At 41.4% G+C, this 106,033-nt stretch overlaps 2 protein-coding genes across 3 annotated transcripts in view; both read left to right on the top strand.

The window, feature by feature from the left end:
• The window catches only part of cep70 (centrosomal protein 70), an 18,318-nt gene extending 550 nt beyond the window's left edge, over positions 1-17,768 (top strand). The window contains exons 2-16 of one of the 2 annotated variants that reach the window (XM_084049948.1): positions 768-864; positions 1,941-2,064; positions 4,726-4,906; positions 7,200-7,375; positions 9,912-9,971; positions 10,904-11,003; positions 11,431-11,519; positions 11,617-11,691; positions 12,074-12,161; positions 12,293-12,445; positions 13,070-13,225; positions 13,789-13,957; positions 14,347-14,461; positions 16,484-16,563; positions 17,623-17,768. In XM_084049948.1, coding sequence (XP_083906074.1) covers positions 768-864; positions 1,941-2,064; positions 4,726-4,906; positions 7,200-7,375; positions 9,912-9,971; positions 10,904-11,003; positions 11,431-11,519; positions 11,617-11,691; positions 12,074-12,161; positions 12,293-12,445; positions 13,070-13,225; positions 13,789-13,957; positions 14,347-14,461; positions 16,484-16,563; positions 17,623-17,690 — 1,731 coding nt within the window. In that variant the 3' untranslated portion in view covers positions 17,691-17,768. Of the gene's footprint in view, positions 1-764; positions 865-1,940; positions 2,065-4,725; positions 4,907-7,199; positions 7,376-9,911; positions 9,972-10,903; positions 11,004-11,430; positions 11,520-11,616; positions 11,692-12,073; positions 12,162-12,292; positions 12,446-13,069; positions 13,226-13,788; positions 13,958-14,346; positions 14,462-16,483; positions 16,564-17,622 lie in introns of both variants that reach the window. The other variant, XM_084049947.1, reaches the window with a different exon arrangement.
• Positions 17,769-27,132: 9,364 nt separating this feature from the next.
• Positions 27,133-99,678, top strand: slc2a13a (solute carrier family 2 member 13a; the record flags this gene model as incomplete). Its single annotated transcript, XM_084050354.1, has 10 exons — positions 27,133-27,715; positions 37,047-37,206; positions 39,678-39,886; positions 51,459-51,567; positions 77,634-77,797; positions 79,208-79,328; positions 86,676-86,801; positions 89,358-89,476; positions 89,901-90,053; positions 99,243-99,678. 10 exons carry the CDS (start codon positions 27,133-27,135, stop codon positions 99,467-99,469), a joined length of 1,971 nt encoding a protein of 656 aa, XP_083906480.1. The 3' UTR covers positions 99,470-99,678.
• Positions 99,679-106,033: the final 6,355 nt, after the last annotated feature.

Here is a 106,033-nt window from a genome sequence, read left to right as displayed (position 1 = left end):
TAAATGTGTTCTTAGTTACTTCCACCACTGAAAGCCGACTACAAGAGCTTAAAGGGATATTCCACTTTTTTAAAATAAACGAAAAAAACGAATTGAAAAAACACGGCCCCCTCACGTATTAGAAATAAATATAAAATATATAATACTGAATCAAGCAACTTAAAAACTGTCTGGGGTGTTCACAAAAGCCTGAATAGACGATGAAACAACCCATTTTTTTTTTTACAGTGAAATATCTCTGTCTGATGCAACTGTATGCACCTATTCCTAACCCCAACCTGAATCTTTTCTTACTTACTATACTTGGGGATATATTAGTTTTCTCACGGGTATAGTAATACACACACACACACACACACACACACACACACACACACACACACACACACACACACACACACACACACACACACAGTGAGACAGACAGAGGAGCTCCGAGCTGGGTGGGGGGTTGCTGTCAGTGATGTGATATCTATGAGCAGATGATCATTCAGGTTAGATCTCCAAGCAGGGTGAACTAACTACCAGCCTCCTCTTTAGTTTAGAATTAGAATGAATGTTTCTGTTACACAGAGTAGAGATGTGATGGACAACACAAATAGCCCTGGTGTTTTACACGCAAGAGACAACAAGACCTATGTGTATCTGTGGACGTATAGACATTTCCAGGTACAGTTTGTTATTGAAACACACCGCTGCACTGTGGACATACTGTTTCGTTTGACATATTCATTCTTTATTCTTTGTTTGAACTTGTCTTGTAGCAGGAGCAGACAGAGTGGGACTCTGTTAACAAGCTACTCCAGCATCATGGGTTTAAGCCGGTGTGTTTCACAGATCCTGTGGAGAATAAGAACCTTGCAGGTAAGAATATGCATTCTTTTGCTTGGCAAAATCAAAAAAATAAGATAACAAAAAAATAAATTAAGTTCAACCCATTAAGACCTGAGGCCGCTTATAAGCATTTTCTAAATCCTAACAGTTTTTTGAAAAAATATAAAAAAAAATATTTTTTCACTATTTTTCAAAAATTTGTGTCAAGGACCCCCCATCTGAAAATATTTTATGTCAAGGGGGACCCCATACAAGATATTAAATGTTATATTAATTGTTTCCAAATATATTTTTATATTATTTATATAAATATTTAGGATTAGCTGGTAGGTGTCTGTCCAGTCCTCCCTGTCAACAGTTTAATCACCATTCTAAATCAATTCTCATGCCTTAAGCGGCATGTAACCAGGACAACAGTAATAGACAAACTATAGCAGCTGTTTGTTGGACTAGAAAGTGGTTACTAAGACAACACAACTCGGTTTGTTTCAAATATGAAAGTAAAAAAGAACCTCTCTTTTGTTGTTCAGTAAATGTCCATGATATATATGTGATAAATTAATGCACACGTGTCATATGCGGAGGCAACTTGTCCTATCATCCTGTTAGTCACTATAGTAGTAGATAGTGACTAACAGGTCTAGTAGATACTCTCTATATAGTAGTCACTATATAGAGTAATGACTCTACTTTCTTTCTTAACCCATTCATCCGGAACGCATCTGCGGCACCGAGTGCATATATAAATGGACCCCCAAATACATATGCTTTTGGGGGTCCTTGACATGAAAAAAAGTATGAGAACCACTGATAATATAGCAACACAAGTTTTTTCAAAAAACTGTTAGGATTCAGAAGACATTTGTAGAATCCCCAGAAGCAAAGGTTTAAAAACATGTTTGCTTTAAAAAATATGCACACGCACACGCCCCATGAACACTTTCAACATATTCAAGTGAGCCCTCATCCAGAAAATTGTTGGTAACCGCTGCTTTATTGTTTGTAAACGTATGTTAAATGTCAGTAAACACTTATGCTAAGTTATTGTGTCTCTGTGACAGTTATAATGACTGACTGATACATCATTTACTACTGTTAAACCCCAGATCTGGTTCTCCTGGACAAGGACACAGCTGGTGAGATCAGGGCTACTCTGAAGACCATGCTGGCAGACTCTGAGAGACGACAAGACCTGATCCAGGAGCTGATCCAGTCCAACAACCAGCTCAAGTAAACACGGGTTAACCACTTCAACCCCAGCATCCGTATTGTGGGGAAAGCTTTTGCAGAAAATAGCAGATCGACTATTTAACACTTTAAGACATCTAAAAAAAAAAAAAGAAAAAAAATCATATTTATTCCATACTTAAGAATGTGTAAAATGTGAAATATATTCACACAAAAAATGTATATTCACAATAAAAGGTATTTACTTCTTTGGCCTACTGGCAGCGTGCACGCTGAATTTGTCAAAAGGTTCCAGTGGTTTGCGAGATTAGCTCCAGACACACACAGACACACAGACCTTCTTCTAGACGGTCTGTGTGTCTGTGTGTGTCTGGAGCTTGGCGTTGGAACCTAGAAGCCATGACGTAAAAAGTAAGGCTATAGGAATTTGAATGTGTTGGATTTCTATTTAATAATGCAGACACTGAGGCATGCTGACCACCTGGCCTTCTGTCATTCAATCATGTTGATTTGAGCGGAGTAGCATAGCGATACGTCTCCTTCATCCAGGCCAGGAATGAGATCGTCACCTAAAGCTCGGGTCCAGTGGTTTGCGAGATTAGCCATGGACACACACACACACACACACACACACACACACACACACACACACACACACACACACACACACACACACAATATGAATAGGCTCTATGCACAGCAGCCATATTGGGAATGAATTGGGCCCCTTCCTTACTTCCTTCACAGGTGTTACCAATGAAACTAATTAAGGCTCAGTTCCATTTAGTGTGGCATAGTGGTTGTCTTATTTTCAAGGACCCCCATAACTCTGAAATGGAACCAAATGGACCCTTACGGGTCCATTTGGTTCCATTTGTACACTCTCAGAGTTACACACCCACCATAAGGGGCCATTTGGGAACCAAAATGGAGTGTTTCTAGTGAGCCAACATGCACAATATCAGCACCCTGACCAGAATGGAACAGCGCCTTCATTAGTATCATTAATAACACCTGTGATGGAAGTAAGAAGAGGCCCAATAGAGGATATGCGTGTGACATCATCATCAAACCCGGAAGTTATGCAGGAATGCCTACTGAGTGTCAAAAAAATACTTTCTGGCCTTGACAGCCCATGCATCCAAACAGAAAAGTCATATCTGATTGCATTAAACAACATTAAACAATGTTAAACTCATTTTGCATGTTTCTTTGCCACTCGATTTGCCACTCGATGTGCCATTCACTTTAAGCATGCGCATATCCTCTATTTCTTTCCAACATGGCTGCTGTGCATAGAGCCTATTGGGGTCGCAGAGATAGAAATGCCATTAAATGGGGGTCCGTAGCCTAATGCATAGCATGTCAAACTAGGGGTCCTTGAAATTAAAATGGACTCTGAGGAATATTCCTGTCAAAACGTCAGTCAGTCAGTCAGCCAGCAGAGTGCGCCGGTGTCTTACTTCAGGTAGTTCTTTTTGAAGTGCCCGGGTTAAAAGTTCCTGCCACATATTCTATTTTTCTATGTGCTAAATGGGTGTGAGAAAGTGTTGCATCTGGTCATGCGGTTACACCGTGCACACCACCAGCCACATTTGTAATTGCCGTCACACTGTGCTGTGTTGACAGCACAGAGGAACGGTGCCTGGGGGGGGGGATGACAGGTGACAGGTGGTCTTCCTGCCGCGTTCGTTACACTCCAGTTGCTGCTGATCAGCTGGGTGAAACCCAGCCTTTTAGGTGCCCATCTCATTCCTGCACTCTGAGCGAGAGAGATGTATAGCTATGCTACTCCACTCATAACGACATGATTGGATGACACGAGGCCAGGTGGTCAGCACGCCACCAAGCCTGCATTATTAAATAGACCTGCTATGAGCGCTGCACAGGCACAAATACCTAATCCAACACACTCACATTTCTATACTAAAGTTACAGTACACCATCGTTGAGTTTTAATTTAGGCCATTTAGATCTGTGTGTCATTTTTAGATTTCTTTGGCTATTCATAAATGGCAGATCTACAAGCTCGTAGCACGGCACAGAGTGCTGCGCTATGAGCTTGTAGATCTGCTATTTTTGGAAAAGAATCGTCAAATCAAATCTTTGAATATATATATATATATTTTTTTTTAACTCAAATCTTTGAATCTGGGGGGTCCCTGGAACAAAATATTTTGAGATGGGGGTCTGCATCCAAATACAGATGGGGGTCCTTGACATGAAAAAAGTTTGAGAACCACTGATATTATAGCAACATAGTATTATTTAGAAGACATTTGAAAAAGTCTCCAGAAGCAAAGATTTGAGTTAAAAATGTACTTAAAAATATATATATTCAAAAGATTTGCACACATTTTCACGATTTTTCAAAAATAGCAGATATACAAGCTCATAGCGCGGCACTCGATGCATCAAGTGATGCATTTGAAACAACGCATCAATGCGATCTTGGCAATCAATGTGTTAAGGGGATTTACTGATTTACACTTTTTTGAGTGTGCATGCATGTTTGTCTGACACAAGACAATATTATTTCAAACAGATCCCACACTTTGGCTGTAAATGCAATAAATGCATAAATACAACATGAATGCATATTACTCAGATTAAAAGGTCAACACCTTGGTTTAAGTGGAGCTACGCGGTATTTGAAATGAAAGCCCTTGTGTTTTGTGTGTGTGTGTGTGTGTGTGTGTGTAGACTGGAGGCCCAGGAGCACATGGGCCGTGCCGCCCAGCACTCCCAGAGGGTTACGGAGCTGGAGGGCATGCTGGACGGGGTCAAGGGTAAGGTCCAGGACCTGGAGGACCGCTACCTTGGCAGCGCTGTCCAACAGCACGGCCACGTGCACCAGCTGCAGCAGGAAAAACAAGATGCACAGGTATTGTCACAGGTTGATCCTCCGTGGTTCAATGATATATTCACTCACAGTGTCATCCCTCTTTATTAAGCATGTTAACATTGCTTTAATATTTGCATTTATTATATTTATTTTAGCACATTTAATATTCTATAAATGTATTTTTCCCCCATTTTGAACCCAGAAACGTTTGTTGCACATTTATTAAAATCACACCCTGTGTGAAGGAAGCGGTGCCTTTGGGGCGGGGCTTAACTAATTTCAGTTCGTCCCTATTGGGGGTCTGAGTCCACTTACCAAATTTGTACTTGGTAGCATGCGGCAAACTGGAATAATGGCTGTTTAAAGCCCAGCCAATGGGCAGACAGAGGGGGCGGGGCTTAAGTAATTACAGTTCGTCCCTATTGGTGGTCTAAGTCCACATACCAAATTTGGACTTGGTGGCATGCTGCAAACTGGACTCACGGCTGTTTAAAGCCCAGCCAATAGGAAGACAGAGGGGGCGGGGCTTAATTAATTTCAGTTTGTCCCTATTGGTGGTTTTAGTCCATGTACAAAATTTGTACTCCGTAGCATGCTGCGAACTGGAGTTATAGCTGTTTAAATGCCTTGCTCATACGCCGTGCTCATACGGACGTCAAGTGTGTGTGTGTGTGTGTGTGTGTGTGCGTGTGTTCGTGTGTGCGCATGTGTGCAGTATTGGCTTGTGTGTGTGTGTGTGTGTGTGTGTGTGTGTGAACTGGAGTTATAGCTGTTGAAATGCCGTGCTCATACGCCGTGCTCATACGGACATAACATGCGGACGGACGGACGGACGGACGGACAAACGGACAGTCAAATGTAGAGCGGTTGGCACCGCTAAAAACTCAAATAAAACAAAAGACTAAATTCTTTGGACGCATATGTTTTTGCTTTCATGTAGACAGGACAGTGTCTGTCCTGCCATCTACCAGTCCAACAAACCCCTGTAATGCTTGGAACAACCATGCATTACACTCACACAGTTAACACTGGGCTACCCAGCAGCCTCACTAGCAGAGCTGGATGTTGTGATTGTCCGGCTCGTGGTGCAAGGATGAATAGATCAAAGTCATTTATAAGTCGAACGCTTCGATGATTAGTCAGTGCATTTACATGTGCAGCAATCATTCAATCATACCCTGATTAAAGCAACTTGGCAATTATGCAAATGCTCACACAGCGAAACCCTGTCTATCTTAATCATGGTCCTAAAGGGGTAGTGTACAGTAGTTCACCAAAAAAAACATATTTTCTATCAATTACACACCCATGAAGCCTTGAATTCATGGAGTTTTGACCGAGATTTGACCTACCGGCAGAGTCTCCAGAAGGAGAGAGTCTCCTACCGTAGACTCCGCCAGTCATCAAATTATTGGCTTACAGACATGCATACAGTCACCTTTTTGAACCCAAAAAGGGAAATTGTGTGACACCTGACCCGAAAGAAAACAACATGTTGTCACCTTTTTCACCTCGGGGCTGTTTGCATGCCTGGGCTTAGGAATGCGACAAAAACAAAAAAATCTCCCATGAATTGAAGGCTTCATGGGGTGTGTAATTGATAGAAAATAAGGAATTTTTTGGGTGAACTACTCCTTTAATCCCAGTATGTATCATTTTGGTTTGTTTAACGTAGATAGATTGCTACTTTATATTTATTTAGGCATGAAACTTTTGTTTTTGTTCTTTTTGGGATATTAACCCATTTAGACATGGAACGCATCTGTGTCACTTTTTTTTTTTTTTTTTTTAATAGCAGATATACAAGCTCATCGCGCGGCACCGAGTCCGCGCTATGAGCTTGTAGATCTGCTATTTTTGAGAAATCGTGGAAATGTGTGAAAATCTTTGAATATATATTATTTTAAAGCGAACACTTTTAACTCACATCTTTGCTTAGTTCTGGGGGTCCCTGGAACAAAATGTTTTGAGATAGGGGTCCGTAGCCAAATACAAATACTTTTGGGGGTCCTTGACATGAAAACGTTTGAGTGCCACTGATATAGAAACAGAATACTGATAGGATTTAGAAGACATTTGTAGAATCAGCCTCAGGTTAATCACATTAATGCCCCGTGTTAACCACATGAACCCTAGCGTCCCTATTCTGGGCATTTCATAATCGGTGAACATTTGATGAAAATAGGTGATCATTTGGCAAAAATTGCCTTTGTTCTGTTTGGGATATTAGTCACATTAACGCAATGAGTGTTAAGTGCTGTAAGTTGACTTACCGCCACAACCTGATTATTGAGATACTGATTGAAGTGTCATGCTCTCTTTCTATATCCAGAAGCGTTGCCAGGTCCTGGAACAGAAGCTAGCTAAGGAGACAGAAGCAGCGGCTCAGCTTCAGAGGAAGCTGTACTTCACCGTCAAGGAGGAGGAGAGGCGACTGGCCCGTCAGACGCAGGCCTTTCAACAGATCTACAAGAGATCCGCTCGGCAGCATTCCCCAGCGGACCAGCAGTAAGAACACGTTGTTGGAATTTATATTTTAAATGTCGGTTTCTGAACATTCCCATGAATCTGCGTCAAATTCTAGACTGTTTGTGTCACTTCTATTCAAGAACACAGAATGTGACGTTATGGATCATTTGGACTTATTCTGTCTCTATTAGCTATTTAAATATATGTACCAGATTGGGTCTATACATTTGACTATAATTGACTTTTTCCAAGAACGCGGGTCAGTCTCTAGCCTCTAAAGTCTCCTAAAGGGTTTAGTATTATCTAAATCTTAGATTATATATATAAACATTTAAAGTGAACTTCCGTGGAGGTATGGGGCTAACAATATTTACTTGATCTTGATATTCACTTTCAACCTGTGGTCAGTGGACCACTAGCCTCGATCTCCAGGCTTTCATTGTTTAGTTTTGCTAAAAAATAAAAGCCTGGAGGAGCGCGTCGGTGTACCCGGTATGGGAAGTGTTTCATTTCCCCAACCAACCAGAGTGCAGTGGGCGTTAATCTCAAAATGTACTCACCAGTGCCAAGGTTTTATTGTTGTTTTTTGTTTTTTTCACGTCGCCATAGACCCCGTTAAAATCCTTGTGAATGCGCGATGCACTGTTTGTAAACATCGTGCACATGTCCCTGTGTCTACTAGTGCAGACCACGTGTCAAACGGGGCATCCATGTTGTAGTTAGAAGGGTTTATGTTAAACAGTGATGACCGAGGAGAAAAAAATACAAGGGAGAAAATGGCGTTTTTGTGTGCCGGATCGCAAATAGTTCCGTTCCGGTGGTGTTGCACTGAAAATGGTCCGTGTAGAAAATTGAAAAAAAAAAATAATAATTGAAAAAAAGGAAAAAGCACCCGGACCGTAGCACTACGGTCTCGGCGCTTAACAGTTGGATTTAATGGACCGTAGGACTACGTTCTTGGCGTTTAATGTGTTAAGGTATTGCATATGGTCCCAGAAAATGAAGATTTGTTTTATATATATATATATATATTTTTTTTTTCTTCTTTTCTTTGGAAAGAACTGTTGGCATTTGTGTGAGATGAGGACATTGGAATTAAATACATGGAGTAGGCCAGTGTTTCAATCCCAAAAGCTTCAAAACTTCAAGCTTAAAGCTGAACTATGTAACTTTACTCTTCTACCTCGGATTTGAACCCGGTTTCCTGCGCAAGTGCTTAAATTATTACCATTGAGCTAATAGAGCATGACTCAGGTCAAAATTTGTGTCCTGATCCTGTGTCTAGGTGAGACATGACCTTTGACACGATCTAAATGTCTCAATAGAAGAGCAGGGAGACAAAATACAGCCACCCCAATTGTATAAGTTGTATTGTATTAAAGGTAGGGTAAGTGATTTGCTTTGGTTAAAATAAGTGTTAAATAGCTCTATATTCTGATAGTTCTCATTGCTATAGAGTGTTTGTTCAGTAAAAGGAGTCTCCTTGTCTCTCCAGCTCTTTATAAAACAGAAAATGCATTTTCGTTTCAGTTTCATTTCCAATTTTATCCAATCAGGATAGAGAACTCAATCAGAATACAGATTAAACAAGTTACATTGGAGGTGATGACACTAAGAAATGAGCAGACAAAATTGGAACTGGAACACTATAAAAATTAAGCTTAAAATGGGTACTTTCTCCTGATTGGCTGAGATTTTGACACCTACCGAAAACTGTATTTTCTGTTTATTAAAGAGCTGGAGAGACGGGGAGACTCCTGTTACTGAACAAACACTCTATAGCAATGATTACTATCAGAATATAGTGCTTTAACCTTTTAACAAAATACTTTTTGTTTTAACCAAACAATATCACTTACCCTACCTTTAACATACTCTACCATACAGATTGGACAAAATTTGATTTTATTCATTAAAAAAAATTACATAGTGCCGCTTTAATTACTACAGAAGAGGATCAGCTCATTGACCTTTTGACATTGTCCGCAGACTCTGTCAAGAGTTGTCAGGCAGAATGCTCAAAGCTTACAGTAAAAGCTAAGTGTTTTTTATCTTTTGCAACTACATATCTATGTGAGAGTGTTTTTTCCACACTGGCATACCTGAAGAATAAGTACGGGGCAAGGTTGGAGCCAGAAATACGAGACTCTGTCCCTGTCCACCACTATAGCCAAGAATAGACAGACTGTGCAACTCAAGAAATAAAACCTAATGCCCATGCAACACAACAATGGTCCCCCCAAGTTGATTCTTTGTCAGGGTACTGGTCCTGGTTCATAATCATTTCAAAACCACTGGTCTACAGTATAATTGTCACATTGCCATTATATTGCCACATACAAGCAATAACTCGCTCCAGGCCGTGTTATATTGTGATTATATCAGTTAACACCTGTTAGTTGTTATTATAATCACAATATATCATGGTCTGTCCATTGCTGAAGTAATCTATGCTTCGGTGTGTCTCACAAATTTTTCACCCTGCATCTATTTTTGTATTATCTTAAAACATGATGTTCTTTCCTGTGTGTGTGTGTGGGTGTCAACATTTTCTTGTTCTTTCTCTTGTCTTCAGGGTATTAGATGTCGTTGATTTTTATGAGACACAGATGATTCAGCTGCGTCATGAACTGAAGTAAGATACCTCTCCAACATGTATCTTTATCTTGTGCCCTAAAAAAATATACTTCATTTGATTTACTTTCTTAGATTATAAACTTGCTATAACAAGCTTTTGGTTAAAACGAGACTACCGGTAAATGAAATGAATGCACTTGTGAAATCATTTCTGTGTTGGAATCACATCCAAGATGGAGTGATTAGCTGTACCAGTGGTTCTCAAACTTTTTCATGTCAAGGACCCCCAAAATGCCATGTATTTGGCTGCGGAGCCCCATCTCAAAATATTTTGTTCCAGGGACCCCCAGAAACAAAGATTTGAGTTACAAATGTTGGTTTTAAAAAAGATGTATTCAAAGGTTTGCACAAATCTTCACGATTTTTCAAAAAATAGCAGATCTACAAGCTCGAGCTTGTAGATCTGCTATTTTTGAATAGCCAAACTATAAAAGCTTAAAGTGGTTAACATTATTGTGATGCTATATTAACACATTTTGCTGGGGACCCCTTGGAACCCCCCAAATCTTGTCTTATAGGTGCCCTGGGCACAAATGGGGGTCCGTGGCCAAAGACATATCAATTTGGGGCTCCTTGACATGAACATGTATGAGAACTATATTGCTTTAGAAACAATTACGCCAGCAGTTTTTGTGTTCTGCAGGACTTTGTTATGCATATCGATATCGTCTCTGTCGGGTGGAAAAATCATAATTATGTCCAAAACTGTTCAAATTCAAAAATAGCAAAAGTAGCAGATCTACAAGCTCAAAATGTGTCTCATCGCATTTCGAGCTTGTATATCTGCTACTTTTGTGTGACTGTAGTATGATCACGTAGGGCGTTCATTTACGAAAAAACACAAAAGAAATGTACTGTAATGATTCCCTTGTCATTATGCCCAATTAGACCACAACATGAATGTGTTTTCTCCACATCCTTGTTCTCCAGGTCTCTCAAAGGAGACTCTGAAGCATCTGATGAGTCTGACCAAACGAGCGGTCAGACGGAGTCGGGCGATGTCACCCTGAGCTTCAAAACCATTATAAAGGTGATCCCATGAACCTGTGGTGTACATTGTTCAGCCACCGTCCTCATAATAATAACCATTGTGTCTAGAGCCTGACCGATGCCAGGCTTTTGGGTCCGATGCCAAATCTTGATTTTGGAGAGTCCTAGACCACTGATTAAAAATCTTGAAATCAATTTAAAAAGCTTGGATTTGAAGGTATAAATAAAGAAATAAACATAAATCATTTTTGATAGATAAAACATTTATATTAAGTATTTATTAAACTTCAGTATATGAAAGGAAAATGTAACGCTAATTATAAAATGAACAAGCAAACAAGTGAATATAAAATATATGCACATAAACTGAATATTGTCTTATTTAACCAAGCCGTAGACATAAATAAAAAATTGCCGATCTACAATCTCTATAATAAATCGGGCTCTAATTGTGTTTCATTCCAAAGTCTTATCAGGAACAGCTGAAAGAGGGCATGGCCCAGAAGGAAGAGCTCAGGGCTGAGGTCCAGCACTTGAAGCGAGAGCTGGAGGCCAGGTCTGTACTGTTAGCATGATGCATCTCCCTGCAGACCTCCTTTGTAAATGAAGTTACACGTACATTCGTGACTGACGGTGTAACTACCTCTGTGCAGGCCCACTGTTAAAGAAGTGAAGTCCTACAAACAGCATCTCCGCCGTATGGACAGGCTGATCAAACAGAATATCGGGTAGGAAAAGCTGTGATGGGTGTCATGTTTTCTGAATGTAAAGAATTATGCATCCTTTGTACCTGTAGCCAACACTATGATATGCACCACAAAAACTTTCATTAAAATAAATCATTCATTAAAAGAAAGGGGTGTGTGCAAAATAGTATTTCCAGTGAAACCTGTCATAGTGTGACAGATGTATGTCTACTTAAGGTCAATATGTGTCTTTTTTTAGCCAATGATAATAATGGATTACGTTGGTACTTGGTAGCAGAACAGAATACACTGGTGGGCTCCTTTTCTAAAAGCGGCAAATATCTCAGGGTATTGGTCAGTATTTACAGATTACCTAAAGGAAGTATTCATGTTACGTATGTCAGTGTACTGTCAATGTTTACAGATTACGAAGTGACACTGACATAGGCCCCTTGGTAGAAGGAAGCAGCGATCAAGTGAAGGAATCTAGTTCATGCGCTCAGTATCGCCATGTAAGCAGACTTCTTCACTTCCACAAGATTATTCTGTGTTACCTACATGTGATTATAGTGCTGTGGTATGATGAGTCATGATAACTAAATACACCCGGCTAGAACCTTTACTTCAAGTTGTTCCCATTCAGTTGCTGAAGGAGTTGGGTGCGGTCTTAAGCGGTCCCAGGGCTCCGTTACGCCTGCACAGGCAGATACCCACCAATGAGGAATCAGAGCTGGTTGAATTCCAGGGCCTCCTCCCTACGCTGGAGGTGTGGTCCCAACAACTCCACTCGCTGCAGGTGAAGAGCAGAACACACACACACACACACACACACACACACACACACACACACACACACACACACACACACACACACACTCTCTGCCTCTCTGTCTTTCTTTCTCTCGATGTGTGCTGTCCAAAATACTTTTGTTGTTCGCACATATCTTTTTTTAGGGGTAAATGCGAGTGACATCCCCCGCCAGCGTTGATTTCGTCTACTAAAAGTGTGACGAAAAATGTTTTCACTGACGAAAATAAAATAAAGACTAAATAAAAACTAAGCTATGACTAAAACTATGGCTAAATAATTGACAATTTCGTCAACAAATAAAAACTAGACTAAAATGTTAGTGAGGGACGAGTGGAGAAGAGATCTAGTAGAACTAAAAGACGAGTCATTTTATATTTGGTTGCACTCGGGTGTTGCGCTCTGAAAATAGCAGATCTACAAGCTCACAACGTGTCGCGCTGCGACGCGTTGTGAGCTTGTAGATCGGCTTTAAAAGATTTTGCTTTAAAAAAAATCTCTAGTCCTGGCTTTCGGTATGTGTATTATGGCAGAGGATGACTTTGACTCATGGGTATTGGCGATGTGACAGAGTCAGCAGAGTTTATTTACTTGCTGTGCGTCTGCTGTCAGGACCTGCACGGCTCCCTGAACAAACTGACCCTGAGGCTGATGCCATGGCAACCGCCAAACAACAACGGACATACTGGGAGTGAGTCTGTGCGGGTGGAGGACCTCATGCTGCTGGTGGACACGATGCTGGAGAACATCTCCACTGACGATGACAAGGTAGAGCCACAGTCCTAGGCTACACTACATGACAGTTAGAACATCTCCACTGACGATGACAAGGTACACCAACGGTCCGACATGAGTCACACGACAGTTAGTTGCTTGTTGTTAGTGCTGCTGCTGCTGCCGTCTTATTAAAACAGGACATTTTTAATTGAATCCATATACTGTACTGTATATAGCTCTGAAAGAAATTAACAGACCATCTAAAAATGATCACAAAAAATTGTGTTTCATTGTATAAACTACTGACATTTCTCCCACATTTCAAATATAATATTGTCATTTATAGTACTTATACAGAAATAAATTAGTCAAAATAACAAAAAAGTGTTTCCCGACCTCAAATAATGAGAAAATCTTTGTAAACAGCACAATACTTATGGGTTAACTTACAGGTAGCTGGGCACTTTAATGCATTGCATCGAACTTCCAGCTCCAGTTTGCCTCCCGGTATGACAAATCTGGCAGCTGGAATTGCCAGACCAAGGAAGTGACATCTTACTTAACTTTGTGTACAGGTGGTGTTGTGTTTAAACCCTCCTCCTTGTGCCGGACAGGTGCTGCGCAGTCCCACCAAACACACACTGCAGTCCATGGTCTCACACTTCCAGAAGCTGTTTGACGTGCCCTCTCTGAGCGGCGTCTACCCACGCATGAACGAGGTCTACCGCAGGCTGGGGGAGACGACCAACGCCATGAGAAACCTCCGAGACATTCTGGATCTAGGTAGCTTCTGGGGGGGGGGTCATCTAGGTAGCTTCTGGGGGGGTCATCTTAGTGGCTGACAGATTCCAGAATCTACCTGCAACGGTTTATATACAAGCCAGATACAATACAACTCTTCCGATAATACCGGGTTAATTCCCAACCCTGATCAAAAACCCTAATACCATTTTTATATGCATCTTCTTACTTATTTAAATCATTTGTACAACAGTCAAGAGAGTAGTAGTAGTAGTAGCAGCAGCAGTAGTGAGTATTATTTTAATAAATGTACGAAACATGCACAACAAGTTTAGTTTATCCTTAATTGTACCACTTTATGTGTAGATTTAAATGGCGTCCCTCCAAGCTCACAGGTCATTACATCGTTGACGCCTGTTTGTTGGTTTCAGATGACAGAGCGCCCTCTAGTGAGGTAGTGAACCAGGTGTCCAGAGTGGTTTCTTCCCCTGAACACAGTGTTGGGTTGCAGATCAGCAGTCTGTTGGGAGACGGAGACATTGACAGGTATGATTTCATGGATTAAAGTTCTCTTTGGCCACGACTGATTTCAGTCATTTGGAGTCCATCAAAGTCAGAATCACATCGTGCACCGATAATAGGCCATCTACAAGCTCACAACGTGTCGCCCTGCGACACGTTGTGAGCTTGTAGATGGCCTATTATTGGTTATTCGTTATTTTAAGATTAAAGAGTATTTGAAGTGGTCAAACTAGCAATATAATACATGTTCAGTATTCCAGCAACCCCTAATGATGGTTAAATCCTTAAAACCTTGGGTATGTTTATGAAACAAGTGTGTGTGTGTGTGTGTGTGTGTGTGTGTGTGTGTGTGTGTGTGTGTGTGTGTAGGGGGGTACTTCTTTCACACTGTTTCACAAATCGCAGATTAGGACTTCGCCTGACAAAATGTTTCACAGGATGTTACTGTGTTGGTTAGCTGGAACAACAGAAATCACTTAAAGGAGCTAAACAATGAATTTAAAAAATAATAATAATATTTGATATCATATTGTTTATGTCCCTCAAACGTTTTTCAAAAGGTTTGAGCCTAAATCAAGCCTCAGATATACTCATTCCAACTAACTTCTCTCTGGCTTATAAAGCACTTTCACCTGCAATACCACATTGTCCTGTTTGGCACGGGGCGCTATTGAGCCAGTTTGTATGCATGTTATGTCCTGGTTCTGTGTGGAAAAAGTAAAAAAAAAAAATAAGAAAAAATGAAGAAAAAAAAAATGAAAAAAAACTTTTTTTTTTTTTTTTGATTTTTTTTTTTTGGGTTAGAACTGAAAAACGGGAGGAATTGTTCCCAGACGTGACGTAGGGTGGGGGAACAAATCTGACGGACTGTTTTCAGACCAATTTACATGAAAACCACAGATAGCCTATGAAAGCCTGCATGCTCGAAGTCGGGTATTTGTTGGAACAGAAGAGAGGTGGGGGAGACCAAAAACACACAAAAATGAAGAAAAAGTTAAAATTCATGGTGTAGACCCTTTAATTGGCTGAAAATCATAATAAGGAGGTAGGCTGCTCTCTATATTCAAAGTAAAGAAAACATTTTAGAAATGAGACATGGGAATACAAATGTAAAATAGAGAACGCGTTGATGAATAAATACAAATTTGTTGAAGCTGCAATTTGTAACTTTTATGTCTTACCAAGACTTTTCTACCGCATGCAAGAGCAATCCCCGCTTGGTCGTGGGAGATATTGCTCATGAGCTTCAGTCAGTGCTACTTGTCCTACCCAACACCAGGGTCTAAATGTCTCAATGGAAGAGTAGGGAGACCACCTCAAACCACTGTAGATGTACGAGTGGTGGGGAAAAACATTAATTTCAGTGAATGAACGATTTTGTTCATGTTCACGGCAATGATTCGTTCACGTTCACCGTTCAGTAGCGCTTCTGGTTCCCGGGGGGCATGAACAAAAGCCTTAACGTAACAGTTTCAGAAAGTTCACGCCAAAGAACAAGTCATTTTGAACGAATTGGTCATGAATGTCCCATCACTAATATCTATGTACTAGTTATATTGTATTGTATTAACATACTGTACTGTACAGATTGGTTAAAGATTGTTTTTATTCATTCAAATAGTTTCTGGGTTGCAGCTTTAATGCTATTAAAGAATAAGAATTAGTATTTACTATACATAATCAAGACAATATGGGCAAAATATTGGGCTGACCTGGTGGACCTTACAGAATGAGTTAACAATGAATATTGCACTAAAATACACAGAACATTCTGGAAAGTGCTTGAGGGGACAGAGCATTTTTGTGAATGTAAATGTTCCAATGTGCTAAGCTGAACGTACTCAATCGGAATATATAATGTACTATGGCTAAAGCAGGCCATATTTAATTCACGTATTCCTAGAATTTTGCTTTAACTAGCAGAAATAGACGATCTACAAGCTCACAACGTGTTGCGACGCGTTGTGAGCTTGTAGATCGGCTATAAGAGGGCCCACCTGCAGCAGTTGCTGACACTGTGTGTGTGTGTGTGTGTCTGTGTTTCAGTATCATCCTCAAGGTAAAGGAGCATGAAGAGTTCTTTGCAGCTTTCCATTCTCTGGTTGTGGAGGTGTTGCACACCCTGGGTAATAACTCCCGACACCAAATACCATAATATATAATAATCCTGTTTTTCTGTGTTGGCCACATGGGAAATGTCTGCAGATCTGCACCAATCCGATATGCATAGCGTCACAGCCGCCTGCAGTAGATCTTGCATGTGGCATCTCTTGTCTTGTGTTTCAAGCAGTGGTGGGCGAAGTACTTTCACTCAAAGCACCACTTCACCCATGTTCAACCTATATTCATATAATTGGTCCTCATTAATGCTCATGCAAAAAAATCTACTCGATCTGTGTCTCATAGGAGGGCCGTGGACACTTCAGAAACCCGCCTACCAGTGTCATCATTGTTAGGCAGATTTTGTTTTTTTCAACAAAAAATATTTAGATTTAGTTATTAACGTGAGAACAATGACTTCTATTATAGTATACTAACTTTCCAGGAATAGAAGCCCTGCGGTTTTCTTTTCTTTACTTTTTTAAGCCTGCCGTTTCTATTAGCTTGGAGTCTCCATCGATGATGTCACTGGTACTGTAGGAGGGGTTCTGAACTGTCCACATCCCTCCTCTGAGACACAGAGAGTTAGTAGACAAAATGGTACCATATTATAATGAGCATTTGTGAGAACCTATTATATGAATTGGTCGAAAACGTGTGAAGTTGTCCTTTAAGTAAAAGTAACAATAGCCTACTAAAATATTCTCTTACAAGTAAAAGACCTGTATTAAAAATTGCTTGAGTAAACATTTTGGTATCAAAATATACTGTCAAACTTTTTTGCCGCGCGATGTGACACGTTGTGAGCTTGTAGATCGGCTATTTTGGAATAGACAAAGCATACCATAGGGCTTAATTGTTTAATGTATGTTTTTTAATCATCTAAATTTGCCATTTGTAACTAGTAACTAGTTTTCAAATAACTGTACAGGAGTAAAAAGTACAATATTTCCATCTGAGATGTAGTGGAGAAGAAGTATAATGTATCAAGAATTGGAAATTGTCAAGTAAAGTAAAAGCAGAAGTACCTCTAAATAGTTTTTAGCTGGAGTACATGAGTAAATGTACTCTTTTTCTCCTTTCAGGAGTCAGTCGTCTGGATGACATCATGCCTGCTCTGAGGTTGTTGAAACTTAATGTTCAGCAACGCTGAAGCTTTCCTGTTTGAATGTTTTCTCTGTTGGCTTTGATAGTTGTTTTGTTGTTGTTGTTTTTTCAATAAAATATTTTTACAAAACCTTTGGATTTGTTTCATTAATCACTTAATACATAATTATACTTTGTTGTATGTCAATAGCAGAAATAACCCATCTTGCTGAATGTTCATTCATTTTTGCTGAATGTTATTGTTTGCCTATTATAAAAGTAAAGATAAGGCCTCACACTCATAGACACGATGCAGGATTTATTTAAAGAATACGTATTCTTTAAATAAATCCTGCGTCGTGGCTCAAAGTGCTTTACATAAAAAAAACACACACTATTAAACAAGATCTAAACAATAAGATCAAAAACATGATCAAGAACAAATTAAAAGGAGGCAAGATCAAAATTAAAACAATACAAGAAAATAGCAAGAACAAAACATCACTTTAGAAGGATTCCAGAACCACTCAGACTACCTGTCACCTATTTAGGAACACACTTCAATAAGGAACCACACAGACTCTACCTATTGAAAGATATACTAAATCTACATTACAGGGAACCACAAAAAGCAAGAGTAAAAAAGTGGGGTTTGAGATTGCCTTTAAAGCTATCTAACGGTCGTTGCCTGTCTTACATGTAATGGGACCTTGATCCTGGCCGTTGGCCCATAAAAGCAGAAAGCTGCTTTGCCATGTTTTTATCATTCGTTAAAGGCACCTCGAGGAGGCCAGCACTAGATGACCTAAGCCTAACGAGACATGTTGGAACATATTTGGGCAGGCAATCCGAAAGGTAGGAAGGTGCTTAACAATTAAGTGCCTTAAAAACTATTAAAAGGATACATTTAGATAACTTTGTCTGCTGAGTGTAAGCACACTGCACATGTATGTTATATAGGGGGGGCACATTAAACAGATGCACCACCACCAGTTGAGACACACACGACTTGTCCTGGAAAAAACAGAGATGTAAGATGTTGTCTGGGTGTAAAAGAGGTGAAAAAACTGAAGCAGACAAATTACTCTTAACTTGTCTCCAGTTATAGAAATGAAATGATTAAAGGACCACTTCATCCATTTTCAACCCGTCTTCATATAATTGGTCCTCTAGAGCTCATAAGAGGGTACCATTACTGTCTGCTCGCTCGGTGTATCAGACGAGGGCTGTGGACAGTTCAGAAACCTCTAGGGACTACCATAGACCTCTTCAGTAGGCAGGTTTGGCCATTTCAAACAAGATTACAAACCTTTTAGGTCAGGGGGCCTATGGATAATTCCTTTTCTACGCCAAGTTCAAAAAACAAAAAAGCCATATCCGTTTTTCATTCTAAAGCAAACAAACAAAAAAGGCCTCTTTTTCCATGTTTACTCTACAAACCCAGAAACACTAAAACGACACCAAAGCGGTCCCTTTTTTAGTTTTTGCCCATTCTTTTTGTCATTCTTTGAGGTGCAACTGAAGAAGGAATAAGGTGTTGCTTTTCGCTTTTTTCGTGTTGAGAACTCGGATCCAAAACGGAAGTGGCGTCATTTCACCGTTCTGCCTTAAAGAATTAATAAACGCTAAATCAAGTCAAAACTGCCCGCTTTTTCATTTTTGTCTTTTGCATTCTATCATTATGTAGGCTATTTTGGGACTAAAGAAGTAAATTGGCGTCATAGTGTTTTCCTTTTCAGTTTCACAATTCGAAAAACCCAAATGGATTATTTTATTTTGATTTATTATGTATTTCCTTCTCAGTAAAAAGAGAGTAAATTGGCGTCATTGTGTTTTCCTTTTCAGTTTCACAATACGAAAAACCCAAATGGATTATTTTATTTTTATTTATTATTTATTTCCTTCTCGGTAAAAAAAAAAAAAAAAGACAGACGTCACCGGAGAGGCGGGGCGGAGGCGGGCATGAGGGTATGGAGTGGGGTGAGGTTTGGGGTTTATGGAGGTGGAGGATTTGGGAGGTCGGGGGGGCTTCACGTCGGAGGGGGGGGGGGGGGGGGGGGGCACAGCTTACATGCATTTTCTTTCTTTATTCATTTTTTTCTCACTTTCCCCAATAATTGTGTTAAATTGAGCATAACGTTTCATGTCTTTAAACAGTAGGTGATTAGCGTATAGGTTAGGCAGTCAGAGCTGACAAGTGGGAAAACAGCTCGTTTACAGTTTATTATACCACCCAATAGCTTACATTTTGATTCATTCTCTGTGGCTGCGGTTACATGGACATCATGTATTCATTCAGAATGAACTCATTCTGAATAGAGGAATCTGTTTCACAGTTCCACTCACCTGTTTACATGGGACCTGAATAAAAGTATTCCTCGGTTACATGACCCAAAGCATTCATTCGCAATATAACTTTTGACATGCGCAAAGTGGTTGTCGCCTACGCCCGGGCATGGACCAGGGGCCGCCCGGCTCCACTACCTGGGGCAGAGCTTCCCCTGGTGGGCATGGGAGGAGGCAATCCTCGCAACCGGATCGCCCCCCAAACACGGTGAAATAGCACGGATTGACAAACGGCAATTCCGTGCATAGATGACTAGCAACTCTGAAACTCCGTGCATAGGAGAATACCCCCCCCCCCCCCCCCCATTAACTTCAATACGAGGTGGAGGCAGTCACGTGACTTTCTCTCTACGCTCTCCCCATCATCAGTTTATTTTTTTGTATTGGTACCAGACACGGTAAAACTAGCCTACAATACTTGTCACATTTCTCATGTAGGTACGATGACGTCATCGCGCATTCGCACATGGTCATTATGATAATAAATAATAATACATAAACACCGGACCGCTCATGGTCATTATAATAATAAATGGAGAGACGAGAGAGCAACACGTACAGTCTATGAAACAAGGCACGCTCATTTATGGCAAAACTATTGGCATCAAAATATACTTAAAGTAGAAAGTAGGCCTATTAGGCTACTCATTATGCCGAATGTCACGTTTTTCTTGTATTAGGCCTATTATGAAAATGCTTTGAAACATGCTGTAACTCATTCACTGTGACGAGAACCCTCTTTCTGCGCAGAGTAGGCCTAGCCTAGCGCACGGTGCACACACGGGTTGAATGCAGGGTCTGTCGTCCTTGCAGGGATTCTTTTTAAAAACGGAGGGTGAGACCTCCGTTGGGGCCGTCAGCATCGCAGTTGGGTCCATCCACCCTGCGCCATAGTTCCTCGGCACTACACTAGTGATGCGCGGGCTGACCCGTAGCCCGCGGGTTGGACCGCGGGGCGAGCGGGAGAGTCAAGATTTCAGAGGCACTTATCGCGGGGCGGGATGGTGCGGGCTGCGCAAACACGCAAAAAGAAAGAAAGAAAAGAAAAGCATTTGGTACCTTCTCTCTCTCCCAGTCCCATTGATATCTCACTCTCCTCTCTCCTACTCTCCAGTTCTTTCCTCCTGGCTGGAATCATCTGGGCTTATGTTAAATGTGTTACTTATTTTAACAATGATGCGCAGCTGCCTCTAATGTAGCCTAATGATATCCCCGCTGCAACTTTATTTTATATTGGAATGAATGTCCCTTGTAGTGCTGTTGTAGTAGGATTGGACACACTCACTGTATCTATCTAGTTGTCATGTAATGTTCTCTCATGTAGCCTATAGCCTATCAAAGGGCAGGAAAAAAATATGAATTGTCTATCCTGAGCTAAACCGAACCTGTATGGTGTTGAATGGTTCCGTTCGCTCCGTTTCTCTCTCTCTCGTTCTCGCTCTCTCATTGATATAATTGCCCGGTATACGAAATTTAGCCTAGGATATTTATTTGGTTATTTTATTGTTTTGAGGTCTACTCTCCTGAGTCTCCTCCATCAGCTGTCATTGAGTACAGAAAGATAATTGACACCAGCCAGCTGACTGTGCTTAATGGTTGATATTATAAGAGTGGATGACGGTGAGAAAAAAATAAAAATCATCACGGAACGACAAGCAGGAGAGGGGACAATCCGTTGTCATTTTATTGTAGATTTAAAAGCAGCCTATTAGACTATATTGTCTTGGATTTTACATGCAATGCTCCTGAGAGGATTATGGCGTGAGTAACAACGGACTTTAACATTAGTCCATTGTTATAACCGTTGTTATTACCGTTGTTATGTCATAACACGCCCTCCCTCGCTCCATTACGCATGGTGCACTGTGCGCGCCCTTTCCCTCTCCATTGCATTTTATGAATCCATTACAATCAATATTGCAGCGGTTGCAATAATATAACATTCCAAATAATTAGTAACATGTAGGCTACATAGCCATGTATGTCAAATAATCTTTTATTTCAAGGCAATACAAAGCTATAGGCCTATGCCTACAGTAGGCCTATACCAATGTTGGGTCCGGTGTATGTTATGATGTCTCCTCTTGCCTCAGTTCCCCGACCCCATGTCATTTCTCAAGCGATTGCTCTAATTCAAATTTGTATTTATTCTGTGAACTCTCTAGTTCATTTTCCTGTATTATACCCTACAGTCCGAACGGGACGCCTCCCCAAGTAACGCTCCCTTATGCATTGTAGGCTACAATATTCAGCCCTTGGTAAGGAGTTTGAACGCACAATAAAAGAACATTGGTATATCCTCAGTAGCCACCCAAAATTGGCCACTACTTTCAAGGACATGCCCAGAGTTGTATACAAACAAAATATAAGACAAACAGTTGTCAAATCAGATCTCATCCCTAAAATGCCAGAATCATCTTTTTTGACTCAAATCCCCGAAGGCAGATGCGCCCGATGCGCACAATGTCATTTCACCGAAAAGAGCCACACTTTTACGCACCACTAACGGGGAAACGTTTTGATATCAAGGGCACTATAACATGCACAACCAAAAATGCTAAAATGCCCATGCCTTCTATTATATGCTATCAATCAAAAAATCATGGCTGGGGCGCACTGACGTGCCATGGACACATGTCTTTCTAGACTTTTGCGAGAAATAGAGAGCATTGTGGTTCTCTCTGGCAGCATTAGATAATTGCAGGCCATATTAATTATATAATTTACGTTTATCACTCACACACTTCTGTGAGCATATTTGTTATATGGACCCCTGCGGTGGGTATATGAGCGCTTTTCGGTGAGCTTCTGAAGAGGCTTACGATAGATAGCGCTCACTAACTAGACAGACAGACAGACAGACAGACACGTTGCATGCAAGTAAATCCAACGTGCGTAAAGACGGTGCGTAAAGTCCAGCCCCTGTGTGCAAAAACTGTTCTTATATCTAAAATATACAGCTCAAGCAATTCGTTATTAGTTATAAATTAAGAATGTATTATTAATGAGTTAAAAGGGGGGGGGGTGATCCTCGATGATTTCTCGATGAGTCTTTTAACAATTTTGCTTTCGAGGAAAAAAACAACAACAATTAAATAGGTGTGGATGGCTTCAGTCAATGAATCAACAGCGGTCGTTAGCTCCCCACTGGGAGATCAGACAAACTTGATGGCCCATTCGCGCACACATCAAAGGTGGTTAGGATCAAAGGCACTTAGTTTGTAGACAGACGCACAAGGGCAAGGCATGCGTTTGTCAATCCGTTTTTTTTTTTTCACCGTGTTTGGGGGGCGATCGGGTTGCGAGGATTGCCTCCTCCCATGCCCACCAGGGGAAGCTCTGCCCCTAGTGGAGCCGGGCGGCCCCTGATCCATGCCCGGGCGTAGGCGAGAACCACTTTGCGCAAAAGTTATATTGCGAATGAATGCTTTGGGTCATGTAACCGAGGAATACTTTTATTCAGGTCCCATGTAAACAGGTGAGTGGAACTGTGGAACAGATTCCTCTATTCAGAATGAGTTCATTCTGAATGAATACATGATGTCCATGTAACCGCAGCCACAGAGAATGAATCAAAATGTAAGCTATTGGGTGGTATAATAAGCTGTAAACGAGCTGTTTTCCCCCTTTCCATTTGTGAATAGTAATTATGGACTGACCATGTAGCAGAGCCAGACAGAGCTTACCTCATTATAATTATAATCATTCAATAATTTGAAGGATTTTACTTTTATTCTCATTATTATTACCCCCCCCCCCCCCTTCTGCCAGACGAAGGCTACAATGTCACATTATTAAAGCATAATTCATCAGGATCGCTTTGCAGATCCACAAGCTCACACTGCAGCGCAGATTGAATATGTTCGGGGCGCAACACCGACACTTGTCAGCTCTGACTGCCTAACCCAGGGGTCTTCAACAGGGGGTCCGGGACCCCTAGGGGGTCCTCAGAGTTACTACAGGGGGTCCGCCAAATATTTGTGTGATATGATTTTTTTTTTTTTACTTAACCACTTGAACCCTAGCATCCCTTTTCTGAGGAGAACTTTAGCCAAAAGTAGCAGATCTACAAGCTCACAACGCCTCGCGCTGCGAGGCGTTGTGAGCTTGTAGATCGGCTATTTTTGGCAAAGAGGTTTAGGTGTAGAGGGAAAGAATAGCAGACCACGCAAACACAAGTTGAATCTGAAACACAATTTTAATTCAATATAGAGGGGGTCCCTGCTTCATCTCTCTCTCAGCTAGGGGGTCCTTGGGCTGAAAACGTTGAAGACCCCTGGTCTAGCACAACATTGTCATGGGCTAAATAAAATTATAAATTATTTAAAAAAAAAATGCGTGTGAGAGCGACTGACCCGCGGGTTACGGACGGACGGAATTCGGGGCTGTCATCATTAAACTGATATTGTTTATGGGGGGGGGGGAGCTAGGCCTTATTGCTGATAGATAGTTAGATAGATAGATAGATATATAGATAGATATTAGATGTATAGACAGACAGACAGACAGACAGACAGACAGACAGACAGACAGACAGACAGACAGGCACTCAAGCAGCTCTCTGCGCAGAAAATATTCCAAATCCGAAGACGTTTTTTTCGCTTGATTAGAGACAAAATGAATTCATGACAGATAGTGCCTGATACCAAATGAAACACTGCGCTCTTATCCGTAACAACCACTTTAGCCCTATTTTATAGGCTATGTGAAAATGGCAGATATACAAGCTTACAACGCGTCGCATCGCGCGCGCGCGCACACACACGTGCGGGTCGGGTTTTTTCATGACCCGCCCCGCCCTGCCCCACCACGGAACCCAACCCGCCTCAACCCGTCCCGCGAACCCATATAAATATATGACTCAACCCGCCCCGCGACCCGCGGTTGGAATATATTATATAGCGCTCTTTTAAGTACCCAAAGTTGCTTAAAATGTCTGGGATCTTCTACAGGGGGTCCGCCAAATCTTTGTGCGATATGTTTTTTTTTTACCTTAACCACTTGAACCCTAGCATCCCTTTTCTGATGAGAACTTTAGCCAAAAGTAGCAGATCTACAAGCTCACAACCTTGTGAGCTTGTAGATCGGCTATTTTTGGCAAAGAGGTTTAGGTGCAGAGGGAAAGAATAGCAGACCACGTAAACACAAGTTGAATCTGAAACACAATTTTATTCAATATAGAGGGGGTCCCTGCTTCATCTCTCTCTCAGCTAGGGGGTCCTTGGGCTGAAAACGTTGAAGACCCCTGGCCTAACCACTACGCTAATCACCTACTGTTTAAAGTCATGACACTTTATGCTCAATTTAACACAATTATTGGGGAAAGTGAGAAAAAAAATAATAAAGAAAGAAAATGCATGTAAGCTGTGCCCCCCCACCTCCGACGTGAAGCCCCCCTGCCCCCACCTCCCAAATCCTCCACTCCATAAACCCCAAACCTCACCCCACTCCATACCCTCATGCCCGCCTCCACCCCACCTCTCCCGTGACGTCGTGAACTGTCTCTTTTTTACTGAGAAGGAAATAAATAATAAATAAAAATAAAATAATCCATTTGGGCTTTTCGTATTGTGAAACTGAAAAGGAAAACACTATGACGCCAATTTACTCTGTTTTTACTGAGAAGGAAATAAATAATAAATACAAATAAAATAATCCATTTGTGTTTTTCGTATTGTGAAACTGAAAAGGAAAACACTATGACGCCAATTTACTTCTTTAGTCCCAAAATATATAATGATAGAATGCAAAAGACAAAAATGAAAAAGCGGGCAGTTTTGACTTGATTTAGCGTTTATTAATTCTGTAAGGCATAACGGTGAAATGACGCCACTTCCGTTTTGGATCCGAGTTCTCAATATGAAAAAAGCGAAAAGCAACACCTTATTCCTTCTTCGGTTGCACCTCAAAGAATGACAAAAAGAATGGGCAAAAACGAAAAAAGCGACCGCTTTGGTGTCGTTTTAGTGTTTCTGGGTTTGTAGAGTAAACATGGAAAAAGAGGCTTTTTTTGTTTGTTTGCTTTAGAATGAAAAACGGATATAGCTTTTTTGTTTTTTGAACTTGGCGTAGAAAAGGAATTATCCATAGGCCCCCTGACCCTTTTATTTGTATTTTATATATTTGTATTAATGCAAGAACAATGGATGGAAATAACTTTTCAGGAAGAGAAAAGCTTTAGTTTCTATTAGTTTGGAATCCACATCGATGATTGGTGGTGTATTATTATTATTATTGTGTATTATTATATTTTAATCATAGTCATACTGAACCAAATATTAGAGAAGATTGAGAAGAGAAATATAAAGATATGAGGAGGGAGGGTCATTGGTTATGGACCGTGTGCCTGAATGTGGTCTTCCTTCATCCCCTCTTGCTCAGGGGTCTTCAACAGGGGGTCCGGGACCCCTAGGGGGTCCTCAGAGTTACTACAGGGGGTCCGCCAAATCTTTGTAATATGATTTCTTTTTTACCTTAACCACTTGACCCCTATAGCATCCCTTTTCTGAGGAGAACTTTAGCCAAAAATAGCAGATCTACAAGCTCACAACGCCTCGCGCTGCGAGGCGTTGTGAGCTTGTAGATCTGCTATTTTTGGCAAAGAGGTGTAGAGGGAAAAAAGAGCAGACCAAGTAAACAAAAAAGTTTAATTTGAAACACAATTTTATACAATATAGAGGTGGTCCCTGCTTCATCTCTCTCTTAGGGGGTCCTTGGCCTGAAAACGTTGAAGACCCCTGCTCTAGCTCATCAAACAGCCTACAGGCGGCACTCTTTACACTGCACGGACTTAGCATGCACGGATACAGCCTACAGATGGCGCTGTTTTACATTGCATGGACGTCGCAGCCAGGTGCGGATGCAGTCAATCTGAATCCACTGCCCTCGTCAGAACCAGCTGGGTTGTGATCAGATCGCCTCTTTCCACCACAGATCTGACCCTCTGAGGGAACAGAACCCAACTTTTATCACCGCTGTTCTGGACAAACAGCTGACCAGAAGAACACGGGATTTAAACCAACAACAGAAGCCTCTTGTGTGTCGATAACTTGAGTCTGCGGCGGGGAAGATATAGAGAAGTTTTTATTTTTTCTTTCCATCAAAAAGTCAATTATATTCATTCTAATTATTATTATTACAAATACAAGTGAGAACAGGGATCTATGTCACGACAGTCGGGCGAGCATCATGACTACAACCTGCGGAGTCTGAGCAACCTGATGGGCGACCGGATCAGGAGGAAAGTGACCGACGGAGGGGAGCGGGGTTTGATCCGAGCTCCGTCCGAAGCCAGCAGCATCAGCAGCCGGGCGGATGCGGTCAGCAGCACCGGTGGAGGTGCCACCGCCTCCTCCACCACGTCCACCACGGGGGACCTGGAGGAGCGCGCGGCCCGCAGGCAGTTCCAGCAGGACGTCACGCCGGCGTTCGTGTACGTCCTGGCCGGGTTCTCCGCGCTCGGAGGCTTCCTGTTCGGCTACGACACCGGAGTGATCTCCGGCGCCATGCTGCTGCTGAGGCGGGAGATGGAGCTGTCCGCGCTGTGGCAGGAGCTGCTCGTCTCCAGCGCCGCGGCCGCGGCGGCGCTCTGCGCCCCGCTGGGCGGCCTGCTCAACGGGCTGCTGGGCCGGAGGGCGTGCGTCCTGCTGGCCAGCGGATCCTTCGCCCTGGGGGGGGTCGTGCTGAGCGCCGCTCCCAGCAAGGAGGTTCTGCTGGTGGGACGACTCGTGGTGGGAGTGGGACTAGGTAAGTGTGAAGTCCTCAAACATATTCCTACCTAGCCATGGATCACACGACTGTCGTCTGTCACGACCGTCACGGATGAACTTCAACCTGGTGTTTGCTTCTTTCTGGCCGTGGTGGTACATCTACATAAATGTTCAGATTTTAAATATAAAGTGCTTTCCCCATGGCCATGGATGTTACAATTATGTACGAGCCCTCATACGTACCCGTATCTTCCGTATTGTTCAATAAAAAGCATTTTAATCCGATCGGTGGCCATTTTTTCATGGAGTTATTATAATGTATTTGAGTGCAATACACTTCCCAACCGATAGGGTCACTTAGATGAAAGCATATGAAAATGGCCACCGATTGGATTAAATGTTTTTTATTCAACAATACGGAAGATGCAGGTACTTCTGAGGACCCGGACATGATTGTAATATCCGTGGCCATGGGGTAAGCACTTTATATTTGAAATTTGAACGTTTATCTAGATGTACGGGTTGTAAATGAAAAAAGTGCAAACACCAGGTTGGAGTTAATCCATGACTGTCATGATATGAGAGTCGTGTTCCAGGGCTACAAACATCCGTGCGTAACGTGCGTCATTTGGACCAACTTCTTCTTGAATAGCACTGCAGCGGTGAAAACACGTTTTAATCAACAGATAATAAAGCATGTTTTAATCAACAGATACTGAAGCTTGTTTTAATCAACAGATAACATATTTTAATCAACAGATAATACAGGTTTTACAGCTGTTCACTGTGTAGGCTAACCTTTAGGTGGTTATTTAACCAGGAAAAAGCCCATTGAGATACACTTGCGTTTTCATAGGAGCATTTCAGCATTTAAAAGTTACATTGGCGCATATTATGACAATACAGTGCGTTAAAACGTCCAAGCCAATTATTATTCATACAAATAAATAAATATAAAAACAGCCTATGGCAAACATCTACACTCCCTAACTGGTAGGCCTACCAGCACATCTAACCCATAAATCACAGAGACAAGTGTTCAACTTGTTCAACTGTTTACAATCCCACATGATAAACATAAACAATAAGGAGGATCAATGTGCATATAATCTGTAAAGACACATAGCCCACTTGTATGGAATACTGTGGATCCGGGGAATTTTCATGGATATGAACCTTTATATTGGTGTTCTAATGAATAAGCTTTTGATTCAAATTGTCATTTGATTTCTTAAAAAATAGGTTTTATTGACAGGATCCCAGGTAGTAACTCAATGACCAATTCATTTGCTAATTTCTTATCCAAGTTCCTGGCCACTTTGTGGCCACAATTTAGTCGATCAGATAAACATTGTTAAATTAATGAGGTTCATATCAATGACACAGAAAATGGACATAACGAAGATATTGATTGGATATTCTGACACAGAATCAAACCATAGTATGACACCGGAAGATTCCTGGCACAAAGAGAGGATGTAGCCACGATAACGGTATTGCTGTCAATCACTTCAATCAGTGGTTCTCAAACATTTTAATGTCAAGGACCTGTATGGATATATTTGGGGCCCCTTCTGAAAATGTTTTGTCCCAGAAGAGAAGATTTGTGTTAAACAATGCAAAATTATTCAAAATTATTCAAACACACAACGAAGTGACGCGCTGTCAGCTTGTATATCTGCTATTTTTGAATAGCCAATGTATAAAATATGGATAAAGGGGTTGTATTAGACACATTTTGCTGGAACCCCCCCACTTTGAGAACCAATGACTTAAATCACTTCAATCTCTCACTCCTTTTGCAATACTCTCCTCTCTCTCTCTCTCTCTCTCTCTCTCTCTCTCTCTCTCTCTCTCTCTCTCTCTCTCTCTCTCTCTCTCTCTCTCTCTCTCTCTCTCTCTCTCTCTCTCTCTCTCTCTCTCTCTCTCTCTCAGCATCCCATCTTCAGCTTCCTCTTTTGCTCTTCCAGTGTTCCATTGCATGTGGAGTTAACATGCATTCATGGGGTTTCAGACAGCTCTCTATTAGATCAGACTTTAAATGTATTCATAGTAGTTGCTTATGCATGAGTCACTGCCTACCTGCTGCATTTGATAAGGCTCTGACTGAGGATTCATATTGCAGGTTGAATGGTTGAATTGGTGGCATTCAAGTGATTTTTAAGCAATGTCTCTTGGATGAAACGTGGATTTTTGTGGCAGTGGGCCAGAGGACGGTTCAAGAGCCAAAAGGGTTTGAACCACAGAGTTAAAAAATGATAGAGAGGGCACCGGAAATCCCCGCCCATCCACTTTTATGGAGTTGCTCACCCAGTGCAGTGCATACTCCCTTTTCACCCCTTCTTCCAGGTTGGGAAATGTGACAAGCGGGGCCTATTTGGGGCCTATGTTGCCTATTTGGGGCCTATACCTGCATGAGTCCTTCAAGTAGTCCTATTAACCACTAGCCTGGTTTATAGTGTGTCATATGACAGTGTCGCCAATGTGCAACACATTGTGAGCTTGTATCCTTGTGTGCAGGGACTCTAGAAAGTGGTTGAAATTTGGCTTATTTAAATACACGTTGTATTATTGCATTGTAATTTTCTAACTAACACATTTCTTGGAGAGAGAGCTAATTATTTCCCTATATAGTTTTCCTGTTGTTGTTCCTCTCAGTATGGCATAATATCCTGTTGGAAGAATCATTCAATGAATCCTTGCCAATTAGCGAAGCATCAGAATGTCACAGTAAACATACTTTTACGTAGGCCCATGTCTCTGATACTGAACCAATTTATTTAATTTTCAGCATCTGCCTGTATAAAGTCCTGCATTAAGCAGTTGTGAGCTACACATATCGCTGTAATTAATCTAAGATCAGTAAAACCAAACTAGGAGAGACAAGTAACATAGTCAAAACTGTAAACATCCAAACTTCAAATGTCAGTTGTGAAACTAATTGCAGTTACATTACATATAATAGACCCTCCAGAAAAACGCGGGCAAAAATCCTTGATTATGCGGGCTAAAACTCTTGATTATGCGGGCTAAAATCCTTGATTTTGCGATGAAATATGCAGTGTTTTTTGCAATTTTATGCGGTGAAATTGCGGGAAGTTGCGAAATATGCGGAAATATGCGGCAATATGCGAAATATGCGATATGCGAAAAGTTGCGAAAAATGCGGAATATGTGAAAAGTTACGAAATATGCGGAAATATGCGATGCAAAGCGCATATTTTGCGATGCGATGCACATATTATGCGATGCGATGCGGCCTTTTTGAAAAAACGTTACCCCCGCATAATTATGCGCCATTTTGATGATTATGCTGTAAATTCTGCGATCGCATAATCGCATTTTTCTGGAGGGTCTAATATAAGCTAGATAACCACTTGAACCCCAGCATCCATATATTCTGAGGGGAACATTAGCCAAAGGTAACCAATCTACAAGCCTACCATTGTAGGTTTGTATGTCGGCTATTTTTGGCGAAGAGATTTGGTGTAGACGGAAAAAAGTGGTCCAAGTATTAGTTGTAACTTGAATCCGTTACACTAGAGCAGGGGTCTTCAACGTTTTCAGGCCAAGGACCCCCTAGCTGAGAGAGAGATGAAGCAGGGACCCCCTCTATATTGTATAAAATTGTGATTTAGATTTTTTTTAAATATATATTTTTACACTTATTTTTACGCTCACAACGCCTCGCGCTGCGAGGCATTGTGAGCTTCTAGATCTGCTATTTTTGTCTAATGTTCCCCTCAGAATAGGGATGCTAGGGTTCAAGTTGTTAATGTAAAAAAAAAAATCCTATCACACAAAGATTTGGCGGACCCCCTATAGTAGCTCTGAGGATCCCCAAGGGGTCCCGAACCCCCTGTTGAAGACCCCTGGACTAGAGGGTTTATAACGTCTCTGTCGGGTGGAAACCTCATATGTCCAAAATGATATAGATAAGTGGTTTCAACAACGATAAGCAATGCTCATGCTTACTGTATGAATCAGGCTTCAGTGTCCAAGTGTCTAGACTGTGACACATCTTTAGAAACAAAATCTGAATCGCATTTCAAATCACATGCATGGGCCCGAGAGTTCAAAACTTTGAATCTGTAGTGGGTGTTAATTATGTTACTTGATTAATCAAACTTATATTTGGTTGCTGTCGGGCAGAAACCTCTTATCTCCATAATATTCAAACCTTTTGTGTTTTTTCATAAAATTAATGCCCTACTTGATCATTCTACATTGTCACACAAAAGCATCGAGCTTGTAGATCTGCTACTTCTGATATTTTTTAATTTGAATCCTGAAAAGTAACAGTTTTGGACATGATACTGTATGAGGTTTCCACCAGGGAGACGATTCATTATCGACATAATGTTTACTCTCCTCTCTCTCTCTCTGTGTGTGTGTGTGTGTGTGTGTGTGTGTGTGTGTGTGTGTGTGTGTGTGTGTGTGTGTGTGTGTGTGTGTGTGTGTGTGTGTGTGTGTGTGTGTGTGTGTGTGTGTGTGTGTGTGTGTGTGTGTGTGTGTGTGTGTGTGTGTGTGTGTGCGTCTGTGTGTGTGCGTGCGTCTGTGTGTGTGCGTCTGTGCCAGCTCTTTGCAGTGGGCCACAGTAATGACATATCCGGTAGCGCCAAGTGTCTTCCTCAGCAGTGTGTCCTCTAACTGCAGAGAGACACTCTCAGACTGTGGACTCTGATGCTCAGAGCCTCAGAGAGGAGACAAATCCAGTCAGTGTGCTTGGAGCTCAACTCTGTGTGTGTGTGTGTGTGTGTGTGTGTGTGTGTGTGTGTGTGTGTGTGTGTGTGTGTGTGTGTGTGTGTGTGTGTGTGTGTGTGTGTGTGTGTGTGTGTGTGTGTGTGTGTGTGTGTGTGAGCGTGTGTGTGGGGAGCTGAGCTGAGCTTTCCGTGGAGCTGAAAGAGGGAACGAGAGATCATTACAGTGAATGGATGCACAGAGGGACTGGCTTTGCCAGAGCCAGAGTACCTTTGACCAAGATAATAGACTCGCAGACAAGTTGTTTATTTCACTTATGCAGTCGATAAATTGTAATTAAATGTCTTTTTTTTTGCCTATTTGACTCTGCCACCCTTCAGGCCGTAATTATTGATTGTTAAAAGGCACAGTTAGGGAATGATGGCAATGCCAATTAGCTGTAGCTTGATACGACATACAGTCATGTGTATCCGTGCAGGAGCAGAGTTGGATAGGAAGGAAGCTATGTGGTGACGGCAAGGGCGGAGAAAGAATGAAACAGGAATATCAGTTGAAAGAAGGATGAACAAATAAATAATGAATAAATGTAATTACCGTACCATAGATAGAGTATTGCAATAGATGTGTGTGCGTGTCTTCTGTGGTGAATTCTGTAAAGATATGCATTCTTTTACTGATCGTTACACACAGATACAAAGTAATCATTTGTATCATGAATGAGAAATCATGCTTTACTGCTCAGTGAATTACTCGGGTAGTGAGGTAACTACCTAGTGTATATACCATTTCCATGTTATTTTATATTATAGTTACGTTACAAGTTTAATTAAATATCTTATTTGACCAGTCTGAAGGACATATTTGAAGTTTTGTCGCGCTCTGCCAGAAATATGCTGATGCACCCTTCTCAAACTTCCATCCTCTCTCCTTGAAATACACACACACACACACACACACACACACACACACACACACACACACACACACACACACACACACACACACACACACACACACACACACACACACACACACACACACACACACACACACACACACACACACACACAGAGGAATGCCTGCTGGTTGCTCGGTGGACATTGAATCATCTTCCTGGAGCCGCTACAGCGCCGCGCTGTCTCCAAGGGCCATGGTACCGTGGCTGGTTTCCTGGGCAAGACCGTCACCATAGCAACAGGTATAGCCACGTCGTCGTGGCGGCCGTCATGGCGATGGGGACAGGGGGAGGAGACAAAGGAAGCAGCAGAGGCCTATTAATAGAGCTTATCAGGAGCCAGCTGGAGATGACATACACACAGGCTCACACACACACACACACACACACACACACACACACACACACACACACACACACACACACACACACACACACACACACACACACACACACACACACACACACACACACACACACACACACACACATACATTTGTATTACTGCAATTGTGAGGAGAGACATAAAAATAATTACATCGATTTAATGAGCACCATTTACTTGGGACCATTTTGAACCCATTGTTAACCCTTTAACAGTTAAAGGGTTATTTTCAGCTTCAGTTAAAGTTTAACTAAAGGCGAAAATAGCAGATGTACAAACTCACAACACGTTGCAGCACGATGCGTTGTGAGCTTGTAAAACTGCTATTTTTGGTGCACGACACTGGTGCGCAAACAAGTATAAATCAGACATAACTCCAACCCTAATCCCTCCCTAAACCAACCTCTAAGGGCCCTATTCTGGGCGCCGCCTTACCCATTATCCCTAAACTTCTTTGCCATTTTTTACTATTTTGAAAAACATTTTCAAATAGTTCAAAAAGCCAATCTACAAGCTCACAACGTGTCGATGTAGATCTGCTAGTTGAACTATTTGAAAATGTTTTTCAAAATAGTAACAAATGGCAAAGAAGTTTAGGGATAATGGGTAAGGCGGCGCCCAGAATAGGGCCTAAATGCCTAATCCTAACCCCTCTTTAAACCTAACCTCTAAATGCCTAATCCTAACCCCTCTTTAAACCTAACCTCTGAATGTCTAATCCTTACCCTAATCCCTCTTTAAACCTACAGTAACCTCTACATGCCTAATCCTAACCCTAATCCCTCTTTAAACCTAACCTCTAAATGCCTAATTCTAACCCTAATCCCTCCCTAAACCTAGCCTCTAAATGCCTAATCCTAACCCTAATCCCAACCTGAAGCTTTTCCTAATTTAAGCCTAACTCTAAAAAAAAGCTTTGCCATAAAACAACCATTTTTCGTGTAAGGACCTGTAAAATGTCCTCACAATGTCTATTTCTCATATTCTACTATACTTACGGGGACCTTTTGGCCCTCACAAGTATAGTAAAGCAAAGCACTCACACACACACGCACTGTGTTTGCTTTGCTGTAGATTAGATGTTGCGGAGGTGCAGCGTGGTTTGCTCTGTGTGTCTGTGACTTAGTTTGAGGGCTCATATACAAGTGAGTGTATGCATTTGTGTGTGTCTACAGTATGCAAGTTACGGTCAAGGAAAATTGTCTTATAGACACACAGCACTACTGTACCAAACATGTCAACATTCCACTACATAACATTTAATACAGGATCAACTAGAAAATGTGTTCCTCGGAGCACAGGTGTCCGCCAGTCTAGGAAGGTTATTGTGGGCCAGCAATGAAACGATGGATAACATTGGCTGTTCACAAACACACACAGATGCACAGACAGACATACAAACCCGCACAAAAATGAAATCATGCAGAGCCTGTATGAGGAGCTGCCTCATGATCCAAGGAATAGAGGGAAGAAAAGATTATGATTGTACAACCTAAGGTTCAAGAGTTATAGGTCAATACGTTAAGTGGGTTGTGTGAGGCGACTTAAAATAAAAAAATAATAATAATTGGGGTGGAGGTTCTTCCCTGGCCTAGTAGTGGGAATGTGCGTGCAAATTTTCATTGTATATGTGGAAATTAATACATTGTGGCATATTGTGCAAAAGAGGCCACCCCTGCAAACTTTTGAAGCCAATCAGGATGAAATATGAAAAATTAGACAGATCCACGTCGATTGACTATAGAGATTGAGATAGAGACTAGACTAGAGATAATGTGTACCGATTTGCGTGATGTATGGACAAAATATGTCAGAGTAATATAAAAAAAAATATAACGGACCAAATAGTTTTTTGGGGCAGGGGTTTTTACTTGGCCTCCAGGGAGTGTGTGTGCACAGTTTCATGCCGATCAGTCCATCGGTGCCGGAGATTTGCTGCTTTAAGACAGACCCACACAAACACACACACAGACGGACAGGGGTGAAAACATTCCACATCTCCGGCCTGGCGGAGACAATAATGAAGATCCTAAAGAAACCTTTGTACAATTGCACATAACATCGAATATAGGTCTCACCCATCAAGTACTACTTGTTTTTATTACATTTTGCTACTGAAAGAATAAGGACAAAAGTAGGTTTATATTAGAATGTAGGCATTTAGCAGACGCTCACATCTGCAGAGTGACTTACAAAGTGTAAGTTCAAAGTAATGAACCCCAGTCAATAGTAGTCAACAAAAGAACAGTGATGTAAAGTAACTAAGTACATTTACTTAAGTACTGTACTTAAGAACTGTACTTAAGTACAATTTTGAGTATTTCCAATTTTCCGTACTTTTACTTCTACTCCACTACATCTCAGAGGCAAATATTGTACTTTTACTCCACTACAATTATTTGAAAACCTTAGTCACTTTGTAGATTTGAATTATTATTACAAAACATTCATTAACCACTTCAGCCCTGTATACATTTCGGCCATTTGAAAATAGCCGATCTATAAGCTCACAATGCATTCCGGACTTTTACTTGTAACAGAGTATTTCTATATTGCAGAATTGATACTTTTACTGAAGTAAAACATTTTTGTACTTTTTCCACCACTGCAAAAGAACAATGAATGGAGTGCAAAGAAAATAAGCAAATAGTAAACATGTCACCCCCCCCACCAACTGCAATTACAGGCCAAATTGGGGCTTCAAACTCTGGGTCTCGTCATTAATCACAGACAGCATCTGGTTCCATCGAGTGGTGACAGTCTGACAGATAGAGGTCGGGTATAGATTTAGGTGGGAGAGTGGAGAGAGAGAGATTGAGGTTATAAAGTAGTGGTTTGGAGGGAGAGCAGGCTTTAGAGAACAACAGGTCCCGTTGAGGTCAGAAGCAATCTTCTGGGCCTGCCTAATGATCGTTCAAAGATTGCCTTCAAGTAAAGTGAAGCCGTGGCCCGATGCCGATGCGTTCCGTGACTGTCTGTGTGAGGTGGGTCGGGGTTATCCGAGACTTACTTTCATCTGCACTCAGGGAGGTTGTGAAACCAGACTTAATGAGACCGGTCCTGTAGAAGAGAAGCATCAAACATTCTGCCTGCACAGGAAGGTCAGGCACACAACCCAATTTTAGCTGGTTGTGTGCTTGTGCATGCGTGTGTACGTGAAAAATATATCAGAAATATATCTCCCAACTGCCACTGATAATTTAAAGTTTTCATTTTCTTTCCCATTCATCTTTCGTTCATAAATGTGTAGGCCCAGTAGTGAGATCACTGGGTTTTATGGATGGCAACATAACAACTCTCTCTCTGTCCCTCTGCCACCCTGTTTAGGCATAGCGTCCATGACAGTTCCTGTGTACATCGCCGAGGCGTCCCCGCCACACCTGAGGGGACAGCTGGTGACGGTCAACACTCTGTTCATCACCGGAGGACAACTCACGGCCAGCCTCATCGATGGAGCCTTCAGCTACCTGCAGCGCGACGGGTGGAGGTCAGACACTAATGTTCAGTCAATCAATCAATCAATCAATCAGTGTAGCGCGTACTCACCTAGCATGCCCTTATGAACAAGCGCTAGGTGATGGTGACATCATGGAAAAACTCCACTGTAGGATGAAACCCTAGGCTGATGCTGTAGTTTGTTTTCCGGTTCAGGTTGCTGGGTAAAAACATGGTTTGTCATCAGATGTCGTGAACATCCTATGATCACTGTTGTTAGGTCTCGGGAGAGTGTGTTGCTCACATACACACACAGGTCTTGAACGTCATTTCCTCCTGCTTTGTCTGTCTTGAAAAACACCATTAAGCACAGTTCAGACTGGCAGCCCAAATCTAGCCCACATCTGATTTGTGGGCTATCTGGATGGGATCGTTGTTTTTATGCTGTCTGAAGAACAAAAAGAACACATGTAAAACTGATTTTTACAAATCAGATTTTAATCACATTGCTTAGCCTTGTTCAGACTGCATAAAACCAGTCCGACTCCAATCTGGAAAGGAATTCAGATTTCGGCTGGGACAGTCTGGCCAGGATCAAAAGGTTCTGAACAAAATGTGGCTTGTGAAGATTGGGTCCTATATTTACTTGAGCGATCACGGGGCAAAATAATCGGTCATAGTCTGTGTTCATGTTAACTTCTCCCTTTGGAATGAATAGACTCACAACCCACTTCTCATCTTCTGACAATAACGATGATTCTGATCTCCTAAGGCAGTGGTTCTCAACCTCTGCAGGCAGTGACCCCCCAAAATAATCATATTTGAACTGGGGACCCCCCCCCCCCCCCCCCACCCTGACAAGCATTTGGAATGTAGGAGTTGATGCAAATCCAGCCCGTTTGCTGATTACTTTTGATGCAGTTATCGTCTTTTTTTTCTTTTTAAATTAAATTGTCATCTAGGGACCCCCCCAAAATCATGTGGGATCCCGACCCACAGGTTGAGAACCACTGTTCTAACTTCTAAGGGACTAATATTGGGCGTGTTAGATTTATGTGTGTGAATGTGCAGCTGCGTTGCTTACTAGCTTCAACCTGAAATGGAAAAACAAATGGAAATGGAAAAACAAACGACAAATTGGCTTTCGGGCCCCTTTTAACAGGAAGAAACCTTGAGCAGAACCAGGCTGTAGGCGGGCGACCATCTGCCTCCACTAGTTTTTTGGGGGGACAGACAGACAGACAGAAAGAAGAGAGATGTTGATTTCACTGATAAAACTTAATTTACATCACATCTTTCATGCATAGAATGTCGTTCATATTTTAGAGAATATAAAATAAGACAAACAAACAAACAAATGACAACGCAGTTGATAAAACCGGTGAGTGAAAATGTGATCGTATGAGTTATCCCATTAAACACAGATAGCATCAGTCTCATTTTAGATTTTAGCGTTGTCTATTCAACTACTGATTCAGAAGGCATTTGTAGAATCGGCCTCAGGTCCTAATGGGTTATTTTACAAGTGCTCCCACCGAAAACTATACAAGCTCTCAGATGTTTGGGAGGTTTTATTGTGTGACTCATGGACACAGGTGTGTGATATGTCATGGGCGGGCTGTCCCCGCCTGTCTCTGTTTGATTCCTATCACGTCTCAGCCTCAGACACATCCAGGCTGGCTGGGGCCATCGTTCCAAATGTCACCATATGTGCTCAATCTGCCCCTAACATTTACTGAGAGCAAGAACATTGTATGTTTAAAAGATAAGCCTCCTTCTTTATTTCTTTTGCTCTTTACATTGGCGTTGGCGTTTTGCAAATGGTGACATTCTACCGTATTCTATTCTATGCTTTCTTTTTTAGTTTCTTTCTTTTTTAGTTTCTTTCTTTCTTTCTTTCTTTCTTTCTTTCTTTCTTTCTTTCTTTCTTTCTTTCTTTCTTTCTTTCTTTTAGGGGTGCAACATTTAATTGAACTAACCGATGTAATCAATAAAAGAAAATCTATTTTAATAAAATAACCGATTTTGGGGAACAAACAAACATTTATTTATATATATTTTTTTTTGCATGACACGTATGGTGAAATAAATAAATGCTAATGCTTTAGTGGTTCATTAGGATAATCAATTTAGTCGATTATTTGTATTATATTAAAAAACAGGCATCTTGATTATTCAATTAATCAAAACAGTAATCGATAGGATAGAATAATCTCTAATCAAAATAATGGATACTTGCAGGCCTTCTTTCTTTCTTTGTTTGTTTGTTTCTAGTTTTATGTGATTCTGGGTGGTTGTAGTACCGTAGCTCATTGGTTCTCAAAGTGGGGTTCGGGGACCGCCATACAAGCTCACAGCACGTCCCTTCGTGCCGCGCTGCGAGCTTGTACATCTGCTATTTTTTGAAAATTGTATCGCAAATGTTAAATAATTCAGATTTGTTTTGAACACAAATCCTCTCTTCTGGGGGTCCCTGGCACAACACACCTACTAATCCCTCTCCTCCCTCCCCCCTCTCTCCAGGTACATGCTGGGTCTGTCGGTGGTCCCGTCCGTGATCCAGTTCCTGGGTTTCCTCTTCCTGCCGGAGAGCCCTCGCTGGCTCATCCAGCGAGGGCTGACCCAGAAGGCCCGCCGGGTCCTCAGCCAGATCAGAGGCAACCAGAACATCGACGAGGAGTTTGACAGCATCAAGAACGGCATCGAGGAGGAGGAGAAAGACTGTGGTGGAGGTGAGATGTTCGGGGGAGTAGAATGGTTGAGTTGTCGAACCGCTGACTTCATCGTTTAGATGTTGACAGGATGTACATGAAAGCACAAGCTGAAACTATCTCACTTTGTCCAGTGCATTTTTGTCTGTCTGTCTGTCTGTCTGTCTGTCTGTCATTTTCCATGCTTTCCTTTCATATGTAAATCATTATTATAAATACATAATTCTTTACAGCTGTTTGATATGTTCCTATACCAACCTGTAGTGCTATACATTGATACCAATGGCACCATGAACCCTTTTCACAAATAAGCACATTTTGAGTGTGAAGTTCCGAATTTGAAGCTCCTCTTGACACACGCTAACTTTGAATCGACTGTGAGAGTGAGAATCTGGTAGTCTGATTGTGTGCCTGGTTGTCATAGTAGTTGCTAAGGCTGCTTCAAACCACAACTCCCCCTGAATCCCAGTTTTGTGAGAAAATAAGAAGGGGAAACAGGATGTAAAATTCACTGGAGATTTTAGTTGTAAAATCGAGTCTTTGGATTAGCTGAAAACAGGTTTGACGCAGGGCATGGAACTGACGTGCCTTTATTGAACAACGATGATTTTTCTGAGGATTTAACCGTGCAACCTCAGAATCTGAATTTATTGTCATCATACCAAGGTACAACACAATTTGTAAAGCTCAGCTTTAAAGTGCAACATGTGGACGGAGACTTTAAGGCTCCTTACTCTTATTTGGACACATGCAGTCAAGGGTACTGGTTCCCAAAGTGCCCTCAGGGCTCAGTGAGGGGGTTCCAGGGGGTCCCCAGCTAAATGTGATGCAACAGTTTAATTTCACTGTTATTTCACCAGATAGAAGTTCATCCAGTGAGAGCATGTATAAGAATGTCTATCCACTCGCTCCACTGTTATTGCCTCACCTTCAGTATAGAAAGTTGGTTGAATTCTGTGCTAAATCTAATCTAACAAAAAAAAGAGACTGGTATCAAAGGCCTAAGAATACATCCCGCTTTGTGTTTTCTCTTTGTGTTATCAATGAGCTGACCTTTGGTTGTTAGACATGCAGCCTATTTTGTGTTATGAGACTGAGCTAGTTTGAACTGACCATATTAAGGAAGCTGACACGATGGCTATTTGCAAAGGTTTTTACTTGGTAACCCCAGTCCACTCGGTTGCTTAGCTCTCTTTGACAGGAGGAGGTTCAATTAATACTTGGCTTGTGTATGGAAATGGCTGATCTGCAAGTATGTGATTTCTCATGTGAAGAAACAGGAGCTATCATCATTCAGTGTAGTCAATTTGTAGTCATATTTTCTTGTACTGCAAGTTATACCTAGACCAGTGTGGTTTTCAAACTGTAGGCACACCTGTATTCATATCTGTGCAAAATAGTCTCTATAACGTACATAAAGTAACATAAAGTGTTATCATCACTCTGACTCTGTAAACAATTATTCTTATTTACTATACCAAATAAGTTTAAAGGCATAGTGCATGTGTAACTTTTCCCTGTGTTTACAATAACAAAATCATTTATACCAGGGGTCTTCAACAGGGGGTACGGGACCCCTACCTAGCGGGTCCTCAGAGTTACTACAGGGGGTCCGCCAAATCTTTTTTACCTTAACCACTTGAACCCTAGCATCCCTTTTCTGAGGAGAACATTAGCCAAAAATAGCAGATCTACAGGCTCACAACGCCTCCGCTGCGAGGCGTTCTGCGCTTGTAGATCGGCTATTTTTGGCAAAGAGGCATAGGTGTAGAGGGAAAAAAGAACAATAAACGTAAACAAAAAAAGTTGAATCTAAAACACAATTTTAAACAATATAGAGGGGGTCCCTGCTTCATCTCTCTCTCAGCTAGGGGGTCCTTGGGCTGAAAACATTGAAGACCCCCCTGATTTATACCCATAATGTTTTCACATCCGATCCAGCTTTGCCCTCCCAGTTACAGCTATCTTAGATCCCCGGGCTCACTGGTTGGGGAGGAGGGGGGCATCAAAATGTGCCATGCACATTGATCTTGTTGTATACTGTTACTTTTGTGGTGGAAACCTTGTATCTCTATATATACATATTTTTGTTGTTGCTAATTCATGCCCTACTTTATACAAGAGTAGTGCAAAAAGCTGATCTAAAAGCTCACATCGCTGTGTCGTTGTGAGCTTGTAGATCTGTTATTTTCACTATTATAAATTATAAAATACTTTTGAAATAATAATAAGAAAGGAACGGTTTTGGACACACAAGGTTTCTACCTGACAGTGACGATATGCTTCATGTCAGCTAATGTGAAAGTGGTTGCAAGAAACGTGGATACTTTATCTGACTCTGAACTTTGTTTCGAGCGCGTTGTACCTTTTGGCGATGCTAGTGTGACCACAGCATTACATCATGTTGGTGTTACCAACACCAACAACAATAAAATAACAATAGCAAAAGCAGTTAAAATAATACAATTGCACAATGTGTGTGTGTGTGTGTGTGTGTGTGTGTGTGTGTGTGTGAGAGAGACACACCTGGGAAGCCGGGCTCATTGTGCCCTTTCCCTTACATCCCAGTTGCCATGGAAACAATACCTCACACTCCCCCTTCCCTCACACCTTGATAGTGATGATAGTATTTAAAACACTTCTCTGTGTCGCACGCACACACACACGCAATTAATTCAAGTGAGATGTCAATCTTTGAAATGCCTAGTGCTGAAATTAGCTCTAAACTGACCGTAAAGGATGCCAATTAGTCTAATAAGATAAGTGTCATCCGATTTTCTGTTCTTAACATTTGTAGCAGAAGAAGATTCTACAAAATGTCTCATATTTCCTCACATCACCATTGTTCCAAACGATTGAATAGCGGAAAATTATTCACTCGTATTTTCCGTCTGAAATTCAGATTTTATCTTTTATGTTTTTTCATAAATTAATGCCTTACTCCATCATTCAAGAGCGTCGCACAAAAGTTGTGAAAATAGCAGATCTACAAGCTTACAGCGCCCCCACCACGAGGCGTTGTGAGCTTGTAGATTGGCTATTTTCAAATCGTTTAAAAAAAATATATAATTATAACAAAGGAACGGTGCTGGACTGACAAGGTTGCCACTCCACAGCAACTATATAAGGGGATCAGCATGGTAGAAAAGTTATATTATTGCTATATTTCATTGTGTGCCTTAGTTGCTCCAATGACTTCTTTGCCTGACCTCTTCCTTATTGTTTTCAAGCAACATAATCTCTATTCTATGATACCTGACCTTTACAAACAAGACCAGGCTAGCCAGCGGTGGTGGAAGAAGATTTTTAAGTAAAAGTAAAAGTAGCAATACCGCAATGTAGAAATAGCTCTGGTATACAATTAAAAGTCCTGTATTCAAAACGTTACTTGAGTAAAAGTACAAAAGTACAAAAAAAACGTAAGTAAAAAGTAAAAGTACTCAAATCTTTTTTTTAAATAGTACCTCATACTTGTACTTAAGTACAGTACTTGAGTAAATGTAATGTACTTAGTTACTTTCCACCCTGGATACAGCCAGTAGGTCATAACTGAAAACCATAACCTTTATTTGTGTCCTAATCTGTTGTATGGTGACAGGGAAGGCTGCCTTTATTGACTGCCACATGTGTTGCTGACATTAGCGTTGTATTAGTGTATTCTGGTCTCAGAAAAAAAAAAATATTTTCATTGGTCTAGGTATCATCTTGGTCTCACCTTCAATTTTACTCGGTCTTGACTCTGTCTCAGACCAGAGGACCAACTTTACTGACATTATAAGGATGCTATTTTGGTTTTGGTTCGTTCTCAGAATTATTTTTGAATTACGTACAGGACCTCCTGTTTTCAACATATCTTCATATATTCTCTTCTCACTAATGCTTATTGAAAGATGGTAACATTTTTGTCTATGAGGGCTGTGGACAGTTCAGAAACCCGCCTACCAGTGACATCATCAGTAAGCAGGTTTGGTCAATTTGAAAATGAAAATTTAAAACTTGTATTTTTTTAAATTTATTAATGCATGAACTTTGGCTTCTATTGTGGCATGCTAACTTTCTATGAAGAAAAATGGTGTAATTTTTATTATCTTGGAATCCCCATTGATGATGTCACTGTAAGGCAGGTTTCTGAACTGTCCACAGTCACACGGAGTGAGTAGACAGAACTGGTGCCATTTTATAATGAGCATTAGTGAGGACCAATCATATGAAGATAAGATGAAAATGGGAGTCACTGCAGCAATAGTCATAACCACACTGCAAGAACGCCTAATAAACGTAACAAATTTAATGCCCTTTACAAATGTCATGTTCCTTTCAATGCACAACCGACACACTCAGACATGTCTGGGATTTGATTACAGCCATCTTTAACATTTTCACTGGGAACACGATGTGATCGCAATGGAACACAAAAGACCTGATTGTTCTGTTTTTTAATGTTCCATACCAGGAACCAACTGATGAACCAACTGACTCATCAACGGTCTGCCTCATTCAATTACCGCATAATGGGGCTTGTTGAGCTGTTATGTTTTTGGGAAGCTGCAGTTCAATGAGGCCCGAATAAAAATAACCACATAAATCGTTGTGCACTTCAATGTCCAGAGAGCCCTCACACAAATGATGAGGCCACTAAACAATATCTGGCAAAATTACACAATCCACAATAACCTTTAATGGAGAGTTAAGAGGAACGTAGATAGAAAGGATAAACCATTTGCTCTCTCGCTCTCTTTTGCCACTCTCTCAATCTCCCTCTCTCTGTGTGTGTGTGTGTGTGTGTGTGTGTGTGTGTGTGTGTGTGTGTGTGTGTGTGTGTGTGTGTGTGTGTGTGTGTGTGTGTGTGTGTGTGTGTGTGTGTGTGTGTGTGTGTGTGTGTGTGTGTGTGTGTGTGTGTGTGTGTGTGTGTGTGTGTGTGTGTGTGTGTGCACACCCAACTACAGTATGTAAGCAGTCATTACACACACACACACACACACACACACACGCACACACGCACACACGCACACACAATACTCACACTTACATCTTATATTGCCAATTTTCACTGGAATCACAAAAGAATCCAACCTTAATAGTGTTTCAGCTATCATCCATATTGTTGTGGTCTAGATCGGAATGTTATAGCAATAATTCACGAAAGGCCACTGTATATCGTGATTATAGGGTTATTGTTCGGCCCGATATGATATGAGTACCAGTATTAATATGATATATGGTTATCTATCAACCAACATGAGCTGCCTGTTCAATAAAACCCTCCAGTTACAAGGAGAAGCCGTCCATTGGACCAGCACTTTAAATATTTACTGTGGCTTTAGACACAGTTCTTCCCATGTGCATTCTCCCTCTCTTCCATCTCTCTCTGTTTCTCTCCCTTTCCAAGGACCACAATGTAAATACGCCACTGACTCTTATCGTGTTATTTATCCTTGACGTTTCTGTGACATCATAACGTCTTATAAATCAAATAAAAATAAAAAAACAACCTCTCTGTAACTGAATGTGTAGAGGTTTGCAGAGTTTCTTTTCATTTAACTCAAGGGCTGACTGGAGACATTGATTTTCTTTTCTTCTTATCTGTAGTTTGTTTGGAGAAAGGTCATCTGTCATGGCGCCCTGTTGACAAGCCCATCCATTCAATAGTGCTGGGCGTTGTGGTCAACATTTTATATGACAACAGCCTAATTCGACATGGCTCGATATTTATCGTATTAAAGTTCAGAAATCATATGCCCAGATCAAATTGAACCAGACCAAACTGATTCATATGATGTATATTATCTTAGATTAAATACAAAATCGAGAAAAGATAATGGCACCATATGGTATGACTTGTAACACATTAGAGCAAGTTTCAAACAACTTTCACAAATCAGTGCAACACAGCAAGCTTGACAATGACGTGTGTGTGTGTGTGTGTGTGTGTGTGTGTGTGTGTGTGTGTGTGTGTGTGTGTGTGTGTGTGTGTGTGTGTGTGTGTGTGTGTGTGTGTGTGTGTGTGTGTGTGTGTGTGTGTGTGTGTGTGTGTGTGTGTGTGTGTGTGTGTGTGCACTAGAAAGAGGGATGGCATTTTTCTTACAGATGGCAAGCTGTGCCCTAAATGTTGCAGTCTTTTAGGAGAATTGCCTTGATAACATTGCTGCCATTATCGATGGTGACACAGACCATCCGCTCTTTGTGTAACCTCCACTTAATTTAACAAATATAAGGCATCTTTAAGGCCTTGCACATAATGCACGATCATCTCACCTGTATGATCTACGGGTGCATAGCTTGTCTGCAAGCATGTACTTCTCTTTTCTGTTTATTAAAGAGTGGGAGAGACCCCTGTTACTGAACAAACACTAAAGCAATGATTACTGTTGGGGAAAAAAAACAAATATAACCCATTAAGACCTGGAACGCATCTGTGTCATTTTAGATGTATTTGGCTATTCAAAAATAGCAGATCTAGCTTGTATTGTTGAAAAATCGTGAACATTTTTGAAAATCTTTGAATATGTATATTTTTAAAGCAAAAACATTTTTAACTCAAATCTTTGCTTCTGGGGGTCCCTGGAACAAAATATTTTGAGATGGGGGTCCGCGGCCGAATACATATCATTTTGGGGGTCCATGACATGAAAAAGTTTGAGCACCACTGATATAGAAAGATGTTTTTTTTTTCAGAATACTGTTGGGATTTAGAAGACATTTGTAGAATCGGCTTCAGGTCTTAACACATTCCTTGCCAGAGTTTTTTTTTTTAATTCCCACCCAGTGCCAGCATTTTTAAAGATTTTTTAACCTTTTTTAATCATTTTTTTAAGTAGTCACAAAATATTTTCTGTGATCACCATCCTCACGGTGATCCCCTCATTACACACACTCGTAGAATCGTGAAAAAAAAGTAATCCGATCGCGGTAATCTGTTCCATAATTGTAGCCAGTTGAAAAAAGTACACAGGAGCCGAGATACAGGATTTTTAAGTAATAAGTTAACCAGGGAGTGAATGGAGCAGTAAAGCCACCGATCTACAAGCTCACAATGCGTCGCATCGCGACGCATTGTGAGCTTGTAGATCTGCTATTTTCAAATGGCCAAAATGTATATAGTGCTGAAGTGGTTAATGTATGTTTTGTGATGATAATCAAAATATACAAAGTAACTTGTAACTAAAGTTTTCACTAAAGTGTAGTGGAGTAAAAATACAATATTTGGATCCGAGATGTAGTGGAGTAGAAGTAATGTGTAAATACAAATACCTCAAATGTTTTATTAAGTACAGTACTTAAGTAAATATACTTACACCACTGGTGGCCAGGTACTTACCCCTGCGGCCACCCGAGCACCAATAACTATTTTATTTGTAAACTGTTTTTATTTTATCAGGCAAAAGCTGTGGACAGTTTATTGAGGGAATTTATTGTCATAGTGAGCACACACACACACACACACACACACACACACACACACACACACACACACACACACACACACACACACACACACACACACACACACACACACACACACACACACACACACATATAATAAAGTATTACAGTAATACACAAGAGAGACAGTAACAGAGACCAAAAAAAAGAAGACAGAAATGTTAATTGCACAGACCACAGGCTGAGTTGATAAACCATCTGAGCTTATTGAGTGCCAGTATGGCAGAGGGGTTTAAATGAAACACAGTTTGAGAGCATTGTGTCCGATAATGAGCTGGCAGAGAGCAGCAGACTGACTGAGAACTACCATCTCCTCCACACGTTCTCCTGCAGTTTATATTAACAGTGTATTAATAATTGAATGAGATTGTCTGTCCCGATTCCTTCTCTATAAGAGCTCAACCTACCACACAAGGTTTGGTTTTTCTAGTTAAAGAACGTTATACTGAATTCCTGCTGAATGAATGTCTGTTTCTTTATTTAGTATTTAGCTCATGCACTATTTGTGCAGACGTAATACAGTATATGTCCCAACATTTTGGAGATTTCATGCCTGACAGCTAGTTGCTTATGGCAATGTAATGATTAGGATATTGATGTGCTGTGTCGTGTCCATATGTTAGCCTGGGACCAGACAAATCTGCCAGTGCAAAATAAAAATTGCTCTGAGCGATTTGGGTCTGGCACCGCTCCGTTGTGAATCCATTTCCTGCTCCCGAAGTCTGGGGTGACCAATCAGGGCCCAGTATTCAAATATGGGAAACTGTAGTTGGTTGTAGGTCTAACCAATTGCGTCCAGACCCTTGGGAAAAAAACGTCCTCATAGAAGGACCAGACTCATATCCACGCAGTGATATAGTCTGGCTACGCAAGGCTATCCATATGTAGCCTTAGATATATTGTTTTAATAATGCCTCCCCTGGAGGACTGAGTGAGGACTGAGTCTGGACAGACATAGATACAAAATGTCAACTGGTTGGCGCATGCATACAACCTTGATGTGATATTTCTTTAATGATCTCCAATTATGATCAAATGACTTCCTTTCTTGTCTGAACACGTGCAAATTTGAACACAAATGGTAAAACAATTCAAGTTTGCAGATGAAGTCATTCAGTATTCCAAAATATGTCCATTGTCTCAGGTACAGTAATTGCAACACTGTCTGAACTACAGCCGAGATGGTGGATCTATGGCTGTCTGATTCAAATAACTTTATTGACATCGTCAACCGTTAGGTTCGTGCACGCACTAACGTACGTTAGGTGCACGCACGCACGCACGCACGCACGCACGCACGCACGCACGTACACACGTCTGGTTGTGTGCGTACGTGTGCTGGTCTGTATGTGTACTGTGTGTGTGTGTGTGTGTGTGTGTGTGTGTGTTTGTATGTGTGTGTGTGTGTGTGTGTGTGTGTGTGTGTGTGCCAGTGCTGTGTGGAAGTAAATTTAGCTCTTCATTAGGAAGACCATTAGTTCTATGCTATCTGGAGGGTCCAGAGCAGACTATGAATCTGGATTTACCCGGCAGCTAATCAGATCAGAGTCTACTTCGGTCTCGGGGGGGGACCGGCCAATCACACGCTACCAGGTTAGCACCATGGCAATAGGCTCAAGATGAAAATGAATCAGTTCCTCTTCGCTGTCTGAGGATGTTCTGTAACTCAGCCTCATGTTCCTCTTCATGGTCTAGCAGCGGTCAGTGGTGGAGAGTAACTAAGTATATTTACTTAAGTACTGTACTTAAGTACAATTTTGAGGTATTTATACTTTACTTGAGTATTTCCAATTTCCAATACTTTTACTTCTACTCCACTATATCTCAGAGGCAAATATTGTACTTTTACTCCACTACAATTATTTGTAAACTTTAGCTACTAGTTACTTTTCAGATATAAATGATGACATTATGAAACATACATTAACCACTTTAGCCCTATTTTTTACCTAGGCTATTTGAAAATAGCAGATCTACAAGCTCACAACGCGTTGTGAGCTTGTAGATCGGCTATTTTCAAACATTTTAGTACTTTTGATACCAATACCTTCGTACTTTTACTCAAGTAAATTTTGAATTCCGGACTTTTACTTTTAACAGAGGACTTCTACAATGCAGTATTGATACTTTTACATAAACATGTGCGTACATTTTCCACCACTGAGCAGCGGTTCCCAAACATTTGCAGCTGAGATCCGAAAGATAGATTTGGTGTCTCCCTGGGACCCAAACATAGCAACTATGTATTAACCACTTATGCACTATTTAAAGCTGCACTATAACTTTCCTCTTCTACCCCGGATTTGAAACCGGTTTCCACGCAAGTGCTGACATTTTTATTGAGCTAATGAATCGAGACATGACTTTTGACACGATCTACATGTCGCAATAGAAGATAAGTTATATTGTATTAACATACACATTTACATTTTATTCATTAAAAAAAAAGTAGTGAAAATAGCAGATCTACATATTTTCACGATTTCTTAAGTGTACTTTTTTTTCCCAGAAATTCTTTTCAGATAAACTTTGATTTGATTAGATTAGATGCAACACAAAAGGTATATTTACTCACTTCACGACCCATAAAAATGTGTCGGTGACCCAAAAGTGGGTTCCGACCCATTGTTTTAGTCAGAGGATATTAAAAAAATCTGGGAATAAATTCCTTACCAAGAAATGTCTTCACCAATGTGTTTAAAGGTGTCTAGTAACACATCTCATAAAGATTGAAATTCAATTTCCCTAGGAGAATTTTTTTAATTTTTTTGAATGTTGTGCACAGTGGACAGCAAATCTCTGACGGGAAGTAGGGATGGGACAATATGGAAATTACATGTCACGATTATTGTGGCAAAAAACAATATTGTGATTGACGATATTATCGCCATAATCCAAATATGCTGAAAACTTAAAATGCCACTTTGGTTAACCACTTGAACCCCAAGCATCCGCATTCTGGGGGGAACGTTTGCCAAAAGTAGCCGATCTACAAGCTCACAACGCGTTGCATTACAACACGTTGTGAGCTTGAAGTTCTGCTATTTTTTGGCGAATCGATTTGTGTAGAGTGAATCGAGAGCGTACCAAATGCGCTCTTTACAGGTCCGTTTTATCAAGTATAGAGGCTTTAAGTGGTACTGAATTTGCAGCTCAACAAAATCTAATTCATCCTGGTGTATGACGGAGGACAATATCACAATAAATTACGCTACGAGCTTGTAGATCTGCTATTTTTGAATAGCGTGAACATTTTTGCAAATCTTTGAATACATATATTTTTGAAGCGAACATTTGTAATTAAAATCTTTGCTTCTTGGGGTCCCTGGAACAACATATTTTGAGATGGGGACCGCGGCCAAATACATACTTTTTCCTGGTGTATGACGGAGGACAATATCACAATAAATTACGCTACGAGCTTGTAGATCTGCTATTTTTGAATAGCGTGAACATTTTTGCAAATCTTTGAATACATATGTTTTTGAAGCGAACATTTGTAATTAAAATCTTTGCTTCTTGGGGTCCCTGGAACAACATATTTTGAGATGGGGAAATACATATTTTTTGGGGTCCTTGACACGAAAAGGTTTGAGAACCACTGATGTAGCAGCAACATAGGTTTTTTCAAAAAACTGTTAGGATTTAGAAGACATTTGGTAGAATCGGCCTCAGGTCTTAATGGGTTCACAATACTTACACTGTCTGATAAGTGTAATGTCAAACTGTGTCTCTCTGGGTGCATTTGGAAATTGCACACCGGAGCGCACTCGCCTATTAGTTTGTATTGGCCAGTGTGCTTCCGTGCTGTATTTCCGAACGCACCCAATGCACCGCGTCTGCTATAAGCAGGCCTTTAACTGATGGCACGTTTCTACAGTGTGTGCCAGTATTTGTCTTGTATTGATTTATATGCTGAGGTTGAAATTCGTGTGTGTGTGTGTGTGTGTGTGTGTGTGTGTGTGTGTGTGTGTGTGTGTGTGTGTGTGTGTGTGTGTGTGTGTGTGTGTGTGTGTGTGTGTGTGTGTGTGTGTGTGTGTGTGTGTGTGTGTGTGTGTGTGTGTGTGTGTGTGTGTGTGTGTGTTTGTCTCTGTGTGCGTGCGTGCGCTTGCATGCATGCACCTGTGTGTGTGTGTGTGTGTGTCTGCAGACAGCCCAGTCATATGGAGGATGCTGACCTACCCGCCAACTCGGCGAGCTCTACTGGTGGGCTGTGGTCTCCAGATGTTTCAGCAGCTGTCGGGCATCAACACTGTCATGTGAGTACACAACGGTCCATAGTCCATACCTCAGTCAACCCCTAAAACCAGTGGTGGAATTGTATTTGAGTAACATTTTGAGGTTCTTGTACTTTATTCGAGTATGTCCCTTTTTCAATGCTTGCTACTTCTACTCCACTACATCTCACCGGCAAATATTGTTCTTTTTACTCCGCTACAATTATTCGAAAAGTTTAGTTATTTTCTAGATTTAGATTATTATTGAAAAGCATAAATTAACCAATAAATTAACCGTGCGTGCGTGCGTGCGTGTGTGTTTGTCATCAATATTTGACCGACAATGTGTACGGTTGATTAAAGCTACAGTCCGTACATCTCGAGTGATTATAATCACAAATGTAACACCCAAGATTTGAACCCGGTTCTCCTGCGTGGGAGGCCAAATATCTACCGTTCAATCAGGAGAGAGCTTCAGGCAGTACTACTAGTCAACCAGTAAGGTGTCCTACCCGACACCAGGGTCTCAATGTCTCAATGGGAGAGTAGAGAGACCACCTCCAACCACTGCAGATGTGCTAGTCATATTGTAACACACTGGTTAAAGTCCTACTTCATTCATTAAGATAAGCCCTGTGTAGCTTTAATGATATCTTACCGGCAACCAAGTATCCCTCTTCCCTTTTAAGGAGAACAACATATACTGGACAACATATACTGGCACAGACTGATAATAAGATGGCTAAATAAAATAGATTAAAACCCTAAAATAGATTAAAACCCTGTCTGCCTCTATCACCGCCAGCGCTACAAATACGTCTATTTTCCAGACACTAGACGCCGAAAAACAAATCAAGATAATGAGAAGGATCCCATGTGATGGGATGTCAGTAAGTCCCATGAATACACAGCTGTAGAAATGATTCATTGCTCTCACTAGATACCATCCATGCCGGGTAGAAACCTTGTATGTCCAAAACTGATACTTTTCAGGAAATCAATCAATGGATCCAATGTAGTGACCATTTTGTTTACCAGTGTTGTTTTTGACAGCACATTTTTAATTTAGTTTTAGTCATAGCTTATGAATAAAATTCCATTTAGTTTTAGTCATATTTTAGTCATCTGAAATGTTTTAGTTTTTGTCTAGTTTTAGTTGACTAAATATCATAAGATTATAGTCGACTAAATCTACAGTTGATTTAGTCGACTGATTTTAGTTAATGCCTGCTATTTTCAGAGCGCAACACCCGAGCGCAACCAAACATAAAATGACATTTTAGTCTGTTTTTTTTATGTTGACGAAGTTGTCAGTATATTTAGTCTTAGTTTTTTGTCAAAATAGCTTAGTTTTTATTTAGTTGAGAGACAGCGAGATCCAATACCGACCTCGACGTTGCCATGCCATCGTCGAAACGCTACTGACGGCGTCGGTAACGTCGCGACGCAACCGACCGAACAACCGACGGTCAGTAGCGTCGCGACGCAACCGACCGAACAACCGACGGTCAGTAGCGTCGCGACGCAACCGACCGAACAACCGACGGACCGACCGACCGACCGAACAACCGACCGAGCCGCGGAGTCCTTCACGCACTAGGCAACGTCAATTTCCATCCGATCCATCGACCTTATCTGCGCTCTTCTGGCGCAGCCCCCCCCCCCCACCTGTCCCCCCCACCTGCGTGACCCCCCCCCCCCGGGACCCCCCCCCCCGGGACCCCCCCCCGGGACGCCCCCCCGCCCAAGGGGTGGATAGTAATAATTGTATATTTTGCGCATTTGATCCAGAGTAGTTGAGATTTGATTCGGCCATATCTTTCTGAATGTAACTTGTATTTTTATAATTGTATTTTTTATATGATCTGTAAAGTTTATATTTTCATTTGCTACCAGGCATGAATTCATTATAATTTATTATATATATTTTTCCTTATTTTCTTTCTTTATTTACACGTGCGTAATAAACGAAGCATTTTGAGATTTCATCCGCCCAGATCTTTATGAATTTTACTTGAATTATTATAATTTTAATGTTTATATGATCCGTACATTTTATATTTTCATGTGGTATCAGGCATGAATTTATTTTATTATTTTATTTCATGTATTTACATGCGCGCAATTACACGCATCTAACTATTGGACTCAGCTCTGGGGACACGGTGCGGCTGCAGAGTTTACCTTGCAACATATATGATAGAGCAACTTAAGTGCCTGCAGAACTTAATAATATAAGCACACTTATTCTCCAGGCAGACAGACAGAAACAGTCTGTCTGTCTGTCTGTCTGTCTGTCTGTCTGTCTGTCTGTCTGTCTGTCTGTCGGTATATTATGTTACGAGCGACCAGAGTCGCTGTCCTGGCGGAGACCGCGGAGTCCTTCATGCCACCAGGCAACGTCAATTTCCATCCGATCCATCGACCATATCTGCGCTCTTCTGGCCCCCCCCCCCCCCCCCCCCACCCACCGGGACCCCCCCCCGGACCCCCCCTCGGCCCAGGGTTTCACTCCTAATAATGTTGTATTTTGCGCATTATTGACACAGAGGTTGAGATCTGTCATTCATTTCCACGCGCGTATACGCACGTATCTATCTATCTATCTGTCTATCTATCTATATATCTATCTATCTGTCAATTAAACTATCATCTGTCACAAGGGTTTTCAGCCCAAGGACCCCCTGAGAGAGAGATGAAGCCGGGACCCCCTCTATATAAGCTCACAACGTCTTGCGCTTTGAGACGAGCTTCTAGATCTGCTTGTGGATCTGTATAGTATAGAGTATATTATGGTGGAGAAATTGAGGCTATTCAAGGATTATTATTATTATTATTATTATTATTATTATTATATATTATATATTATTATTATTTGGTCCATGAGTCGAATCGACAGCAGCTATATTTATTTTATTTTAATGTCAATAAAATGTATTCTCTAAATATTATAGGCTACTAATATTTCCTGAATGAATTAACTTGGTAAATAGGGTCGGGATGACATGTTGCTATAGTCATTAATTACCCCAACCAACATCAAAGTTACCGTGCATTATCATTAAATCAAATAAAAGTTTATTATTACATCTGTCTTGCCTGTATGTCCTTTCACGAAAGCAATTGGCACTACTTTATTTAGTGTCCAAGCATTTGGAGAGATTCAGTTTTAACCTATAACTCATCTCTGAAGTGTCTATGTTACTTCTGTGTATTAATTATGAGTTGATTAATACTCAATAAAATGATACATGTTGAAATGTAACTTTCGGATCAGTGCGCATCATGCGCTGTAATTTCTCCTTCACTTTGCTGCCCAAAAATAGCTGATCTACAAGCTCACAACGCATCAGCGGGACGTTTTGAGGAAATCCGATATTTTTGGAGAAGCTCTTCTGTCTATTTAAATGTTCTGTATGAGTCATAATAGTAGCCTGGTTATTAATCTACAATCACCATTAACGCCGTTGATGAAATGACTGAGCGCGTGTCTGAGCGCATGTCAGGGTGTGTGTAGATAGATAGTTAGATAGATAGATAGATAGATAGTTAGATAGATAGATAGATAGATAGATAGATAGATAGATAGATAGATAGATATTTAGATAGATTTAAAGATAGACAGACAGACACACAGACACGCCTTTTTTTAGGGTAAGTTTATTTCATTTTTCATTTCTGAAACAGCTCCATTGGCAGCGCAAAGGTGGAGCTTGGGGGTCCCTAATAAAACCACCAAAAAGGTTAGACTACAATGGGCTATATATATGTAAAGTCGACGTTGTGTATTATTATGTTACGTGCGTAATTACGCGCGTCGCAAAAATCTGATTGATATCGTTAGATAAAGTTCATAATTAAATATAATATATTCATGACTGATACCAAATGAAAATATAAACTTGAAAGATCATAGAAACATTAAAATTATAAGAATTAAAGTACAATTGGCAGAGATATGGCCTAATCAAATCTCAACCGCTCTCTGTCTCCTGCACAAATTATGCTGACTCTCGACGGCGTCGGTTAAGTTGGTTGTGCGTCGCAACGGTACCGACGCCGTCAGTAGCGTCGCGCCGTTACTGACGGCGTCGGTCAGTAGCGACGCCGTCAGTAACGGCGCGACGCTACTGACGGCGTCGGTCAGTAGCGACGCCGTCAGTAGCGGCGCGACGCTAATGACGGCGTCGGTAGCGTTGCGACGCACAACCAACGCAACCGACGCCGTCGAGAGCCAACCGACGAAACCGACGCCGTTGGTTGACTCCGTCGGTGGCCATCCACGGAGTCGATCCTTCATGGCACCGCAACGTCAATTTATCGACCATATCTGCGCTCTTCTGGCGCAGCCCCCCCCCCCACCTGCGTGCCCCCCCCCCACCTGCGTGCCCCCACCCCCCCCCCCGATCAACAAGCTCTGCAGCGCGATACAGAGTCTGCTGCCTTGGATCTGCTCTTTGATGCTCTTGGATGCCGCACATGATTTTTCAAAGTAACTACGCACGTAACATAATCATACACAACGTGTACTGTACATCCCACTGTAGGCTAGCCCCCACAAGCTATCCCCGTGCCACCCCGAGCCCCCCCCCCCCCCCCACCCGGAGCCCCTCCACCAAGCCCAGGGGGTCACTCATAACTATTGTAGGTCAGCATAATTTGTGCACGAGACAGACAGCGGTTGAGATTTGATTAGGCCATATCTCTGCCAATTGTACTTGAATTCTTATAATTTTAATGTTTCTATGATCTTTGAAGTTTATATTTTCATTTGGTATCAGTCATGAATATATTATATTTAATTATGAACTTTATCTAACGATATCAATCAGATTTTTGCGACGCGCGTAATTACGCACGTAAATAATAATACACAACGTCGACTTTACATATATATAGCCCATTGTAGTCTAACCTTTTTGGTGGTTTTATTAGGGACCCCCAAGCTCCACCTTTGCGCTGCCAATGGAGCTGTTTCAGAAATGAAAAATGAAATAAACTTACCCTAAAAAAAGGCGTGTCTGTGTGTCTGTCTGTCTATCTTTAAACTATCTAAACATCTATCTATCTATCTATCTATCTATCTATCTATCTATCTATCTATCTATCTATCTATCTATCTATCTATCTATCTATCTATCTATCTATCTATCTATCTAACTATCTATCTCCAGCGGTACAGCTGCCACCCCCCCAACGCGGTCCCAACGCGGTGATTGTTCAACAAATAGCAGATCTACAAGCTTCGTTATTGTGAGCTTGTAGATCTGCTATTTTCAAATAGCGTATAACATAGGTCGGAAGTGGTTAGTGTATGGTCATAATATAATAATTTATATATGCGAAGTGTAGGATTATTATAATTATTATTCTTATATATTATAATTAAGAAAGCGCATCGGTTAGTGTGATTGAGTGCCTCCCACGGCCTGGGTCTGTCTGTCTGTCTGTCTGTCTGTCTGTCTGTCTGTCTGTCTGTTCGTCTGTCTGTCTATCTATCTATTTATCAACAGTTTAGCTGTTAATTCTTGCGCGATTTTCAAACGGCTATCATCTGTCACAAGGGTTTTCAGCCCAAGGACCCCCTAGCTGAGAGAAAGATTAAGCAGGGACCCCCTCTATATTGTATATTTTTGTGGGTTTAGGGGCGGGGCTGTAGGCAAGCGGTACATTGCTGGAGATAGACACACACACACACACACACACACACACACACACACACACACACACACACACACACACACACACACACACACACACACACAAACACACACCCTGACATGCGCTCAGACACGCGCTCAGTCATTTCATCAACGGCGTTAATGGTGATTGTAGATTAATAACCAGGCTACTATTATGACTCATACAGAACATTTAAATAGACAGAAGAGCTTCTCCAAAAATATCGGATTTCCTCAAAACGTCCCGCTGATGCGTTGTGAGCTTGTAGATCAGCTATTTTTGGGCAGCAAAGTGAAGGAGAAATTACAGCGCATGATGCGCACTGATCCGAAAGTTACATTTCAACATGTATCATTTTATTGAGTATTAATCAACTCATAATTAATACACAGAAGTAACATAGACACTTCAGAGATGAGTTATAGGTTAAAACTGAATCTCTCCAAATGCTTGGACACTAAATAAAGTAGTGCCAATTGCTTTCGTGAAAGGACATACAGGCAAGACAGATGTAATAATAAACTTTTATTTGATTTAATGATAATGCACGGTAACTTTGATGTTGGTTGGGGTAATTAATGACTATAGCAACATGTCATCCCGACCCTATTTACCAAGTTAATTCATTCAGGAAATATTAGTAGCCTATAATATTTAGAGAATACATTTTATTGACATTAAAATAAAATAAATATAGCTGCTGTCGATTCGACTCATGGACCAAATAATAATAATATATAATATATAATAATAATAATAATAATAATAATAATAATAATAATAATCCTTGAATAGCCTCAATTTCTCCACCATAATATACTCTATACTATACAGATCCACAAGCAGATCTAGAAGCTCGTCTCAAAGCGCAAGACGTTGTGAGCTTATATAGAGGGGGTCCCGGCTTCATCTCTCTCTCAGGGGGTCCTTGGGCTGAAAACCCTTGTGACAGATGATAGTTTAATTGACAGATAGATAGATAGATAGATATATAGATAGATAGACAGATAGATAGATAGATACGTGCGTATACGCGCGTGGAAATGAATGACAGATCTCAACCTCTGTGTCAATAATGCGCAAAATACAACATTATTAGGAGTGAAACCCTGGGCCGAGGGGGGGTCCGGGGGGGGGTCCCGGTGGGTGGGGGGGGGGGGGGGGGCCAGAAGAGCGCAGATATGGTCGATGGATCGGATGGAAATTGACGTTGCCTGGTGGCATGAAGGACTCCGCGGTCTCCGCCAGGACAGCGACTCTGGTCGCTCGTAACATAATATACCGACAGACAGACAGACAGACAGACAGACAGACAGACAGACAGACAGACAGACAGACAGACAGACAGACAGACTGTTTCTGTCTGTCTGCCTGGAGAATAAGTGTGCTTATATTATTAAGTTCTGCAGGCACTTAAGTTGCTCTATCATATATGTTGCAAGGTAAACTCTGCAGCCGCACCGTGTCCCCAGAGCTGAGTCCAATAGTTAGATGCGTGTAATTGCGCGCATGTAAATACATGAAATAAAATAATAAAATAAATTCATGCCTGATACCACATGAAAATATAAAATGTACGGATCATATAAACATTAAAATTATAATAATTCAAGTAAAATTCATAAAGATCTGGGCGGATGAAATCTCAAAATGCTTCGTTTATTACGCACGTGTAAATAAAGAAAGAAAATAAGGAAAAATATATATAATAAATTATAATGAATTCATGCCTGGTAGCAAATGAAAATATAAACTTTACAGATCATATAAAAAATACAATTATAAAAATACAAGTTACATTCAGAAAGATATGGCCGAATCAAATCTCAACTACTCTGGATAAAATGCGCAAAATATACAATTATTACTATCCACCCCTTGGGCGGGGGGGCGTCCCGGGGGGGGGTCCCGGGGGGGGGGGTCCCGGGGGGGGGGGGGGGTCACGCAGGTGGGGGGGACAGGTGGGGGGGGGGGGGGCTGCGCCAGAAGAGCGCAGATAAGGTCGATGGATCGGATGGAAATTGACGTTGCCTGGTGCGTGAAGGACTCCGCGGCTCGGTCGGTTGTTCGGTCGGTCCGTCGGTTGTTCGGTCGGTCCGTCGGTTGTTCGGTCGGTTGCGTCGCGACGCTACTGACCGTCGGTTGTTCGGTCGGTTGCGTCGCGACGCTACTGACCGTCGGTTGTTCGGTCGGTTGCGTCGCGACGTTACCGACGCCGTCAGTAGCGTTTCGACGATGGCATGGCAACGTCGAGGTCGGTATCGGATCTCGCTCCTCCTGTGGTTTAGTCACAAGCTCATGTTAATACTTTTCATTGGTTAAATATTCATAAAACCCACAGACAGACTTAACCACATTCAACCTGCATGTCATTATGTGAACATTTTTCGCAACGAAACGAAAATAGCAGACATACAATTCATAACGTGTTGATCGTGACGCTTTGTGAGCTTGTATATCTGCTATTTTCGCTACCTTTATACTCAAGTATAAAAAAACAAGAAGAGATACAGGGTTTCTGCCCCGACACAGTGATGATATGAAATGCAAATGATGATATGAGTCAGAACTTTAGCTTTTACATGACTCCCCATTCAGAGAGATGGGGTTAGTCAGAAACACGTGGGCGTCACCAAAAGTGAAAAAAATAGCAGACCTACAAGCTCACAGCGTGCCGCGCCCGTGGCACGCTGTGAGCTTGAAGGTCTGTCATTTTTGTTGTGCGACGCCGTCGTCGAGCGATGAATATGAATCTCGCTGTAGCTTTTATAATGCTGGAACACGCAGGGATCCAATACCCTCTGATTGCATTACAGCTACCCCTCGTCCCAATCTGTACGTGATGAAGGAGGAGACATCCCTCCCTTCCTTTCATCTTTTTCCCTCCATCGTCCGAGGAATGACATTGTGTCACATCTACTCTCTCCTCTCTCTCCTCCCCTCTCATAGTCCAACTCTATTCCGGGCTTTGTAAACAATCTGTGGATATGTGCTGTTGCATAGCAACCATCAGAGGTGAGAGAAAGATGAGAAGTGTGTGTGTGTGTGTGTGTGTGTGTGAGAGAAAGAGAGAGAGAGAGCATTTATTAATGTGTGAAATGTAATAATGTGAGGTGTATTGCATGCACATGGCACATGCAATATGTGTGCGCTTCCATGTTAGTTGCCTTTAGGCACTGTGTGCGCGTGCGTGTGTGTGTGTGTGTGTGCGTGTGCGTGCGCTGAACCCCAGTTGCTGTCCTGCATAGATGACACACTAAATCAGTCACATGTCTCTCCCCTCTCTGTCTGTCTGTCTGTCCATCTGTCTTTCCAACTTACCGTCAACCTGTCTTATCTTGGTGTGTTTGTCGCTCTCACCTGTCCAACAGACTGCGTCTCTGTCTTTAGTCCTGTCTCTCTCTCTCTGTCCAGCTCTCTGTCTGTGGGTCTGCCTGTGTTCCTGTCTCTCTCTCTCTGTCCAGCTCTCTGTCTGTGGGTCTGCCTGTGTTCCTGTCTCTCTTTCTCTGTCCAGCTCTCTGCCTGTGGTGTCTCTGTCTCTCTGTCCAGCTCTCTGTCTGTGGGTCTGCCTGTGTTCCTGTCTTGCTATTGATCTGCCTTGATTGCAAGAGGAAATGTTTATCACCACCATGTCATGTAAACCTGCAAACATCACCTCCAGGCCAGCACTGCACAGATTGATGTCATGCATGTCATTTGCAATGTTCAAAGGTCACATCCACCTTTATTCAATATTAACATTATGTGCAGTGTGAAGGGTACGTTGCCACTTTTTTGTTTTCTTCTCTTTTTTTCCTGATATTTTTGGGGCCTTTTATGCCTTATATTGACTCGAAACAGGGAGAGAGAGATGGGGAGAGACATGCAGTAAAGATTGTCAGGAACAGGACTCGAACCCGCAATGCACTGTCAGGCTACATAGGAGCCTAGGTGCCCGGATTGCTAGGCCAGCGATCCAGGCCATGTTGTCACTTTTAAAGCATTATAACCCTCAATTACTGCATTCAATTGTTGGCCTAACATAAATTATATACCACCCAAGTCCCATAGGGTTTACTTTATAGTCATGGTTGGTAGTAAATTGACAAAATTGATTTGAGTCATGGGACCATTGGTAAAGATCCATGAAATAATATTGAAATGTTGTGTTGCATGAGTGGCTGGTTTATTTGCACACTCACAGTTAGCTTTACAACATACACATTCACAAGTCCATTGCTGCTCTTATGTCATCATCAATCACTTGTCAACAGTGAGCGCAGGTGCAGCATTGTCAACCAAGTAGCTTAACCCAAACAAAATGTCTTCTAAATCCTAACCGTTTTTTGAAAAAAACGTATGTTACTATGTCAGTGGTTTTCAAACTTTTTAATGTCAAGGACCCCAAACTGTATATGTATTTGGCCGCAGACCCCCCATCTCAAAATGTTTTGTTCCAGGGACCCCCAGAAGCAAAGATTTGAGTTACACATGTTGGCTTTGAAAATATATATATTCAAAGCTTTGCTTCGAGTGCCGCGCTATAGGCTTGTATATCTGCTATTTTTGAAAAATCTAGAAAGCCAAAGTGTAAAATAATACTTTTTAGCTCAAATCAAAAAATGACACAGATGCGTCCCAGGTCTTAATGGGCTAATATGAATCAGTGGATAGAAACACTAAAGTGGACCTAAAAACATAAAGACAGAAAAGAACTGAACAAGCAATATCTAAACTGCCCAAATTAGATGCATATCATCGCTGTCAGGGGGGGGGGCTCATATTATGTCCAAAACTGTTAGCCTTATTAACAATAATAATAATAACGACAAAACAAGACAAGTGTCATCACCTGTAAAATACAGCTACTTCTGCATTGATACAGTACATTGATTTACAATTTACTGCAGCATATTCTAAGGTGACATTACTGTTCAAGCTTCAGGAGTCAATATTGAGCTGGAATAATGACAATAGTGGCGTTCTGCAACTGTCTGTCTGTCTGAGCTACTGTAGTTTGCTATCGATGTCTTGTCTCTGTGATGTGTATTGTCGCTGTTAGGCAAAAGCCTTTTATCTCCATATTTCATCTTTTTTCCTTTCATAATTTATTACCCTATGGTAGCTTTGGCCCTCCAGTACCCATCCATGATGCATGATACATCAGGTAATAGGTAGGTTGTGGAAGACAGGAGTCATCGGGCCATCTTCCCCCTCGATTTCAGGAGCTCTTTTCCTGGAGCTTTTGAAATGTGAGTACGTTTCCACACGTTCCTCTGCACTTATACACCCCCAGATCTTGGCAGACTGAGAAAGGTTTCTGCCGGAGATGTCATTGATGAGTTTCCAGCCTCTTCAAACCCCCTTGATCTTTTAGATCAGACCCTGTTGTTCCAGTGTTGCTTATACTTGGTATAGCTCCTCTGTCTTCCTCTTATACTCCTCCCTCAGACCCTCTTCAACAGTGGTGGAAAGTAACTAGGTACATTTACTTAAGTAGCCTACTGTCTTTAAGTAGAATTTTGAGGTATTTGTACTTTACTGGAGTATTTCCAATTTTCAATTTTCAATTTAGCAAAAGAGAAGAACGCTGGAGCCACGCTGAGACATGACTCTGAGGAAGGTCGAAAGACCGAAACGTCAGTCTACTTGTTACCTGCACCGTATTAAATAAAAGGCCTAAACTGTCCGTGCTGCTCCAGTGTTCTTCTCTTTTTCTATTAGTATCCCTACACTTGTGACGCACCGGACTGGCCGTTTAAGGCTGAGGCGCAACGGTAGAATCCCTTTGTTTTCAATACTTTTACTTCTACTCAAAGTAGAGGCAAATATTGTCATTTTACTCCACTACAATTATTTGAAAACTTTAGTTACTTTTTTGTTTTTGATTAATATTACAAAACATACATTAACCACTTCAACCCTATACATTTCGGCCATTTGAAAATAGATGTATATTTATATTTTCAAAAGATTTGTATACATTTTATACATTTGAAAACTTGTGAAATGGGACATTCTGCATAATGAGCACTTTCTACTTTTGTACTTTAAGTATATTTTGATACCAATACTTTTGTACTTTTACATATTTTAGTTTTAGTCTAGTTTTAGTCGACTAAATATCATAAGATTATAGTCGACTAAATCTACAGTTGATTTAGGCGACTAAAATGTGTTTTGGTGGTGCCTTGATGGTGTCGTAATGGCTGATTTCACACTTGGTTGCATGCTGAAAATAGCCGATCTACAAGCTCAAAGCGTGTCGTAGTGCGACGCGTTGTGAGCTTGTAGATCTGCTATTTTCAGAGCGCAACACCCAAGCGTCTTTTAGTTCTACTGGATCTCTTCTCCACTAGTCCCTCACTAACATTTTAGTCTAGTTTTTATTTGTTGACGAAATTGTCAATATTTAGTGTTAGTTTTAGTCATCATAGCTTAGTTTTTATTTTGTTTTTATTTCATTTTCGTCAGTGAAAAAAGGTAGTCGACGAACATTTTTCGTCATAGTTTTAGTCGACGAAATCAACACTGTCCTGTGGTCTGAGCAGAGTGAGCTGAAGGACATCGCTGTTAATGACGCTCCTCCTCATTCCCTGCGTGTTTGGATGCAGTCAATCTGCTGTGTCTTGTTGTATGGTGACATCCAGGTCCACAGCTTCCACCTCTTCTTTTGGAACATCGTGTTGGTGGCCAGCAGTTGGTGGTATTCTCTGCAAAATGGCCAATCTACAAGGTTTTGAATTATTATTATTTTTTTTTACCTGTAATAACATGCCCAAAATATAGTCACCAAATTAAGTCTGTCTATGGGTTTTATCATATTTAATCAATTAACAAGAGCCTAACAAGAACTACATTGCATCCATTGGACAGACATTTTTTCCATTTCCTGAAATGTATTTTGGACATGCGAGGGTTCCCCCCCGACAGTGTTGATATGCGAGTCCTTAAGAGTTCCCTGTCTCCGTCTGTCTCATTTCCTACTGTACCTGGATGTATGGAGCTGCCCATGGTTGGCCTTATTAAAGGAAGTCTGGGGAGCCTGCAAATCAGCCAGGCTTACGGAGAACCCATGGCAGACACCCCCCCCCCCCCCCCCCCTTTCCCCAGCTGCTTTCACTGATTAGACTGGGCGCATGGAGAAGGGCAGAGAGAAGGAGAGAGTGAGAATAGTAGAGAGAAGGGTGCAGCGGTGGGATGGGTGAGAGTGGGCTGGCCCTAGCGTTTTCGTGGCCCTAAGCAAGCCCCCCCCACCCCCCAAACACCCCTATTATAAAATCACTAGAGTTTCGGGGGGCTACGCCCCCCTCAACCCCAGCCGCGCACGGGGCCCAGCGTGGCCGTGTGTATATTGGGGGACCCAAATCGCCGGAGTGAAACTGTGGAAAAAAATTTTTGAAAAAGGAAAAAATTTGAAGAAATAATATTTGTTATGTTTCAGGGGGTCCACAGGGGGTCCGCGGACCCCCTGATGGTCCACTGACCCCCTGTGGAGTGTTGGGACGCGCGGGGACACCCCTGGAACATTGCGGACCATTTCGGTGTTTTTTTTTTTTTCATGAAGGTGGTTGCTTGTTTCTGGCGCAGGCTGTGCAAACCTGGCAACCCAGCGCATGCTGCCGCACGTTTAAGTGGCGTAGCGTCATGAGGGTCAGTGGGGCCGTGGCTCGGTCAGTGAAGACCCTGTAGTGCGGATGATATGTGGCATAGAGGGGCAGATTGTAAATCCACAGAGGAAACATCCGTGGGCTACCATTGGTTCAGCGATGTGTGCGGTCGCCCTGCGGCCCCTCCTCCTCCACCAATGTGCAGTATTGAGAGCCCTGACATCACAACAATTGGAGCGATGGGCACTGCACTGTGGTTGGTTAGGGTACACCTAGGGCCCAGGTAGAACCCAGTTAAAGCCTGCATGGGCAAACCCAGTTAGGACCCGCCTTGGTCCCACATAAACATGGCTAGTTGGGGCCCACCTAAGGGCCAGGTAGAAGCTACTTATAGCCTGCATGGGCATCGCAGTTGGGACTGAAGTGGATGCCGCTGACATTGCTGACATGGGGTCCATATGGTTTAGCCCACCTTGAAACCATATGGGAGCTACGCTGGCATGCTGGCTGTAATGCAAACGCTGCATCATACCTGCAGTGTGTAGTTTGATGTTGTGTGTGTAGCAGATATACCTGCAGTGTGTAGATCAATGTCCATAGGAAAGTCAATGCCCAGCAGTGTTTTTTTTCCCCAGCAGAGTTTCTAGTGTCTCTGTGTCTCTGTGGAAGAGGTTGCACATGAACTCTGCAGCCGCACTGAGGCGCTCCAACACAAACACTCTGACATTAAGCTGCTTCACACAACAAACATCAGCACCACGCTGCTGTTTGTCCAAAAGACACAATATGTCCTCTCCCACCGACGTCATGTGTTCATTTATCGACAGCCGTACAGACTCCTTTTGACACATTTTACGTCGTTTATCCAGCTCTCACTGACTCTCCACATCGGGCTGTTATTTTGCTGCGATCAAGTCAACGATGTGAGAGATTAGCTATCACAGACGGACGGACAGGGGGTGAAACATAGTCTTGCGCCATGCCTTTCGGCCTGGCGGAGACAATAAAAAACCGAAAGTAAAGGAAATGGCCATTTCTGCAACAGAAGTAGTCAATAAACTATGCTATGAAAACATGGGCCACATTGGCAAAGAATGTAAGAAAGAGGCAATCATGTAGAAAATAGCCGATCTCCAAGCTTACAAAGCCTCTCAACGTGAGGCGTTTCGAGCTTGTAGATCGGCTATTTTCACAATATGTACTTGTGGAACGGAGTCAAACAGAATGGGGGGGTCCCAGATCAAGTACGTGTATTTGTGGGGGGGGGGGGCGGCGTGAAAGGGTTGATAAACACTGCTGTAATCGGAGCGAAATTATCTGAAATTACTACATGACCATAATGCAGCCTAACATGCGTTGCACGGGGCGGTCCTGCCATTACGTTAGTTACTGTAGTTGCTGTGGAGCTACATAGTTCTCCAGAAGACACACACAAACATACACCATCTACAATGGACGAACTGAGCAGCAATATAGACATTCACCACACGAACGTGCATTGTTGACAAAGTGATTGCACAGCCGCTGCAGGCATGACAACCAGGTTAGCGTTAGCGACATGGCAGCTATCACAGCGCCCTGTCCGTCGTGCTGCAACTGCCTGTGATGGCTACAGCAGTAACAGCAAGCTGTCTGCGATGCCATTGTCTGGAGACTGCTCTTAGCGTGACAGGACCAATGAGAGTGAGCGCTGTAGTTGTTGCTAAGATACGGTGGCGTCTCTGCCCCATAGCTTGTAGATCTCTCACACATGATTGGCCTAGGCTGCGTTGCCAGGTCTGACTTTGTGTCTAAGCAATGGTCGGCTTATTTTTGCGCGCCTTTGGGCTCGTTTGCATTGTGCGCACGGCAGCGCTTGTTTAGCGTACGTCAGCGCGACGTGGCAACGGACGTGGCAACGTGAAAGGTGATTGGCTGGTGAAAAGAAACACCCGACGTTACACCAGAAATGGTGCCTGGAGAAAATGGTGACCAAAAAAAAAGTTTGGAAAAAAAGGAAAAAACCCCCGCAGCGGCTGCCTGCTGTTGTGGTGATGAGGTCGTGCGCACGGTAAACGGTACGAAGCTGCCTCCCCTTCCGTTTTGTCCGACATTTGGTGAGTAGAATTAATTATGTTGCGCGGTGGAAAAGGTGTAGTGAACAGTGAGATGTCCCCTACGCGAGGCGTAAATTCAGCGCGGCCGCCGTGGCGAGTCAGTTGGCGACATGTGGTCTGGCGGTGCGTTGTTTATTCGATAACAGAGCTGTGGGGTGTGGACACCGAGGGTGCGGAAGTCGGTCGCCATTTATATAGTTAGATTGTCATGAAAAACTTTTTTTTTTATTGAATATTAAAATAATAACACTAGTTGTTGGATAGGAGATACATGACATAATTACAACATGAAAGTATATATATATTTTTTTTATGTGGCCCCCCTTAGTGGTTGTGGCCCTAAGCGACCGCTTATATTGAGTGAGGGCTCGCAGGCTGATGGTAGCACATGATTATTCACTCTCTCGCTCAGTTATGTCAGTGGTTCCCACACTGGTGTGCCATGAAACAAATCCAGGTGTGCATTGGGATTTTGTGGCAAAAACATACATTATTGTTTAATATCACGTCCTGTTCTTGGCCGTGACTTTCAATCGAGAACATTTTGTGCAAATCTTTTGAATGCATATATTTTTTAAGCGAACATTTGAAACTCAAATCTTTGCTTCTGGGGGTCCCTGGAACAAAATATTTTGAGGTGGGGGTCCGCGGCCAAATACATCATTTTGGGAGGTCCTTGACATGGAAAAAGGTTGAGAACCACAGACCATAGATATAGCAACAAAAGACTGTTAGGATTTAGAAGACATTTTGTAGAATCGGCCTCAGGTCTTAATGGGTTAAGGTTTGCTGATCCACCACCATGTGTCAGTCAATGAAGCCATACTGTATGTTTCCATGTATAATTGGATTGCCCACACAGTGTTCATGGAGGTGGCCATGCAGGGCCCATATAGGCAACCACAGTACTATACGTAGTAATTGCACCTATTTATAGGCTAGGGCAGCGGTTCCCAAGCTGTGGGCCAGGGCCCTTCGCTGGCCCACGAGGGTATTGCAAGTGGGCCCACTTAATCATTGGCACAACAGACAACACTACTGTATGTTAATGATAATATAAAGCGGTTATGGCACGCACACACGTGCGCACACACAGGGACGCAGAGAGCATTTTGCAACCGAAGGGGACACGTGCACGCGCGTGCATGCGTTCTGTGCGTGAAGATGTGACTGTGAGACTGTGATTTTTCCATAATTGTTTTCATATATTTTTTATATATTTATTTGTAATGTTTATTTTATTTGAAAGTGAAATATCCATTTAATTTACACTTTTATTTGGTGAATATCAGTCAGGCTTATGAACTGGGCTTTACACTGAGAAATACACGCGTCGTATCAATGTCTGATGTATTAACTGTTTTTGTTATTTACTGTATATAATCTGACACAATACAATACATGCATTGTATTGTGATTTTTGTGATTTTTCTGCTATTTTGAATTTAAAAAGAATAAGAAAACTTTTAACAATGCATTTAACCACGGTCTCCCAGGGGACTGTAATTGGCCCCCTCCTTTTCCCTTTACACTAATTCCCCTCAAAAGCAATCGCTAATCTACAAGTTGGCAACAGGGTGCAACATGAGTTGTGAGCTTATAGATCTATGTACGCTCAAATGTTCACGCACGATAACATGCCCAGACTAGGGACGCTACAGAGTCCATGTGGTTAACATGAATTATTTCTTAGAAAATTGTTAAATTGTGATATTATCAAGCATATAGGCCTAAATATCATCTGACCAGAAGCAGGGATAAAGCATATCATGACCCCCCCCCCCCCAACAAATCCAGCTCTATTTAAAGGTAACAAAAAGTGATCATTAATGGTTGAATGAATCCCCAATAGATAATGTTGTCAGGTGAAGCTGGCTGTGAGCTTCATTGATGGATGAGTGAGTTATCAATCAATGAAGGCTTCTTCTCCCGCCCCTCTCTCTCTCTCTCTCTCTCTCTCTCTCTCTCTGAGTCTCTCTCTCTCCTCTGTCTCAATCTACTGTCTGTCTGTCGTTCAGTCAGTCTGTATCTGAGAACATTGTGGAAAAACAATGAGTGGAATTATCCCCATGACGACAAGCAGCAACTGGTCAGCTGACCTCAGTTATCTTGAAGGGACACAGTATAAGTTAAGAAAAGCAGAGATTTAAATGGGAGTTAAACCATTTAAAGAGGTGGTGTCGTGGTTTGGACTTTTTCTGTTTTTCATGCGTCTATGAGGTTGATAGAACTTCATTAAGCCCCCTGGTGGTGTTTTTATGGTGTTTTATGTCTTCTCTGAGTATTTTGAGTTTCTACCTGGAGGCTGAAAACTTGAGGGTCAAACGTGCCAATAGAAAAACAGCGCTTTAGTGACATAGTCAAAATATACCCTCCCCCTCATTATCATAACACCACAGCTGTGGGCATGAGGAGGAGGGACGAGGACAGGTGGGTGGTGCTAAGGTGGTGGAGGAGGTGCTAAGGTGAGAACCAGGTATACTTAATGAACTGGAGGCGTGTCCACATAAAAACATAATTTTAACAATTTCTGTACACTTTTTTTGAAAAAAACTCTTCCTCCTAGTACAACCATAATACCTGACGATTATGTTTTAGGGGGGGGGGGAATCACTGAAAATCACGGCACCCCGTCTTTAAAGATTTAGAAACAAACAAAGTCTTTAAACGGATCCTAAAACACACTGGGAGCCAAAGGAGTGATGCCAGGATGGGGTTGATGATACGCGAGAGCGAGAAAGCGAGGCTTGACTAATGCCATCATAGAGGTTACAGTAATCAAGGCGGGGGGTCATGAATTCATGTATAATCCTTTCAAAGTCACTTAAAGATAAAAAAAAGGTCTTGACCTTGGATAAAAGCCATAGTTGGAAGAAGGCTGATTATGAATAATGTATGCTTAGGAACAGAGTATGTATATTAATATGTTTTGAAAGAAAGAATATTGTCACTTTCAGTTTTTAACAGCACTTGGTTGTCTGTAAATGAAATGCCTTATTTGTTGTCATGTTTATATGTTAAATGTCAATCAATCAATCAATCAATCAATCAATCAATCAATGTTATGGATCAGCTAATGGGAATCCTAATAAATGTAAAATAGGCACATCTAGGATTGTGTCTGTAGATAGAATGTGTTTGTTAATGGATGTTTGAAGTGCTTGAAAGATGGGCAGTGTCACCTGCCTACACATCCACTACGCATTGTGAGCTTGTAGGTCGTCTATTCTCGATGTGCGACACCTTCGTGCGACAGAGTATGAATTGGGCTTAAGTAGACACAAAGGCAGTATTATTGTCTTTTAATGGATATACATTAAACAGAAGACCTTAGCCACAGATTCTAGTAACATCATAACCTTTCAAAACAAACCCATTGCAACCATCCGCAGAAATTATCATGGCTCCAAATGTGTCTGACTCGTACGAGCTGGCTAGAAGCTATAGCTTCTTCTACGAGACGAGGATGATAGAGATCAGTGGTTTTCAAACTTCTTGTGTCCATGTCACACCAAAGGGGTAGTCAAGATCTCAAGGCACACCTCTATTCATATCCCTGCAAAATATTCCACATATGAATTCAAAATTCAGCCCTCAAACATAACTCATTTTAAATACGCCATGGCTTTGCAACTGTGGTTTGTGTTATGCAGCTACTGTACTGTAAATCTTTACATTTTCTGTTCTTGTGAATGCACAGGGGAGCAAAAAAAAAGGCATGAGTTACAGGGGAGCTACTGTACCCCACACACACACACACACACACACACACACACACACACACACACACACACACACACACACACACACACACACACACACACACACACACAGAAATAAAAAGTCAGTTACAATATTTCTTCTACAACAATTCAGTGCACCTGTAATGTTGAATTACTGTTGTTGGTCAGACAGAGCAGATTTATTCCGTGTTGTTGTTTGTTACGGTCAGCCAGTCAGGTTTTCAGTCATGGTAACAGATGGACACAGGTACTGTACCTGATGGTTGTGAGCGTGCCTGTGTGAGTGTGCATGCGCCTGCATGCGTGCACGTGTGCTGAGTGCTTTTTTCCCTGATGTATACAGTAAATGTGATGCAGTTCAGCATTCATTTTAGAAAATAGGCCAGTTCCCATGAGAATCTCACTCATCTCCCCCTTCCCCTCTCTCTCTCTCTCTCTCTCTCTCTCTCTCTCTCTCTCCTCTCTCTTGTTGCCTCTGTCTGTCTGTCTGTTGTCTGTCTCTCTGCCTGTTGTCTGTCTCTGTCTGTCTCTCTACCACTGTTTTCTCATTTTGTTCCAATTTCCACACTTCCACATCCCCTCCTCTTGTCATTCTGTCAGTCATTCCTTTGGCTCCCCTGTCTCCCCACCTGTCAGTCTGTCTGTCTGTCTGTCAACTCATACAGACGCTGGCTCACTCCGTTACATTCAGGCAGTGACACACGTGCACAGATAAAGTACATGTAGCCTACAGCACAGTGTTGACGCACGTCAACATTTTCAGCAATTTTCATGATACACACTAGCTGGATCACATTGATCATATCCATAGTAGCAAGTTACATAGTATCCTGCTTCCTGACAATAATACCAGTATTTTAAGGCTGTAATAAAGAACTTATTTTAAAAGTTGTGTCAAAGAAAATAGCTTATCTACAAGCTCACAGTGCATTACATCGCAATGGCTACCCCCCCTGTTTTTTTCTTTTTCACATCATTAAAGTGCAACCAGAGTGACATGCGAGGCAATATGTATGGAGACAATTCTTTGGACAGTGACGCACATTGCCATAGAGTACAGAAGTCCTGACGTCACTCGTTCATCCCCAGGTTCGTAAAGTAATTTAGCTATGGAGAATAACATTGGGTCATCTTAGAATCGTCTCATATAAGAATTGTGGTCCAAAAATAAACAAACTGTTTCGGCGATATTGTCAGGGAGGAGGTTCTGTATCGTTTATGATAGTCAGTCACTTATATTTGATACAGTCTGTTTCTGGCGAAAATGTAACTAATTCGGCGGAAGTAACATTAGCGTTTTCTCACCGTCAGTTGATGCTTCATATCCATAAGAGTAAAACCGCCAGGGTCATTTGTTTATTTTTAGAACACAGTTCTTATTTGACGCGATATTAAAGACGTCTATGGGGATTCAGAATGGGGGTGGAAAACCGTGAACCAGGTAGACAAACCTAGGATGTGTAAATTACGTCAGACTTCGGTGCTCTATTACTAGGACAAACATGACGTTACAATATTATAGCCTAATACATGTGAAATATGTGTGTGGCCCTCCCAGCCCCGATGTCAGTAATATCCCACATGCTATTCTCAATAGATTTCTGTCTTTCACTGTTCTGTGTTGACTGCAAAGTTTGATTGTTAATTTCACAACTATCAAAAAGTTGTGCTTCTAATGTCGTGTTTTCGCTGCCCCCAGTCATTGTGAGACTTCTTCATGAGATCGTTGATAATATGGCTACACAGATTTACATTGTACATGAAACCGAAACATAATGGCAGCTAGGATGATATGTACACAGCTGTATCTGGCAGTTCTCCTGTTTGTCTCACTGGACCATGTCTTAAGGTCTGGGGGGTTCTTTTAGTTGGCACATAGGATGCACAGATTGAGGGGCGTCTTTATTCTCCTAGTCCAGGGGATTAGCATTCCCCTCCGGCATCAACAGTCCAGGCTGTGACCTTTGAATTGATGCAAGGAGACAACACATACATCAGAGAACCAGGCTTATCTTCCAGACGCTTTCAATGAGTCTACATAACTGTGTGCGTGCGTGCGTGCGTGCGTGCGTGCGTGCGTGCGTGCGTGCGTGCGTGCGTGCGTGCGTGCTATCCTTTTGTTATGCCGCTTACAAGAGACTCCACATCCATCCAGATTCAAAGAATGAAGAATCCCCCAAAAAGAAGAGAATACTTGTTGAGTTGAAGAAAATAGGGGTTCAAGATTAACAGCAGCAAAACTACAGTTTAACATCTGTTCATAAAAGCACCTGCAGGCTCATTACTTGTTTGTATATGACACTGTTTACAACAGAAGTGTTGTAAATAGTAAAGGTTGAGAGGAACTGTGGTGTTTGTGCAGTAATGAGGACACAGACTGGATTATATTGAGAGAGTTTATAAACAGAGTTTTATATATAGTTTTGCTGTTGTTATTCCTGGGCCCCTATTTTCGTCGGTTCATCAAGTTTTTGTGTTTTTTTCCCCATATTTGGATATCAATAGATTGTCTTCATTGACTGTGAAGGAATGCAACATGAATAAAATGAATTCAAGGCTTCACGGGTGAATAATTGATAGGAAAAAAGTTTGGGCCGTTCTTAAAATATTCCTTAAAGACATACAATCTCATCTACAGCCTACTGCCAGTGTTGCCAGATTCTGTGAGAGAAACAAGCAACCAGGCCTAGGAAAACCAGCCCAAAAGAAGCGACTATGGGCCACATGTGCACATTAACATATACAGCTATTTGAAAATAGCAGATCTACAAGCTCACAACGTGTCGCGATGCGATGCGTTGTGAGCTTGTAGATCGGCTATTTTCAAATAAAATCTTGCGGGGAAATTATGACAAGCAGATCTGGCAACACTGCCTACTGCCTTCTCTTCTGACATAGCTCAACATTTTAAGGACAGACCAATCTAAAAGGTCCATTCATTTTTGGCACCGCACATCAGCACTAGAGAGATGTGTATTAAAACAAACAAATCTATATGCGTATGTGTATAAAAGTGATACATTTGACCTGTTTAAAAACAAAAATACACCTTCAAGCTCAAACGCGTCGCTTCGCGCCAAGTTTCGAGCTTGTGGATCTGCTACTTTTGATGCTTTTGTGTGACGCTGTAGTATGATCAAGTAGGGCATTCAAAAACTGAAAAAGTTTGAATATGGAGATAAGAGGTTTCTGCCCGACAGCGACGATATATTATATTGCAATAATAATTTGTAGTTGTCACCAAATCTCAAGGCACACCTGGACTCGTGTCACGGCAGACCAGCTTACTATAGGGTTTACTAATAAGCACTAGACATTATAGGACAGCTCTACAAAATGGTGGAATGAGTGTGTAATGAGTGTGGAGTGAGTTTGGACACGGCCATAGTTGTTGTGATACTGAGAACCCTTCTCCTCATTGGTGAGGGGATGGCTCCATCAGTGTCCATTAGTCCACATGAGTGTCCATACTGTGTGTGTGTGTGTGTGTGTGTGTGTGTGTGTGTGTGTGTGTGTGTGTGTGCGTGTGCGTGTGCGTGCGTCCGTGTGCGTGCGTGTCTAATCAGTAACATGCTGTGTGGTAAATGGAACACCACAGGCCAATAGTGCTTTCACTCCAGCTGATACACCAAAGAAACACTCATTTATCCTGTGTGTGCGTTGTCTCCCATATATGTTTATATTGCATGGACATTTTTGTACTTAACTTCATTTTTTTCATTTTTTTTCCTCCCCCCCTCCCCATTCTGCCTGGAGCATGTTATTTCTTTATTTCTTTATTTTTGGAGCTGGATACCGTTGCATGAAAGAAGGTTGCATGATTATGCAAATCATCCACTTAGAATGAATGTATTTGTCAAGGGGAGAGGGAGAGATAGAGAGAGAGAGATGTATGTTTTCGAACAGATGAAAAACAGAATGCTAATTCCTAGTGCCTTGTTACAGAGCTTAGAGAGAGAGCAACAAAGGAGAGAAGGACATCTTTCTTTTCTTATTCTGGGTCTTTTTTGTAATGAACATTGCACAGGAAATGTCCAATCGACAAACTCACATGCGTTGTGATGCAATGCATTTTGAGATAGTATCCTGTTTGTCACAGAATAGAGATGCTATAGGTTTCAGGTGTTTAACTGAATCTATGCTTTTGTATGTGGGCATATTAGAGTAGATATAACTACTTGACTTGAATATTACTCAAATAGGAGGTACAAGTACTTGCGTCGAAAACTACAAGTAGTCCAAAAGTAGCTCTTTTGAAGGCTACGGTACATGAGTAACAGTCATAGTGACATATCGTTGGACAGAAACCTTGTACTGTATCTCCATATTTACATTTTTTATGCCCAACTTCATCATACAAAGAGTGTCACACAAAAGTAGTGAAAATAGTAGATCTACAAGCTGACAACGAGTCACGGTGTTGTCAGCTTGTAGATCAGTTTTTTCACAATTTTAAAATGTTTTTTAAATAATAATAAAAAAAGGAACTGTTTTGGACATATGGTTTCCACCTGACTGCAACGCTATGGTCACATGTCTTCCTGACTGAACCATAAAGACCATACTGATCCAAAAGTAGTTGAGTACGATACTTGATCAAAACTGATTTTAGATTGTACTATAAAGAAGTACAGGTACAGTGCATGAATAAAGTCTCAATTTACAGTAATGAGAGTACTTGAGAGTAATGTATTACTTCCCACCCCTGTGCATGACTGTGTGTACTTAACTCCATCTCAGAACGATATGATGAGGATGATGATATCATTGCTGAAATGACATTGTTCATTAAGTGTGTGTGTGTGTGTGTGTGTGTGTGTGTGTGTGTGTGTGTGTGTGTGTGTGTGTGTGTGTGTGTGTTCCCTTTAAATAGCTTCCTCTGTGCAGCCGTGTGTAATTGTTGGACACCCATATGTTGAGGACCGTGTTGAGATCCTTGTTGATGATGATTAGAGGTAATGTTCCTAATGAGAAGAGTAGAGAGAAGACACAGCGATGCCAGTGTAATGAGAGAGAGAGAGAGAGAGAGAGACACACACACACACACACACACACACACACACACACACACACACACACACACACACACACACACACACACACACACACACACACACACACACACACACACACACACACACACACACACAGAGAGATGCCAGTGTAATGAGAGAGAGTGAATGAGTTCACTGGCTCAATGATGGGTAAGTGGTTGGTACTTCCTGGGTAGATGGTGTTTCTGGGGGGGTTAAGTGGTTGGTACTTTGTACTTCCTGTAGAGTAGATGGTGCGTGCCAAATATGCTTAATTTAGGAAGCTAGTCCAACCCACGCCCAACGTCCTATGTTTACGCTGCTGGTTTACTGGTGCTAGATCTCGCGAGAGTGTGCTGCTGTGACAGAGAAAGGTCAATAACAAAGTCGATTTTCTCCTGATTTGTCTCTCTGAAAAAGGCCATTTGTGTCAGAATGTTGGAAAGATTGTGTGGTTTGTGAAGAATGGGTCCAATATTTAGTTCAGTGACCAATTCGATTGTTAAGACGTGACGTTGCGCCCCGCTAGAATAACTTCCGGGTCCAAGTGTTTTAATGTTAATAATAATAATAATGTTAAATCATAATAATAAATAAATACTTTGTACTTCTATGATATTAGCATTAAGACCCTTATTAACCCTCAATGGTTCATTTCTGAAAAAGGAGGTTATTGTAAAAAGATTTACGGGTTCCAACATGTTGTTTACAATGAAGAGTGGACGGCGCTGGTGCCTTTTGGACCCGGACGTGACATCGGACTACAAAATTACGTCAGACTTAAGAACCGAATTGAGCTAAAGAATCGTTATGAAGCTGTGTTCACGGTCACTTCTCCCATTGGAATGAATAGACTCCAGCCTACTTCCATGCCAGGCAGTCACTTCTGGGCGACCACCTACAGTATGTCACACAGATACGGGAAATAAAATCCAGTTGGGCTGTCTCTTGCTCTTCTGTTTGCCTTTGATGGTGTTTCTGGGCGGTAAGTGGTTGGTACTGCCTGTAGAGTAGAGATGATGTTGCTGGTGGGTACTGTTTGTGACTGGCACTAAAAGAGAGAGACTATGGTGTAGTTAGAAAATAAGACAGGGGTACTTATCCACGTCTCTTATCGCCCTGAAAGTCACGGAATGCCAAATAACAGATTTTATATTAAACACTCCTAGAATATGAATTATTTTCCCTCTGAGAGAAAAAAAAATGCTAATCTCACACGTAAACTCCTTCAATATTCTTGTCTGGGCCAGGGGATTGGTGGCAGTTGATGGAAGACTGAAGTGACTGGGACACTTTGACAAACTTTGTGTTGATTGCATTGGCAATTGTCTCAAAGTCCTGGGGGTTCATTCCTAGGAAATCAATTCGGTCTAATTTAGTTTTCACTTGAAAAGGTCAACAGACTATTGAAAATATTAGTGTCCTTGCACTATTATGACACTGTCAAACCATCATTTAAAAATAATGCAGCTGTTAGACAAAACTGTGCATGTCCGATGGTGCAGTCGGGTGATCTAACAAGGAATACAAACTGCTAACGACAGTTCTTAAAAAGGAACTTGTGAATAAAGTTAGACATTGATGCTTCTTGGAATCCCACCTCAGGCCTAGTAACTGTGCCAGACTGGAACTGGTCTTGAAGTGTGCTCGGGCAAACAATACAATACAAATGCACGACAAAATAAATAAATTGCATAGTTATGTTCAGGGCCCTCACTGGCTCACTGCGACCCCCCCAAAATAATCACATTTGAATTGGGGACCCCGCAAAATAATCATGTATGAATTGGGGACCCCCCAAAATAATCCTATTTGAATTGGGGATCCCGCAAAATAATCATGTTTGAATTGGGGACCCCCCAAAATAATCACATTTGAACTGGGGACCCTGGACCCCCCACCCTAACGAGCACTTTCCAGACAAAGCTGCCCCTGACTTGTTGAGTCCTGTCTGTGTGTCCACAGGTATTACAGCGCCACCATCTTGCAGATGTCGGGCGTGCGGGACGACAGGATGGCCATCTGGCTGGCCGGTCTGACCGCCCTCTCCAACTTCCTGTTCACCCTGCTGGGGGTGTGGCTGGTGGAACGGGTGGGCCGCAGGAAACTCACCCTGGGCAGTATCATGGGTAGGAGCACATCTGTGTGTTTCTTTCTATTTGACCCCAACCATTTAAACCAGGGGTTTAAATGATGATGGAGAGGGCCATTATATTTCCATGCTCACTCCAGGGGGTCACATTGCATATAGCCTACTGTCGGTCAGACGCCTCTTATCTCTGTTTTAACTTTTTTCGCCATTCTATGTCTATATAGCAAAAATAGCAGATCTACAAGCTCAAAACGCGTCGCGGTGCGACGTGTTTTGAGCTTGTACATCGGCTATTTTTGCTATTTTTGAATAGGAATCCAGATTATTATTTTTTGCTATTTTTTGTATTGGACTCCTGAAAAGTTACATTTTTGTTTAATTTCAAATGCATTTAGTTATACTTAAATTAACTTTATGAACTTAAATACAAATACATCGGACATAAAAAAGACAATAGAATTTTAATACTAGTCATTAAGCTACTAATATAGAGTAAGTAAATAAAGCGGGTCATGTTTGCATGTTTGGAATTGTAACAGCTGAAATCAAGAGCTCTATATCCTGCATTGCTATAGAGAGTTTGTTCAGTAACAGGGATCTCTCCATCTGTCTATGTAGTAAACAGAAAATAGATGTTCAGGTCAGGATATCAATTTGATCCATTCAGGATGAACAATTGAAATTAGAAGTGATGAAACAAAACAAAAGAAGTGAGCAAGCCTTATTGGAACTGGAACACAAACTGATCAATCATCTTTGTTGGGTTCACTCTCCTGATTGGATCAGAATATAGAGTTTTAACTTTTTTACTTTAACTTTACAACCAGGGGCCCAAATGGACCCTTACGGGTCTGCAACTCCCATAGTTTACAAATGGAACCTCTCAGAGTTAAATTAACGCTGTGAATTTCACAGTGTAGATTGATCAGGGGCCCAGATAACCCATTGTACGCTCTCAGAGTTGCAGTCCTTTGAGACCCCCGGGTGGTCCCTGGACGCGATGTTGAGAAGCAGTGATTTACACCAGTGGTTCTCACTCTCAACTTTTTCATGTCAAGGACCCCCAAATTGATGTATTTGGCCGCGGACCCCCCCCCCCATCTCAAAATATTTTGTTCCAGGGACCAGAAGCAAAGATTTGAGTTACAAATGTTCGCTTTAAAAATATATATTCAAAGATTTGCTATAAAATGTTCAAGATTTTTCAAACATAGCAGATCTACAAGCTCATAGTGCGGCACTCGGTGCCGCACTATGAGCTTGTAGATCTGCTATTTTTGAATAGCCAAAGTATAAAAGGTTAAAGTGGTTAAAAGTATTGTGATGCTATATTAACACATTTTGCTGGGGACCCCCTGGAACCCCCCCTCCCCAAGGACCCCTGGGGGACCCCACTTTGAGAACCAATGATTTACACCACCTTTTTTGACATGCCTTTTGTTTCCAGGTACGAGTGTCAGCCTGGCTCTGCTGGCTGTAGGCTTCCTGCTGTCTGCCCAGCACAGCCCCGCCGTCACGTTTCACCCCTCGGAGCCTTATATGGGTAATTCGACCTGCTCCAAGTACTTGTGAGTACGCTGTCATAGAGCGCTGTTGCATTACTCCGTGAAACGCTGACCTTGGGGTGACGCAGAGGTCACAACGTCGTACGTAAAACAGCGAAAATATAGGATTGAAATTAGGATTGAGATCTATAGTGTGTCTCTACCTTGTACATACCTGTATACGGTACAACAGTTTTTGAGTTGTAGTTGCTGGGAGATCAGAGATAGGTCAGAGTCAGAGTTATGAATGGCTAGGGTTACACACACACACACACGCACGCACATTATGTTCACACTTGAGACAGACAGACAGACAGACAGACAGACAGACAGACAGACAGACAGACAGACAGACTTACCAAATAGCAAACCAGATTAAGTTAAAGGGATAATTCACCCATTGCTTCTTTTCTATGGATTAGTCACCCCATGGAGACATGAATTCATGGATATGTTTTTGTTTTTGTCTCATTCCTAAGCACAATAATTTGATGACCAGCGGACCGGTAGGCAGAGGTTCCGGTAGGAGACACAAAGGAGACTCTTTGTGTCTCCTACCGGAACCGCTGCTGGTCATTAAAAAAAAAAAAGCTTTCCAATATTCCACAGCTAATGAACGGAAATATTATTATCATCAACTATCCGGTTGTTTTTTTAATGAGTTCTGCAATTTTAAGATTCTCATCTTTTGACGATAACACATTTGCCAGAGCATATGAACGTTCTTTTCATAATATTGTATTGGTAGTGATGGCATTATACGATGGCATTTCAAGTGTGATTATATCACTGTCATTATATCACATTCTAGAAGTGAGCTGAATGATGCCAGTGTGACATTTGATTTGATATTTTGATACTTTAACACATAAAGAGAAACGCTCTCCGTTCAGCTTCAGTTCTTTTCGGCAAGCAACACCGTCGTACGGAGTATAAATGTATCCCTAACTGCTTGGACACCAGCATCCATATTCCGGGGGGAACATTAGCCAAAAATAGACGATCTACAAGCTCACAACACATCGCGTTGAGAGCTTGCAGATCGGCTATTTTTGGCAAATAGTCCTTGGGCCAGACGAGATATCACTACCAAAAAGTTGGCAAAACCTTACCTATACTAAATTGTTTTTTGGGCCAATATAAGTAAATAAAAATATGATAGACTTTCCATAGGAGCAGCTTTTTATATTTTTTGACATGTTGTTATTTTTCTCTATAGGCGGATTTTCATTCATAGCCAACAACATATTAAAAGTTATATAACACACTTTTTGGACATCACACTGCTCCTTTTTTTTTATAAATTAAACAAACCTGTGTCCAATTAAAGTAGTTGATGAAGTGGGTGTGGCCTATTTGGTGGTGGAGCAGTTTTTTCAGGAATCAAAGCTGAAGTAGTAGAGGCCCTAGGAGGGGTCCACGCGCGACTGCTTATTTTTTTTTCTAGTTTTGATTTTTGGCATCCATAGGACCTCTAATATTGGGATTTTGATGATCCCAAGAAAAAAAGTGGTCCCAAGTGTGTTTTTTTCAATGTTTTATTAACCCTATGAGACCTGCGGGATGGCTGGCTGGAACGCCGGCGAGACTGTCTTTCGGAGACTGTGGAACACTCAAATTTAGACGTAGCCCAAAGATAGAGATACCATTTGATTCCAGACAACCTCAGGTTTCCAATGGGACCAACCTTGTCATGCTACCTTGTCGGGAAGGGGGCTAAATACCTAATGATTCAAAGTTAAGACAACATTTTGGCGAGGGAAAAACGACCATCACCATTTTCCAAATGGTCCCTTGAGCTGTCACCTCAATATATGTGAATGAAAATGGGTTACATGGATACCTACAAGCCTCTCCTGTACAGACATGCCAAATGTATGCCTATCTCATGCAGTTCTGGGCAAGAACCATGCAGTGTTTTGCATGCAGTACAAATATGTAATTTCTGCCTATTGTAAAAAGGAGACCACTTCTAGGAGAGGAGACTGCATCTATAGCTGTATGAGACCACTGTACTGTATCTAGAAACCACTGTACTGTATCTAGACCACCCCACTGTATCTATTGCTATATGAGACCACTTTAATGTATCTAGAGACCACTGTATTGTATATATACCACCGCACTGTATCTATTGCTATATGAGACCACTTTACTGTATCTAGAGACCACTGTATTGTATATATACCACTGTACTGCATCTATTGCTACATGAGACCACTGTACTGCATATATGAGACCACTGTATTGCATCTAGACCAGGGGTTCTCAACCTTTTCAGGCCGCGACCCCCAAAATAATGATATTATTTCCCGCGACCCCCCGCGTGCACGCGCGCGGTCCCGTTCGCGTGCGCGAAGGTTAATTTAATTACAATAGGTTATTTGATAATTGTTTATTATCAAAACATTTTTGCAAAAAGTGGGTAAATTGAGTAAATTAACTGATAAAACATGAATTAATGATAACATAAAAAAATATTTTGTTAAAAAAAAAAAAAACCTTTTTTTTTTTTTTTTCAAATTCACCAAAAAATCTGGTGACCCCCCCAAATTATTTGGCGACCCCCCTGGGGGTCGCGACCCCCAGGTTGAGAACCACTGATCTAGACCACTGTGCTGCATCTATATCCTACTGTACTGAATCTATAAACCACTGTGCTGCATCTATATCCCACTGTACTGAATCTATAAACCACTGTGCTGCATCCAATCCCACTGTACTGAATCTATAAACTACTGTACTGCATGTATAGACCATTGTACTGCATTTATAGACCACATACATTGACCACTGTACTGTATCTATAGACCACTATACTGCATCTCAACTCAACACAGCTTTAAACATGTATATATAAAGCACATTTAACATGACTATGTCGCCACAAAGGCTCGGTAGATGCAGTACAGTGATCTACAGATGCAGTAGAGTGATCTACAGATGCAGTAGAGTGATCTACAGATGCAGTAGAGTGGTCTACAGATGCAGTAGAGTGGTCTACAGATGCAGTAGAGTGGTCTACAGATGCAGTAGAGGGGTCTACAGATGCACTAGAGTGGTCTACAGATGCAGTAGAGGGGTCTACAGATGCACTACAGTGGTCTACATATGCAGTAGAGTGGTCTACAGATGCAGTAGAGGGGTCTACAGATGCAGTAGAGTGGTCTACAGATGCACTACAGTGGTCTACAGATGCAGTAGAGTGGTCTACAGATGCAGTAGAGGTGTCTACAGATGCAGTAGAGCGGTCTACAGATGCAGTAGAGGGGTCTACAGATGCAGTAGAGTGGTCTACAGATGCACTACAGTGGTCTACAGATGCACTACAGTGGTCTACAGATGCAGTATAGGGGTCTACAGATGCAGTAGAGGGGTCTACAGATGCAGTATAGGGGTCTACAGATGCAGTAGAGGGGTCTACAGATGCAGTATAGGGGTCTACAGATGCAGTAGAGGGGTCTACAGATGCAGTATAGTGGTCTACAGATGCAGTAGAGTGGTCTACAGATGCACTAGAGTGGTCTACAGATGCACTAGAGTGGTCTACAGATGCAGTAGAGGGGTCTACAGATGCAGTATCAGTGTCCAGAGATGTCTACAGATCAAGACAGTAGTCTACAGACATACTAGAGGGGTCTACAGATCACGACAGGGGTCTACAGATGCACTACATGGTCTACACAGATGCACTACAGTGGTCTATCGATACAGTACAGCAGTCTATAGATACAGTAGCTAGTCTATAGATGCAGTACAGTGGTCTTTAGATGCAGTACAATGGTCTATATATGCAGTACAGTGGTTTATAGATTCAGTACAGTGGGATATAGATGCAGCACAGTGGTCTAGATGCAATACAGTGGTCTCATATAGCTATAGATGCAGTACAGTGGTATATATACACAATACAGTGGTCTCTAGATACAGTAAAGTGGTCTCAGATAGCAATAGATACAGTGTGGTGGTCTGCACTAGAGTGATCTACAGATGCAGTAGAGGGGTCTACAGATGCACTACAGTGGTCTACAGATGCAGTAGAGTGGTCTACAGATGCAGTAGAGTGGTCTACAGATGCAGTAGAGGGGTCTACAGATGCACTACAGTGGTCTACAGATGCAGTAGAGGGGTCTACAGATGCACTACATTGGTCTACAGATGCAGTAGAGTGGTCTACAGATGCAGTAGAGGGGTCTACAGATGCAGTAGAGTGGTCTACAGATGCACTAGAGTGGTCTACAGATGCAGTAGAGTGGTCTACAGATGCAGTAGAGTGGTCTACAGATGCAGTAGAGTGGTCTACAGATGCACTACAGTGGTCTACAGATGCAGTAGAGTGGTCTACAGACCACTTCCAATATATTCAGTACAGTACAGTGGTTTTTAGATACAGTACAGTGGTCTCATACAGCTATAGATGCAGTCTCCTCTCCTAGAAGTGGTCTCCTTTTTACAATAGGCAGAACTGACATATTTGTACTGAATGCAAAACACTGCATGGTTCTTGCCCAGAACTGCATGACCATCTTGGATGGCATCTTGAAAATTATGCCTTTCTGCTAAGTATATTTTCCTGGATATTTGGGATGTTCTCAAGCATGCCTAAAGGTACCAGAATCAATTGAAACCCCTTTTGAATCAATGTTTAGGGAGGTTTAGTGGTACTCTTTCTTATATGCCTATTGACCGGTCTATTTCTCATAAAAAGTGCTTGTTTAAGATAAGGCTGAAAATTACCACCCCAGAATGAAATACTATGGGTAAATTATACATTTCCTGAATCCTTAGGGTCATGTCAGTATTCCAGTTGTTGTGTTTTGTGTCTCTGATGTTTCTTGATGCCACAGAACTAAAAGAAAATATATGGTTTAGGCGGAAATTGTGAGAAAAAAAAGGTTATTAAAGGTTTGAAGAGCTCCAGTGACCACTGTACTTATCATACATAGTCACCAAAGGGCTCGAATGAAAGCTCAAAGTGTCCCCTTAAAAATGATACCAAACATAAAATATAAAACATTGTAATATGCCCTGAACGTGAGCCAATACCAAGATATGCACATGTGTCTAAAATGCCATTTTTCAATGGGGGGTGGTAACTTTAGCAGCTGATAACCCCAATTTAGCTGGGCCTCAGGAAGGTCTATCATACAAAAATAATATCTAGGGATGTATAGGAATAAAAAAATCCCAACTAGAATTTGCCATCCCAGGTGGTAGCGATATGTGAGATTTTGGGGTTTGGCCCAAGGACTAAAAGAGATATGGTGTAGACAGAAACAAGCAGTCCAAGTACAGAGACAATCCAGGTCCAGTTTACCAAGTCTAGAGGGTTCACGTAAGTGGTTAAAGGCTTTACAGTATATGGGATCTATAGAGCACTGTAAATATCCCCTTTTTTCACCTTTTTTCATTTCCTATATTTATATATATATATATATATTATTTCAAACGATAAAAAAAAGTTTTAACAAATAAAAAAATCATCAATTAAAAACATTTCCAACAGTTTCCAATCTTTGGAACAGTTTCCAAAGTATTTCATAAATATATATTTTTCTTTTTTTTAAATAAATGAAAAAAGGTTTAAGACATAGTGAAAATAGCAGATCTACAAGCTCACAACGCGGCGCGAAGTGACGCGTTGTGAGCTTGTAGATCGGCTATTTTCACTAGTTTGGGTCCCGGGCAAACATGTCATTTCTCTTTTGGGTCTCAAGCTAAAACGTTTGGGAACCAGTGATCTAGTGGATTCCAGAGTGTTCATTTAACTTTCAGAGCTTAGATGTGATTGTGTATAATGCCACACAGGGTTTGTCGTTTTGTGAACCACGTTACGCAGCGTAGAAAAACATGGACCTTGTGACGTGAAATCAAACGACAACAATTCTCACTAGTGGAGATTGCGTGTGGGAGCCCAGGCTCTGCTAATGCAACCGCATTTGACATGGGGTTTGTTTGTCTAGTTATTTGTTTTTCACTTTTCTTTTCAAAGCTCTCTTTTCTCTGAGGCTCGGGTATCACTCTCATTCAATTTACTGCAACGACTGCTTCCATTATCAAGATAGAGACAAGAGAGAGAGAGAGACAAAAGAGAAGAGAGAGAGAGAGAGAGAGAGAAAAAAGAGAGTATTGCAGGGAAAGAGTAATGAAATAATAAATAGGTGCAATTACTATACTGTGGTTGCAGGCAACCACACTAATGAGAGCCCGGAAGAGTGAAAGGAGAGAGTGATGACATGACATTAACTGGCTCTCGCTTTGACACACACACACACACACACACACACACACACACACACACACACACACACACACACACACACACACACACACACACAGGTTTGAGATTAGTGCATATGCCACAATATAATTAGATCAATCCCTTACCATAACAGCAATTAGAGCGCTCAGTCGTTCTCAGTGGAACATCCTATGTCCATAATGTCACTGGTTGTATGAACATCCTATATCCATAATATCACTGGTTGCGGGTCCATTTGGTCCCATTTGTACATTTTCAGAGTTAAGTTCACACTGACAATTGTATGTGAACCTATTTAACAAACCTAACACCTATACCTTGAACCTACCTTGAGAAAATGTCCTTAGTTTTAGTCTTTGTCAATATTTCATACTAATATTTTCCCTCATTTTCAAGGATCTTTAAAAATAGCGAAAATAGCAGAACTACACGTGTCTCAATGTAAACTAGCAAACCCACTTTGACACCAAATTTAGATTTAGTTTTAGTCATAGTCTTTTCAATATTTTAGTCATCTGGAATTTTTTAGTTTTTGTCTAGTTTTAGTTGACTAAATATCATAAGATTATAGTCGACTAAATCTACAGTTGATTTAGTCGACTTAAATGTATGATGGCGGTGCCTTGATGCCGTCATAATGGCTGATTTTACACTTGGTTGAATGCTGAAAATAGCCGATCTACAAGCTCACAACGCGCTGCGACACGTTGTGAGCTTGTAGATCGGCTATTTTCAGAGCGCAGCACCCGAGCGCAACCAAACATATAATGACTTGTCTTTTAGTTCTACTGGATCTCTTCTCCACTAGTCCCTCACTAACATTTTAGTCTAGTTTTTATTTGATGACGAAATTGTCAATATATTTAGTCTTAGTTTTAGTCATCATAGCTTAGTTTTGATTTAGTATTTATTTAGTTTTGGTCAGTGAAAAAAGGTAGTCGACAAACGTTTTTCGTCATAGTTTTAGTCGACAAAATCAACACTGATCAAAACTCAACTGAAATTGAAAACAAAAAGTCTAAATGAAAAAAAGGAAGAAAGTGCTTGTTGTAAATATACTTGACATTTGGGTGGAAACGTAACAGAGGGTTGTTGGTGTTTGCTGGCAGGCTGTGTGAACCATGCATGCTGGACCCAGGGTGTGGCCTCTGTTACCGGGACAACGGATCGGCGCTGATCGCCTCCTCCTGTGTACCAGTTAGCAGAGCTTCCACCGAACATGCCGAGTGGGGCAGGTGAGTCACAGGATGTGTGTGTGTGTGTGTGGGAGCAATTGAATTGAATTAAAACAAGAGGCGGAGAGGTTTAGAAGTATGTCGATGAGTTTATCTAAAGGAAATTCAGTGCACTAACTGGCAGTGGTGTAAAGTAACTAAGTACATTTACTCAAGTCTTGTACAATTTTTGTTACTTTTACTTTACTAAAGTATTTCCAATTTTCGGTACTTTTACTTCTACTCTGCCAGGCAATACTTGCTTGAAAAGTGTGTTACCATGGCAATACTGCTGGCAATAATGACGGCCATGGCATCAGCCACCTGCGTCATCAAACGCACCCACAATGGAGGTGTCAATTGGACGTGTCAAAACCTTCAAAATCACGGCTGGGTTCTATAAGTAACCTCAATTTATTCCTTGGTGTGTGTCAGTGACGCTCTGCTTATAGCATCTATACCAGTTCTGTCAGGACAACTCATAAATGGATAAAGACAACTCATGAAGGATAATATATATTTATTGAATATAAAATGAGCAATATATTCATTATGGTTTTGGCGATGAATTGGATCTGCTTTTAGGTACTCTGATAAAGCGCATCTCCCAACCATAGGGACTCAGAATACCCGGTACATAAACAGCAGATCCAAAACAACAGGTGGTAGCATGGGGTGGTGGAGGGTGAGCAGCAATTTTTAGTGCAGTGTGTGTGTGTGTGTGCAGCAAAAGCAAGCAGGATGAGAAGTGCAAACTTCCAGCTTAGACCCGGAACCCATCTGTGTGTCATTTTTAGATTTCTTTGGGCTATTCAAAAAATAGCAGATCTATAAGCTCATAGCGCGGCACCGAGTGCCGCGCTACGAGCTTGCAGATCTGCTATTTTTGGAAAATAATCATGAAAATGTGTGCAAATCTTTGAATATACATTATTAACTCCAATCTTTGAATCTGGGGGGTCCCTGGAACAAAATATTTTGAGATGGGGGCCCGCAGCCAAATACATGGCATTTTGGGGTTCATGAAAAAAGTTTGAGAACCACTGATATTATAGCAACATAGTTTTTTTTCAAAGAACTGTTAGTATTCAGAAGACATTTGTAAAAATCCCCAGAAGCAAAGATTTGAGTTAAAAATGTTCACTTTAAAAATAATACATATTCAAAAGATTTGCACAAATCTTCACGATTTTTCAAAAATTGCAGATCTACAAGCTCATAGTCCAAAGAAATCTTAAAATGACAGTATGCGTTCCCGGTCTTAAATGGGTTAAATAGACGGTCTGAGAATGAAATGAGTGTGAGTGGATGTGTGGATGTGTACGTGTTCTCTGACAGAACTTGCTCTGCGCATGTCTGTGACAGACACACTCATTGGTTCTCAAACATTTTCATGTCAAGGACCCTCAAATTGATATGCATTTTCGAATAGCCCTAAAATAAAATAGAGCTTAAAGGGGAATTTTGGACCACGGTTTTCTTAATCTCAAGATTTCAATCTCGTCTAGCGAGACATCCGTTTTTTTTATTTCTTTCTTTTTCGGTTGCATAGTGTTTTGTCACTATGAACGTCAGATGTCACCAAAAACGAACCAAAAAAAAGCTATTAAAATACGCGATCTAACGCAAGGCCTTTTGACGCACGTTTTAAGCTGTGGCGGACCCGTGATGGAGTTATGAAAACGTTCTACTGTACCATTCATCCTAAGATATCAGAACATCATAGAAAAGGTAAGAAAACCGTGGTCCAAAATTCTCCTTTAAGTGTAGTAATGTAGGGTTAAACGGGTGTTCCTCGTTTTGCTGAAGACCACCTGGAACCCCCTGAAGGACCCCTGGGGGTCCCCAGACCCCACTTTGAGAACCAGGGATCTATACGAAAACAATTGGCCGTGTTCTGGGGAGGGAAGCTGAGTGGGGAGGGTGATTGAACGGGAGGAGTTGGATGTCCTCCTGGTGGGGGCTCCACACTGCTGGGTGAGCCAGTACAGTGCAATACCAGTGAGAACATATAAATGTGTGGAATTAATTGGCATAATGACTAAATTTGGAGGGAAAAGTGGTAAAAAAAAATAATTGGCTACTCTGAATAAAAATAAATTAAACATAAACTAATTAGGGGTGCCCTTTGTATCCACTATCAGTGTGCCAAGAGGCCATCAGGCTTTTTTATTTTAATTGTTTTTATTTATCTAACCTTTATTCGGCAAGGCAAGATTAAGAACAACTTATTATTTACCTGAAGCTTGGTAAAATGCAAGGCCTGTTGAGGGAGAGGGGAAAGGGGGCTAAAATAAATCAACAATCAGGTTAAAACCACCAAACAACACAATATAAAAACACCACAATATAGTAATCTACAGAACACAGTTGTTTTGTATGCACAAGTGCATATAAAACGCATCACTGCAGAGCTGAATAGACAACAATAAATCAGCAAGAATGTCCGTAACAGAGACTTAAAAAACGTAGAAATGAAAGTGTCCAGTTAAAAAAAGAAAGTAGGTAATTCCAGTCTCTGGCTGCAGCAGATTGAAACGGCGACAAATGAAATGTGAATGTTCCTCTCTTCCCCAGATGTTCCAACTCCAGCCAAGGCAGAGACAGAACCTACTGGGCCTATAACTACTGTCCCACCTCGTACTCCTGGCTGGTTCTGCTGGGCCTGGTGTTGTACTTGGCTGCCTTCGCACCAGGTATCCTTGTCTGTAAATGGATGTGCTTCAACTCATCCTGTTATTGACTGCGTCTGTATTTCGGTCTCCACTGTAGACTAGGATCAATTCACTGGTTAATTTGGAGTACAAACCAGGCTTTCCACAGAGCTACTTTGGAGAGCCTGGAACGCAAGGTTATCTCCTTTCCTTTTGCCTGACTTATATTCTGTTCTCTACAATGGTGTCGCTTACCAGCGAGAACTGACTTTCTGTTGTTAGCTTTTATTTACTTTACAGCAAGCGACACCGTGCATATAAATTGAGCTTTTCTCTCTCTCAATACCTCTCTCTCTCTATCCTCCCTTTCACTCCCTCTCTGTGTCTCTCTCTGTGTGTCTCTCTCTCTCTCTCTCTCTCTCTCTCTCTCTCTCTCTCTCTCTCTCTCTCTGTCTCTCTCACCCAGGTATGGGGCCCATGCCATGGACCATTAACTCAGAGATCTACCCACTGTGGGCCAGGAGTACAGGAAACGCCTGTTCTGCTGGGGTCAACTGGACGTTCAACGTACTGGTGTCACTCACATTCCTCCACATGGCCCAGTATCTCACCTACTACGGTAGGGCCTCAGTATCTCACCTACTACGGTAGGGCCTCAGTATCTCACCTACTACGGTAGGGCTTCAGTATGTCAACTACCATGTTAGGGCTTCAGTATCTCACCTACTACGGTAGGGCTTTAGTATGTCACTGCTATGTCATCTACGGCATGGAAATGTTTGGAGACTACCGGCGCTGGTTGGTTGTTAGATGCTATGGTTTCCTAAATGATACCTTTTTAGCACTTTTCTTTGGTGAATGATTTTGTTATGAACAGTTCTGCTTGCATTTCTGTATGTGTTGAGTGACACTGAAGTGTTTCAAAGGTTGCAAGGATTCTTTTTCTTTCTGATTCTGAGTATGCTTAGCAGTTTCATGGCAATCCAATCCCATTGCATTTTGAGATATATATGCACTGCGTGCAAGTGGACATTTGGCCTGAGGGTGGCGTTAAAGAAAAGGCCATGGGGTCACCACATTCAGTACAGGGTCATACTCTACTGAGCATAACGATGCACAGAAAGGTCTATGACAATCCAGACAGTTATTTTCTAGATTGGCTAATTTCTCATCAGGGGTCACCACAGCGAATCATCTGTTTCCATCTGTTTCTGTTTGTTTTTTTTCATCTTCCTCTGTCACTCCAGCCACCTGCATGTGCTCTCTCACCGCATCCTTAAACCTGCTCTTTGGTCTTCCTCTTCTCCTCTTGCTTGGCAGATCCATCTGGCGGCCCTCTAACCTTTATTCGGCAAGGCAAGAATAAGAACAAATTCTTATTTACCTGAAGCTTGGCAAAATGCAAGGCCTGTTGAGGGATGTGTGCATGTGCCCGGGGGCCACATGCGGCCCCCACCTTCACTCAATGCGGCCCGCAGGTTAATATCGGAATACTGATATATTATTGATTTCGGCTGTTACAATTCCTAACATGACCCGCTTTAATTACTTTAGTCTATATTAGTAGCTTAATGACTAGTGTTAAAATTCTATTGTCTTTTTTCATGTCCAATGTATTTGTATTTAAGTTCATAAAGTTAACATAAGTATAACTAAATGCATTTGAAATTAAATAAAAATTTTACTTTTCAGTATTCCAATTGAAAAATAGCAAATAAATAATAATTCAAAAGTAGCAAAAATAGCAGATCTACAAGCTCAAAGCACGTCGCCCTCTGGAGTGAGTGTGGCAATATAGTGGCCCTCTACATAATCGAAGTTGTACACCCCTACTTTAGATAGTTGACCCCAGGTATTTAAACTCCTTCACCTTCGCCACCTCTACTCCTTGCATTCCACTGTCCTCCCTCTCATTCACGTAAAGTGCATACCTTATATTCTGTCTTACTCCTGCTCACTTTCATGCCTGTTGAATGGAACAAGCAACCGACCCAACAGACTACTTATTGCACCACTATAAAACCAGGGGTGGCCTGTTAGCCAACTGCGGTGCAAAGCGTATAATATAATCGCTATATTCTAGTCAGAGTTCTGCTCTGACTTTCGTTATGCATGTATTCCCTGAGCTGCACTCGCTTTACTGCAGTGTTGATTTTGTCGACTAAAACTATGACGAAAAATGTTTGTCGACTACCATTTTGCACTGATCAAAACGAAATAAAAACGAAATAAAAACGTAGCTACAATGATTAAAACTAGGACTAAATATATTGACAATTTTGTCAACAAATAAAAACTAGACTAAAATGTTAGTGAGGGACTAGTGGAGAAGAGATCAAGTCATTTTGTGTTTGGTTGCGCTCGGGTGTTGCGCTCTGAAAATAGCAGATCTACAAGCTGTGAGCTTGTAGTTCGGCTATTTTCAGCATGCAACCAAGTGTAAAATCAGCCATTACGACGCCATCAAGGCACCGCCAAAATACATTTTAGTCAACTAAATCAACTGTAGATTTAGTCGACTAAGATCTTATGATATTTAGTCAACTAAAACTAGACAAAAACTAAAACATTTCAGATGACTAAAATATGACTAAAACTAAATGGAATTTTATTCAAAGGACTATGACTAAAACTAAATCTAAATTTGCTGTCAAAATCAACACTGCTTTCCTGCCAAAAAAAATAATCTTTAAAGAGAACAATATCAAACTGATGGAGAGAAGGACCATGATTTGGATAGAGCTGAGAGCATACAGAACTAACAGAGAGAAAAGGACAGAGAGAGAGAGAGAGAGAGAGAGAGAGAGAGAGAAGGAAGGAGAAAAAGATGGGGAGATTTAGAGAAGAAACACAGACATTTTCGAACAGACTCAAATTCCTAATCCATAATAACACCTTTGAAATGAGTTGCTTTTTATACAGCTTTGTAATGTCTCAAATGTGAAAAATATTTTCAAGCAGAATTTACTGAGGCACCGATTATGACAAAAGTTGTGAGAATATTTTGAGAGGAAATAGAATGAGCCTTTTGTCCCTGAAAGAGTTAGAGTAACTGTGTGTGTTAGAGATCTGGTTGCTCACCTGGTAGAGCGTGTGCTTTTATCTAAGAATGAATTCTTCTGACCCAAGATCCTTTGCTCTATGTCACAGTTTCTCAACCAGTGGCCCACGGACCAGGTGGTCCATGGGATTTCTTTTTTTTTATGTTTAAATATTGTACCTTTGCTACATTTATTAAAACATGCTTAAATAATATTTCATAAGTCCATCAATTTCAACAAGCATTTTGAACTAATAGGCGTAGTGTGAGGAAAACAATCTTAAAAGGAAATGATGACTGTTAAGGGCTTGATGTACTTACTGGCACACAGTGTCCACACTCAAAATAGCAGCTCTACAAGCTTACAATGTATTGCAGAATGACATGTTGTGAGTGTGTAGATCAGCAATTTTCGGTCATGTTAAACATTAATTTAAAAATGTTAATACAATTTAAATGACTGTTACAACTTCTTATACAGAAACAGATATCTCCATTTATGGCAGGGGTGATGCAACTGTGATGAAGTAGAGGGCCACTATATTTCCACACTCACTCCAGAGGGCCACATTGCATATTGTCGGGCCATTCTATGTCACACAAAAGCAGCAAAAATAGCCGATCTACAAGCTCAAAACGCGTCGCAGTGCGACACGTTTTGAGCTTGTAGATCTGCTATTTTTGCTATTTTTTAATTGAGATCCTGATTTCTTTTGTTGCTATTTTTTAATTGGAATCCTGAAAAGTAACATTTTTATTAAATTTCAAATGCATTTTGTTATACTTATGTTAACTTTATGAACTTAAATACAAAGGACATAAAAAAGACGATAGAATTTTTATACTAGTCATAAAGCTACTAATATAGACTGAAGTAATTAAAGCGGGTCATGTTTGCATGTTTGGAATTGTAACAGCTGACATCAATAATATATCATTATTCCGATATTAACCCACGGGCTATTAACCCTCATCGCATGTGGCCCCCGGGCCGACCAGTTGCCCATGTATGATTTATGGGCACAAAAGAGACACAGACAGACGGGTACATCAAGCACTCTGACAAAGCCCCCAACTCTATGACTCCATGAGTATTGTTGGAAATATGGTCCAGAGCTCAAAGGAGGTTGAGAACCACTGATGTATCTCATCCCCCCTCTCTCTGTCACTGTCAAATCAAGCTGAAAATGCCTATATGGTCCACATATGGATTATTATAACCTATATGGATATAATGTCTTCCATATTGACCATCCGTCATGATGACGCACTGCAATTCTGTTTGGTGTAACCTCTGCAACGTGTGGGTTAGAATGCACAAAGAACTCAATAACAATGTTTTCCAACTTGAGGGATTCATAGCAAAGTGAAACAGACAAGCAAGGACATGGGTTTGTGTGATTTTTCAGACGTCTGTCTGGGTGCCTCCACCAGCTATTGTGATGAAAATAGCAATGGACGACGAGCAGTGGTGGAAAGTAACTAAGTACAGTACATTTACTTAAGTACTGTACTTAGGTTTATTGTCACATCACAGGTTTACAAGGTAAAAAAGTGGGTGAAATTTGTTTTTGTACATCGTTCCCATCGCAACGTTATTTCCATAGAAAGAAGAGGGGGGAGGAAGAAGAGGGGTGGGGGGACAAGTGGGAAGGAGATCAAACAAGAGAACAACAAAAAGGCCAAACAAGTTATCTACATATTTACAATAGTACCTGAGATAAAAATGACTAAGGTGCCTGAGCATAGCAGCAACGTATGTATACTGTGCACGATATACTTATGGACGTTAAGGTGCTTAGAGAAAGATAAAAAAAGCACAATAAAAAGACGAAAAAAGACAGTGCGTTATACATGGGATTAAGGTGCAAAAAAGTCAGTGCGTGTCGACCGCATAATCCACCTAAAGTGGACTGACCCTGGTATAATCTGCAAGTAGCTCCATGAGGGAGAGCAACAAAGAAAGTCACTTGTACCTGGTGTAGTCCACAGGTATGTCCAAGGAGGAGCTAAGTCCAAGTCATTTGTCCCTGGTATAATCCACAGGTGTGTTCAAGAAGAGCCAAAAAAGGTCTGCGACCAGCTGGACAGTACCGCCGCCCTATTGTCAGGCTGCTGAACAAGGCTCATGGGGTGAGGATGCAATGTCCTACTCCGAACTTCATCAGGCGGCGGAGCCAGTACAGTCGCTGCTGAGCCTTCTTCGTCACGTGTGTGGTGTGTGACTCCCATTTGAGGTCCTCCTCGACGTGTACTCCGAGGAACTTGAACTCGCTGACCCTTTCCACTACAGCACCATCGATGAGGATGGGTGCATGAACATAGATTGAGAATACAAGTGTGGTTGTAATATTTTATCTTGGCGTTCAGGCTCTGCTATATTTTCTCCATGCTCAGCACAATTAGACCACCATTATTAACCATTAAGAGCAGGGAGATAGATATGTAATAACAACCCCCCATGGGGAACAAACCAATAGCAGAACCCACTGGTGGTGATGGGGTGGTGGTGGGAGGAAACAGCCACATGACAACAACCATAACACACAAGCGGAAGGAACGCAAACTTTAGGTGAGCTAAAATAACCCGCCCGATTGAACGTCTGATCGCCACGTCAGTGAATGACGTATGGATCTTGCATGACGCTGTATACAGCCACATAGTAATGAGCATACATGTAACCTCTCGAGTGTATGCTGCCTGAACTAACTCGCAGGCTACGTATACTATTTTGACGCATTGTAACTCACACCCTGCAGTGTTTTCCCTACAGTATTTTGTACTGTATGTATTTACAAACTGCACTGCTGCTAAATCACCAGTGCTGCTGCTATGGAAACTTGCCAAACCAATGTATGCGAACAGAGATAATTGGAACACCAGCTATATACATGTATCACCATTTACTGTTCTGCTATTGGTGGTTCAAAAGCACATCTTTATTAATGAACACGTGCTCTGTGATGCTGCTGGTCAAACATTGCTCGTGCTGTGCAGGGACTTTGCATCAGAACTGTTGCAAACACTACTCCATGCAACGACGGTTTTGGGGGAAAGAAAATGCTGTCACAAAGTGGACTGGAGAGGTGAAGCTAAACAGCTAAAAGGCACTCCCTTCCTGGTCCTATGGTTCATTTAACTCTCCCTCATATGCTAATTTCATAGAATATAGAATTACATAAATGATATCAACAGACCCCCCTCTCAGCAAATGTCCGTATGACAGAGCCTATTCCTCCAGAATCACAGAGAAATGTAATGGTGCCAACAGGCTTTAAGCTGTAAATATTATTTGTACTTAGTTAGCTTCTATTTTCCCTTGATTGAAATTGTTATTATTATTATTATTATTATTATTATATTAGTGGGTGGGTGGGTTGGTGGGTATGGTTAATCCAACCCGATCTCACACAACTTAGTATACATTGCACAGAGTGTCATTCCGTGCATAGACAACTGGAAAATCTGTGCATAGCTGCCTCGCATCTCCCCCATTGACTAAACCATTTCGGAGGTGCGCAGTCTCAAGAGAACTGGAGCCACGTTGAGGGACCACCGAGTGAGCTAAAGCGAACGAGTTGCCGTCCCGAACGTTGCGACGTTCGCTTGAGCGTACTCAGCGCCGTTTGAGTTATGTACCGACACAGAATCGTAAATTTTGTTGCGGGGACTGCTCTGCTTCCGCGTTGCAACCGGTTACGCCCACTGTGGGACTCGCCGTACATATGCACAGAATTTTGTTTTTTTTAGGCGACTATGCACAAAATGACGTGCACTGGGTCCGTGCAATGTATACTGTGGCTTCACCCAGCTGATTGGTCAGACTTGAGCCAAGGGGGGGGGGGGGGGGGGGCGTTAGGGGTTAAGTGTCTTGCTCAGGGATATCTCGACACAATGCCGGGGCCTGGAATCAAACATGGGACCTACTGTTTCCCAGGTACTGTGCCCATTCAGCTATAGTATGGAAGCCCCCAAAAATTGGCCTTTCACATTGCATGGAATTCTCGTAAAGTGCCGGGTGACAAAACACACATGAACGTCAGAAAACAATAACTACCGGGTCACCAGTGGGGTTTCAATATATGCTTTAGACTCGACGTGAGTCACAGGATTGTTGTGATGGCTGATCGATAGAGCCAGGGGTGGCAAATGTCCCTCTATCTCTCTCTCTCTCTCTCTCTCTCCCTCTCCCTTTCACTTCTCCATCAATCTGCCTCAACAGCATGTGTTCTGCCAAGACAGGAAGTGACCTTTCGCGAATGCGTTGGCATTCAGTCCCTTACGCCTGTGTTAATGCTTCTGTCTGCTTATTCATTCATCCTTTGTTTAAACAGAAAGAACACACAGAGCCTGTCTTTCTTCTTTATCACCAAGAAGTTCAAGATCAACAAAAAATATGATAACATCAAGGCATTAGACTTGTAGAAATTGTAGAACTGTGTTAAGAATGTTTCGTTTTGCGTTATATGTATTCATATTGTGAGCGATTGAACCATAGATCCTAGACCTTCTCCATGAACAGGAGTGTAATAGAGCTTCACAGCGATCCATGTCCACCAGGCAGGTCATCTAGTGCATGGGTTTCAAAGTCCCAACACCTATCCTGACATAGTGTCCATGTTGATTTTGACAGCAGATTTTGGTTTAGTTATAGTCTTTTGAATACAATTATATTTCGTTTTAGTCTAACTTTAGTGGACTAAATACCATAAGATTATAGTCGACTAAAGCTACAGTCTTTTTCAGAGCGCAACACCCGAGCGCAACCAAACATAAAATGTATTTTAGTTCTACTGGATCTCTTCTCCACTAGTCCCTCCCTAACATTTTAGTCTAGTTTTTATTTGTTGACAAAATTGTCAAAATATTTAGTCTAAGTTTTAGTCATCATAGCTTAGTTTTTAGTTAGTTTTCATCAGTGAAAAAAGGTAGTCGACCAACATTTTTCGTCATAGTTTTAGTCGACAAACAACACTGACATGTTCAAGTATGGGAACAAGTATACTATATTCTGTGTATACAATGAATAATAAAACATAAAAAATACAATCACGCAGTTATGATGTTTCGGTATAAACGTTATAAACCTGTTTAACCAGCCAGTTGAAGAAATCACAGATTGAGGCTTTAACGTTTGTTTTTTTATGAAATATATGAGACCATTGGGGTTTTATGGAAGGTGCTTCCGGACATATTCTACTTTGACCAATTCAAATACACTTTAATCTTAAAATAAAGTCTCTATGTTTAGTGTAGGGCTTGACTTTACCAGCTACATGGTGCAGAGCAGAAGTGTTAAAGTCACAGGCCAAGAGAAAGACATGTTGTCCTACATATATGGCATTGGTTCTCAAAGTGGGGTCCGGGTACCTCCCGGGGTCCTTCAGGGAGTTCCAGGGGGTCCCCAGCTAAATGATAGATCTTAGGAACCAAATGGACCCTTATGGGTCTGTAATTCAGAGAGTGGACAAACTCATTTCTCTCAGCATTTCTGCTTTTCATTCGTGATCAAGACAGTGAACAGAGAACGGTGTAAAATCATGACATTCCTGGAGGTGTAGTTAGAAATGTTTTGTGTGTTGTTCTTGCATAGATTTAATTCAAAATGTTCACTTCACTTAAGCACACACTGACTGCTTATAGTGACTTTATAATCACGCTATACTGCAATATAACATTCATTATGTAATGCATTATACAATTATTATAATGTATTGCAACTAATACACTGTGATCCTTGAAAAAATAATGATGTGAGTGCCCAGCAATTAATTATTAATTAATACTTTGACCTTATGTCATTTTAAAATATTGTTATTTTTAACATGATTAACTTAGTCTTCAATATCACAATCCAAATCACATCCGTGATGCTAACTACTGTTATGGAGCACCGATCAACGTTTTGGTGAGCAGGCATGTTATGGAGAATGGAGATGCAGGGTGTCAGATCTAACAAAGACAGCAAAGTGGTTTATAATTATGGAATTAAAATTCACTCCTCACTCGTGCTGATTAACAGGGCTCTGTGGGCAGACATGCCGTTTCACTGGAACCATCTCTAAATGCACAGTGGCCTCTCAAGAGACAGACTGTTGGCTCACATCATTTTCACATGCTTCCATCTAACAGTTATTAGTTATTTCATTATGTTAAAATTTGATGTAATGTAATGTTGCATCAAGGAGTCCCGTAAGTCCATGCATGAGTCCATGCAATAAATGACACGTTTAAAAGTGAAGGTCTCCCAATTCATTAGAAGGACAAGATCAGACACCAGAACCATGGACATGTGTTTTCAATGAGTCTTACATGGTTAACAGTTTGAAGTTGAATGGAGGCGAGCATGTCTGATCAAATGAATACAAAATATCCAAATATTGATTCAAGCAACTTAAAAACTGTCTGGGGTGCACACAAATGTCTGAGTAGACGTGAAAATGACCCCAGAAGTGTTTTCAAGTGAAATTCCTCTTTTACCTGGGACCTTTTATTAGGTCCGCTCTTTTTTTCCTTTTACACCAAATCTCTTTGCCGAAAATAGGCAGTCTTCCTTCTAACAACGTGTTAACGTTGTGACATGTTATGAGATGGAAGATCGGCTATTTTTAGTGAATGTTCGCCACAGCATAGGGTCATTAGGATTCGTGTGGTTAATGTGCGTGCATGTAGAGGGCATGTGTCTGTGACTTTGTGGGGGGGGTCTGTGAATCCTTTTGGGGGGTCCTTGTTACGGTCTGTTAACAACGTCCTATGTCCTCTCCCAGGGGCGTTCTTCCTGTACTCCAGCCTGGCTCTGCTGGGATTCTTCTTCATCTACGGCTGTCTGCCCGAGACCAAGGGCCGGCGCCTGGAGGAGATCGAAGCGCTATTCGAGGGCCGCCTCTGCTCCTGCGGGGCCACCGAGTCCGACGAGGGACGGCAGGTGGAATATATCCGGGTCAAAGGCTCGAACTATCACCTGTCAGACAATGACGCATCTGACGTGGAGTAAAGGTGATGTTTTAGAGCAGGGGTATTCAACCTTTTCAGGCCAAGGACCCCCTAGCTGAGAGAGAGATAAAGCAGGGACCCCCTCTATATTGTATAAAATTGTGTTTCAGATTCAAGTTTTTTTTTTACTTAGTCTGGCCTTTTTTCCCTTTACACCTATAGCCTCTTTGCCAATAATAGCCGGGAATAAAAAGGGATGCTAGGGCTCAAGTGGTTAAGGTAAAAAAAAAAGAAATATCGCACAAAGATTTGGCGGACCCCCTGTAGTAACTGTGAGGACCCCCAGGGGTCCTGCACCCCCTGTTGAAGACCCCTGTTTTAGGGAATTTTCTCCAAACGGGGGGGGGGGGGGGGGGGGGTAATGTTCTTGTGTGATGACAACAAGCCAACAAACAAATCTGGAATAGAGCTCAACACTGAGTTTCCGGAAGTAAAAATCCCATCCAAGGTAAATTTATCACGAGCAATGAGCTTGCTGTTACCATGGAGATGGTTACTGCTCGCGTGAAATTCAACTGCTATACCACTAGATCCCATAGCCTGGAAGGATGCTCATACATTGTCGTAGAAACTCGAATATATTACGCTATTATTAACAATATAGACACTATAATAATGACAAAGGTCGATTTTAAAAGAAGCAAGCTAAGCTATTGTTAGGTTGAACGTTATTGGAAGAGTAGTTCGGTCATAATTATGTAAACAATGTTTGTTACCTTCACCTTTATTTTTGTCTTCCAATTCTTTTTTCACCCGAATCTTAATGCCTTATCATGCCCCCCAGGAGGAGGTAGAGCGGCCACGTGTGTATCGGAAGGTTCCCGGTTCGGTCCCTGGCTCCCCCTGTGTTCCTTGAGCAAGACACTTAACCCCTTACTGCTCCCAATGAGGCACTAGATAAATACAACATTTACTATTTATTTTTTATTTAGTAATACTGGACTTCAACTGTCAAACAATTCCAGCTCGTCCCTTCTGTACAACACTGCCTTCTGAAACCATCTGTCTAAAGGGAATATACCACTCCACTTCAGCAAATAATCACCTAACTGGGTATGAAAACATGCACACACACACACACACGCACACGCACACGCACACGCACGCGCGCGCGCGCACACACACACACACACACACACACACACACACACACACACACACACACACATACACATACACACACACACACACACACACAGGTAGACTAAACTGACATCAATTTGAGTATTAATCCACTGGTTTTGATAGATCTGTCATCTCATCGGTGTAGGAAATTGGACCAATTGAATGAAGATAGGTTGAAAATGGGTGAGTTCGTATTCAGTCCATTCACTTTTTCAAGTGGTTTCAATAACTTAAAAGTTCCAAAAAAAACTTTAAAAAAAAATCCAGACATCACCTGCAGGACTCTATGTGTCATTGCTGCCACCTAATGGACAAAACTGGAATCTAATTTAACATTTTCCTCCACACACCAATTACTGTAGATCTGTTGGCAGCTTGTCAGTGTCATTTATAACCATGTGAATACGCCCTGGCATTTCATTTCCCCGTTAACACTTGCGTGGCAGTAGAATGCGGTGGGCGTTCACAGATGCACACGTTTGATGCTTTCAATGTGTCTCAGTCTTAAAAGTATGGTGAACCCAAACCCAGGACCACACTGGAAACAAGTGTTTCATTACGCTTTAATGTGTTATGGGTTTAAGCTGTATTGTGCTTTAGCCTACTTGTATATCTTTTACCAAAATCAAATCAACCTCAACCCGGACCATCACTTAAATCTGATTTAAAAAATAGCGCACATTTCTGATCTACAAGCTCCCAATGATGCGTTGTGAGCTTGCACCTTTCAACGGAACATGATCAAATCTGCATAAGCACTCAAAATAAGTGTTGACTCGGGACAGCTTGGTAATGGATGTTGAAAACCAGGACATTTTTGTGTTTTAGAGATATTTGTCGGGACTCTGGACACCAATCCCGGCCTAACCTGGACGTCTGGTCATGTACTTAGAAGTCATTGCCTCACTTTCAGCTCTTTCAATTCAGGAAGTGCATTTTAGTTTTTAGAAACTAACTAATTGGTGTCAGTTCCTTGCATAAGGTCTGAACTGAACTTGAATTGTCTCTCAAATGTAATACGACCAGGCGTTATTAGAGACGGCATTTATTCATGTATAATATTATATCATCGCTGTTGTGCAGAAAACGTTTACCTTCATTATGTCATCTTTTTATGTTTTGTTTTTTTAAACATAAAATAATGCCCTATTTTATGCTTCCTTGATCTACAAACTCACATCGTATCGCATGGTGACGCTTTGCGAGCTTGTAGATCTGATGTTGTCACTATTTATTTATGTATTAGTATTTATTTTTTCTAATGACATGCCCATAATAGGGCCACCAGGTTGAATGTGGTTAAGTCTGTCCAGTGGTGGAAAAAGTACTCAAATGTTTTACTTAAGTAAAAGTATCAATACTGCAATGTAGAGGTACTCTGTTAGAAATAAAAGTCTGGAATTCAAAATTTACTTCAGTAAAAGTACAAAGGTATTGGTATCAAAATGTACTTAAAGTACCAAAAGTAAAAGTACTAAAATATTTGAAAATAGCAGATCTACAAGCTCACAGCGCGTCGCGATGCGACGCCGTGTGCTTGTAGATCGGCAATTTTCAAATAGCCTATGTATAAAATAGGGCTAAAGTGGTTAATGTATGTTTTATAAAGTAATAACTTATATCGGCAAAGTACTGTAACTAGTAACTAAAGTTTTCAAATAATTGTAGTGGAGTAAAAGTACAATATTCGCCTATGAGATGTAGTGGAGTAGAAGTAAAAGTATTGGAAATTGGAAATACTCAAGTAAAGTACAAATAACTGATTGTACTTAAGTACAGTACTTAAGTAAATGTACTTAGTTACTTTCCACCACTGAGTCTGTGGGCTTCATAAACGTTTAACCAGTGAAAAGTATTAACAGCTGCTTGTGACTAAATAATACATTGGTTCCATGGGAACACAGCTTCTTTTTTCCATTTCCTGAAAAAGAAATTGTTTTGGACATTTTTTGCACAGGGTTTCCATCTGTCGGCGACGATATACTTGATGTTCTATGGAAGCATCACAGGCCTTGTTAAAATGAGATTAAGTGTTGTAACATTGATAATCAATAGCATTATGCCTTTCTATATGCAACACATCTCAGATACCTGTTATCTAAGATTGTAGCATTGCACAAAAATGTACCTTCTATTGATGACACACAAAATCCCTGAGCTGTATACTGTATCAATTAACGTTTGGTCGTTCTGACGATGTGTCTGTGACTGATCGACTGCAACAGACCATTTTATCACCCACGTAGCACAAAAACCATTACATTTCCAAGTTTGAAGCCATCGGTTTCCTGTATTATCAGCCTGTAAATTAGCAGTTTTTAACGTGGATGTATCCTACAGAGTCACTGTCTGTCAGTTGCTCTGTGCGGTTTGCAAACTGTTGTGTCATTGCAGCAAACAAACACACTGATATACAGTAGTAATTGTTTTTATATTCGGGGAGTGTCATTTATGGACTTTTATTGTCTCTGAACATGATCTTGTCAGTGCTGTGAACTGACCTGTCTATATGTAGTTCTCAGTGATAGTGAGCAGACACACAAAATAAATGAATGTACAGTCAAATCTTCAGTGTTTAGTTTTTTAGATTTTTGTTTTACAGTGTGGCTCTATAGGACCCATAGCTGTTTAGAACAGCTATTCTATTCTAAGAATCTCAACCTGTGAGCTAATCTCGCAAACCGCTGGACTGATCAGCGCCTCTCTTGTGCACACTGCCATTAGAATGCAGAAGTACCTCCTGCACCTTTTATGTTTTATGCTTTTTGATACTCTTTGGCTATGATCGCGCTGAAACCTTGTCCAGATTTGGAGTCCTGCGTCATAGACGTTGTGACGCCATAGACCACTGACTGAGTTTCCGAGATTACGCCTTCTCTGTGTGGATTCCGAGATCCAAATTATTATTTATTTATTTTTAATTCCGAAAGTGTACAAATGTAACCAAATTGACCCGTAAACTATAAGGGTACACTCTCGGAGTTGACAAAAGGATGAATTAACACAGAGGATTTAACTGTGTATTATGTTAATTATTATTAGGTTATGTTAATTAGGTCTGCATTGTTTTTCTACCAGGACATTTTGACTGTGACAGATTTTTTTTTATTACTCAACATATGTATATCATTTTTTTATTTACTTCTGTGTCGTCTTCCTCCACAGCCTTGAGTACAAATTGTAAAAGCATATCATATTAAGTGGGTTCTCGTGCTCTTAAAGTCAAGGATTATGATGTAATTTGCCAATGTTGTTTTGTAGAAACGTATGTCCAAATATAGATTTGTGTTGTGAAAGCTTATTTGAAAGTGGACAGCCGAATCAAAGTACAGACCATGTGTGTTTATAATATGCTGTATGATAAATAAGATCTTAATAGGGCTGTGCTATTATTATCGTTATAACGCACAGGTTTCTTATGGCCGGCCATTATGTTATTGTCTGTAGGAACAGTGTTTATCTGAATGTTCTATTCATTAGACTTCTCGCCATTTTGGAATTCCAGTCAGAGAATCAACTTGTAGATTTTTTGTAAAAAAGCTGCTTTTGAAGACTTCCTAGAATTTGCTCTTACAAAGTCTGTAACTACTACAACTTTTGTCATCTCAAGGCCTTCTCTTACAGTACATGTTTATGGCAAGGGAATGTTTTTTAAATATTGACTGATGAAAAAAAAAATCCTGTACCCTGACTAGTATTTTTTATTATTTTCGTTGTTTAGTCTTTAGTCTCCTCAGTGGCAGCATAATCATTTATCACTTAACCACCAAAGCCCTATACAGGTCTATCTATGTACCTTTTTTGTATGACGAATAGCAAAAATAGCTGATCCTCAAGCTCAAGATACGTCACAATGGCCACAGTTACATGGACACTCATGTATTCATTCAGAATGAATTCATTCCGAATGAACTCATTCTGAATAGAGGAATCTGATCCACTCACCTGTTTACATGGGACCTGAATAAAAGTATTCATCGTTTACACGACCAAAGCATTCATTCAGAATATAACTTTTGACATGCGCAAAGTGGTTCCCGCCTACGCCCGGGCATGGACCAGGGGCCACTACCCGGAGCAGAGCTTCCCCTGGTGGGCATGGGAGGAGGCAATAGCCCCCTTGTGCCTCCGCGGCGGCGGAGGTCTATCGGTCGTAGGCAGGCCGGTAAGAAACGCACCGACTCCTGGCCAGGCAGCGTTGTATGCGGTGCAAGCCTGTGTTCCTTTGTCATCGCTGCTTTAATGCAAAAGTAGCAGATCTACAAGTTCAGACCAGTTTCTTTTTTTGTATTGGTACCAGACACGGTAAAACGTAGGCTAGCCTATAGTATTTGTCACATTTCTCATGTAGGCACCGTACGATGATGTCATCGCGCATTCGCACATGGTCATTATAATAATAAATGGAGAGAGAGAGAGAGAGAGAGAGAGAGAGAGAGAGAGAGAGAGAGAGAGAGAGAGAGAGAGAGAGAGAGAGAGAGAGAGAGAGAGAGAGAGAGAGAGAGAGAGAGAGAGAGAGAGAGAGAGAGAGAGAGAGAGAGAGAGAGAGAGAGAGAGAGAGAGAGAGAGAGAGAGAGCGAGCGAGCAACACTACAGTCTATGATCATTGCGTTTCTGCGTTTACGTGTGGATAGGGATTTAAAAAAAAAATCTTTGTCATGTGGCCAGGGATTCTTTTTAAAAACTGAGGACTAAAATACCTGTTTAGAAAAAGATCCCAGCAATCCTCAGAGCGTCCGTTCTCCTGGACAAGTCTGGGCTTAACCATTACAGGCTTATTAAATGACGCTATTAGAATCATTAATTTTATCCCGCAGGAGCGAGCGCTTCTCAGCACCAACCGTGGCTGAATTAGAGATTTGATTGGTCATTTTTGGACAATTCTGACAGCCCTACTAAGCACAGACATGCGCAAAGGAATGCATGTATTCCAAACGGACAGGAGCGCTTGAAATAAAGTGTTTACATGGTCAATTCCGATTGATTTAACCCGATTCAAACGGTCTATACCACCCCTCCTATTCCGAATGAAAATGCATTCGGGTCAGACTGGAATGGAATATTCTATTCCAATTGGGGTGTTTACATGAGCAAATCTATTCGGAATGAATTCATCCATTCATCCATTCCGAATAGAAGTGTATTCATTCCGAATACAACTGTCCATGTAACTGTGGCCAGTGTGATGCGTTGTGATCTTGTAGATCTACTTTAAGGCCATTACGGCATTCTTTTAATGAGTGATTTCCCACAGGCCTGATACAAACGTTTTAATGGCGAAAAATCCTTGACTACCAATTGTGCTGTAGCACTGTCTCTACTTTTATTCTAACAGGTAAAAATAAGTTTTATTTTCCACATGTTTCTGCAGTTAGAACCAACTACAAGACAAAGACCTTATGAGAGCATTAGCGTGTGCTGCATAGTATATTTGTTTATT

Source organism: Gymnoscopelus microlampas, assembly GCF_963454915.1.
Source record: "Gymnoscopelus microlampas genome assembly, chromosome: 23".
In the NCBI taxonomy this organism is placed as follows: Eukaryota; Metazoa; Chordata; class Actinopteri; order Myctophiformes; family Myctophidae; genus Gymnoscopelus; species Gymnoscopelus microlampas.
This window is presented reverse-complemented; position numbering and strand designations above follow the sequence as displayed.